Source organism: Vipera ursinii (assembly GCF_947247035.1).
Source record: "Vipera ursinii genome assembly, chromosome: 3".
NCBI lineage: Eukaryota > Metazoa > Chordata > Lepidosauria > Squamata > Viperidae > Vipera > Vipera ursinii.
In genome coordinates this window covers 35,901,253-36,045,431 of record NC_139516.1, presented here as the reverse complement: position 1 = coordinate 36,045,431, position 144,179 = coordinate 35,901,253, and the positions used below count along the sequence as shown (strand labels likewise).

General features: G+C 37.8%; 4 protein-coding genes across 8 annotated transcripts; 2 read left to right on the top strand and 2 right to left on the bottom strand.

Moving 5' to 3' along the window:
* Positions 1-35,763: 35,763 nt before the first annotated feature.
* On the bottom strand, positions 35,764-47,089 carry LOC310638836 (proton-transporting V-type ATPase complex assembly regulator TMEM9-like; the record flags this gene model as incomplete). Its single annotated transcript, XM_083360196.1, has 6 exons — positions 35,764-35,862; positions 36,713-36,832; positions 38,572-38,680; positions 39,730-39,821; positions 45,785-45,865; positions 47,024-47,089. 6 exons carry the CDS (start codon positions 47,087-47,089, stop codon positions 35,848-35,850), a joined length of 483 nt encoding a protein of 160 aa, XP_083216322.1. The 3' UTR covers positions 35,764-35,847.
* Positions 47,090-53,854: 6,765 nt separating this feature from the next.
* Positions 53,855-65,985, bottom strand: TMEM9 (transmembrane protein 9). Of its 4 annotated transcripts, none has more exons than XM_083358847.1 (7): positions 65,817-65,985; positions 63,484-63,589; positions 61,440-61,534; positions 59,187-59,278; positions 58,754-58,862; positions 55,977-56,108; positions 53,855-54,620 (listed from the first exon to the last, which is right to left on the bottom strand). In XM_083358847.1, exons 3-7 carry the CDS (start codon positions 61,503-61,505, stop codon positions 54,471-54,473), a joined length of 549 nt encoding a protein of 182 aa, XP_083214973.1. In that variant the 5' UTR covers positions 61,506-61,534; positions 63,484-63,589; positions 65,817-65,985; the 3' UTR covers positions 53,855-54,470. The 4 variants fall into 4 exon arrangements, with proteins under 4 accessions (XP_083214973.1, XP_083214974.1, XP_083214975.1 ...); XM_083358848.1 differs by lacking the exon at positions 65,817-65,985 and adding an exon at positions 65,591-65,768 and having other exon boundaries at positions 63,484-63,580; XM_083358849.1 differs by lacking the exon at positions 63,484-63,589 and having other exon boundaries at positions 65,817-65,969.
* A 2,392-nt stretch (positions 65,986-68,377) lies between these two features.
* Positions 68,378-96,822, top strand: LOC310638808 (uncharacterized protein). Of its 2 annotated transcripts, none has more exons than XM_083360166.1 (6): positions 68,378-68,556; positions 88,343-88,460; positions 91,038-91,097; positions 93,843-94,004; positions 94,653-94,737; positions 96,379-96,822. In XM_083360166.1, exons 1-6 carry the CDS (start codon positions 68,396-68,398, stop codon positions 96,633-96,635), a joined length of 843 nt encoding a protein of 280 aa, XP_083216292.1. In that variant the 5' UTR covers positions 68,378-68,395; the 3' UTR covers positions 96,636-96,822. The 2 variants fall into 2 exon arrangements, with proteins under 2 accessions (XP_083216292.1, XP_083216293.1); XM_083360167.1 differs by lacking the exon at positions 68,378-68,556 and adding an exon at positions 79,676-79,744 and having other exon boundaries at positions 96,379-96,820.
* An 8,603-nt stretch (positions 96,823-105,425) lies between these two features.
* IGFN1 (immunoglobulin like and fibronectin type III domain containing 1) lies at positions 105,426-134,331 on the top strand. Its single transcript, XM_083360195.1, has 22 exons — positions 105,426-105,499; positions 107,388-107,510; positions 107,879-108,018; positions 109,034-109,133; positions 109,985-110,030; positions 110,334-110,511; positions 110,845-110,961; positions 111,965-112,136; positions 115,002-115,235; positions 115,885-119,016; positions 119,157-119,281; positions 120,737-120,878; positions 122,669-122,968; positions 123,912-124,211; positions 125,202-125,375; positions 127,489-127,617; positions 128,459-128,761; positions 129,745-129,833; positions 130,425-130,620; positions 131,687-131,986; positions 133,234-133,574; positions 133,741-134,331. Exons 1-21 carry the CDS (start codon positions 105,481-105,483, stop codon positions 133,569-133,571), a joined length of 6,657 nt encoding a protein of 2,218 aa, XP_083216321.1. The 5' UTR covers positions 105,426-105,480; the 3' UTR covers positions 133,572-133,574; positions 133,741-134,331.
* The last annotated feature ends 9,848 nt before the right edge of the window (positions 134,332-144,179 follow it).

Below are 144,179 nucleotides of genomic sequence, written 5' to 3'. Positions count from 1 at the left end.
AGAAATAATGGTCTATAAGTAGGGTTTCCCTGTATTTGTACCATTGTAACCGGTTTAAAATGTATGGTAACTGAATTGTAAGTTCACCAAACAGCCTATTACTAACAATTTTAATTCAATACATATTTTAATGTATTTGACAGTTATTCTCTGTCGTATGTATTATGCTATATATTCTCTGTTGTGTTAAAGACTGCCAGAAAATAATTTTCCCTTTTATCAGGAGCAAAACAAAATAACGTTAATCAGATTGTGGTTCCAGATGGGGCTATATTTTCTATATCTGCAGTTTCTACTGGTCATTTATTGCTTTCCAAGTACACTTTGTAGGGTTTAATTTCTGAAGCTTGAAACTGCTTACCAGAGCTTAGGGCATGCTAGTCTTCTTTGAAATATTAAACAAATGTGTTTCAATACTGGAAAATATCTAGCTAACTAGCTAGCTAGCTAGAATTGAATTGTTGGGATCTTTGTGTTTCCTGAGGTTGCTTCTCTTTCTACAAGAAGAAAATTATTATAACATCTCTCTGAATAGCAAATAGTTTAGTGAGCTGGGCAAGAATGAATAAACCATTTTAACAAGCAAACAAAAAACAAACCATAGTGAATAGAACAATGATGGAACCATTCAATGTTAAAAAAACAAAACTTTCATTGGAAATAAATAAACAAAACCCAATCAGATTTAAAATCATATTTAATGAGAAAGATGAGGTTGCTTACTTTTACATAATTCCTGTAATCTTCATTTCATTTTCAATATAGCCAGCCACTTTTCATTCCCATTTAGTTTTGATAGATATTTGTTCTTTATAGTAGCAACAGCACAAAGTTTGATGTGCACAAATAAGATGATGCAAAGGGAATCAATATGCTTTATATTCTTCTCATTTAATAATTTATACTGATTTTGCACACCAATCAAAATTCACAAAAAGGCATTGTCGAGAATTTTAATTTCAAAGAATAATACATCAATGAGTTGCTTCTCCTTAGTGGTTATGAGTATACTGGCTGTCAGAAATAATTGAAAATAAAATACATCCACACACACACACACTCAAGAGTGCCAGGCATTCTAAATATTATTAAATATATTGCTCCCAAACATTAGTGATATTTTTGATGTAATGATGAATATTGATATGTTTAAACATGTTATGAAAGAAATAAAATATAAATAGAATAAAGCTATTTCAAATTAATACAAAGAAGAGTTTATGGAATATAATATTGTTGGCAGTTCATAAAAACACTGTGCCACTGATAAGAAAACTCTATCTGAGGTAATATTAGCTGCAGTTTTTTAATGATATAAAACACTTAACTATGTAAAACCTAACTAACATTATACTGAAAACTCTTATCTAATATACTGAGTTTCACGATATTTGTAAATTTCTTGTTTAATCATTTTACATTTTCTCCTTTTTCATCTTTTTACTTTGTTTGTCTTTTTTCTCTTTTAAAATGTTTAATTATAACAATACAAAATCCAAAAGGTTCAAAGCTCTCAGGACAGTGGGATAGGAAAGACCTCTACTGAGAAAATGAATAGATTGGATTTGATAAACTTATGATTTCTTTTCAAGAATACAAAGCAATGGAATGAACAGATCACAAGAAACTGAGTAAGGCAGCTAGAGTAATGTAACGTAATCTACAAATTAGATTAAAATATAGTTCCCCTAATTCTATAAATTTAATGTCTTGAAATAGAAAACATTTTTTTTAAAAAAAGTTTTAGATCAACCACCTTCACATTTTTAGGAATAACAGAATAGAAGAAGGGACTTAGAGGTCTTCTAGTTCAACCCTTCTGCTCAACCAGGAAACCCTACCATTTCAGACAAATGGTTGTCCAATCTCTTCTTAAAAAGCTCCAGGACTGGAGCACCCACAACTTCTGCAGGGAGGTTGTTCCGCTGAATAATTGTTCTAACTGTCAGGAAATTTCTCCTTAGTTCTAGGAAATGAATACGACAGAGTATAGCAACTATCCATTCGGGTTTTTTCCCACGTAGAATTGAAGGTATAAGAGCAATGTTTCAACGAAATCTCATCCGTCATCCTCAGGCTGGTGGCTTCAGCTTTGTACCTTCAATTCTACGTGGGAAAAAACCCGAATGACCAAAGATACACACACACACACACACACACACACACACACACACACACACACACACACATATATATACTGTTATTATCCTTGGTATTGAATGATTTAAGAAAAATAAATTGCTCTTAGATATAATAGATGATAGCCAAGGAAAACTTTTCCAATCTTATATTCTATGCCAATTTCTTTTGCGAGTATAGAAGAAGAATTGTTACTGAAGACATTATAAAGAAAAAAAACCCATCTTCTTCAACTCCAAATATATACTTTGGGAACTTACTACACATAGTAGGTTTTCATTTCTTCAGCTACACAGAAAAGGTCATTGGTTTTTCAATTGAAAAAGTTCACTAACAGCAAGATGTATCTATAAAGTCAATACATAAAAGTTCATTTTTTATGTTCATGGTTTAAATGCACATAAGAGACAAAAACATTATAATTAGATATTTCAGCCTTTGAAAATAAGAAAATACATTCAATTCTACCTGGAAGAGATAAGATATTATCTTCTATGATAGCCTTTCCCAACTTACAACATTCCTGATATACTATTGTGATTTCTTTCAGAGGGTCGGCAGTTTGGCAGGTCGAATCCCGAGTGCCACGTAACAGAGTGAGCGCCTGTTACTCATCCCAGCTTCTGCCAACCTAGCAGTTCGAAAGCACATAAAAATGCAAGTAGAAAAATAGGGACCACTACGGTGGGAAGGTAACAGCATTCCGTGTGCCTTTGGCGTCTAGTCATGCCAGCCACATGACCACGGAGACATCCTCGGACAAGCCCTGACTCTTCGGCTTTGAAACGGAGATGAGCACTGGCCCCTAGAGTCAGAAACGACTAGCATGCATGTGCAGGGTAACCTTTACCTTTACCTTTATAGTTATCATACTTACCAGCTCAGAACTTTATGGTATGTGTCTTCCTCAATCTTGGGTCCTTTACCAGAGACCTGGAAGTCTGAGAGTTCTGCACAGTATCTTTTTTTATTCCTAGCACTACACTCTTCTGGACAGAATGCTCTGATATTATATGTGGGATCTATTGGAACCACTTTCCCAGCTTAGGAGTCATAGCCCCAAGTGCTGCAACCACTCCTGGGACCATGTTGACCTTTACCTTCCACATCTAGTTCCCCCATTAGACCCTGGTAATCTCAAGCTTTACATCTCCCTAATGTTGCTATCACCGGCACAACTACATCTACCATTGCCATTATCTTTTGTTTCTTGTCTGCTATCGTGATGTCAGGCTGATTGATTGGTACCTGTCTGTTTTCTGGATCTGGAAGTCCCACAGAATATTAGCTCTGTTATTCTTCACAACCTTCTGTTCCTGTACACAATGCCAGCTATTTGTTTGTGACAGTTAGTGTATGTTCTTTGTGCCTGCATCTAATACCCTGCTACTATAGGTTTGACTGTCTCTGATGCCTCAATGCAAAATCTACACCTTGAGTTCTGTCTAGTGTAGTACAGCCTTGCTGCTATGGATCTGGGGCTTAGTGCCTGTTCTTGTGTTGCTATGATCAATGCCTCAGTGTTGTGTGTACATTAATTCAGAGGATTTTAAAGATTAGTATACAAATGAAACCAGAAGCTTTTGGGGGGAGTTTGATGAGCAAACAGTTGGGAAAAAAGTCATGAATCTTTTGTTTTGTATATAATAACTGCAGTGAGATTGTTGTACATGTACTCTTCACTTAATGGCCATTCATTCAGTGACTATTCAAAATTGAGATAGCATTCACAAAGGGATATATAACTAGTGTATGAACTATGTAGTCACATGATTGTGATCTGGACAGTTGGCAGCCAGTTTGCAGTTATAGCAGATTACCAAGTGCCCATGTTCATGTGATCATCATCCGCAATCTTCAACTGCCAAGTTCCCTAGAGAGGTCAATGGGGAAGATGGCACGGAATGTTTCAAGCCACTGTTGTCTGCCCAGAGGACTCCTTCTCATTCCTGGGGGCTGGCTGAAAAAGATTCATCATGAAAACCTGGTTGGATTTCTGGAGGGACTTTTTCAGCCAGCCTCCTTGAGAACGAAAGCACTGCTTGGAAGAGAGACTCTGCCCCACGCAGGATGAAATCAAAGTGGCTGTATGAAAAAGATCCCTCTTGAAGGGACTCTCTCACCCATACATCTCTGAAAGCAAAAGCACTGCTTGGTGGAGAGATTCAATCCATTAAGCAGTATTTTTGCTTTCAAAAGGGCTAAATGAAAAAGATTCATCATGAAAACCTGCTTGGATTTCTAGAGGGACTTTTTCACCCAGCCTCCTTGATAGCAAAAATGCTGCCTGACTGATTTTGTCCCACAGGACAGAATGTAATTATTAGAGCTATTTCCAGGCCATCACATCAGTCTAAATTCATTATAGTTGGACTTTAAAATCCAAGGATTACTTCGGGCTATTATAGCCATATTAAATCCACTATTGTATGCCAATGATGTCTGAAGTAGTAGTATCATTTGGAGAGGAAACATCCACCCATATACACAATTTCTTCATTAAAACATTTGAAGGAGTCATCTCAATGAAGAAAGCTTGTCCATTTTTTAAAAAGTATTTCCTTTTTTCTTTTTTTACCATCAGGGTTTATTTTCACGCTGGATTAAACACCCTCCTTCTTAATTGCAAAATAAATACATTTGTTTAATGCTGTATATAATTGAAAATGATGAAGAAGATATGGGGAACAAAGAAAGATTTTGGAAAGAATGCAAATGTAAGAAATATATCAGGCTGAAAAAGAACAAAAGTAAAAAAAATAATGAAGTTGATATTTTATTTTATCAACTGATCAAAAATTAAAATGACTAAACCTGCCTTTGTACTTTTAACCTTGACTTCATCTGCAGAAATCAGTTGACCAAGTCTTTCATGACATTTAGGTAAACATAATAGCATGCTAATATCAGTATATTTAGCCATTGCTAACATTGCAGATTGAAAAATTGGCAATGCTACTATTGTATATTTCTGGCAATTTTTTTAAAAAAAATCTTCTTAATCCCTTGTGTCTTCTTCCCTATGAGATGATTTCCTAAATGTAATTTTTGCCATTAGATCCGGATGCTGAATTTATGAGCCATGTTAATAGCTTTTCTTCTAGGTGTTTAGTTCTTTCTGCTTTGTTTATTGTTCATTCCTAATAGTTAAGGCATCAGGCTAGAATCCAGGAGACTATGAGTTCTGGTTTTGTCTTAGCTGTGAAAGTCAGTCGGTGACTTTGGGCCAGTTGCTCCCTCTGAGCCCAATTCACCTCACAGCATTGTTGTTGTGGTTAAATTGGAGGGTGAAGGAGTGTTAAATATGTTTGCCACCTTTAGTTATTTATAAAAGTAATATAGGCAGGGTAAAATAAATACAAAATGAAAATCAATCAATCAATCAATCCATGGGGCTGCTTCCCTGTACTTTAAATTAGTGAGGGGAAAAAAATCTGTTGTTGCTCATTGCACCTTATTAAAATGATAATGTTGGAGTTAAATAAATGTTTCTTATTTGTGCTATATCTCAAGGTTAGCTATTGTGATAATATAAGCACATCAGGAAATTTATTCTGGATTTACTCTGATTAATAATGAAGTGGGAAAAGGGGGCTTTAAACCAGTGCCTCTTCTACAGTGTCAATTCCTCAAGACCTCAATTAGCACTTGGGTGACCTGAGATGCTGAATTCTTTTCAGAGCATGAACCACGAGGGAAAAAATTATGAAGTCAAGTTGGATGATGACAGCTCACTTTGTTGTCCTTTCAAAAAAGAGTAGCACTGGTGCGCTCTTTGATTGTCTTCAACAAAAAATATATATAATCAAAGACAGATTTTGTTTTCGTATTAAAAATGGAATTTCTGTGAGGGAAAAGACTGTTCTTAATTCAGTCTTCAAAAAGAAAAACAAAAACAACTTCATTAAACAGAAAATGCCTGAATTTAAATGCTTATGTAACTAGATTGCTTTCAAGTTGACTATAAAAATGGCTGAAGATTGGAAAACTTTCCCAAACTGATAGTTTTAAACATAATTTCTGTAAAGGACTGTTTAAAACAGAAATGGACTTGCTAGCATTCATCACTTTAAAAGGATACTAGAATATCAAATGAAAATCTCATTAAGAATGAGAAAACTTCTGAATACTTTCTGATGTAATATTAGAACATGAAACTGGACATCTTTGTTTTTTAATAGTAATTTTATTAAAAAAAATTACAATTGCAACAATAAAAAGGAATACAAACTTAAAAATGAAAAAAGAAAAATATAGAAAGAAAAATAGAAATGGAAGAAAAAAAATAAGAATATAGTACACAAAGCAAAGAAATAAAGATGTAAATCCCCCTTCATCAAATGTAAACAATTTTAGTAACTTATACCTTCCCTTAAAATACAGCATGCAATCTTTTCTCCTTATAACCCATCTCTTGTCTATAAACAAATCATTAATGCCTTGTCATTTCAATCATGTCACAAAAGTCCATTAAAAAGTTACAAGAGATAAAAACGTATCTGTTTTAACCTTGATCAAACAAACCAACTTTATATGCCTTCCTTTTATTTTCAACAATCTTGAACTTTAGTTCTCTCAAATAATGCCCTAGAACTTGATTTCTTTTAAATTTTTTCTTTACCCTTTTCAGAAAATTCTTCACAGCTTTAATAAGTCTCTTTTATAAATCCAATATTGGGAATTTATCCAGGTTATCTCTTGGTTTGTTAATGGTAAAAAGGTAAAGGTAAAGGTTCCCCCGCACATGCATGCTAGTCATTTCCAACTCTAGGGGCCGGTGCTCATCTCCGTTGCAAAGCCGAAGAGCCAGCACTTGTTCAAAGATGTCTCCGTGGTTGTGTGGCTGGCATGACTAGACGCCATAGGCACACGGAACGCTGTTACCTTTCCACCGTAGTGGTCCCTATTTTTCTACTTGCATTTTTACGTGCTTTTGAACTGCTAGGTTGGCAGAAGCTGGGACGAGGAACAGGTGCTCACTCTGTTACGCAGCACTTGGGATTCGACCCTCAAAACTGCCGACCTTCTGATCGACAAGCTCAGCGTCCTAACCCACTGAGCCACCGTGTCCCCTTTTAATTATTAAAACATCAGGCAATTTCTTTTTTATGTCCAGTGTAACATCTTTTTTCATATAATTTGTATAGCCTATCATTTTTAAATCCACTTTCAGATGATCTTGATGCTGTCAAGTAAAATTTGTTCCTCTTCCATAACATCTTTTAACAGTTTGTCTATAGAAGCAGATACTCTTAAAAAAATCTGGGTCCATTATTTAAAAGTATCCCCCATGTCCAGTTTTGCTTCATTTTCTATTTGTAAGCTGAATTTAAATGTTCTCTTTTAATTGTAATCTTTAGTTCCTTCTAGTTCCCTCCAGTGACCTTCAAAGTCACATCCTATCATGTATTTTCTAAAAGAATTCAAAGCAAAAGCCCATTTGAAAGGATTCATATAATTAATTCCAACATCTTATTTCAAATCCATTTGGATCCTTAGTCCATTTGTAACTTTCCAAAATCAAAGTTCTAATTACTCTTTTTGCAGTTTATTAAAAAAGTCTTAAATATATATTTGAAAATTCTTTCACTAAGGATTGAAGGAAATTGACCCACTGTTTTCAGATTTATCAATCCAAAGATTCCTAATAGATGAAAATCAGTTAACAGTTTGATTTTAGTTGTTGGGAATTCCTAATTGTATAGGTTAATTGCATGAAGCACCTGCCTACTGAAATACTTAGTCTGTAAATGTTAGCCATGGAACTGGTATTAATGAACAAAATATTTACAATATTGTTCAAACAGCTATGACTATTGTCTCTCATAGGCCTTTGCCTTTTTTTCTTCCAGAAAATTTCCTTTCTCAAAAAGCAGTTTAGTCACATTTAAAAAGTCTGGAATAGTGCAAACCCAGAACAACTGGAGTACCACTTGAACACCATTGGCATTGACAAAATTCATCAAGGATTTGATAGTTAGATAAAAATTCCAAATCCAGTCTCATCATCTGGCTGATTGTGCGACGAACCATAATAATAATATCATATTAAAAGCTTCTGTATCATAATAATCAGAATTAAAGAATGTGAAATAACTTCTATGTATAAACAAGAGGTTTGACTATTGAGTACCATAATTTAAAACATAAAGTCTGACATCAGCCTCAGTTAAAGATAAACGGATTCTCTGTTTAAGTCTGCTAACAATGAAGCCCTTAATTCTTCTTACTGTTGATAGTAAGCATGTATGTCATAGTCCTTGTAGACTATGATGTAAATAGGGCGGTCATTACGTGTCTGGAAGGGCATGCTAGAATAACAGGTCAATGTAAATCATCTCTAGAAAAATGTATTCTTCAGTTTCTCTAAATTTCTGACACTACAGCACCATCTAGAGGCAAGCTATTACTTATTCACATATACATATTCCACTAACATTAAAAGATCTATATAATAATATGCTTTGATCTTACTGCTCCACTCCAGAGATATTCATCATTAAGTTGTGATTTCACCTGAAAAACATGTGGGAGATGCTCAGTCATAAATCACCTTTTATTCTTGCTGTTCATTCAAGCCTTCAGTCTATTTGCTTATGCCCTTAATCTGTTAATGTGCAGTTTTATTGTATAAATCAAAACCTTATTAAGTGAAGACATATGGTTCAACAACTATAATCAGTAGAAATGCAGATGTTCTCAATTTTTTAGCCAACATATTTATCCTTAGAAAGTTTGACCTTTCCATGGAAAAACTTGCAGAAATGGCTAAATTGATTTTTGATTAAAGAACAATAGCTACTTTTACTGATATTCTGATGAAAATCGGTAAAAGTGAACTAGTGATTTCTGTATTAATGTGCGTTAGATATGGGAAGAAGGGATCCATGTTATGTAATCTTGAAGGAGATAAATGATTTCAAGTATATTTATTGCTGTTATAAAATAGATTGTAAATGTCTTTTTGTCTTCTTTTACTTCTCTTTGTTGTTTATTGTTTTCAACACTTTTTTTCTTTTTGTTCCTTATATCTTTTTCTATATTGCTTTGTGTTTATCTTTTGTTGAAATAACTTTAAGAAAACACACACATATACTCACTCACAAAGAAACAAATACACAAAGAAAAAGCCACAAGGAAGACCCAGGACCAGAAGTAATTAACTTCTTACTGTATCTTTAATGGTAGAAATCTCTAGGATGGAACAAGCATCTCCATGTTTGCAAAATTCTTTCTTCAGACAGACCACATCTGAATTATTCTTTCATAAATTTAATTTTAAAAATTAAATGGAAGTACCATACCGCAAAATCCAAATTCCATTTGCCAATTCCAAATGTCAACTTTATGAGAGTGCTAGAAGCATTTCTACAAAATGAAATTGATTGCATTGTTGGAGAAATTTTTTAGTTTCCTCAGCATAATTTCCCCTTTTCAGTCACCTGACTAACAAAGTTCAGGTCTGCCCTTCTACTCAAACAGGACATCATTCTTGAAATCTCCAATACCTTTATTAAGCCTCTGAAGTCTAGTCAAACACAGAAAGAATGTACATATACATGGTCAAGCAAGCTTATTCTTACAGTTCAAATTCAAGGAAACACAGAAAAAGAATTTATCTTGGTTACCATAAGTATCTAGTCAATTTTCTTCAGGCCTGCACTACTAAGAACCCTGATGGCGCAATGATTAGAATGCAGTACTGCAGGCTACTTCTGCCGACTGCTGGCTGACAGCAGTTTGGCAATTCGAGTTTAACCAGACTCAAGGTTAATGCAGCCTTCCATCCTTCTGAGGTTGGTAAAATGAGGATCCAGATTATTGGCGGCAATATGCTGACTCTGTAAACCACTTAGAGAGGGCTGTAAAGCACTGTGAAGCGGTATATAAGTCTAAGTGTTATTGCTAAGAAACCAAGAAGTCTTTTGATTGAGATTGCACAATTAGCAATTAGCTTTGGAGGAATTCTTTTATTTGCAGTAGCAGCAGCTAATGCATGGCTATGAAATTAGCCACATTAACTTTCTGTGTGGGTACTTTAACTTTCTGAGTAAGTGACTTCCAAATTTAAAGACAAAATGTAGTTAGTATAGCTAAGTAGGATGCTATCCTAGGTGCAATCCCATGTATTTATCTTCCATTGCTCTCATGTGCCCACATCCTCGGTGGTTTTTTTCTGATAAATAAATACTGTCTGTTTATCGCTACCATGGAAGCTATTTTATAAAATCATAAATTCCATAGTGGAAAGAATCTACTGCAACACTCCCCAAAGTTCTGTATGCAGGTTTCAGGGGCACAGAAATAGAATTATTAAGTCTCCTGAAAATTTCCATATTTTTTTTGGAGAATTATTCAACAGGTTTTTGCTAGCCATACCAAAATTATCACTGCCTGTCTCTTAACTGAGTGAACTTATACCCCGAGGCCTTTTCTGACATAACAAAAGAATAACTGCTTTGGTACTACTGTTTCTGAATACCATCACCCTTGGATCAACCATACTGCTGTAGAGAAACTCTGGTGTCACTCACATTTAATTACTCAATATACCCTTCTTAGGGCAACCAAGAAAATCCAGCAGGAGAAAACATTTCTTTGCTTGTTCTTGATTTTGCTTGCCAGAGAGCTATGCTGTCCTTGCCATGTGAAGTGTGGGGGATGGGGGGAGGAAGGGAGAGAGGGAGAGAATGAGAGAGAGAGAATATCTACAGTATATGTGTGCATGTATCTATATACTACTAAAATTTTCATGGCTATAACCTTTAATTGGGTGAAACAATGCATCATAGGGCAAAACATTTTGAATCAAGGTACCTCAAATGGGCTAACTTACAGAATGTATGCAAACTTCAGGATACATGATTCCCATGAACGTGATATGTGGCAAACTGTATAAAACAGTCTGTGACATAAAAATCACCATAAAGTATTTGAGACATAATACAGAATGTTATAAAACATTCTTTGTGGTCAACTCCTGATATTTGACTGTGTTATACAGTTCAGCACGGGCTATTTTCAAGGCAGATACACATCTCTGTATATATCCCTGAATGTTTAAGAACTTTTGTGGAAAGCATTGAAGAATCTGGTAAGGAAATATCTCTGAAATGATAGATTGTCTAGTTTGTGTGTGTGTGTGTGTGTGTGTGTGTGTGTGTGTGTGTGTATGTTGGCATGCGCTTACATGCATTTTCAATTTGGAGGTATACCATCAGCCCTTTTAAAACAAAGAACATTTCCATATAAGAATACTAAAATTATAGATACCAAATGAAATGAGAGGAAAATCTCATTTTCAGAAACATCAGTATAAACAATGGAAAGTGATAACAAAAGCATTACTTAGCATGCTGATCTACTTTTGAAATAATTACACATTTCAGACACACTGAATATAGGAGAAAGTTCAAAACTCCCATGCAAGTAATCTTAGTGGCTAAATTTTTTTTTAAAGAAAAACATCTATATAATGGCACATAAATGTTCAGCTTTGACATTCTGGCACATACATTCCAGCCTGGTGCTAGTCAGGGATAGACAGAAATGTTTGCTGAAGGGAGACAACTATACCTTTCACAGAGGCATGCTTGGAATGCAACATCAAAATATAGATTGGGGCTTGATACTAAAACATACTGTATGAGTTAAACAACCGGTGATTTCCAAGAATGTGTGATTTTGGAGTGACAATGTTACAGGCATTCTGCCCATAAAATCTGTTCTTCCAGATGATAGCTGGAAAGTTAACATTTCCAGATGGAGATGTTCTTTGTTTTTAAAAGGGCTGGTGGTACCTCCAAACTGAAAGTCAGATATGCCAATCTATTTTTTTTAAACTCAAATGCATCCAGTGTATTGCAGTAAGCACTTGGGAGGCGATAGCTATGGACTATGGGAATTGAAGTCTAATTCATTTGGAGAGGTGGAACTGGTATCTGGCAAGTATTGGAAACACCCATTTATAATTTTATAATAACCAAAAGTGTGTTTCCAAAAGACTTTATTTTGGCCTGGGAGAATCCTCTGAGAACTTTGCTGCAGATGACTTTATTTTTACATTTTGTATTTTGATGATCTTATGATTCTAATATTTTAAAATTTGGTATGATTCTGATGTGTAGTTCTGGGATTCAAACTACAGTTAATCCAAACGGACTTTTACCGGATGGATTCTTTAGAACAGGCAAAATTAAGGATTATTAATCAGAAATTTTTCATCCTCTTTTTAATAATTTCAAACTATACCATGAAATTTCATGTGGAAGTTGGCTTAAGTCTTTGTTTCTTTATCAGTTATGCCAGGTATTTAAGACTATAATGTTAAATCAATGTATCAATCAATACCACAAACAGAAAGAGTGTACAGTGGTACCCTGGTACTGATCATTAATTGATTTGGGGAGGTGCGATGAGTGCCAAAAACGATGAGTACTGAACAATTTTTCCCCATAAAGAATAATGTTATGAATCACAAGGCTGCCAACACTGACAAGTTCTAGGTTGTGTGTTGAGTACCTAATTCGATGAGTTTCAAAGCAGTTGAATACCAAAGTATCGCTGTATATAGATAAATGACTATGAACTGGAAATCATAAGCTCAGCATTTTGGTTCATCCATGATCTTATCAAGTCATCCTAGTTCAATTTTTTTCTGCTGTTTTAACCATCTGTAATATTGATGAAACTATTATAAATCCTACAAAAAGTAAACACTTGAATCACTTGATATATGTTTTCTATCTTTCTAGTGCAGGGAAAGGCACATTTTTGGATGGAATTTTGAAAGCTTATTATGGATGTTCTCCTAAAATGACTCCCACTGGGAACTGTATATTAACAAAATAACTATAATGGCCTCTTTACTAGGAATCAGACTGGTAGACATTGCTTCCTTTCACAATCATTAACCTTCCAGAATATTTTGTAGCAATGTCTCTTTCTGTCTGAGACAAAGGCAGACCAGTTGCAAGCTCAGTAAGAGAAATGAAAATGCCAGTGTAATTTTGGTACAAGCAACAGAGATTTGGATTTTTCAATGATAGTACAAACTTCATGAAAAATGGACTGCTTTGCAAAGATGGAATTCATCATAGTAAAGAGGGGAAAATACATAGAAAGGATTTCTACAAAACATTAGTTCAGAAATATATGAATGAAGCTAACAAGTCAAAAGGTGAAAATGAGCTGAGAGGCAAAATCCAAAAAGAGGGCTTTCTTCCCCCAGAAGAGAAAAGTGAAAGAGGCATTGCTTACTCTCAAGTAGAGAAACGTTAAGAAGAGATTAAAAAAGCAAAAAAATGTAGCTTCTATTTTGCTTGTCTTTACATTCAACCCCAAATTTATAAACCTCCGTAATTGATATATGTTAATTTTTGGTTTATGAACACGGTAGCATTAGATGATGAGTCAATATTACTTCTATGGCAAGGTTTAATGATAAGTTTTTTTAAAAAAGGATTGAATCATTTTTAAATATACCATATAATGTTTTGTATTCCCTTGTTATCTTTTCTCCCTTTCTTTTAACATTTTGAAAAAGTACAGGTGTTTAAAGAGTTCATTAAAATAATGGTGTGTTTCATCAGTAATTTCCCACCAATTTTCAAATAAGAAATGGCACATACAGATCAAGTTCTCACTTCATATATTTCCCATGATAGTTATTGGAAATTATCCCCCAAAAGTTTCTTTTCCTTTCTTTTTAATTTTTTCTATATCTAATTGCCTGAGGTGTACAAAAAAATGCAGCCACCACAATTATGTCTGCTTTGTTGAAACATGCTGAAAGCTGCATCTCACATATCCTGAAAGGATTTTTAATCGGAAATAAAGACATAATGCTGGAGTGCTCATTGAACTTGATTGGAATTGCTATCAGGTAAGTATGTGCAGGATTACAGCCTAAACTGACTCTTGGGTTTCTGCCTTTTTTGCATTTTTCATCATTATTAATTAAATGACTGATTTTAATATGAAACCTAAACTTTGTTTATTTAAGAATAAAGAACAACATAGTTCTGCATTCAGCTGGAACAGAAGACATGACCTTTGGGGACATAATAGGATTAACCACCAATACCAAAAGGGCACACTCAGATTCAGATCAAAGTACATGACACAGGAAATACAAAGTCACAAACAGGAACAGGAAACAATCTCAAAAGCCCAAGTAGGTATAAAAACCCACCCTGCTACATGTGTTCAGCTTTCCCAGAGCCATGCTTCTGTCTGGCTTTGCTCTTCAATAAATTCCAACCTTCTTTCTAAAGCAGTCTCCATTTTGTTTATTCCTGGCTTGGACTGAACCCTGATGAAGATTTTTCTTTCAACAGAGACAAAGGGCTGGGGAGAAAAACTTTTGTTGCCCATTTTTGGGCCTTTTTTGCAGTTACCACTTCATTAGCTATTGTCTCATCACTGAATATTTAGCTCTTTCTATTGTATCTACGCAGTGGCTCAGTGGGTTAGGACGCTGAGCTTGTCGATCGGAAGGTCGGCAGTTTGGCAGGTCAAATCCCGAGCACCGCATAACAGAGTGAGCGCCTGTTACTCGTCCCAGCTTCTGCCAACCTAGCAGTTCGAAAGCACGTAAAAATGCAAGTAGAAAAATAGGGACCACTCCGGTGGGAAGGTAACAGCGTTTCGTGCGCCTTTGGCGTCTAGTCATGCCGGCCACATGACCACGGAGACGTCCTCGGACAAGCGCTGGCTCTTCGGCTTTGAAACGGAGATGAGCACCGGCCCCTAGAGTCGGAAACGACTAGCACGAATGTGCGGGGGAACCTTTACCTTTACCTTATTGTATCTACTGTTTCTATCAGGCAAATAAAGGACAACACTTCAAGGACTGCCTTATTTTCAGAGACTGCGAGTGAGCATATAATTGGGAGGCTGTATTATGTCATCATTTCACTTTTACAATTACAAAAACAGAGCAAGTAAATACAAGTAAACTTAAGAAAATAAACAGCAAACCCATTGCTGTGAAACCAAATTCTTAAACTGGACCTCTGGTTCAAATGTTTGTTTCCTTTTAGCTAAATTCTTTGACTGTTGCTTTCCTAACTAAAAAAAACCTTGAAAATTCCCTTTTTCCTCAGATAGCATTCCTGCAAATTAATTTCATACTTAGAACATCTCCAAATCATTACCACCTGCTAATGCTATATCAAGTCACTAATAGCAAATATAGAGCTTGACATAAAATGGTCACAAATGTAACAATAGGATGCAAAGTGTTGTCTTCAGTAAGGCTTATTATATAAGTAAGCATGTCACAATCTAATCAACTTTTCTTAAAAATTTTCTATTACATAAATATAATTTACTAAAATTGAAAACACTCTAAATAATAACTTCGGGAGTTTAATGTCCATGCCTGAAATGCAATTTTTGCAGAGTTTATCAATCTGTGCATTTGTCAGGTTCATCTAGTATCAAAGTGTTTGGAATCTTGTAATTCCAGATCTGATTGGAAGATAGTTTTGTCAAATCACAATACTGATCTATATTATAAATCAAATGATACTAATTCAAAACTTATTTTCCAATTTAGAATGTCAAACAAGATGTGGAAAAAATAGGATTAAAGTTTTTTATTGTTGTTACTGAGAAAGATTCAGGAGCATAACTGATAGATAATGGGACATTTTATTGATAATGGGACATTTTATTGCAAGGAATTAACCATTATCATTAGGTAGATTTTCATGCAAAACATCCCATCTAGTTTTAATAGAAAAAACTATTTCTTTCAGGCTAAAAGTTTATAGTTCCACTAATTATATTTTTTCATTTTTGTATTTCTCAAAAATGACTTTTAAAATTCTTACTTTTTTTCACTTGATTTTTTTCCATGTGTGGAATTTCCTTTAGAAAATAGCTGCACATGTCTAATACCAGATTCTGATGCAAGATCTTAATCACTGCATGTTTATGCATGGAGGCTCAGTTAGTGATTTTAGGCCAGTCATTCTTTCAGTACCATTCTAATCATGGGGATAAAATAAAAGATTCCCACCTGAGGTACTGGAATTGCTGGAGAAAATTTGGGATATGAAGCAAATGGATTAAGTATGTGTGTGTGCTTTTACTGAATATTCAGTTAGTGGATAGACAGCCATCGGTTGGAGAGGTTTTAATTTAGAGTCATGCATTGAGCAGTGGTTAAACTTGATGACCCTAAAATCCCGCTCTAACCCTATGGTTTTGTATGTGTGTGATGCAAATCTTGAGCACAGAATTTTTCTTCTTCTTTATAATAATTTCTATAATTCATTGTCTTTCCTTGTTCTCCTTCTTGGTTCAAACTAAGGCACAACCCATAGCTTGTGGCAAGGCATATTGCACCTGCTATAGTCTCTGCAAATCTCCCTTGGGGGATAGCAGGTGAATGGATTTATGGCTGGCTTTATTATTAGAGTGAAACAGGTGTCACAGGTGGAAGATGGTCAGGGATGCCTTTGCCAGTTAGTCTGCCCTACAGGAGCCTGTTGCTTTCAATGTGGTATAGAGTGCTTACTGCAGTATAGAAGAAATACTCAATGACAAGGCTTACTAGATTCTTACATAGATTTGGGCATCAAAATATCTTGGCCCAACAATGTCCCGCTATTGAGAACTGGGCTGGAGCAGGTGTTTAACCATACCAGTTCCTGGTATGCTTTGAATCCTGGAGTTGTTAATCCTGGAGTTGTTCCATTATCTACCACTTATGATCCTGGATTCTTCTCAACAAAATTGACTTACCACTGGAAAGCATTTGACCCTGTTTCATATCCAGGAAGCAACATATTACAAGATTTTAAAAAAATAATTTTCAATTCATATAGCTAAGTAAAATATTTCTGGTTTTTTTTTAAATACTTGTCACAGAGTATTCTCTCAAAAAATCAATGAAACTTTTAAATTAGTTGTGCTTAACAATGACTTTGCAGTTTAAAAGATTCAGAAAACATTTGAAATGAAAATGCTTTGGTTAAGACTTGTTTATGACATAGTTATGAATGTAGCACAAAGAACCTGGATGTAGACACAGACCAATCATTAGGTTGGAAGAGGATTTTAAGTGCATTGTTTAATATATTGATAAATTGATGGATGTTCTCACCTTTTTTCAGCACATGGCATGTCCACTAGGAATGCTATTCTCTTATATGTAATTTTAAAAAACCCCTAAAACCCAGCAGGCTTGACTGTATTCTAAACTGGATATGTATCAGAAATGTAGTGCAGAATTGTATATTGTGATATATCCCTTTCAGAGTGACTAATTTTTATTTAAATCTTTTGGGTTTATTTAATTTGATAAGATGAAGATGGATTTTCCACCACTCTTAGGACAGAAGTGATAGCATCATCTACAGAAGTATATGGATAGCTGACTTACATGGTGAGTAGATAAGATAATGAAACTTTTCAAGTTTCATTTTGTATTTCCTTTCCTAATGATATTCCTGCTGGCAAGATTGTTTGTCCTATTGTTTAAAATAAAGATACTTTTAGTTGGCTGAACATGTTTTTTAAAAAAATCAGCATGGAAGTACCATTGTATTTTATTGGAGCTTATTCCTAGTTTACTATGCTTTATTCTTTGTAAACCTAATTGTAAAGGCTTATTAATAATTTGTCTGCTCTATATGCTTGTCATTTGAGATGACTTTTGTGATTATGGTTCTTCCTGGAGGCATGCCTGTTACCACAACATGTCACAACTGCTGCACTTGAAAACACACCACTACAGATAATATTTGATATTTGACATATGGTATGTGGTAGTGTGTTTTAAAATAACTCCAAGCAACTGTATTGCACTCAGATCACATCAATGGTTGTGAGGTGTATTTGAAGAAAATTTCATAAAAGCATTTTTGTTTGGGGGTTGATCTGAAATAAATTCTTCAACTTGCATTGAAATGGGAACTAGATGCTTGCTAAAGGTCATGAAAGCTTCCTGGCTCCTGCTTTATGAATGGAAACCTCTCTTTCACTTCAATGTATACATTGTTTTGTCTCTGACAGTCCAGCCAAAGCAGTGTTTCAGTGGGGATGGGATATTGTGTACCCAAGAGATTTGTCAGATTATTTTCATGGTAAAGGGTAACTTTCAAACCAGTTCTTTCTTATTCTCTTTGAATGATGAAACTGCATAGTCCCTGGAGTGAAACCAATTCATTTGTATGTGCCTTGATCTTGCAATTTTTTCTTCTAAACGTGTTTTAAGTAAAAAATGGATATTAGACACATATATCAGAAGAATGTATTTCTGTATTACTGAAGAAAAAGCTACATGAAAATGTGTGCCTGTCAATTGTCCAGGACACAGAAAGAATAGGAAGTAATGAGGTATAAGAAGAAAGAAAATATAGAGGTAATTTTTTTCCTTTCTGAAACCTAAGATGGTCATGCGTAAAACACAGGAAAAAAGGGAAGTTACAATAGCAAGAATAAAAGTCAGCCAAATGTAAGAGAGTAAAAAAGAAAATTTCTATAACAAGTCTGACCAGTCTGAAGACATGTATTAAGTCTGATATGCAACAGGGGCAAAATGGAAAACACTCTGTTTTGAGCTATGAACAAAACAGTCCTGGCTGCAAAAAATAAAAATAAAAAAATCAGAAAATTTGAATTGATATTGGTCCAATAGAACAAATGTCAAAATGGCTTGAATGTTCCATGTTGTTCAGTCAAAATAAAATCCTTTTTCATAAACCAATTATTTGGCTCATGCAATCCACAGGTCACATGACTTTCAATCAGAATAATGAAACTTACTTAGCAGTATTTAAATTTTCAGCAGTATTAAAAACACTTGTGTATAAAATACAGTAGTAAATGGAGCTGAGTTGTTAAGTGACTCTCTCATTACGTGATGAATTGGTTTTTATTGTGATGAGTATGATCCCTGGTTTTATATATACAATTGCTATGTGTGATTTGATTTAAAATTGGATTATACAATTACATAGTCTATAAGGCTGCCCTTGGACCCATTCCAATAAGTAAGCTTTTAAGGGTGGCTTGATTTAAAGAACCTATTCAAAATGCAAAGATTGAGCCTATTAGTTGATTAGACCAGGGATATGCCTGAAAAGGTTGCTTTCAGAGCTTTGATTGCCTTATATCTGGAAGGAAATCAGATTCTAAAACTGTTTAATGGAAATGGTATTGTACATATTGAATTTCATTGTCAAAATCAAGCTTGGAATTTAAGTCTGCCCCTATCAATATAAATTGGATTATATACCTTGCTTGCTTTTATCCCAAACTGGGTATTTAGAGAGCTGTATTCTGCTCAGAGTCAGCTAAGTTGAACATCTGATAAGCCCTATAAATATGTGTACAAGCACTTTTTTGTTGCCTGTCTACAAAATAAAGCTCTGGGAAAAATATTTGTAACCAATCATCCTCTCGTGTTGAACACTTTATTTCTTTTAACTGTTTACATAAGAAATTCATAAAAGAGAAGTAGCTGACAAACAGTGGGCATGCAATTGTGAGCAGTCTCTCCCCTAACTCTATGAATTGTCAAACTATATTCCTTCTTTAACAAAATTTAACAATCCACTTATACTTCATTGTCTCCATTCCCTTTTTCATTCCCTGTCTTCTCAATACAGCCTTCTCCTTCTCTCTGGACACTTCAACCTTCTAATCATTCTGACTATATGATTTCATTTCTTGATTCTTTTTGCTGGGCTTTATCTAGAATAAAGATAAAAAACTGATCATAGATTACTTTTTTAGTCCAGATTTCTTATTATATTGCTCTTTCTAATCTTTGCAACTCTAGAATTTTGATCTATGGTCTCCTGTTCTTTGCATGATTCTAGTCATTTTCTCTTCTGAATATCTAGAAATTCTGGATAAATGTTGCCACCCTTTGGCACCTTAAAATTCTTTCTTAAAACCAGCAGTGTAGCCAGGTTTTAAGTAAGTGATATCTTTGGATCTTTCTTAATTTTGCTTTCTGTTTTAGATAGTAACCTCTTAAATAACTCAGACTTCCTTACATAATTCTACAAGGTATTATGTCCACTGAAGTATTATATAAAACAACATCATACACTGATTGGTGTCTCTGAAAAAATTATCAGTTGATATAATCCTTGTGCTGGGTTGAAGATTATATTCCCAAGTGAGAATACTGCTTACATACTGCCATCATGTCAGCAGAAGAGAACAGCATGATATAATCCAGGACATCACATTCTTATCTGTCAGCTCCTTTGCAGCTTATAAGGGTGTTAAGTGTTAAGATTTATGTCAAGATTCCATTCATTAGTTAAAGAATGCTCTAAATAATGTAAATATATTTGCTTGAGTAAAAGTGAAGTGACATCATAAATATGGATCAGAATAAAGGATGTCAAGGATTATGTGTTTAGAGTGTTAGCAATTTTTCTGCATCTATTACAAAATAGACATCATACATTTTTCCTGCCTCCCCATCAACTTGCCAAAAAATGCATAATTGTCACTGTAGAACAGCTGCTGATCCATATTCCAGGGCAGTGGAATGGAGAACTTGTTCCATGTGCTCGTGGAGAAATATTGAGCTAGCAATTTCATCTTAAACTCTGTATGTTGACTCCTAGGGTTGTGGTGGTTTTTCTACTGCTCAAAATATAGCTGATAAAAGGGACTGAAACAGATCTTTCCTACTCTAATACAGGGTTGTGTAATTTCACCCAGTACCCACTTTGGCTTTGGAGAGCAGGCTGGCCTCTGAAAAGTAGTAAAACTAAATTTGTTTTCCATTTACACTTAAGTGTAATTGCAATTAAATAAAGGATTAATAGGATTATTCTTCAGTCTTATATTTGATAATTTTCTGCTTGGATCAAATTTAAATTTATAGACTAGCAACTTTTGGACATCTCTAGGGACAACACACTATGACTATACTTTTACTCTGGTGAACAACATCCTATCTTCTAAAGGTCAACTGATGGAACAAGACTGTTTTAAAATAAGAGGCAGTAATAGTTTTAAACTACAGCTACCAGGGAATTCATACATGATTTGTGGTAGCATTTTAAAAGGTGTTGAAGCCTGCTGTTCTGGAGAACCTTTTAACTTCCTTATTTTTATTTTATTTTATTTATAATTGTATTTGTTATTATTATTTTCAAAGTTTCATTTTATGCTTTTAAGCTTATTATGGATACTTTAAATTTGTCGTCTACTATGTAAGCTGTCAAGAATTGATTCTGCTGGAGTATAAATATAATAAGTAAGTACATACACCATATTTAATCTGCTAGTAAAATAGATAGCATAACTGTTAGACTTATCTATTTTATAAATGTATAGATCTATAAAATATACAATTACTAAACTATGCTATGCTACATCAATCTTTTATTGATGTAGTGATATTAGTGATATTGATACTGATATTAGTGATCAGAAAAAGGCTACAATATAAATAAGCTACCTATACAATTAGGACATTATCTTTGGGGTTGTGAATTTTCTCATGAGTAAATAAGATATAACAATGGCAGACTTATTTATTTATCAAATTTATATGGCCACCCATCTCACACAAAATGACTTTGGGCAGTTACAACAAAAACCAACTATTGAAACAGAATATTAGCATCCATTGAAACAAATCACATACAGTAGATAAAAATAAAGTGGCAAGAAGATTAGTTAAGATGTTATACATGGTGCAATGAATGCATGGACACTCTGCTGCCAAGGCATCTCCAGGCCTTATGGGAAAATAAATCATGTTTTGAGGACTTTCTGAAAGACCATTTGGGTTGGGGCTAACCTCACCTCAGGGGAGAAGATGTTCCATAGAGCGTACAGCATAGTAAAAAAGGCTTGTCTTTTCCTTCTTGTCAGATGGAACTTATTATCAAACAAGACCTGCCACATGCATCTCCCGATGAACCTGATGGGAGAGGTAGAATTAACTGGGGAGAAGTGGTCCATCAGATAACCTAATCCCATGCCACATAGAGTTTTAAAGGCGAAAAACAGCATCTGGAATTGTAACTGCAAGCAAGCTGGCAATCAATGTAGCTCACCAAACAGAAATGTGATATATCTCACTATAACTGCCTTTGCCATCTCATTTTGCACCAACTGAAGCCTTCAGATATTCTTTAAGGGCAGCCGCATGTAGAATCTATATATTATATATATGCATACATCTATGTATTATTTTGAATATATGTTTGCCCATTCAGGTCTCTGGACAGCTATCAACAAAAGCAATATAAAAAAACAAGAAACTATAAAAATCATTTTAAAAACCATATAAGCACAATCAGCAGCTAAGGAACAAAAACCAACATTTAACATAATCGCTGCATGGGCATTGTCACCCTGTGCCAGTTGGGGTTTTAAAAATAAATAAATCTGACAAATAGCTTTCTAGAAAACAAATCACATATGAAATTTTGGGCATCTTTTTGTGGATGCAGAATTAGTTATTTTTAGATAAGTTAATGGATCCATAAATGAACAGATAAATTAGCCTCTTCAGTTATGGCAAAATAATAGTTGAATAAATGATTTCAGCTTTTGAATATTTGCTGTAAATTGATTAATATATTTTCTTCATCTCAAGCTAGGATAAACCTTTCTAAAATTATTAAAATGTACGGAGACATAAGATGATTTGATCTAGAAAGCAATCACTTGTAAGATAATTCAAAAGGCTTAAAATAGCATTAGGCAGAGATCCAGAATAGCATATACAATGAAAAGTTGGAACAACTAAGAAAAAATAGCTCATAATTCTTGGAATTGTCATAAAACATAGGATAATTTTTCACCAAAAAAGAAACCCCAGCATAAAAATCCCATGAAAGGAAAGCAAATTAGAAATCATATCTTTGGCAGTTAACCAAGATATGATTATCATGGCATTGATGTCCTCATGACTTCCACTTCCAAGAAGCAATGCAAATTTATCCTCAGTGATTCTAACATTCAACTTTTCTTTACAGCATGCCATGTGCCCAGTTATGAGAATTCCTTGCAGCAATAATTTTTAACATAAATAAATAATGCATCATGAATCAATGCTAAGAGTTGGAATAAATCTCAACTACTAAACATAATGAATACCTAAATAATGAGTCACAGTCATCCCAAGTTACAGGAATGTGGTTCTGTCTGGAAAACATCAAAAATGCAAACTACCTCTGCAAACTATTCTCTTAGTATTGGTTTAGTGGAAGGCTGCTTTTACCCTATTTTCAGAAACTTGAAGAGCAATTATTCTCTGAAATGAGATGCATAATTTTTCCTGCCCAAAAAGGCTTCAATCCAAGGCAAAGTAGTGGGTGGGATACAGTAACAATTAAACTGTATTAAATTGTGTTAGACTTAACCTGAATTATATTAAACATAGTTATACTTACTCCTCATGTACTTAACAATCTTGCATCTTCTATCACATTAGAAATTACACTTTGGTAGGAACTTTTGAAAGTACTCTGTTAACCATACCTAAGGGCTACCTCTCAACTTCTATATCCATGTTCTAAATCTAACAACCCTGAAAGCCATTTCAGTTTTATATGGATTAAAATTAAGAAGATAGAGTAAATATAGCATGGAAGAAATTGGGACAGTATTGGAGAGATCATGAATGCCTTGTTAAGAAGTAAAATTAGAAGATAAACCAGCAAAAGCTGACACAACTCGAAATGTCTTGCCAAAGCAAATAAAAAGATTTTCTCCCCCAGTACCCAAATAGTAGAGAACTTGGTACCAGACATGATACTGTAGTCTGTTATAATGGTTAGGTCTTGGATTAGTAATGGAATAATCAGTGCTCAAGCTGACATTCAGCTATGGAAATTCCTGGGTGACTTTGAGTTAGTCATTCTCTTAGTTCAGCTTACTCACCATATTGTGATAAGATCAAGGAAATAGGTAAGCTAGCTTGGGGAAGAAAGTAGGATATACAGTATATTTAATAACTAAATAAGAGACACACTCTGCTAGAGAGAAGTTTCCTGAAGATGGGGGCTCCAGCACAAATCCGAAAGCTTGGAAGATTAAACCTCTGGTCCCAGTGATCGACCCAGATTGCATCCTGCAACGTTATCCTGGGACACATATATTCACCTTCATTTGTAAATAAGAAACTCTGCGGCTGTTCAAAGGTCTCTTTTCTATCTTCTTGGCCTCCAAAATTAGAAATTTTACCTTCTGTTTTTAAAAACATGCCTAATTGTAATAGATTAGATGCTTAGATTGTTAAGTGGATCTCGAATTGATTTTGGAATCTTCCTTGCTGCTTCTGAAGCTTGCTTAAGCCAAGAACATGACTATTGCATTTTACCAAAAATTGTTATTGCAGAGTTTAAATTATAGATAAAAACAAACATGATATCCACATTCCTCCTTTAAGCACTGAGATATAAACACAGTTTGCACTGATCCTAACCTCTAACTGGTTAGTCATGTCTGAAAACTAAAATATACACTGCCTTGCCTATGACTTGGAAGTAGCTATTCCAAAACCAGGAATTACTCCATTATCCATATACTAGCTTTCATCCTTGTGCTGAAAAAGTACTTAGAAAAGATCCAAGAAATTAGCCATGACAAGTATTTTAGATTGATTTTATATGTATGGAGAACTTCGTTTCATCTTCAGTATGATCAGCTTAAGAATTTAAACAATATATTGTTTTCATCCTTCTCTCCATTATGTACTGTATTTTTCTATCTATAAGATGCACTCTTGTATAAGACACTCTGGCATGCGAGTTTGCTGAACTGGCAAATCTGGAAGTTTGACCGGCTGATGATCTTGCCCCCTCCCCCTCCCGTTAGTGGCAAGCCCACAGGGGCTTGACACCTGCACTAGGCAGCATGGCAACCCACATAGGCATGCCCTGGACTGTGGAGGTTACCATTATTTTTTGATGTATAAGATGCTGCACTTGTATAAGATGCACCTGATTTTTGCACAGAGTGTTTGCAGGAAAAAATAGACGGAAAAATACGGTAGATAGCCCAAATCTGTGTTACTTAGAATCTATATTTAAAATGTTCATGTGCTACTTTGATTTTTATTTATTTCATCTAATTTCTATTCCACTTATATTAAATCTTTTAGCTTCACCAAATATTAACAGTATTTTACTTCCAATAAAATCTGAAGAAATTTGGCTATTATGCTCAGCTGAGCTGGTACATATATAGTTACATTTTGCCATATAAGGCCAAAGATACAGAAGTGATCGTTACAGAATTGCATCACCAGCCTTGATTTTTTTCCCCTAGTCATAGGTCATGTATCATGTAAAATATTCCCTGTGGGAATAAATGTTCCTTCAATTCATGCTTTTCAAAGTATAGTTTTAATTAGCTGGGATTGTTCAGTGAACAACCCTCTATTAGAAAGGCTTAGATACTAAGGTAGAACATTAAAAACTCACTTCCTATTTGGGGCATTCTTATTATTCAGACAAATACATCTGATGCATATTATTTTAAATATATGTTTAAAAAAAGAGCCCCAAATGTTCAGACACTGCATTTTTGGTCTTTTATTCAATGGTATGAATGAGAGAGATAAGAAATGGCAAGCTTTAGATATTGACTGAAGCATTAAAATAAAGTTTAAAAATGGGAGAGATACCTTGGCAAGGTTCTGGGACATAAAACAGAGCTGACACATCCCCATTTCTAACATAACTGATATTAAGCATGTGGAGAGTATTCCTTTATGGTTCATGTCATATCAGGAAAGAAATTATTAGCTGCTATCTTTATAGATTTTTATCTGTCAGCCCCTCAGACAGACAGATGTAACAAATAATCTCCATTTTGCAAGTTAACATTTATTTCTTTAACATTTAGATAATGTCACTTTCAGTTTGAGCCAAACGAGCATTAGCATCCTTGTTCATAGATTTGCTGAAGTGGGAGCTAGACTTGAAGTCACCTCTGCCTTGATAAAATAAGCAACACACCAACACCTAACAGCTGCAGAAAGAAAAATACATAAATATTCTGTGTTTCTGGAACTGGTGGAGGCCAAGGCTACAAGCTAAACTTTCCTTCCTCCAAATGTTGGTGTGACTTTCAGCCAAACTACACACTACAGCAAATATGTAACATGCAGCAATGTCTCAATTTTTCTCTTAGTTATTACAAGCACAAGGAGACAATTCTTACTGGAGTAGATTAAGTGCAAAGCAGACTTAGCCCCCCCCCCCCAGCTCCTCTCAGGAAAAATAAAATCTCAATCTCTCTCTCTCTCTCTCTCTCTCTCTCTCTCACACACACACACACACACACACACACACACACACACACACACCACAATGCAGCTATGAAAGTTGGAAAATAGTTTCTTTGACAAAAAGGGAACTTTTCTTCCATAAGGATTTGGAATTTCTGGGGCATGTTTGGGAGAAATAATCATCCTCTTTATTATAGCTCAGGAACAACTTCTCATGTGCTACAGGACCAATGGCAATCTCCTATACACCAATATTCCAGGCTCCCACATTTTAAGAGGAGTTATTTAAGGGCTACAGCCTATGCTAATGCCATAAAGGAGTTTACCAACCATAGTTACCCAAGTTCTCTAGTTCCAATCATAAAGGTATATAATAGCAAATAGTCCCAATGATTGCATATGGTGCAGAACTGTGGGGATATATAAATGCTATCATACTTGAACAGATATAATTTATTTTTCTGAAATGGAGATGGATAAGAGTCTATGAATATAGATTTGTCTCAACATATGCAAGGATCAATGATGACATTAATTTCTTATATTTAAACTTTGTTTTGACATCATCAAATGTGTTCATGCTGACCAGGAAAACTCCTGAATCCTTTAATCTAGACATCTGCAGTGCTTCTTAGTTTAGTCATCAATATGTAGGTTCTATACACTGAACCATTTTCTCAGGGCAAGCATAGATTCTCTTGATCACACACTTTGACTCAATTTCTTTCAATTCACAACCTAGAGTTAATTAATCAAAGTTCATTTCATTTCATTAATTCTTCTTTTATATTATAAAACAGCAATACAATAAAACACTGTTTACTTGTTTAAATCTTTGGGGATTTAAATTTTTGCTTCTATCTGAGGGTTAAAATTTCTAATCAGGGAGCAGGGTGAACACACAGTTGCTGGCAAACCCAGGTTTTTTTGTTTGTTTGTTTGTTTGCTATTCAATGTGTGAAGCCTCCCTAAGCTGCAAAACTGAGACAATTTTAAAGGCTATAACAGGCGCCTCCTCAGAATGTTTTATTCTGTTTTGTTAGGCCATCTAGAGAAAAGTCACTGAATGACATCATTCTGCTCATTGTCTTCTAATTGTTGGAACTAATTTTGCAGATTAAATTGCGAGGCATGAATCCAATGGTAAGCATTAATCGTCTAACACTGCAAGCTTTATCAGCAGCCATAAAATAACCCCCCAAAATCCTGGCCAGGCAAAAAATGCTTGTCAAGTGGTGCTACTGATGACTGATGTCAGGGCCTGATGAAAAATGAAGTAATTGTATTTTGAAGGGAAAGTCCTTTAGAAAATCCATGGTGCTGTCATTATCCTTTGTCTTTCGTTTATATTGTCCAGTCATGATTTGGTGGTTTTTTTTCTTTTTCTTTTGCTTCTCTTACAATATCTTTTTTATGCTTTACTACAGCTGGAGATTGAAAAAAAAATAAAGCAAATATTTCCCTACTAAAATTTATTATTAATGATCTTGATATCCAGTATTTTGCTGGCATTATATTATGTTCAAGAGTGCATTTGTAACGTAGCTATAATATTTTCTACTACAACTGCAACCATTCCTCTTTTTAAAACCTTCATGTCTTCATTTGTCTTAATTGCTGTTAGTTTCCCACCTCTTTCCTCAGAATTCAAGCTGACATATGTAATTTTTCATTTTTTTTATTTATCATCACAAAAAGGCTATGAGAGAGAACTGATGAAAGTCATTGGATGCCTGTGAGGGGGCTTCAACTGGAGTCTTCCAGTGAAATAAATCCCATTGGCTGTTAATATGAAAGTTCAAGCTCAGCTCCAGGGAAAGAGAACATGCCACAAGTCGCCATATGAAGACCTGAATCTGATCTGGCAGTTCTATAACTGTATTTTTTGAACTGCATTATCCTAGAGCTGCCAAATATGTTTATTTGACCCAGAGGGTATCCCAGGCATTCAGCAAGGTTTGTTAACAGCAGATGGATAAATTCACTGAAAGGTCTTGCCAATTTCCTTACTGCAGTAAATGATACTTGAATTAAATGCATTATTTAAAACATACAAATAGCCTCAGAGAACATAAAAGGGAGTGAAAGTATAAGAGCCCATAAAGTAATCAATTCAATCCATGTTCAAAGGTTATGAGTTAATGCAAATTGATTATCATTGCTGTGTAAACATTGGTTACCCTTTGTAGTGACTTTGAGTTAATTCTGCATATCCCTAAAATGATTTCCTTCTAACTTTGTACCAAAAGTCCCAAGATTCTCAGCTAGCATGACTAAATTTGGATTGGACTAAAACTTTATATGTGAAGGGGTAATAGTAAAAAGCACATTGTTTTATTTGCATAGCTTTTTATGGTCTGGAATATTCTCTCCCCACCCCTTCATTCACATAGACCCAAATGGCTGAAGTTAGGATGGTTTCAACATTAGCTCTGGTGCAACAATATGTTCCTTCTAAGACCTTGGGTAGACTCTGTGATTGGAAGACAGAACTTTGTATGAGATACACACTTGTTCTAACTCAGTCTGCTGAATTCAGGTGAAATAATGGACATCACCCCACAAGCAATGTTTAAATAAAATTTATCTCAGTCCAGCAATATTTTCTCCGTAGGAGTATGCTCTTATCCTTTGGTTCAGAAAGTAGGTTTAGTACTGATTTTGCATAGTTTCCATATGAAACCTTCTGATCTTCTAGTTCAACTGTCCTCTGGAGAATCTTCAAACCGCACTGTGCTACAATGATGGTTCCTGCTACTTCTATTTATTTATCAGAACTACATGATAATTTAAAAATAGCTATCAAGATTACCTGACCCAGGAAGGTACTATGCAGGAAGAAAGCACAAGCCTATCTTATGAAGGCCACAGCTACAGATATCCTAATGCTTGATGGCCTTTTTTATTTTATTTTAAAAAACATATCCATGCCATAGCTATCAGTTAACACTAATTTCATGTTATTCCACAATCTATCATATCGTTTATAAGACAAACATTTATTTCATCATAACAAATGCTAGAAATGTAACCCCCCCTTCCCCCACAAAAAGAAAAGGCAGCAGTCAGCCCCAACCACAGAATGCTTAACTATCAGCAATTTTAGCTGCAACTGAAGCCTAACCGTAGCCTCTGGACTGCAGCCCCTGGCTTACTCTTGTGCACATAAAAATGTTTACACATAAAGGTCAGCATATTGATTGTTTGTATTTAACTGCTATGTATGTAAGATTTTCCATTATGGAATGGTTAAGGCTTATGCTCCTCTAAGGTATTCTCTTAATGGTGGTGATTGCCAGAACTGGATCCAGCTGTAGAAACACCATTGTCCAAGAGAATGCTCTTGAAAGTGGTCTGGCCCAAATTCAACATAGGTAACATTTGGAAATCTACTCATATGCAGTTCTTAAATTAAAATAACTACCACCACCAAAAGATTGAAAGCATATAAAACGATGATGTGAACCAAACAATCTAACCTCAAGGGAACATCTAGTTCCTAGACATCAAACATCTCCAAGACTTGTATATAACAGATGCATAACTTCATATAAAATTGGAAAATTCTATGATTTTAGTAAACTCAAAACAATGATACAGAGGATTCCATTATAAGAAGTTAATGAGAAAAGGGTCTCAAGATGTGTGAGAAAAAAACATTATTGCAACAATTTCTGTAGGGGAAAAATGAATGGATGAAAACTAATCAAGGAGAGAACCTATCTAGAAATAAGGAGAAATTGACTGACAGTGAGAACCATTAATCAGTAGTTGTGTGTGTTCCATCACTTGAGGTTTTAAGAAGAGACTGGACAACCATTTGTCTGAAATAGTATAGGATCTCTTGCTTGGGTGTTGGAGTAGAAGACCTCCAAGATCCTTCCAACATTGTTATTCTGTATTATTTCCAGGATAATCCTGGGAATAATTGAAGGCAGAACAATAACAAACAAGAAGCAATGGATGGAAACTAATCAAGGAGAGAACCACCTTGAAATAAGGAGACATTTCTAAAGTTAGAACAATTTTTTGGTGGAATGGCTTGTCTTCAAGTAGTGGGTTTTCTGTCAGTGGAGGATTTTAAGAAGAGATTGGACAACCATTTGTCTGAAATGATGCAAGGTCTCTTTCTTAAGCAGAGCTTGGACTAGAAGACCTCCAAAGTGGCTTCCAATTCTGTTATTCTGTAAGAAACACTGCTCAGGCATTATGCTAGAACACCCTCAACCACTACTGAATTGAAGCAGTTTGCCATAGAAATATAGATCAAAATTGATAAACCTATAAGTTTTCTATTTGAATTATGTTTGAACTTGGCAGTTCCAAAAATTAAATTTGTTCTTCATCCCTTCTCTAATTGTGTGCATATTTAGGATTACTCTCTTGCTACTTTGGATGTCAATTACAATTAATGGGCCAATGGGTTGCTGTAATTTTCTTTGATACTAAGTAAAATTTATATTCCTTTAAGGCTGGCAAATGGGCTAGGTGTAAGCCAGCAAAGTATTGACAAGCATATATGGTCTCACAGTGAGCAATGGTGTCCCCTCCACTATTCTAATTCCATTTTTACTCAGTGGTTTTCTCACGTCCACTAGGAAAAACACAGACTTTAGCATGGCAAGATCTTGGATGTTGTTTCTAGGTTTTTTCTGACTTCCTAGATGATTTTATTGTGTAGTCTTGAAGTGATTTTAATAAGATGGCTGCTTGAGAACATGTTTCTCCATTTCCAGCCTATAGCTTTGTCTTTGAATCATCAATGGGACTTTATAGTGTTTATATAGTTATTTAACCTGTTCCACCCCAACAAGTGTAACATTTCACTGAGGTCTTTAGAGATATATTTTGAGTGGAGCATAATGTGCCTCTAGAATATGTGTGGTGAAAATGTTGGTGATTATTGCCATCCATGATCATCTCTGGTTGATAATCCGGGGTGGGGGTGGGCCAAGAATCAGAGGGTGGGATGGTTTCAAATGCTGCGAGTGTGGCTGAATATAGGGGTAGAGAGTTAGAAAATTTTGAAACCAATTTCAATAAACAACTGGTTGTTAACAGAGAAAAGGCACCTAGTCTGTGATCTTAAAATATGCCCACTTCAGGGGTAGACTGCAGTATGGGAAAGAGGGTGAAAGAGGAAACCCCCCCAAAGTAGCATCACCTCCTTCCCCTTCGCAGTTTGATAGGAGACTGTTTGCATAGGTCACTTCCTTCTGACTGTTCCACAAATATAGGGGACCTGGAAATGGATGCCTCTGCTCTATACAGGTAGTCCTTGACCTACGACCACAACTGAGCCCAAAACTTCTGTTGTTAAGTGAGACATTTGTTAAGTGAATGTTGCCTCATTTGATGGCCTTTCCTGCCACAGTTGTTAAAAGTGAATCACCGCAGCTGATAAGTTAGTAATCTGGTTGTTAAGTGAACCTGGCTTCCCCATTGACTTTACTTGTGAGAAAGTTGCAAAAGATGATCACATGACCTTGGGACACAGCAAAGATCATAAGTATGAACCAGTTGCCAAGCATCTGAATATGGATCACCTGATCATGGGGATGCTGCAAAGGTCGTAACTGTGAAAAACGATCGTAAGTCATATTTTTCAGTGCCGTTGTAACTTTGAATGGTCACTAAATGAACTGTTGTAATTTGAAGACTACCTGTACACAGCAGGGTCCCCAGCATCACCTGCACCGTGTCCTTCTGACAAAATGTCTTCCCTAGAGAGCAGAAATTTCTACAGCTAAGGAAACGAGTGGCTACAAAGTAACTGCAGAATTTTTTTTGAGGAACAGATTTATCTTTGCAGGCAGCTTTTAGAATTATGAGATTATAGACACTGGGAAAAGGAAGAAAACATACAAGAGAAAGGGCCGCAAAGAGAAAAAGGGAAGAACAAGAGCCAGAGAACTGGTGGTTATTGATTGAGAACAGCTACAAAAAGAGACAGAAGTATAAAGCTCTTGAAATTGTCCAAGCAGTAACAGTGTGAAAGGAGAAGGAGAAGCTAAACTGGAGAGAGTGAAAGAGCTTAAGAAAGAGGCCACGATGGAAGAAAATCAAGATGCTGTTGGGGTCAGGGTCTGCAAAATAAGATGTGCTCAGAACTGAACTGCCAAAGCCCAGGGGGCACCATCCAAGACTCTGCTGTCCTCCAGTGGCCAAACTCAGGGGAACCAAGATAATTACTTGTCTCAGGCTGTTAAGACAATTTCTGTCAAAACCTTCTCAAGAACTGAAGGATCCTTTATATGCCATTAAGTTCTTCATTTCATTTCATTTCATTTCATTTATTGGATTTTTATACCGCCCTTCTCCCGAAGGACTCAAGGCGGTGAACAGGGCATATAAATAGCGATACAAAAGTTAAAAAAAAGATTAAATACATTGCCCAATTAAAACAATCAAATATAAAAACCCATAAAAACCCAGACATTCCCCCATCAGGCCAGGCCAGCTTGTTCGAATAAATGGGTCTTTAACCCGCGCCGGAAGGAGCGGAGATCCGGTGCCATCCGGAGCTCCACCGGCAGTTGGTTCCATAAAGCTGGGGTGCCCACAGAGAAGGCCCTCCCCCTGGGGGCCACCAGCCAACATTCTCTGACTGGAGGTACCCTGAGGAGGCCCTCTCTGTGGGAGCGCACAGGGCGGAGGGGAGTCGACGCTGGCAGCAGGTGGTCCCCGAGGTATTCCGGACCCATGCCATGTAAGGACTTAAAAACCATCACCAAAACCTTGAACCTCACCCGGAAGACAACTGGTAGCCAATGCAGCTCGCGGAGCAAAGGTGTAACATGGGAGTACCGGGAAACTCCCAAGACAACTCTCGCGGCCGCATTCTGTACCAGTTGGAGCCTCCGAGTGGTCTTCAAGGGAAGCCCCATGTAGAGAGCATTGCAGTAGTCCAGATGAGAGGTCACGAGCGCATGAGTGACCGTGCACAGGGCATCCCAGTCTAGATATGGCCGCAACTGACGCACCAGGCGAACCTGGGCGAAAGCCCCCCTAGTCACGGCTACTATATGATCTTCTAGGTTAAGCCGTGAGTCTAGGAGGACACCCAAGTTGCGAGCCCTATCCACGGGGGGTAAAAACTCACCCCCCATAGAAAGAGATGGAATATTTTGAATGTCCCGGGATGCCGGAATGCACAGCCACTCAGTCTTGTCGGGATTGAGCTGAAGTCTGTTCCTCCTCATCCAGACCCGAACCACCTCCAGGCAACGGGACATCACAGCGAGGGCATCACTGGGGTGGTTTGGGGTAGAAATGAAAAGTTGGGTATCATCAGCATATTGATGATACCCAACTCCAAAACCACGAATGATCTCACCCAGCGGTTTCATGTAGATGTTAAACAGGAGGGGCGAGAGGACCGATCCCTGAGGAACTCCACAAGCAAGAGCCCTTGGGGTCGACCTCTGCCCCCCTGCCAACACCAACTGCGAGCGTCCCAGGAGATAGGAGGAGAACCACTGAAAAACTGTGCCTCCCACTCCCAATCCCCTGAGACGCCGCAGCAGGATACCATGGTCAATGGTATCGAAAGCCGCCGAGAGGTCTAATAGGACTAGGACAGAGGAATGTCCTCTGTCCCGGGCCCTCCAGAGATCATTCACCAGTGCGACCAATGCCGTCTCCGTGCTGTACCCGGGTCTGAAGCCCGATTGGGATGGGTCAAGATAATCCGCTTCATCCAGAACCAGAGGAAGTTGATGCGCCACCACACTCTCAACAACCTTCTCAAGAAAGCGAAGGTTGGAGACTGGACGAAAGTTGTTTAACACAGCTGGGTCCAAGGCAGGCTTCTTGAGGAGAGGTCTCACCACCGCCTCCTTCAAGACGGCGGGGATATTCCCCTCACTCAAAGAAGCAGATATAACTGCCTGGAACCAGCCTCGTGTCCTCTCCCTAGCTGCATAAGCCACCAGGAAGGGCACGGGTCCAATAAACATGTGGAGGAGCTCAACCTCCCCATAATCCTGTCCACTTCCTCAGGGGTCACAGAATCAAACTCCTCCCAGATAACATTGACAAGACCGCCCGTGTCCTGATTCTCGGACTCTGCCCAGCTGGAGTCCAGACCGGTCCGAATCTGAGCGATTTTATCCGACAGATAAAATATAGGTCTGTGATCCAGTTTCAAGAACCACCTCCAAATTAGCTAAGGAGGATGAGGGGAAATAACATGCCAGCGACACAATTCCCCTTTAAAATGCAGCCTTTCCTGGAGCCTTTAATAAAAGTGTTTCATTAAGTTCTTTAAATGCAGGTATTGACACTGAATCAGATCACCATTCAACTGTTATATATAAAGAATAGATCCCAACAGTTCTTATCCATTTTATATTTTCATTATTGTTTACTTCAGCATTCTTCCAAAGGTGCAAGACAGTGTTCCACTAACATTTTCAAAGTCACACTTCAGAAGACGGAAAACTGAAGACTGTTGATCCTCTTTTAAACAGAAACTTGATAGAAGGATATGAATGTTATGAGATGGTCTACAGGCAGGAGTGTACTTTTCAATTCTGTCAATTATTAGTCATTTGGAAGAGGCATCAAATACATCAAAAGCAGATGCAGCATGGACAAAAAGCATGGTTATATGGCTTGAACTCTACTGAAACTGCAGAATCTCATTTCTAGACTTCACAGTATGTACATGTGTTTGGATTAGGTATAGTAAAGACAAAAAGGACAAGAGGCTGTTTTAAAAGCCTCACTACTCATTTGATTAATGTTTACTTAAATTAACTAGTTCAGCATAAACCATTCTTTCATCGTTTGTTCCTTAAAAACATCCCGAGAATGGGGATGGTGGATTATTTCTATTCATCTATTGGACCTGTTAAAAATGATTGGTTATAATTGTTGAAAAAAGATCTAACATGAAGAAATGAAAGTTTATATGCCTCTAAAATCTAAAGCTTTAATCAGGGGGCTGAGGTAGATTCAAGTGAAAAGGATTCTGCAGATCCAGGTTAACTTTAGGGACACCTTATCAAATGTTTTCATGCTTATTTACTGAATAATCCAAACAACTTCACTAAGAGGAATTTGCTTTGAGAACTATGCAGAGACACAATGGGGAGAAATGAAAAAGAGCAGTGATGTTTATATTTTTATTTGCTTTGGGGGAATTTGCATGGAACTTTAATATATCCGTGTATTTACAATAATGTACCGTTTAATTGTAGAGGTGGAGAAGGAAAGGTAAATACTTAAGATGAGAACAAGTTTTCAGGGAAGAATACATACTGGTAAGTTCAAAATGACCTGAACTTGTCAAGGTATTTAAGAACAGCAAAATGGTCAGGATCGTATAAAGAAACATTTTTAAAAAAATCAGTGAAGTTGTAAAAATGTAAGAAAAAAAGCAAGCGGCAGTCCTCATCTATGGAATGTGCAGTGCAACCAGTAGCTTGCTTCAAATGCAGCATATTCTGTTGTGTGGATTGGGGAAGAAATCAAATGCGGGGATCCTGCAGTAATAGAAGAAGAAACATCACACACAAAAAAGCATTTGACATGCATAATAATAATGCTCCACCTTGAGTCCACCCAGAGACACATCAATGCATTCTTAAAACAGAATGGACAAATATAAGCGTATACAAACTATGAATACCAAGATTAAATTATGTTACTGATCATTAACAACAGAAAACATCTTCAAGTAGTGGTAACACTGGTACTGCAACATTTGTCAGACTATTAAGAATGGTTATTGTCTATGAAAACAAGCAAAATGTGCTCATATTTAACGTGCGTGTGTCCAAAATCTAGAATTAAATCCTACATTCCCTTATGTCACTAATTGTTTAAAGCTGCCTTCTCTAACCTAGTCACCTCCAAACCTCAGAAAGCTGCAGTCCCAACTTATCTGCAGTGTTTCAGATTGAAAATATTAGTTCTGAGTGCTGATTATAGAAATAGATTTTAAGGCATATCCTACATCCTCGTGAGACATTATGCTGTCTGGAAAGGATGAATGTGTGCCTGCATTGGGTTGAAGAGTATCTAGAGAGAAAGGACTGCGTACTGAACAAGGTGTCCTCTGTGGGTGGGAAGGAGTCTATGCATACAGAAAACATTATGTGAATAAGTATACACGCAGATTTCTAAATACCAATCACTTTACTGAACACACACATTTAATAGCCTGATCACTGCCAATATGAACCTTCTACAAGGTTCTGAGTTTTTTTCAAATTTATTAACTTTTAATTCCCACAATCAATTGAATGAGGCAGTATGGGATCACATATGGAAGTCATCAGATTCAGACAGTCTAAATGAAAACAAAACGTATTTAAAGAGCATCAAAGTCACCTCTGACTCTTCTTCATTGTGCAGGGAATTGGTATAGGCATCAGGTTTATGGATGAAGTGCTGAACGATGTTGAAGACTAACATAGTTAAAAATACTAAGAGGAAAATGATGAGGATGATCTGCATCAACAGAGAAGCAAAATATCATCAAACATACTGGATAAAAGAACATGTTTTAAGCAAGGCGTCAATATCTATATTGCAAAAAGGGAAATCAAAGTGTAAGATCAAACTATGGGCAAAAGAACCAGGCTGGATTTCCCCAATTTGATGACTTTTCAATCTTTGAAAGAATCTGCAAGCTCAGAATTCTGCATTGTTTAAGGCAGGGCTTTTCAACCTTTTCACCCATTGTACCACTTTTAGGATATGGCAATATCCAAATACCACCAGTCGCCTAGCAAGGTGTCAAAAATTTGATGACCAAAAAAAAAAAAAAAGGAAAAAAGTGATGAAGTACAGGTAGTCCTCGACTTACAACAGTTTGCTTAGTGACTGTTCGAAGTTACAATGGCACTGAAAAAAGTGTCCCCCAAGCCACAGCTGTACAAGACACCTGCCTGCCAGCCCAGTGGCACTCTTCCTCCTGTCGAAGGTTTTCATTGTTGTGAGCATTTCTGTTGAGGATTGACAGCGGGGTGGGGGTAGGGGGGGTGCTTGGTTTTTATTCTCCCCGTCTGCTGAGTGGTTGCAGCAGGTTTTGGTCACTTCACATTTATTTTTATTTTTATTTATTTTATTAGATTTATATACCGCCCTTTCCCGAAGGACTCGGCGGTTTACAGGGTATTTAAAAACCAAACCAATACAAAATACAAAAATTAAAAAACAATTTAAAAAGATTAAATTATCGCTAAAAATAAAAACCCCAGTTAAAAATTCTCAGCCTGGGCCGGAGAGCTCAAAGAGCCAGGTCTTCAGGTCCCGGCGGAATGAACAAAGGTCAGGGGCAGTCCTAAGCTCCACAGGCAGCTGGTTCCAGAGGGCAGGCGCACCCACAGAGAAGGCCCTCCCCCTGGGTGTTACCCGCCAGCAATCTTTAACCGGTGGCACCCTGAGAAGACCCTCCCTGTGGGAGCGCACTGGACGAAGGGAACTTGATGCTGGCTTCAGGTGTTCCCTCAAATATCCCGGACCCAAGCCATTAAGGGCTTTATAGGTCATCACCAGCACTGGGACACTGTGACCATCATAAATATGAATCAGTTGCCAAGCATCTGAATGTAAATCACAAGACCCTGGAGATGCTGCAACATTCCAGCTGATCGGCGCTTGTTCTGGGCCCAGCAGCCCCAAAGAAGCGCTGATCCTGGTGCTTCCGCTGAGCCTTGACAGCCCTGCAGCTCCAGCCATCTCTCGCTCAGGCTTGTGTGGTACTGCCACCAGTTCAGCTCATTCCCCTCCCCTGCTACCACTTTTCTAGGATGGTCACGTACTACCTGCCAGGTGCCAATGTACCACAGGTGGTACCCATACCACTAGTTGGAAAGCCCTGGTTTAAGACCATCAGATTAGGAAAGGGTGAAGAAAATGACAGTTTTCCTAGCAGAGTTAAACAGTCCACAACAAGAACATAAGATGAGTCTACCAGTGCATATAATTGCCTCTCTAGAGAAGTTGACTCTCATGCAACAACATCTGTGGTTGGTAGCCAAAGTTTTAACTATAAGATAAGATCTATTTGAGAAATACCACAGATACTCTTACTTCAGTGTCACAATGCTAATATCCTTGTGACTACATTTTCAGTCTCTTTTAGTTTCCTTGACAGTTGGAATCAGTTAAAATTCCCAGTATTATACATTGAGGAATGAAGACAGAGAAAGCTGGTGTAAGAGATAGTCTGTTTGGTATATTACCATAATGGCAGTGTTACTACTTTCTTTAGCCTTGCAATCACATAGCAGGCAATACGCCTCAGTGTCATGACTTGGCACTGGCATCGGGTCTACCACATACAGGCAATTACTGCAATTGTGAGAAACAAGAAGCAACAGCAAGCATCAAAAATCTATCCCATGGCAGTTCACCATTCCAGAGGGTACTGAGTTTAATGTTACATTTACCTGGACATATTGAGCTTATAGATCATCAGATATTGGTTTAATAAGCCAAGATACACATGAGCCCTTTATCCAAGCATTCAGCTTTATTTTCTCCACTCCTTACATCATGAAGATTCCGAAATTAAACATATTTGATTAAATCTGATTCATATCACATTGCGGTCTTAACCCATGGTCTCAAGTTGATTTAAGATCTAATTTGCTCCAAATTATAACTAGTTTCTAAGTTTAAATGCAACAGAAAACAGTTAATTGAAAAATTCTACATTTAATTGCTGCATGTAATGAATGAAAGAGAGAATCTATCCGTTTTAAAAATTTCATTAGCTCTTGGCTTATTTGAATTGTTTAATTTTAGGCCAATATCTATAGAGCAAGCAATATTTGATTGAGTCACTTTTCATATGAAAATGTTTCTGAACCTATTTTTTTCAATATCACTTAATAATTCTCACATATCAACTTCAAAGCATTTTCAGAACTTCCAGCAGCTAACATAGCTAAGAAAAACACTGGCATTCAGCTGTTGATTCCTACCTAAAACATTACTACTTCCATCAAAACTTTGAAACTACCTCTAAGGAGACAAGAGAAAGCAATTTCAGATGTAAAAAATGTGGCCTTTTCTAGAATATTTCTTTTCACAGTCTAAGTCATTCATGATTAGTGTAGCCTATAAATCCAATAAATGAAAAATAAAATATCAAACATGAACCTAACAGCTCTTGGAGAAACCCTAATTTTGGACTATTATTTGCTTGATCAATAATGACCATATTCAAATAAATGAAATGTACATGATGCAAGTATCCAGTGTAAACCGACAGAAAGTGTGAGACTTTAGTTCATTTCCCTGAACTATGTCACTATATGTGGAAGATCTGTTTTAAAATCAGCTTTTTAGAACAATCACATTTTGCAGAAATTTATGATATTTGAAATTTGTCTCACCAGTCATTCTCAATTTGTTGTTTCCAGTAAATCCTTTTACTTGTATTCTTATATGGTGAGCAGTCACAGTGGCAGCCCTCAATCCAACATTTCTATAGAAGAGAAATAGGATAAGCAGAATAAAAGAGCCTTGGTGGAGCAGTGGGCTAATGCCTCCTTAAATAACACCAGCTGCCTGCAATTAGTGCAGGTTCACATCCCACCAAGCTCAAGGTTGACTCAGCCTTCCATCCTTCCGAGGTAGGTAAAATGAGGATCCAGATTGTTGGGGGCAATAAGCTGACTTTGTAATAATGCCGCTTTGGGTGTGTGTGAAAGCCCTAATAAGCAGGCTTATACATAGAATGAAGGCTACTGCTAAGCTTGTAAGCCGCCCTGAGTCTTCGGAGAAGGGCGGGATATAAATGGAATTAAAATAAAAAAATAAATAAATAGGATAAGCAATTATTTTGTCCAGTGTTTTTTTTTCTAAAAAAAAAGTGCTGGAACTCAGAGGTGCTGTCACTGGGAGCAATGCCGCTGTCTGTAAGAACCCCCTCTTGCTATGGCATTGCCGCCCGTCCTTTGTACCCCCGCCCCTGCGGCTCAGAGCCACAGGCCGCAGAGATTCCCCTCCCCACAATCGCCACAGGGATTCTTCTCCCCACAGTTGCCACGCCGCGGCCCATGCTGAGCCCCCACCCAGAGCTGCTCCGAACCCCGACCCAGAGCTGTGTTCCTCGTGGCAGTGGTCTCCGGTGCTGAACAGCTGACGGCCTCCAGCACTGGCCCTTGACACCAGCTGAAGATGCCCAGGCTGCAGGCCACCCAGCGTCTCTGGCACCAAACAGCTGATGGCCTCCAGCACTGCCACCGACACTCGTTCACTTACTGCCCCGTCGTTTCCAAATGCAGTGAGTGAGTGAGCAAGTGATGTTTGGAAGCATTTAGAAGCGAAGGGGCAGTAAGTGAGTGTGTGAACGAGCTAATGGCATTTGGAAGCAATGGGCCAGTAAGTGAGCAAGCGAGCAAGAGGCCTTTGAAAGAGACAGAGTGAGTGGGGGAGAGACTGAATGAGGTGCCTTTGAAAGAGACGGAGGGAGAGTGACTGGAGGCTTTTGTGAGCAGAGTGTGAGTGAGTGGGGGGGGGCTTTTGCGAGCAAAGGGTGAGACAAAAATGGAAAAGTGAGGGGGAAAAGGAAAAAAGAAAAGGCACTGACTTCTGACTTCCTCTGTTGCAGGAGTAAAAGGAAGCATTAACATTGAATATAAGTTCAATAAATAAATAAATAAATAAATAAATAAATAAATAAATAAATAAATAAATAAACCTCAACTTTTTTACTTTTTTATAATATTATAAACAAGCTATTTCTATAACAATAAATGAATCTAACCAATGAAACCCAAAATGCCCCCCCTTTTTTAGTCATCAAGTTTTTGACATCTTGTTAAGCACTGGTGGTACTTGGATATTGTCATGTCCTAAAAATGGTACAATTTCTGAAAAGGTTAAAAAGCCCTGATGTAAATGCAGCCTAAATTGTTTATTGCCATTCTATTTGCAAATAATATCTTACTTATCTAGTTGAGATGGTGTAGTTGGGCAGCAGGGAGAGGTGCAAAATTCCTGCCTTCGCTGCAGACAACTTGCCTGTGCAACATTTGCTGGCCGGGTCTTTTGGCACACTCAGCAGCAATTCTATTGGCTTTTGAAAGCTAATAGGCTTTCGAAAGCCAATAGAGGGAGTAGCACAGCTTGTTCAAAAGCATTTTTTTTGCAAAAAAAAAAAAAGGACCGGAACACAGTTCTGAGCATTCTATGAGGAAAAAAAGCCCTGATTTGGCCCATTGTAAAGTAATTAACAATATTCTCCTCAGTCACTTTATACCCTGCTGGAGAACCTGGAACCCTTAAGATCTTCTTGATCTACATCTTGGTTATCACAGCTGCATGTTTTACTTCAATAACATACAAAATTGAATATTAGTTGCTGAGGGTGATAAGATTGGTATATTAAAATTAAAGTAAATTAAATTAAAACCTGTGGGAGAATAAATACAATAGAATGCTTTTTGTGAATGATTAAATGCTGAAGAGGGAATAAGTCAAGGACATGTGCATAAAATCCCCTTAATTGTTTAATATATTTATGGAAGAATGGATAAGGAAAGTTTGTGGTGACATTAGAAGTGTGATGATTGGGGCCATGATTATATGTGAACTTTTGGTTGATGTTGTTGGCTGAGGAGCTTGGATCTGAAACTGTATATATGAAAGGCTGAGATAATAGTGTTTTTCAAGAAAAAACAGAGTGAAAGATTGCAAGTTGTATGTAGATTGTCATGGTTTCGACAGATGAAACTCTTCAAAGAACTTCGAGACATTGTTTACCTTAAAGAATCTTTATTTGAGAAGCATAGCATTGGCACTAGTATCAAAACACTATTCCCTCCTTCAATTAACAGTCATAAATCATATTCTCCAATTATTTTGAAATGCAGGCTTTCCCTCCAGTTTTCCAGCCCACCAATTCTTATTATCTCTTATTTCAACAACCTTGGTTCACACACTAGGTTCAGTATTGTTATGTCTAGCTAAACTCTCATGCACATTGCTCCCCCCAGCATCATCTAACTCTAAGAATAAAACATAAGAAGAAAATGGTTGCATCTCCATCTGTTGTCAAAGCAAAAACATCCAATGTTAGCAGCATTGACATCCAGCCCCCCTTACAAAAAGGAGAGATCCTGTAACTTAAGCAAAAGCACCTGCTAGGGACTGCCTCTCAGTTTGTTAGGGTGTTTCCTATAGAATCTTTTGATTAGTCTGTCAGCTTTCACATCCCTAGACTTCACTAAGTGGCTTCAGACAGTGAATATCCCTTCCATTGTACTAAGTACTGCAATTTCCCTTTAAAAATTCTAGTATCAAGAATACACTTTACTTCACAGTGGGTCTGACCTGCCACCAAGACAGATCCAGGTGCCTTCTTAAGAGGAGGTCTTAAAGTGGAACCCTGAAAAAGGTTTCAGCAGGCTGCAATGGAACACAGGGTGAACTCTTCCTAAAAGTCTAGGGAGTTTTAATTCTATGGTGACCAGGTTAATGATCTTCACAATGGGGAAAGGCCCCAAGAATTTCAGTCCTAATTTTTTATTGGGTAATTTGAGGTGTATATATTTAGTTGACAGATAAACCTTTTCCCCAACTTGGAATGTTCTTTGAGGAGCCCTTTTTTTAATCTGCCTTTTTATAGGTCACGGAAGCTTTTTTTAAAGCTGTCTTTGTGGTTTTCCAAACTTCTTCCCATCTCTTAACCCATTGATCAAGTGTCTGAGAAGCGGAGGATGCCTGGGGGTATTCAGGTATTGGGCTGAATTCTTTTCCTGTGATGTGCTGCTGTGAACAGAGTAATTGTACGCCACCTCTGTGAAAGGGAGGAGGTAGGTCCAGTTGGTTTGTTGGTAGGAAACATAGCATCTGAGATATTGCTCCACCATTTTGTTAGCGGATTCTGCGGCGCCATTAGTAGATGGATAAAAAGCAGATGATAGACCTTGAGATGATCAAATTAATTTAAGAAAGCTTCTCCAAAATGTAGCTGTGAACTGCATCCCCCTGTCCAAAATTATTCATTTAGGGGTGTCATGCAGCCAGTAGATATGTTTCAAGAACAATTTAGTCAGTCGTTGGGCAGATGGGAGCCCTTTGCAGGCAATAAAGTGAGCCTGCTTTGAAAACAGATCTATCACAATCGAGATGACTGTATTTCCTCTACTTTCAGGTTGGTCTACTATAAACTCCATAACAATTTCTTCCCATGGTTGAAAAGAGTCTGCCATCGGCTACAATAATCCTGGAATTCCTTTCATGGTGGCACATACAGTACAACTCCGACATAATTTTCCACATCCCATTTTAATCCCGGCCAACAGAATTGCCAGCGGATGAGATGTAGAGGTTTTAAATACCCAAAGTGTCCAGCCTGTTTTACGTCATGGCCATGTCAGACAGCGTTAAGACGGAGGGATTCTGGCAAGTGTAACTTTCCCCCCTTGTAAACCAAACCATCCAGACCAAACCAGCATGTTAGGGAGGTTTGATTGTCCTTGAACCATTGCTAGGTGAGGAGCTCTTTTTTATTTTCTTTGCCCCAGGGTCATCAGGATTAGGGGCTCTGCGAGGTGTGAGTTGAGCAGCAGTTTGTGGATTTGAGATAATTGCCTCATTAACCTCTTCATGCTGGCTTTTGTACTGGGGCAGTCTGGATAGAGCATCAGCTAGGAAGTTCTTTCCTCCCAATATGTTAAAGTACTGCACCCATCACACTTGTTGCTGGGAGTTTTAAGTGCTACTAGATTTTTGTGATCAGTCCATACTTCAAAAGGCACCTTGCTCCCTTCTATATAGTGCCTCCAGTTTAATAGAGACCAGTGGATTGCGAAAGCCTCCTTTTCCCACACAGCTCACCTCCTCTTGCTCTCAGTAATTTTTTTTGAGGTGTAGGTGCAGTGTTGTAAGGTCCCACTTTGGTTCTTTTGTGGTAATGCAGCTCCAATGGCCATGTCACTGGTGTCAGCTTGAATTACAAAGGGCTCCCCTGGGCAGGAGTGCTTTAGGAGTGGTTCAACAGCAAATAGTCTTTTTAAATTCTCAAAAGTGGCTTGACAGCTCATAGTCCATACTAGTGGTTGGGCTGGTCACAGCTTCCTACCCCCTTTGCCTGTTTTGAGTAGTTCCGTAAAGGGTAAGGCAATCTTGGCAAAGGAGAGGATGAATTCACGGTAGAAATTGGCAAAATCTAGGAAGCTCTGGAGCTGTCTGCAAGTCTTTGGGGGTTACCATTCAATTACGGCTTTCACTTTGGTCGGGTCCATTTCAATGCCCTCTTTGGAAATTCTATAGCTAAGATAATCTAATCAGGTCTGGTGAAACTCACATTTTGACAGTTTAACAAAAAACTTGGCATTGAATATTTTCTTTAACACTAGTCTTACATGATCAATCATATTTGTGCTATATATCAGGATGTCATCAAAATGCACCAGAAACCCTTTGTATAAATGATGTAGGACCTCATTAATCAGCTGCATGATTACGGCTGGGACCCCCTGTAGCCCAAATGGCATGACTTTGAATTGATAGCTCCCCATGGGACAGTTGAAAGCAGTCTTCCACTCATCTTCCTCCTTTACCCTCACCCAGTAATATGCCTCTCTCAGGTCTAATTTAGTGAAGACACTCCCCTTAGTCAGGTGGGTTAGTAAGTCCTTCAGGAGATAGAGGGAGTATTTATTTTCCACACTCACCACATTCAAACCTTTGTAATCTATGCAGAGACCCATCTTTTTTTTCTTTAAACAACACAGGGGCTCCCACAGCAGACTTGGCCCATTCAATGAATCCCCTCGCTAGGTTTTTGTCCACGTATTACTGCATCTCCTCCATTTCGAGGGGGGACATAGCATACATTCTCAGTCATGGGAGTTTGGCTCCAGGCAACAGTTCGATAGAGCAATCATTGGGTCAGTGGGGAGGCAGGGCATCACATTTTTTCTCACTAAATGCCTCCGCTAGGTCTTGGTACTCGCTGCGGATGAGTGACTCACCTGGTTGCAGTGAGGTAGCCATTGGGTGGGCTAAAGTTTCCTGTAACATCTGTTAAATTAATGGAGGCCTTGGGCCCTATAGGTAGCCTCACAGTTCTCATTCCCTTCTCCCACCAGATAAATGGCTTCCATTTGCCCAGCCAGGCTAATCCTAGGATCACAGCCTCAGTCATTTTTGGAGCCATCAGGAAGTAAATGAACTCCTAGTGCTCACCTATTTCTAAGCGTAGGGGCTCAGTTAATTGTGTGACTAAAGTTCCTCCCATTAGGGAGCCATCGGCTTGTTCCAACCCCACGGGTTTGGAGAGCAGGTTTCTCATATGCCCATTTTCATGGCAAATGGCAAGCTAATAACACACTGGGAGCATCCAGAATCGACTAGCACTTTTAAATCTACCTGTGCCCCTGTCTTAGGGATTATGGGTTTGGCAGGTAGTGAAAAAGATGGGACGTGTCGACTCACCATTGGGTCGTTCTCTCCTTTGTCATCACTGTTGTAACAGGGTAGAATGGCGGTGGGTCCAGCCTCAGTCCCAGCATTCTCCTGCATGGGGGATGTGACAGCGTTGACATAGATAGCAAAATATTAAGAGCAACTAATGAATTTGGGTTCCTCTGTAGAACATTTATTAAAGATGAGAAAATGAACTGATAAACATTCATGCTGATCAAATATAGTAATGCTCTGAGGTCTGTTGCAAGAAATGAATGTTGTTTTGAAAGAAGCAAAAAAGGCTGTATAAAATAGAGTGCTTATCTGCATTTTGTTATATGAGAATAGGCTATGTTAAAAAAAACAACAACAGTAAATTAGTTGCGATGGGCAGTGCTTTTTTTCTAAAAGAAAAAGGTGCCAGAACTCACACACATCATACAACCCGCCTTGCCTAGCCTACAAGGTTCCATCCAAAAAAGGTGCTGGAACTCCGTTCTGGGCGTTCTATGACAAAAAAAGCCCTGGCGATGGGAGTGAAACACTAAAGAAGTGTAGTAAAACAAGAAGAGATGGGAGAAAAAGTGAATGGCTGCTGAATGAATATGAACAGTACACAAAAGAGAATGACAGAAATGATATCAATTTAAGCATGCTGAGGGAGGTTATCATGTAGAGAGAATGAATGATGATCAAATTACAAAACAAATATGTGAGGAATTATTGAATAGGTGGAGAGGAAGAGCAGACGAGGAACTAATGCTAGGTGTGTTTGAGATTCTCAAAAAGAAAAAGGTGAGAAGTTTATGGAACAAAAAAGGGGTTATGAAGTAGTGTACGGACATGGTGGAACAAAGGACAGCTTGCACAAATAGAAATGTATGAAGAAGTGTACGCTAATTTTAGCTATGACTCATTCCACCTTTTTTATCTTATGCCTTTAATTTCTTTGGCTTGCTACTTCTTACTTTTTTTTTTTTTTACACAATATACCGTAACATTGTTGACCAAAAAAGGAATAGCATAATGGACATTTCTGCATAACTGTTATAGCTGATTTGCATATAGTAGCATAAATCTAAGTGCTATTGCTATCAACAAATTATAATAAAAATAAATCACGATTTAGTGAAATTGTTGAACTGATCCTTGTTGGCTTGGCTTTATATAATGTTATGATGACATAGGCAGACATGACCATTACATTAATCCAAAAGCAAACATTAAACATTAACATAATCAGTTTTTCTCCCTATTTACCTCCCTCACCTTGCTGGTCTCAGATGATGGTATTAGGATACACCAGAAAATGGCTGCAAGTGACATCAATTTCATGATTTCTCAGACTTGTGACTAAACATTACCTTGAGGATAGAGGGAAAACAACAGAACTCAGCCAATTCTTTGTAACATTATAGACATTTAGATATCACAATTCCTCTGCTAAAATGTGACAAGCAGGTTTCCTTAGCATATGTGTAATCTTGATGGTAAATCCTCCTTTTAGGGCCTGAAAACCTGAAACCATAAAAACTTATATCAGTAGGTATAGAAAAAAGAAAATTAGCCTTTTCCTATTCCTTTTGCAGAAGAGACAGTTTGATTAGAAATAATTTTGTGTTAGATTTTAACTATAGCTATTACATATTATCATTTTACCAGATATTGCACCTCCTGCTTTTCTGTAATTAGACTTTTGGTTTGTCTGCATAAGTTGTATGGTGGGTTTCAGGTGAAAATATACAGCAAATAATCTAATATCAGTAAGAAAAAAAATCAAGATACAGGAAAGATCACAATTTTAGTATTTCAAATTTCATGTTCTTTTAATTAAAATGGAGAGCAACTTGTAACTTATTTCCTATGTTCACAAAACATTTCAACTACACTGGTTAAAATGACTCTTTATCTTATGACTTTAATAGCAGTACGAACTGTGCAACAATGCAAATTACAATTATAGGAAACAAAATATGTATTTGTTCTTCACAGTAGCTGCTTTTAATAGTAGAACCAAGGTTAATTAGTGGTCAGTCTTAATTAAAAAGCAAGCTCAAAATCCCTGCAGCTGTCTATATGAATGCAAATAAAACAAAAAGAGCTATTAATCAGTTACATTAGATCATCATTTACTAAGAAATGCTTGAGTAAAAATGAGCCTCCTCCAAGTTCCATTTTACTGAAACAGTGAAAAGCAAAAGCATTCTTAGCAAGATACTTGATCTTATATATGCATACCTACCACATTCATACATACTTACCACATCTATCTTACGTGCATTTCACATTTACATATATTTTGGGAAGTTTCAGCTTTTAGGCAGCAAACAGTGAAACAGCTGGACACAGAAAAGCCAGTCCAGTCATATAAAAAAGACCACAAAACTCTTGCGTCATCTGCAAAGGAATGTAAATTGAATGTTTCAACTATTAGACCGCACCCAGGATGGGTTCTTTATCTGTTCTGTTCATGTAGTTTTATTTCTTCACTTTATTGGGACTGCTCTGCAATTTCCAATGTTCTTTGGGCTTTATATGGTTTCCCAGCATGTTAAAAACAACAGACAGTTTTGTGACATCTCAGGTTGCTAGCAGTTTATGCTCTGGAGGTCCAGGGCAAACATCAATAGATTTATAAGGAAACTTTCTTGGGAGCTAAGAAACTCTGCTGGGATAGATCGTATGTTATTCTATGAAGCTTTAGTTTAGGTGGATAATATTAATTGCATTCCAATTTCTACTTATACTCAACAAGCCAGGAAATTAACCTTGTAATAACCACATAACATAAGCTGCAAAAGCTTTCCCGAATCTTACATGCAGTTATTGATTTGGAAATAATATCGTCTCCAGCCATAGGAATCTATATTTCAGGTCAAGTTTGGATTGAGGAGGAGAGAAGGGTCTGTGCAGAGAATGAGGAGATACACCTCTCCAGTCATTTCTTAGAGATGCTAGAGAGAAACTGGGTGACCATGTGATGGGACTACAGTACCCAGGAACAGACCTCCCTTCAAACCCCATCTTTCTCCACTCCTACAGTATGATTTCTACCTGCCCCCATCCTCATCCCAAAGCACGTACTGTTATATTTTGCTTGATTCTTTTATTCCTGTACTACTACTTCACTAAAGCATTTTTAAGCATCTGCTAAAGTTTACATTGTTTCTCCTTTCTGTTGTGTAGAGTACTCCAAACTTAAAGGGAAGGAAGATACAGAGGATACATTTCCCTCCTGCTCAGGGAGAAAAAAAGTGTAAACCAAGGAGAAAGAGACAGGAAGCTCTCAAAATCTTGCAGAATGGCCAGCTTTCACAGACTATCCAACTTTGATGTCCAACTTCAGTTTCTACTTTTTATTTCCCAGAAAATTGTGCATGTGATACATCTGCAACAGACTTAATTTTTGTTCTATGCAGAATTTGAATTTTTTTATGGTGAAGAGATTCTATACATATCATGATGAAAAACATCCCTAATGAAATAAGGGTGCCTTTTGCTGCAACTCCTGAAGGAATGACAGCAAGTTCATAGCAGACTACCTGCCTGCCAATCACATTCTCCAATTTAAATTCCGTTTCAAACCATACCATTTTTCAGGACACGAACCACCAGAGAAGCACACAGACCACGGGTATAGATCAGATTCTTCCAAGCTTAGCTACACCTACAGTACAACAGGCTGCTAAGTAAACTGCCCCCCTTTTTCTCCCAACCAACACTGGGGTTTATCTTATTGGCGACGGAACAGTAGAGAGTCACCCAGCAGTGCCGGCTCCTAGAAACGGTCGGACTTGCTGTGATTTTCCACTGTACTTCCAATTGAATGGACTATCAATAACCTTTGGATTCCAGGGGTACAATACAACATTTAAAGTAGGAAAGGCCAAAAGGCTGCATAGCCTTCGCTGATAGTTTTCAAAAAGACATTGGGCAGCCTTTTGTCAGAGGGGTGTCAAACTGCCAGCCCATGGGCCGGATGCGTCATGCGGAAGCTGCGCCCACCCCATTGCTGGAATGGGGTAGGTGTGGCTTCCGGATGATATGTCTGGCCACGGGCCGGCAGTTTGACACCCGTCCAAGAGCTCGAGCAAGGGGCTGGACTAGAAGACCTCCAAGGTCCCTTCCAGCTCTGTTATTCTGATCTTCTGTTCCTGCCGTGATATCCAATTTTGCTGCATGTGGGATTGATGTGCGAAGTCATTGCAACGTATTGGAAAGCTACAAGAATGCCAAAACAATTGATGAATGCAGTAAATTCAGCTTCTTATTCCTTGTGAAGATTTCCTTGGAATTTGGAGTAAGTTTAATATTCTTCACCGAGGGGTATATAATTACTGTTCTGAGTTACTTATAAAAGTAATAAAGGTGGTATTTTGTTTCAAAAAAATCTAATACCTTCCAATATCGAATTTGAATCTCACCAGTATAAATTCAATTCCCTGGTCCTGGTCCTGCTCTCCAGAGTCCAGCATCAGGTGTGGAAATCAGCTGGGTGATTTTGGGCCACTTTTTCCTCAGTCCAGTTCACCTCATGTTGTGTGGAAAATAGCAGGAGGAAGGAGAATTGGGTATGTTTGCTGTTGTATAGCCAGTTCTTTGTGGGCATTGAGCGAGACGGAAGGTTCAAAACAGCAACAGGCTTTATTGAAGGTCAGAACATAACAGAAGCAACAAGGGAGCTGCTGTGGTATTTATACAGTTGGCCGATAGGCAGTGACCAATAGGTTTGAAGCAGAGGTTTCCAGCCCAAAGACTTACTTAGCCGGCTGGAGGCAACCAGTCTGGGCCTGCAAGCAACTGTTGCAAGAATACCTTAACTAGCACTTATTAGCAAGCAGTGCAACATAAGCAAACACACATACATTACATTTGCCAATACATTACATTTGCTTCCTTCAGTTACTAATAAAAATTATAAAGGCAGGATAAAATAAAAATTGTCTAAGTAATAGCAGTGTGAAAGAAAAAGAAGTTAAACTGGAGAAAGTGGAAGGCTTAAGAAAGAGGCAGTGATGGAAGAAAATCAAATGCCATGGTATTGGGGTTGGCAAAATAAGGTCTCCTCATCCTCCTGAACTGCCAAAGCCCAGGGAGTGGATGAGGCACCATCCTGTCTTTGAGAGGTCTACCTCAGGGGAGCCAAGATGATAATTTGTCTCAGTCTGTTAAAAGAGTTTGTTTTAAAACAATATAAAAAACAGAAGGGTCCTCTCTTTGCCATTAAGTTCCTCATAGGTCAGGGATCCAGTTTCAGGAATATCTCCATCTTAGGTCAGAGGAAGAAATACCATGCCAATGACACAATTCCTCTTTAAAATGCAGTCATTCCTGAGCCTTCAGTAAAAATCCTTACAAAATATAGGCGGTCCTAAATTTATGACTGTAAAGGAGCCTGCCCATTATAATCATAAGTTGTGGTGGTCATGAAGCAGGCTGTCACGTTACCAACCTGATTTAAGGACCTTGTTTTGCAGCAGTCAGTAAGAGAACGCTGCAGTGATAACTGATGAAAAAAAAATATCTACAGTAAAGAAATAATAAGAGGTTTAGGCACTCCTAAACTAAAGCTTTCATTATGGGGCTGAGGTAGATTCAAGTGAAAGTGATCCTGTGGATCCAGCATAACTTTTAAGGACAACCTTTTCAAAGATTTTCACATACATTTGCTGAACAATTCAACTTTACTAAAGGATTTGTTTTAATAAGATACGCAAAAACACCATGGGAAGAAATGGAAAAGGGCAACGATGTTTATATTTTAATTTGATTTGGGGGAATTTGTATGTAGCTTTATTTACTGTTATAATACCTTTCTTGCTTTGGGGTTTTAAGCTTCTTACCTAGCTTCAAGGGGCCACATAGGAACTAAGTTTGTATAAGCGGAGATTGCTGGGACCAAGTGACTCAAATGTTTTATAAATTAAATCACAAAGGTTGCACAAATCAACACATATGTTTGGATCCTCTAATCCCACATGTTTAAGGAAGTTCAGGAAGGCAGGGGAGGGAAGGTGCATACTTGAGGCCCCAGATGAGTTGCTATCTTACATAGATTTGGATAGATGATGGCATGTGTATTTCTTGGAAAAGAATTCTATAGCTGGAGAGTTAACTCTTGTTTTTAAATTATATTAAATGTATTGAAAGCTTTAAACTATGTTCTGGTATCTCAAAATAGCATGAAATGATGCTGTTGATTTTTAAGTCATGCACCGAGGTAGTCCTAGGAAAAAAGGTTCAGTCTTCAGACTTCCTTTGAAGTCCCCTTACTGTAGTTAATGTTGTTACCTAATTGACTAGAATATATATATATATAGCTGTCATCCCCATGAGTAATTTTTTAGTTCATTTAAAATCATTTTAGGCAGACAAAACCAAGGTTATATTTAGAAGTGCGAGCTTTTAAAAAGAAATAAAAGAGGTAGAAAAGAAAAAGTTTTTAAAAAGTAGCTTCTGATCTTTTTCCCACATAACATTAGACATTAATTTCTCTCCTTTAGAATGGGATGCTGTTGTACAACACATTATTTAGCCACATTAGGACCTATTATTGTATTAAAGTTGTATCATGATTTTAGAGGTCTTGTTTTATAAATTTCTGACATATTAAGAGTTAATTTGGTCTGCTTTTTTGTTGATTTCTTTTTGCACATCAAGTTGAATATTTGAATGAAAAATGGCTTATAAATGTTTTCTGTAAATAAAATCAAATGCCTTGCTACATAGTTCCATATAAACAATGGATAACAAACTTTTTGTACATCTGTGCTTAGTAACCAGCTGTTGATATATATCCATAATGTATCCTAGACATAACTGGGCTATAAAATATAGATCATAGAGACAACAAAAAGATACAGAAAACTCTTTAATGCCTTGCCTTATTTAATGATAATCTGGATTTCTGCAGCCCACATATGGCATGGCTAGCATCCATTTCATGAATTTAGACTCTTTCCATTTTTATGTGCTCTCTGAACCCTTGAGGTATTGATATCTCTTTATGAACAGAAAGTATTGAATCATGCCCGACATCTATGATACTGTACGCTTTCTTTAATAAACAGCTGCTGCAGTTACAAAGACTGATCCAATCTGCCAGAGATATTTTAAGAGATAAAGTAGTTCATTTAATACATATTTTGCATGTGGAAAAAATACTGTCCAACCTTGTTTTGGTAGTCTTTTGCATCTGAGCAACCATTACAACATTACATTTCAGTTACATACTGTTAATACTATTTCCCCTTAATTACTGGCATAGATCTGGCTGCTACAACTACCATAAAAACAAATTTCAATGTGACGTCCAATACATCTGGGCAAGCTGTTGGTAAATGTATTGTAAAATTACAATAAAATAATTACGGCCATGTTGGCCCTGTGGAAAAAATCCAAATTCATGCAGATTTTCCATGAAGTCAACTTAAATTTTATTTTGCATGTTGCATCTAAAGCTATTATTTCTATCAATGTCCTTTGATAGTGGAATCCAGTTCTACCTACTGGGATAAGCTGCCAATTTTCTTTGCACTAAATAATCCAGTGAATTACTTTCCTGTGCAGATGACTCTTAACAGAAAGGACTTTCAATAGTTAAAAAATGTAAAGCATTCTGTTTGCATATGAAATTGTATGAACAGCAATGACTTCATCTGTTCAATGTACTTGTGAAAACTGAAATATTACTTAGGCAGCAATTAAGCCAGACATATCAAACTTGTGACATCACACGACATTGCTCAATGTATCGGGATGATTTTGCCATTGCTGGCAATAGGGTGGGCGCAGCTTCTGCATGACGCATCCGGCCTGTAGGCCGGCAGTTTGACATCCCTGAATTACCGGTAAGCTGTTTCCAAAGCAAAAAATACAAGAATCTGTATCAACCACCTGACTGTTTAAAAATCTGCAAGTGAAAGAGACACCCACAAGCTTGGTTTGGTCCCTTAAAGAGATTGGGAAGCACAGAATTCATCCAGAGTCATTTTTCTGAAGGGTTAACCATGGCTTACCATTAACTATGATAGTGCTAAAATAATCTATCCATATTTCTTTGATGCAAAGTTAAACTATCCTGAAAAAAAATCCTTGAAGGAAGAATCTGTAAGAATTTATGAGCCAAATACAGTAACTCCTTTTTGCTAAGTTAATTTCCCTTATTACATTTCTATTTTTGGTGCCAATTTTTCAAACTAGCATGTTACAAATAGACCCAAGCCACTTCTCAATAGGTATTTTGCAACAGTGAAGGATCATATATTGACAGTCAATGAGATGAAAAGGATATTGCTGTTCTCATTCCAATAATACATCCAGTTCGACCTAAAAGCCAAGCCACAGGTTTGCAAGCAATAATGAATAAATGCATGCCACATTTGTATCACCAAACCAGACCAATGCTTGGCAGATTAAAGAATCCAAAGTAAGGTGCGATTGTTTCTCATTTTTGAGGTCAAATAATTATGCTAGACTTATTTTTTTCCTGACAGCAACAAATAAAGCAAATGGTAGTCCTCATAGATGGAATGTGCAGCCAGCAGCTTGCTTCAAATGCAGCATATTCTCTTGGGTGGATTGAGGAGGACAACAAGCAAATCCAGTCAGAAATAGCAGGTGCAAGATATTTAAATTACAGATATGGGGTCTGTATTGGCCAACAAAATTTTGCTTAGCTAACCAGCAGCTGCAGCTCACACCTCAAATAAAAAGTCTAGCTTAGCATCTTGTGCCGATCAAACACAGTCTTGCGCTGCTCCTGCACCTGACGCTTCCACCTTTCCTGGGCTCCTTCCACTCTCTCCAGCACAGTATTTGCTCTGGCACTGGCTGAAGGATGTACAGTTGTCAAGGAGCAGAGATCCTGCAGTAATGAAGAAAGAAAGTAACATCTCAAAGAAAAAGCATTTCAGATGCGCAGTAATAATGCTCCACCTTGGGGTACAAAAATCAAATCAAAGTACTTTTAAAATAGAATGGACATCCCAAAGTAGCGATATTACTGCAGTATGCGCCAGACAATTAAGAATGGTTAGTTACCTTCTATAAAAACAAATGCAAAGGAATTGCAATGAAATGTCCTGATAACATTTTGTCTGCCAAAAATGTAAATATCCCCTAATTTATATAAACACATTATATTGCACTGTTGTAATATTCTTTAAAGCAGAAGTAGGAGATATTCCTGAAATATAATTCCCAGCTTCCTCTCTCTTGATCATAGTGAGCTGTAGTACAGAAAAAATCTGTTTTGAAACAGCTTTGTTTTAGACACTGCTTCAGCATTCTAATTCAAATGAATGAATGACATACAAAATAAAATCCTTTTGTTTTGTATTATAGCTTAATGTGATTTATGTGATCTCAGGAAACACAGTTAACAGGTTTTGAAAATATTTTCTTCAAAACAAAATATGCTCATATTTAATGTGTTCAAACTTCAAAGATGTAATCCACAATCTAGAACAGAGGTGTCAAACTGCTGGCCCGCGAGCTGGATGTGTCATACGGAAGCTGCGCCCACCCCATTGCCGGCAATGGCAAAACTGTCCCGATACGTTGTGCAATGTCACGACATCGTGAGTTTGACACGTCTGATCTAGAATGAAATCCTAAATTCCTTTATGTCGCCACTAATTGTTTAAAGCTGCCTTCTCTAACCCAGTCACCTCCAAACTTCAGAAAGCTGCAATCCCAATTTATGTGTAGTATTTAAGTATTTAAGCTTGGAAATGTTAGCTCTAAGTGCTGATTATTGAAACAGATTTTGAAGCATATCTTAAAACCCTCCTCAGGCATTATGCTGTCTGGAAAGGATGAAGTTGCGCCTGTATTGGGGAGAAGGGTATTTAGAGGGAAAGGGCTACATACTGAACAAGGGTGGGAAAGCTTCCATCAATGTGTATATAGAAAACTTTATGTGAATAAATATGTAAATAAATGAATTAAGCATACATGGAGATTTTTACATACCAATCACTGAAAAGTGATTGGTATGTAGAAATCGCCACCACTGAACACATTTAACTACTGTTAAATCTGAACACAGATTTAACTGTCTGCTTACTGCCAAGCCTTCCTGAATCTCAGGTTTTCCAAATCATTAGTTTTTAATTTCCACAATCTACTAAGTGAGGGATTGTGGGAAGAAACATATGGAAGACACCAGATTCAGATAGCCCAGATGAAAGAAAGCCTGTCTAAAGAGCACCAAACTCACCTCTGACTCTTCTTCATTGTGCAGGGGCTGGGCATAGGCATCAGGTTTGCAGATAAAAGGGTCAACTACCATTAAAAAGACCATGTAGAGAAGAAGAGCTCCAATCACCGAGAGGTAAATGATGATGATGATCTGCATGAACAGAGCAGCAAAATGTCATCAAAGATCCTGGATAAAAGAACTTATTTACTGAAAGACAAAAAGGATAAGTACAAAAAAAATGGAAAGAGGAACACATAATAAGGCAGAATATCAACAGATAGCCAGAATCTGCAAAAGATGAAGTCAGGAAAGCAAAGGCTCAGAATGAACAAAGACTTGCAACAAAAGTCAAAGATAATTTAAAAAGGGTTTCTTTCAACTTATAGATAACAAGGAAAAAGTCAAGAAACAGTCAGTCCAGTAAAGAGAGAAGATGGCAAGGAAGTAACAGGCAGCAGAGAGAAAGCAGAGCTGCTTAATTCGTTCTTTGCACTGGTCTTCATGCAAAAAGAAACTATAGCTCAACCTACCAAAAACACATCTGTAAAAGACAGACTAGAAAGAAACATTAAAAGAAGCAAGAAAATAGTAAGGGAACACCTCTCTGACCTTGATGAATATAAATCACCGGGACCTGATGGATTACATCCCAAAGTTCTGAAGGAGCTGGCATATGTTATCTCAGAATCATTGTAGCATATCTTTAAAAAATCCTGAAGCACCGAAGAACTACCAGATTGGAAAAGAGCTGATGTGGTTCCCATCTTTAAAAAAAAAGTGGGGGGGGGGAGGAAACAGACCCAGGAAACTACAGTCCAATCAGCTTAACATTAGTACCTGGGTAGATACTGGAAAAAATAATCAAAAAACAGATCTGTGAACATCTAGAAACAAAGTTATAACTAGTAGCCAGCATGGGTTTGTCAAAAAGAGACCATGCCAAACCAATCTTATTTCATTCTTTGACAAAGTGACTGAATTAGTAGACCAGCGAAATGCTGTGAACTTAGTATACTTAGGCTTCAGCAAGGCATTTGACAAAGTACATCACAAATTTCTTCTTCGTAAGCTAGAAAAAAGTAGGATATATAGCATTACCATCAGATGGATTTGTAACTGGCTTACAAAGTATACTCAACAAGTAGTCCTCAATGGTATTACATCTACATGGAGGGAAGTAAGCAGTGGGTTCTGTCTTCAGCCCAGTACTCTTCCATATCTTCATAAATGACTTAGATGAGGGAATAGAAGGGGAACTCATCAAATATGTAGATGATACTAAGCTGGCAGCAATAGACAACACCATAGATCAGGGCTGTCAAACTGCCGGCCCGTGGGACAGATGCATCATCCGGAAGCCGCACCCACCCCATTGCCGGCAATGTCAAAACAGTCCCAATACGTTGCGTGACATCACATGTTTGACATGTCTGCCGTAGATGAAAGACTCGAGATCCAGATGGATCTCAACAGACTTGAACAGTGGGTCCTATCTAAAAAATGAAATTCAATGTAGAGAAAAGTAAAGTCTTACACTTAGGCAAGAAAACCCAAAAGCACAAATACAGATTAGGTGAAATCTGGCTTAACAGCAGTAACTATGATAGGGATCTTGGAGTCCTAGTGGACAATCAATTAAATATGAACCAGCAGTGTGCGGCAGCAGTCAAAAACACCAATTCAATCCTAAATTGCATCAACAGAGGGATTGAATCAAGATCATTTGAGATACTAATACAACTCCATAAAGCCTTAGTAAGACTACACCTAGAATACTGCATCCAGTTTTGGCACCACACTGTAAAAAAGATGTTGAGACTCTAGAAAGAATGCAGATGATTAGGTGCTTGGAGGCTAAAATATATGAAGAATGGTTGCAAGAATTGGCCATAGCTACTCCAGTGAAGAGAAGGACCAGGGATGACATGATAGCAGTGTTCCAATATTTCAGGGGCTGTCACAGAGAGGAGGGGGTCAACTTATTTTCCAAAGCACCAGAAGGCAATGGGTGGAAATTAATCAAAGAGAGAAGCAACCTGTAATTAAGAAGAAACTTCCTAACAACAAGGACAATTAACCAGTGGAACAGCTTGCCTTCAGAAGTTGTAGGGGCTTCATCACTGGAGGTTTTTAAGAAAAGACTGGACAGCCATCGATCTGAAATGGTATAGGGTCTCCTGCTTGAGCAGGGGATTGGACTAGAAGACCTCCAAGGTCTCTTCCAGATCTATTATGATCGATTGATTGAGCAAAGCATCAAGATCTATATTGTAATAGGGGGAATCAGCTAAAAGATTACCAGTGCTAGAAAGGATAGGATCAAAATATGGACAAAGTTACCTGGTTGGATTATCCCAATCTGATGCCTTTTCAATCTGCTGGAAGAATATGCAGATATGCAAATTCAAAATTCTGCATTTTCTAGACATCAAATTTAAGAAAGGATGAAAAAAATAACACCTTTCCCAGAAAAGTTAAACAGTTCAAAACCAAACATTTATATACAGTACATAACCAAAACATGACTAAAAAGTATTTCCTTAATCTCTTAAAGAGAAATCTAATATATGATTCTGAAATGCAGCTTTAAATACAAGGTAAGATCTATATGAGAAACATTAACCAGAACTACCAATGTAGACACTTGCCTCAACTCATAATACTAATTTACTTGTGAGTATATTTCCAGAGTCTCTTTTTATTTCCTTGACAGTTGTTAACAGTCAAAATTCTTAGTTCTATACAGTGACGACAGAAGACAGAGAAAGCTGGTGTAAGATAGTTTTGTATTTTACCTTGATGGTTGTGGTGCTTCGTTCTTCATACTTGCACTCACACAACAGGCAATATGCCTCAACATCATGTCCTGGCACTGGCATAGGGTCCACCACATGCAGGCAATTACTGCAGTTGTGAGAAACAAGAACAACAGGCTTCAAAAACCTTCTATTGTATGGAAGTTCACCTGCTTTACAGGATACAGAGTTTAATGTTACATTTAACTGGATAATTTTGAGACTGTTATTGCATCACTAAATTAATTCCCTTGACAGGTATACAAATAGATAAAATCTACAGGATAAAAGTGTCCAACTTGATCAGACAGAAAGCATGAGACTAGTTCATTTCACTGAACTGCTTTCCTATACCGAAGACCAGTTTTTAAATCAGCTTTTTAGAGCAATCATATCTTGCAAACATGAGAATCACTTCTCAAATTTGTCTCACCAATCTTTCTGTGATACATTGTTCTTGTAAATGTGTCCTGTTATATTCCGATATGGTGGACAGACACACTTGCAGCGGATGTCCTCAAATGTCTACAGAAGAAAAATAAGATACAACTAGAATAAGCAGTGTGTGAGCAATAGTTTTGCCTCATTGCAAAATAATTTATTTATTTATTTATTTTATTACATTTATATACCGCCCTTTCCCGAAGGACTCAGGGCGGTTTACAGGGTGATTAAAAAGCAGAGATACAAAAGTTAAAAACAGATTAAAAAAATTATATTCATCCCTGCATAAGTAAAACCCCAGTTAAAATTAAGATTAAAACTAAAATTAAAATTCTCAGCCTGGGCCAGAGAGCTCGAAGAGCCAGGTCTTCAGGTCCCGGCGGAATGAACGGAGGTCGGGGGCAGTCCTCAGCTCCACTGGCAGCTGGTTCCAAAGGGCAGGCGCACCCACTGAGAAGGCCCTATCCCTGGGTGTCGTCCGCCGGCAATCTCTTACCGGTGGCACCCTGAGAAGACCCTCCCTGTGGGAGCGCACTGGACGAAGGGAGCTTGATGCCGGCAGCAGGTGTTCCCTCAGATATCCCGGACCCAAGCCATTTAGGGCTTTATAGGTCATCACCAGCACCTTGAATCTCACCCGGAGGGCAACCCGGAGCCAATGCAGCTCGCGGAGTAGAGGTGCTACATGGGAGTATCGGGAAACCCCCATCACAACTCGCGCGGCCACATTCTGCACCAGCTGAAGCCTCCGAGTAGTCCTCAAGGGCAGCCCCATGTAGAGAGCGTTGCAGTAGTCTAAACGGGAGGTCACGAGCGCATGAGTGACTGTGCGTAGGGCATCTCGGTCCAGATAGGGTCGCAACTGGCGCACCAGGCGAACCTGGGCAAAAGCCCCCCTGGTCACGGCTCCTATATGGTCTTCAAAATTGAGTTGTGAGTCCAGGAGGACGCCCAAGTTGCGAGCCCTATCAACGGGGGGTAACACCTCACCCCCCATCGTTAGAGATGGAATAGTCTGGTTGACCCGAGATGCCGATATGCACAGCCACTCAGTCTTGGCGGGATTGAGACGAAGCCTGTTTCTCCCCATCCAGACCTGGACCGCCTCCAGGCAACGGGACATCACGGAGAGGGCATCGCTCAAAGAAGAAGGCCCTTCTTCTGGGTCCCAACAGATGTACTGCCTTAGGAGAGGGGACTTGCAACATTCGCGAGGTCTGGTGGGTCAGGTGGATGTAACTGGGAAGAGACAGTCCTTCAGATAACCTGGCTCCAATCCATGTAGAGCTTTGAAGATGACAACCAGCATCTTGAATTGTACCCAGAAGCAGATCGGTAGCCAATGAACCTCCCACAGGAGATGACACCTGTGCACATCTACATCTGCACAAAACCAAGTGGCCCGCTGCATTTTGAACCAAATGGAGGTTCCAGATTCTTTTCAAGGCCAGGCCCATGTTACAATAGTCAAGACAGGAGGTGATTAGGGTGTGATTAACTACCAGGTTAATTCCTGTTGGTCCAGGAAAGGATGTAACTGATGCACAAGCCACACTTGCACAAAGACCCTCCTGGTCATGACTGCTACCTGCTTCTCGAGCAAGAGTTGTGAGTCCAGAAGAACGTCCAGATTACACAATGGTTCTGTGTGGGACAGTGCCATCCCTTCCAAGACCAGAGACGGCAACTCTCCATGGAATAAAGAACCCCAAGCCCAGAGTCATTTGGTCTTTCCAGGATTCAGTTTCAGCCCATTGCTCCCATCCAGCATATAAAATTGAATATTAGTTGCTGAGAGCAATAAGATTGGTACATAATGGAATTAAAACCTGTGTGAGAATAGAATGCTTAGTGAATGGTTAAACGCTGAACAGGGAATAAGATAAGGATAGAGATTGATTGTTTAATGTATTTATGAAAGAATGGATAAGGAAAGTTTATGATGACATTAGAGATGTGATGATTTGTAGCTATGAACATAGCTGTACATTTCTATTTAATAATATTGGGTTGTTGGCTGATAAGAGTATATGATACAGTGAGGAGCATGGATCTGAAAGAATATATGAATGCTGAGATACTTGTCTTTATCAAAGAAAATAGAGTGAAAGATTGCAGACTATATTCAGATATCAAAATAATTAGAGCAAGTAAATGACTTTGGGTACATCTGTAGAAATTAATCCATAAACAAACATTTAATTTAATTATAAACTGATTTTTTTCTGTTTTCCTCCCTCACCTTGCTGGTCTCAGATGACGGTATTAGGATACACCAGAAAATGGCTGCAAGTGACATCAATTTCATGATTTCTCAGACTTGTGACTAAACATTACCTGGAGGATAGAGGGAAAACAACAGAACTCAGCCATTTTTTGTAACATTATAGACATTTAGATATCACAATTCCTCTGCTAAAATGTGACAAGCAGGTTTCCTCAGCGGCCACAGTTTAACTTATTTCCCATGTTCACCAAAGAAAGAAACATTTCAGCTGCACTGGCTACTTCTTTTATTTTATCGCTTTAATTACACAGAAAGGAAAATTACAATTGCAGGAAAGAAATATGTATTCTTTTTTAAAAAAAAAAAACTGCTCTTAATGGTAAGTTGAAGTTAGTCAGTGGTCAGTCTTGATTAAAAAACAAGGTTAAGATCCCAGCAGCTATCTATCAAAATGCAAATAAAAACAAAAAAGAGTAACTAAGTTAGATTAGATCATCTTTTACTAAGAAACATTTGTGTAAAAATGAATCTTTTCTAAAGTATTCTTAGCGAGATACTTGAACTTATATATGCATATCTACTAGATTTAGATTTAGATTTAGATTTATTGAGATTTTTATACCGCCCTTCTCCCAAAGGGACTCAGGGCGGTTCACAGGGCATAAATATAAATAACAGTACAAACATTAAAAGATAATTAAATTAATGCCCAAGTTAAAACCAATAATAAAACCAGCCTATATAAAAAACCCATGTACCCCCATCAGGCCAGACCCGCTAGTTCAAATAAATGGGTCTTCAACCCGCGACGGAAGGATCGGAGGTCTGATGCCATCCGGAGCTCAACCGGCAGTTGGTTCCATAACGCCGGAGCACCCACAGAGAAGGCCCTCCCCCTGGGGGCCACCAGTCGACATTCCTTGATAGGAGGCACCCTGAGGAGGCCCTCTCTGTGGGCGCGCACAGGGCGGAGGGGAGTCGACGCCGGCAGCAGGTGGTCCTCGAGGTATCGCGGACCCATGCCATGTAGGGACTTAAAGATCATAACCAAAACCTTGAACCTTACCCGGAAGACAACTGGTAACCAATGCAGCTCACGGAGCAAAGGTGTAACATGGGAGTACCGGGAAACTCCCAAGACAACTCTCGCGGCCGCATTCTGTACCAGTTGGAGCCTCCGAGTAGTCTTCAAGGGAAGTCCCATGTAGAGAGCGTTACAGTAGTCTAGGCGAGAGGTCACGAGCGCATGAGTGACCGTACATAAGGCCTCCCGGTACAGATAGGGCCACAACTGGCGCACCAGGCGAACCTGGGCAAAAGCCCCCCTAGTCACGGCCACTATGTGATCCTCCAAAGTGAGTCGTGAATCTAGGAGGACTCCCAAGTTGCGAGCCCTATCCACAGGGGGTAAAAGCTCACCCCCCATAGAAAGAGGTGGAACATCCCAAGTGTCTCGGGAAGCCGGAATGTACAGCCACTCAGTCTTGTCAGGGTTGAGTTGAAGTCTGTTCCTCCCCATCCAGACCCGAACCGCCTCCAGGCAACGGGACATCACAGCGAGGGCATCACTGGGGTGGTTTGGGGTCGAAATAAAAAGTTGGGTATCATCAGCATATTGATGATACCCAACTCCAAAACCAGGTAAAAGTAAAGCTTCCCCCGCACATGTGTGCTAGTCATTTCCAACTCTAGGGGCCGGTGCTCATCTCCATTTCAAAGCCGAAGAGCCAGCGTTTCTCCGAGGACGTCTCCGTGGTCATGTGGCCGGCATGACTAGACGCCAAAGGCGCACGGAACGCTGTTATCTTCCCACTGTAGTGGTCCCTATTTTTCTACTTGCATTTTTACGTGCTTTCGAACTGCTAGGTTGGCAGAAGCTGGGACAAGTAACAGGCGCTCACTCTGTTACGCGGCACTCGGGATTCGACCAGCCAAACTGCTGATCTTCTGATCGACAAGCTCAGCATCCTAACCCAGAGCCACCGCATCCCTTGAGCATATCTACTACATTCATACATATCTACCACATCAATCTTAGGTGCTCTTCATATTTACATACCGTATATTTTGGAAATTTTCAGCTTTTAGGCAGCAAACAATCAAACACCTAGACACAGAAAAGCCAGTTTGGTCACATAAAAGAGACCAAAAAAAACCTGTGTTACCTGCAAAGAATGTGAATGGAATGCTTTAGTCTTAGATCACAGAGAGGGTGGGTTCATTCCCTGTTCTGTTTATGTAGCTTTATTTATTCACTTTATTGGTACTACTCTGCTCCTCTCCAATGCTCTTTGGGTTTTAGATCATTTTCCAGCATGTTTAAAAACAGACAGTTTTGTGACATCTCAAATTGCTCAATTTTATACTTTGGGGAATCCAGAGCAAACATCAACAGATTTATCAGGAAACTCTTGAGAGCTAAGAAAGTCTGCTGAGGCAGATGGTATTTATGTAAGATATGTCCAAGTTATTCCTAGATGCCTGAGAAGCTCTGAATCTTGGAGGGACTCCAAGGAATCATACTGAATTTGATGAAACTTCTGAAGCATATCTCATGCATACATATTTGATACCCTTCTACAGTATTTGGATAAGATTGTAGAAGTTGCCCTTCTACAGTATTTGGATAAGATTTTGCATAAATGTAAAGATTCCAAAATGATTCCCCTTCCTATGCAGTGCCTAATATAAACTTCTTCGTAAGACAGGGAGATGGTTAGTGCCATGTTTCCCTCCAGTGTGCAGTGCCATAACATTTGAATAATGTCACCTGGAATAAAGGCTGCATATAATGAACCCCACTTCTTATGCAATCTGTAGACCATTTTTTGATTACCAGTGCAAGCTTCCAATGATCAAACTCACTGATATGGAGAATGCTTGTTGCAAAAACTGCCAGAAGTCTGGCAGAATTCAGAAGTATTCAGCTATATTCTTTCTAGGCCTGTGAGGTCTATCCAAGCCATTTTGACATCATGGCAGCCCAGTTTATCTTGTGACGATCCAGACAATGCTTTGCAATTTAGCTGGATAAATATGAAAACCAAAGTTCTACTCTCATACTGTAATTACCCAGTCTGGAAAAAAATATAAATGGGGAATGGCACATATTGTTTTTTTGTTGTTTATGCTTATCAGGATGGGAATGAAATGAAATTCACAGAAAAACTGCATCATTAAGAAGAGATGAAGCATATAAAATGTCATAGAAACTGACGCAAGAATTATCACGTTTGGTTGTATTGTTTTTTTTTATGTAGCTGCTTTGTGTTTTAATTTTTTACATACTATAATTTACTTATTTTATTTACTTTTAATACTTAGCCACCCATTTATGTACCGTATATGAAATGAGCAGCCATATAAACTGATTTTTTTTGAAAAATATAAAAGATACACAATCCGGGTGTGATGGGAATGAAATACCTATGAACAGACATCTCCTCACACCTCATCTCTCCCCCCTCCTATGATTTCTACCCACCCTCTCCATCCCAAAGCATGTACTCTGAAGAAAGACTGTATTCCTTGTGTGTTTACTGATTCTCTTATTCCCGGACTACTTTATTAGAACCTCAAAGGTGCTTTTTCAAAATTCAACTGTACTTTCTTTTTCCTTGAAGACATTTCGCTTCTCATCCAAGAACCTTCTTCAGTTCTGAAACTTCTTGGATGAGAAGGGAAACATCTTCAAGGAAATATAAAGTCCAGCTCTCTTTTGAAAAAGCACCTTTGGGACAACCATGAACTGGATGGCTGAAAATTTCCATAGACATTCTACACTAAAGCAATTTTCTTAAGCATCTGCTAAATTTTACACTGTTTTTCCTCTTCGTGGTGCAGAGTACTCCAAATTTAAATGGAAGGAAGAGGAAGAGGAAGCATTTCCCTCCAGCCCAGAATAACAATAAACAGAGGGGAAAGGGACAGAAGATCTCAAAAGCTTTCCCTGGCCAACTTCAGTTTCTCCTCCTCTCCATCTCCTATAAAAGTGTGCATGTGATGCATCTGCAACAGACTTTTGTTCCTTAGGCAGAATTTGTTTTTTTGTTTTTTTAATGGTGAAGAGATTCTATACATGTCATGATGAAAAACATCCCTAATTAAATAAGGGTGCCTTTGGCTGCAACTCCTGCAGGAACGACAGCGGTTCATAAGCTGCCTACCTACCTACCTGCCTGCCGATCATTTTCTCCTGGCGATTTAAATTCCGTTTCAAGCCATACCATTTTTCAGGACACGAACCACCAGAGAAGCACGCAGACCACGGGCAGAGATCGGACTTTTCCAAGCTTAGCTACACAGTACAACAAGATGCTAAAGAAACTGCTCCCCGTTTTCTCCCAACCAACATTAGGGTTTATCTTATTGGCGACGGAAGAAGAGACTCACCCAGCAGTGCCGGCTCCTAGAAACGGTCGGATCCGCCTTTCGCTGTGATCTTCTGCTAACATCACCATAGCGGACGTTGCTAGAAACCAATCAAAGCCGTTTCCACGATTTAAGGGACTATTAATAATTTTCAAACCTTTAAGAAGGAAAATAAAAATCAGTCACGTGACTGCCCTGTTTAGATTCAAGGTTGGGCTGCAAAGCATTGAAGTAGGAGCTCCGTAGCTGTTCCTTCCATGATCTCAGGTGCGGGATTAAGGCACGGTGTCATTTTACCTATTCTGTAACGTCTTGGGAAGTCACAAGAGTTTGCTCAAACAATTTGCTCAAACAATTTGGGGAATAACTTCAGTGCTAGCTTTGCATTGCTTGTAAAGAGGCGCGTGGAATTTCGGGTTGTTTTACAAGGTAGCCTTACTACCTTTGAGCACAATCACAACAGCAAAAGGAGAAATTCTACGTGCAGAATGTTTTCCCACTATATGCCGTTTCAATGCACATGAAACCATCTTTTCTATCTATGAGGTCGTTAATGTTGGCACATAATCAACGCCCGTGGGTTTTCTGATCGCCCCCATCCGATTTACATTACACAGCAATTATTGGAGAAAAAGGTAAAAAGAGATTAATTGTCGCAAATGCACTGTATTACCTAGGGCAGGGGTAGGCAACTCGGCTCTTTTATGACTCATGGACTTCAACTCCCAGAATTCCTGAGTCAGCATAGCTGACTCAGGAATTCTGGGAGTTGAAGTCCATGAGTCATAAAAGAGCCGAGGTTGCCTACCCCTGACCTAGGGTCATTTCCCTGTCCTAGTCCTATTAGACCTCTGACCTAGGGTCATATTCCTCTGTCCTAGTCCTATTAGACCTCTCAGCGGCTTTCGATACCATCGACCATGGTATCCTGCTGCGGCGTCTCAGGGGATTGGGACTGGGAGGCACGGTTCTTCAGTGGTTCTCCTCTTATCTCCTGGGACGCTTGCAGTCGGTGTTGGCAGGGGGGCAGAGGTCGACCGCGAGGCCTCTTGTTTGTGGAGTCCCTCAGGGGTCGGTCCTCTCGCCTCTCCTGTTCAACATCTACATGAAACCGCTGGGTGAGATCATTCATGGTTTTGGAGTTGGGTATCATCAGTATGCTGATGATACCCAACTTTTCATTTCGACCCCAAACCATCCCAGTGATGCCCTCGACGTGATGTCCCGGTGCCTGGAGGCGGTCCGGGTCTGGATGGGGAGGAACAGGCTTCGACTCAACCCTGACAAGACTGAGTGGCTGTGCGTACCGGCACCTTGGGATATTCAGGATATCCCACCCCTCACTATGGGGGGGTGAGTCATTACCTCCTGTAGATAGGGCTCGCAACTTGGGAGTCCTCCTAGATTCACAGCTCTCCTTAGAAGACCATATTGTAGCTGTGACTAGGGGGGCCTTCACCCAGGTTCACCTGGTGCACCAGTTGCGGCCCTATCTAGACCGGGATGCCTTACGTACGGTCACTCATGCGCTCGTGACCTCTCGTCTTGATTACTGCAACGCTCTCTACATGGGGCTACCCTTGAAGACCACTCGGAGGCTCCAACTGGTACAGAATGCAGCCACGAGAGTTGTACTGGGAGTTTCCCGATACTCCCATGTCACACCTTTGCTCCGCGAGCTGCATTGGCTACCAGTTGTCTTCCGGGTGAGGTTCAAGGTGTTGGTAATGACCTACAAAGCCCTTCATGGCATGGGTCCGGAATACCTTGGGGAGCACCTGCAGCCGGCGTCAACTTCCCTCCGCCCAGTACGCTCCCACAGAGAGGGCCTCCCCAGGGTGCCACCAGTCAAAGAATGCCGACTGGTGGCCCCCAGGGGGAGGGCGTTCTCTGTGGGTGCACCGGATTTATGGAACCATCTTCCGGTCGAGCTCCGGATGGCGCCCGATCTCCGCTCCTTCCGGCGCGATCTTAAAACCCATCTCTTTAAACAAGCTGTCCTGGCCTGATGGGACGGGGTGGGATTTTTATAAATGAACTTCAATTTTAAATTGTATTAATTTTATGGGCATTGTTTAATCACGTTTTAATAATTTTAATTTTTGTAATTAGTTTTTATGTATTGCCCTGTTCACCGCCCTGAGTCCCCTGGGAGAAGGGCGGTATATTAAATAAATAAATAAATAAATAAATAAATAAATAAATAAATAAATAAATATTATCTAAACGGATAAACGTGGTTCCAGTTGTGGAAACAAAACTCATAAAAAGGGGCTTTCAATATCTGCAGTTCTACTTCAGCCGGGATCAACTTGTCTGAAAGTTTGATTAAATGGTAGAAAGAGCAGCATTCTATTATAGGAGTATTAGGGAAGAAAAGTTGAAAGAAACCCACCCACCCCGCATATTCTCCCCCCCACCCCCAAAGCAATGAGTAATTATTCGATGCTGCAATCAGCACTCCTTTTTCAAATTCTTCTCAATTTCACTCCATTGTCCGCCCTGCAACCGCCGGCTATCGTGAAATTGCTGTAAAGAAATTGCCCGGATGTGGCGTCAGCCAAAACAGGGTAAAGCGCGAGTGGGCAAGTGTGGGCGCAATGGCTGCAGTGGATTGCATTCTGAAATTAGGAGGTAGTGCATTGACGCAGAAAAACCAGCTGGAGACTCTGAAAACGGAGTCCTTGCGGAGGGCGGCTGTTCTTGTTTCGAAGCTCTGGGAGGCCGGAGAAAAACGTTGCATAATCGTGCACGGCGCAGGGTAGGAACTCGTGCGAAGTAGCGGAAGGCTTCTGCCCCGGAGCCAGGATGCCAAATGGGCGTCGTCGGTCCCTCCTGGCGTCTCGGGATAAATTGGACCCTAGCTTCGATCTTTCCCAAACAATTTAATGCCAGTGCTGGCTGCCAATGAAAGGAGCTGAAGCCCCCCCCCCCACATCTAGAGGGGGTATCAAGTTAGGGAAGAGTGTGGAGCGACTTGAGAGGGCGATTGCACTATGTTTAAATTTGCACAGACAGCAAATACATCTTGTAACGCAGCCATGCATATTTTTATTTGGCAGGAAGGCCCCACTTTCTCCAGTGAATCGCATTCCTGCGATTGCGCCAAGATAGCTGCGTTTTAATGAGTTTTTCTGATAAACCTGCATGAAATCGAACTACGCAGCATACACCGGCATCACGGTGTGAGAAAAGAATAAACCGTACCTTTTAAAGAAATATGACAAAGATTTTTTTTTTAAAAAAAGCCTTTACTGGCTTACTAATTGCATGTTTTTTCATAATGCAGTAACTCTTGTTAATATTAAAGGATAAAACAATAGAAAATAAAGGGAGAAAAACCTGAATTCTACAGAGTTCAGAAAGTAGTAAACGAAGTTAAACAAATGTGAGACCATCCCTGCAAATCTATGCACATTTTCTTATAAATAAGTCTTCAATATGACTCCTGAAAATGTCTGGAATAATTTAGGGATACATTGTTAGGCCTACTTATAAGGGAATACATTGGATACATTAATTAGGTTTACAGACTATTTTAAATCATAGTTTGTGGGTTTATTGAAGAACCCACAAAGGGCTAGATTCAGAGCAGATGTTTATTAAACAATTTATGTGGACACCCGACTGGCACACAGTGATGTTGGGCGGTGTACAGAAATAAAAACCCACAAACCTAAATCCTAAATCAGGTAATCACAGGGCAGGGCATGGATAGCATGTCGAGCCAAGCAATCAAAGCAGGGTTACTAGCCAGTTGTATTGATGTATCCAATATTGTCATATGAGAAAAAACAATTGCTGTTGAATAGTTTCTCATTACAATTAATGGAGAAGATTAATATACTGATATTTCATAATGTATTATAATTAATAAACTAAACTAAAGATTTTATTTTTGAATTGGTCTAGTCTTATCAAATAACCCTCATCAAGGGTTATTGGTTACACCAAGCTGGCAGGAATAGCCAATACTCCAGAAGATAGGCTTAAGATACAGGAGGATCTGGACAGACTCGAACACTGGGCACTATCTAACAAAATGAAATTCAATTGTGAAAAAAGTAAGGTTCTACATTTCGGCAGGAAAAATCAAATGCCCAGGTATAGTATAGGTGGTACCTTGCTCAATAGTAGTAACTGTGAGAGAGATCTCAGAATCCTAGTGGACAATCCCTTAAATATGAGCCAGCAGTGTGCTGCAGCTGCCAAAAAAGCCAACACAGTGCTAGGCTGCATTAACAGAGGGATAGAATCAAAATCACATGAAAAGTACTAATACCACTTTACAATGCCTTGGTAAGGCCACACCTGGAATACTGCATCCAGTTTTGGACACCACGATGTAAAAAAGATGTCGAGACTCTAGAAAGAGTACAGAGAAGAGCAACAAAGATGATTGGGGGACTGGAGGCTAAAACATATAGGGAAGGGTTACTGGAATTGGGTATGTGTAGTTTAATGAAGAGAAGAGTGAGGGGTGACATGATAGCAGTGTTTCAATATCTCAGGGGCTGCCACAAAGAAGAGGGAGCCAAGCTATTCTCCAAAGCACCTGAAAGCAGGACAAGAAGCAATGGATGGAAACTAGTCAAGGAGAGAAGCAACCTAGAACTAAGGAGAAACTTCCTGACAGTTAGAACAACTAACCAGTGGAACAACCTGCGTCCAGAAGTGGTGAATGCTCCAACACTGGAAGTTTTTAAGAAGAGACTAGCCAGCCATTTGTCTGAAATGGTATAGGGTTTCCTGCCTTAGCAAGGGGTTGGACTAGATGACCTCCAAGGTCCCTTCCAACTTATTATTATTATTATTATTAAGGTTCAAGACTGTAATAGAACAATTTCTCAGGTGACTCTGTTTGGCTGGAAGTTTTTGTTTTCTTGCCAATAAATTGCTGCAAGGGGCATGAAACAAGCTATATTGTACATATAAACATTTGTTCCACATCCTCCTAATGACTGATATCCTATTTAATAAAAAAACTGTGTACTATATGTTCGAAGTGAAAGCAAATATTTATCATAGCAAATAGAATTGAGTGAAAGCTTGGTTTTGGTCTTTCAAGTACCTCAGTGGAGTATTTTGTGGATGTTTCCTGAGAGATAAATATTTCTTTAAGAGGCAGTTGCATAAAGAGAATTGAGATGCCTCTTCATTGCCATCTTGCCCTTTTGCATATCAGGTGCACTTTCCGAGTTCTAAAAATCTGGGCAATGGAGAAAAGGAGGAGGAAAGTTACTCCGGTACTATTGAGACAGCAGGAGAAGAACTGCTGAAAATTAGGCAACGGCATGAAGATTTTGTCAGGCACAATGGATCCAAGGCCCAGAAGAAATAGCTCCATGCCCAGATAGGGCAGGCAGAGGATAATTATACTCCTGACCATGCGTTAAGATGTCACATCTGGGGCCAGAGCTGGCACTTGCACCAGTGTCTCTGCCATGTTTCTTCTTGCTATGGATTTAGGAAGGAAAGTGCAGCCATAAACCTGTATAGAACAGGCAATGGTAAGGTGAGGTGTTTTCAGTGTCCATGTTTGGAGCCAATAAATCATCGTTTTGACTGGTGGCGGCCATGATAGCACCTTGATGCAAGGCTAGGAATGCAGTTGCCTTTTGGTCTGCAATGCCTAGGAAAAGAGCTTCATGTTAGTGACTAACCAAGTGAAGATTCATAATGTGTGTTCATGATTACGTACCAGGAAGTTGGCCAGCTTCTACGCCTCACACTCCTGTTGGTTACATGTGGGCTGCAGAACGTGATACATGTTTTCAACTATAGTTTAGCAACTTTGTTTTTAAATGTTCCTTTGCAGAACTGGTTTCTTTCTGATATGTCTCAAAATAATTTCATTTTCCAAGTCACTGTTAAAAAATGATGTCTCTATCTTCTCAGCTTGGTATGGTAGTGAAAATATAAAAAATATGTTAATTAACATTCTTAAAATGTATAATCCTGTCAAATGACATGTGCAGTCTGCTTGTTATTGTGTGGTATTGCAACTAAATGAAATAAATGGATGTTTCAGATATTTTAAGTTATATTTAGCATATGATCTGGCCTTGAGTTTCCTCCTATTGAAATTTATTTGAATAAACCATACAGACTGGTGGATTATCTGGTATTTTGTTCCTTATTTTATGGCACAGGATTAATGGCAGCAAAGCTCCTGAAATGAAAGAAAGAATTAACCTGAGACCTTTATAGATCTGCAAATTATGCCCTATAATCCCAGAATCAATTGACATGGAAAGTAAGAAGAGGTGGTGTTGGTGTCAAATTCAAGTAGCCATTCCAAGCTTGAGTGGGGTGGAATAATAACAAGGATATTGATGGCATTTAACTCTACAGAACTACAGAAGCTTAGGCAGGTTTAGATCAGGACTTGGGTCAATAAATTGAAACTAAGTGAAACAGGGATATTGGCCAATAAGGCAAAAAGAAGAAATGAAGCTTTTTATAGGTTGTCTTTAAATGTATTTATTTGAAGGAATGTCTGTTGTCTAACAAATATATTTATGAAATAGCTTTGATGAAGTAAGTTAATTATTCCTTTATCCAGATATGTTGAAACCTGATCAATAAGTAAGGACAGTTTGGTTTATCCAAAGTGCATCATTGAGATTGTCCTTGACAGTGGAAAATACTCTGAAATTAATTAAGAATCATTACATAGCTTCAAATAAATATCTTTCTGGCCGGAAGACTTGGTCAAGAGACAGAGACTGAATCCTGGTAAGATTGGTGGATGGCAACTTCCAGACTTGGGAAATAGGTAACTTTTTTTTTTGAAGGATCAGATACAGATGTTACTGAATTCTAACACCATAACTGGCATGGGCAATGGGAAGTAGGAAGTTATGGAAAATGTTATGCAATAACATCTGGAGGATCACATTTATCTACCTGTCTCTATTCCTCTGGCCCTATTACAGTTAAAGGACATGTTATAGATTGTTTTCTTGTCATTTGACAATTCTGTTATTGACATTGCCACTTACGCTTTTTATCTATGGTGCCTAATTATGTTGGGTTCAGAAAATCTGTGTGGTTGCTAAGAGTTGATGGTGACTTGATGGCACACAATCATCAAAAGCCTTACCGAAGCATTATGAACCTAGAGTACCTGCTATTTGAAAAATTCAGATAATTTCCTTACTCCCTTCCTTGCCAATAGTCACCCTAATAAAGTCATCTTCTTTCCTGGAGGAAAGAAACAGTTTGATATGACCCAGGCCCCTGATATTGCAGAGTTTTGACCTCTGAGTGAGTAAGTGTACAAACAGCCACATATGTATAACACATTTCTTGAAATGCTACACATACAAGTAACTACAGGATGTGGCCTGACCTTTTTATACAGGACTAAATAAATAGCCTAACTTAGTAGTCAAGTCTTGAAATGGCCATCGAGAAGGGAGTATTGATCCATGAAATAATTTTCTTTCTTTCTTTCTTTCTTTCTTTCTTTCTTTCTTTCTTTCTTTCTTTCTTTCTTTCTTTCTTTCTTTCTTTCTTCCTTCCTTCCTTCCTTCCTTCCTTCTTTCCTTCCTTCCTTCCTTCCTTCTTTCTCTTATGAATATGAAAAGATAACTGTTACCTGGAATATATTATCAACTGTTCATGTTTTTTCTTTGGTAAATTTGTATTTTTTAAAATAGAGTAAAATATAATTATGAAGTCTGGAATTCCCAGTTTAAAATCTGGAATTTTATGTGATGGTCTAAAGAATGGGCATATAGATAAGATTTCCCAGAGAAATTATATCCATTAGTTATCCAATATCCAGCTTTTTCTTTCTTATTGTGGCATGATCTTTTATAGATGGCCTCCATCATGTCAGAGTATTGACCTAAAGATATGTTGTTTTAATAAGAGTGAAGTTCCATTTCCAGCAGGTGGCAGCAGTTGTCATCTTTGGTAAAATACATTGCTGTTATTTCAGCAGAAAGATGGAAGAAAAGGACAATCACCAGCAAGTGGATAGATTCAGTGGAAGTAATGATAAGGGCAGCATTGGAAGAGCTGAAAGACCAAGTTAGGGACAGATCAGCAAGGAAAAATATATGGTTGCTAAAAAATGAAAATGATTTGATGGCACATAACCATCAAAAGCCCTGCTTAGACATTATGAACCCAGAGTAATTGCTAGTGAGAAATTCAGATAACTTCTCTACTCCTTCCCTTGCTGTCAGTTACCCTAGTGAAGTCAGGGTAAAAACTGATATGACCAGGATCCTCATATTGCAAACTCCTGATCTCTGTTTAATTCAGTGTGCATATAGCCAGACATGGCTTTCTTTTTATGCATGGTTGCCTTCAACATGCAAATTCTGCAGGGCAATTAGAAATGGTGGGCATTGGAATTTAATAGAAATGTTCAGTGCTCCACAGACAGTGCAGTCCTATGCATGTCATAAGTAATAAGCATGAATAAATTACAGGCTAAGCAGTAACGTCATAGTCTGATAGGAAGGTGATTAAAACTTTGTAAAAGTTGGTAAATTCTGTTTACTCCTCTTTGATTCTGGCAGAGTTTTCTGATCATCACTCATGGACTTATTGAGTCAGAATATTCACATTAGCTTCAAAGATCTGAAGGGGTACTGTATTAAAGTGGTTTGAACTTGACCACAACTCCCCAATACACAAATGCTTTAAAACTTATGTAGGAACTACAGCATCTAGAATTTACCAGCTACACTGGCAGTGGATTCTGGCAGTTGTGATCCAAATATAAGTAGTGGCTGCTAATCCTGGAGAAGAACAAAACTGTGGGTTGTTGTTGTTGTTTTTAGCAAGTTGCTCTTCCTGTTGGTTGCATACAGTATCAGCTTTATGTTTCACTCTCGCCAGCTTTCTGCCCGCTATCCTGCTGTTTCTCATTTGCTGCTGATTGGCATGTATTAGCTTTGGAAAGAAGAAAGCCAGATGGCAAGGTCTGTAATGAGTGGCATGCTGGAGGCAGGGAATTGGTACAGCATTGCCCTCTGTGATTGGATTACACTAAGGGTTACTATTTAGCAGGTAGATCTGCACTTGGAATAGAAGGATTTAAGGTGCTGAACTGCAGCCAACAAGAAGATTTCTAGCATGTTAGCTCTTGAGAGAAATGTGCTTTGATGCAAAAGGGCTTAGCTCAACTCTCAGAATGTGCCTCATAAACAGGCATGAAGATCTTTCAGGAGTTTTCAGAACCAAAGAATGTGCTTTTTCTAACTGGCTTTTGGGCATAGTATGCAATTAGTGCAGTGAGTCAAAAACTGACTTCCTACACTGTGCCATGATTTGTTTTGAGATGGCTTTAGCTGTATAAACATAACCAACGAAGTTTGTTAATGGTGAGTTTTACCAAATGTGATGTACAAACCCAGCCATTTGTGGGTTTGCTAACAAACAAAATATCCACTACTGTGCATTGTGTGAACCTATTCTGGATCTCATTTTTGGAAATGTATTTCATTTATTAACTCAATTTTTAGGACTGCCCACTCACTATGCAACTCTTCTGATTTTCTCCTGATGCTTCTCAGCCAGCAGCATAGTGTGATATTTTGTCAGGAAATACCTTAGGCTAGATTATTAACTTACTTACACTAGTCTAGAGCTACGAAAAATGCCCTGTTCCTGTTACCTGATGTTATATTAACATCAGGGTAGCATTTAAATACAAGCAATGCATAATAAGGATGGTGAAAAATCCAAGTACAAAATGATTGGCTATGTTACCTAGGTCTACCCAATATGAGCTGCAAAAATCCAGCCAACCACTAAGCGGCAGAAATACTTTACAGAAGTATCCATCCTGGTTCCCCCCCCCCCGTGGTGAATACTTTTATGAGCATTCTATTCTTCACTTTAAATTCTCTTTAATTCTTCAAATATTCTTTAATATTTCTTAATGTCCTTTATTCTTAATCTTTCCTTATTCAGTTATGATATAATTACACAATGATTTCATAAATATTTATTAATATTTTAAAAATATCCTCAATTAAAGCAAAAAGATGTAGAAAAGTCTTGCTATGATCTAGTAGTCATCTGGAATTTGCAGCCCACATACGACAATCTACATTTGCTCAGTGACTTGCCCTGGGTTCTCATGTTTGTTAAAGGAAATTATGATCTGGGCTCTGAAATCAAGGTTGGATTGCCTTTTTTCAGGACCTTAGTGAAGACATCAAACTTATGAACTTCAGCTGTTCTGCTAGTCCTCCCCACCTGTGGTTATTTTCATTGCTGGTGCTTTTTATTGAATTTTCCTTCTGACGTCTTTCAGAGTGCAAGGGAGCTCCTGCACTATTACTTTTCAGTCATAAGATAGGATGTGAATGACATAAGTCATTCCAATAGTATAGGTCAGGGGTAGGTAACCTTGGCTCTTTTATGACTCGTGGACCAACTCCCAGAATTCTGGCTCAGGAATTCTTGGAGTTGAAGTCCACGAGTCATAAAAGAGCCAAGGTTACCTACCCCTGCTATAGGTAAATCGATCAATAATAATCACAATTTTCTAACAGGGTAGGAACAGGTCACTTTTTGGTAGGCTCTTTTTTTAAAAAAAAATTGGAAAACAATAATTAAAAAATGGAAGGAGTAAGATAATTCCAGTGGAGTTTGTTTTTCTTTTGGAATAATGAAATAAAATATAGTGCTCATATGTTACAATCCTCTATTCCTCAGAAATGTTCCATTAGTTTTTAATCAGAGAAACTTTTTTCTGTATGGCAATTTCTGAGCAGCATCAGATTGTCAACCACCATCAACTTTATGCCATGCCTAAATTTATTTAAACACTAGAATTCCACATCGGTTACCAAGAATTGTAGCTGGGTCATTTGGATTTAGCTTCTTGAATCCTTGGAAATGGAAGAGGAGATCCAGAAAGGGTGATAAAGAAGAAGAATAGAATAACAGCTGGAAGGGACCTTGGAGATTTTCTTCCTGCTCAGGCAGGAAACCCTATACCATTTCATACAAATGGTTATCCAATCTCTTCTTTAAAAAACTCCTGTGTTGGAGCACCCACAACCTCTGGAGGCAAGTTGTTCAACTGTTTAATTGTTCTAACCGTCAGGAAATTTCTCCTTAATTCTAGGTTGGTTCTTTCCTTGATTAGTTTCCATCCATTGCTTCTTGTCCTGCCTTCAGGTTGTTTGGAGAATAGGTTGACACCCTCTTTTTGTGGCAGATATTTGAATACTGCAATGATAACTGAAGACAAGAATAGCAAGCAATATTCTGTTTTATTAGGGCTCAAACCTGCTTTGTCATCTAGTTCCTGCCTTTTGTGTGATGCAGTGGTTAAGATGTTGAAGACCCAAGTCCATTTTTATTTATGTTAGCTCATGGGACAATTTTGCACCAGTCACTCAACCCAGCCTACCTCTCAAGATTATTATGGGAAGGCGGGGAGGAGACATGAGTGCTGTGTATGCCTGAAGGAAGTCCTGAAGTCCTGAAGGAAAGGATATAAATTTAAGAAATAAGTGAAAAGGGCCTAAGTTCACTCCTCTGCATTTTCCTAGAAATGTCTAATTCATCAAAGTAGAATCATAACCCTCCAGTTCATTGATGAAGTTGGCTGGAACTGATGGAGGATATCAGTCATCTACATCTGAAGGGCTATAGGATTCCCACTTCAGCTGCAATCCATTCCTGATCTAATAATAGAAATGTGTATGTGATATCATTGCATTTTGTGTATTTTTTCCATAGGCAATTTTTTTTTTTAATTGAAAAGTTTTATGAAATACAATTTTCCTTTTAAAAAAAAAACCCCCCTTCCCCCTCCCTCTTCCCCTCCCTACCTCCCCCCTATCTCCCCCCCTCCCCCTCTCCCTCCTCCCTCCCCTCCCTCCCCCCCTCCACTTCCCCTCCTCCCCCCCTCCCCCCCCCGACTTCCCAGAGCAAAATACAAGGTATATATCCAAAAGGCAAGCATAAACAATCATATACTAACAATTATAAACTCTAAAATCCATCACTCTCTAGCTTGTATATAGTAAACCAATCCTTAATAATACTAAGTATATATAAAAAACTTAAAATAAAAAAAAACTAGCATCATTCCCATCTATGTTCTTCCACCATTCACTATTACCATAACATATTCTCATTTACACATCACAAACACCTATCCCTGTTAACCTCTCTAGCCAAAATAGGCTATAATAAATAGTTCTTACACAAATTAACCCGCATTAACCCACAAAACTTTCTTCCTCTTCCTCTGTAATAAGTTGTCCATTAATTCCAAATTAAAAAAAACTGTTACCATACATAACATCCCAAAACTTTTTTAAAAACACAGCTACCACTTGACTATAAATATATTGTGGAAGTTCCATAGATTTCTACTGGTCTTATTTTTTTGTCTTTTTTGAGCGTTTTAAGGCAGCACGCGTCACCCTCTGTTCTCTAAAATCATCCAAAAGAGTTGCAGCTTGAACTCCTCCTGTACCCTTCTCGTCTATCTGTGCATCTTCATCCTCTTGATGTTCTCCTTCTCCAGATCCCTCTGCAGCTTCCAAAAGTGTTGATGGGATTACTTTCAAAACATTGTTGTAAAAATCATACGCTTGCTTCACATTACTCAAACAGTACCTTTTGCCATCATACATGAAGCTCAACCCAGCTGGGATCTCCCATCTGAACCTTATATCTCTTTGCTTGAGCTCTTGCACAAGAAATATAAAATCCTTCCTTCTCTTTAAAATCTTTGGAGGAATTTCTTTTAGAACCAAAACTTGTTGACCAGCAATCACAACTTTGGTATCATAGGCAGCTTGTATAACTTCATCTCTAATTTCCCTTTTTACAAAATAAACCACCACATCTCTAGGCAACTTTCTCTGTTTAGCAATCCACGAGTTCACACGAAACACTTTGTCCATACCTTGTTTTAATTCAGATGCTGGATAGTTCAATACTCCCTCAAAAGCCTCAGAAACCAGCTGCTTTAAATCTTCCTTAATATTCTCTTTTAGGCCTCTAATTCTCACAGCAAACTGCATCTGGTAAAATTGGGCCAAACTCTGTTCACTGTCGATTTTATCTTTTAAATCTTCAATTTCCAATACTTTTGCTTCTAATAAAGCATTCTTTTGAGTCAAGTCTTGCACTTGATCATCCAGCACCTCCACACATTTAGCAACTTTTTGCACTGAGGACAAAATGTCTACCTTCATCTCTCTAAGTTTCTGTTCCATCCTTTCTTCCATTCTCTGCTCCAATTTCTCCAATTTCTCCTCCATCTGTAGAAATTTAACACCCATTGACTCCAAAATTAACTGGGTATGTTTTTCAAGATCCTTCGATGTCAATACATCAGGAGAATGCAACGCCTGCAGCAATGATTGTTGTTGCACCGGAGAATTTCCAGCACTCCGAAAAGTTCTAGGGGGAGGTTTAGCCGCCATCTTTTACTTACAATTGTGACGCACTTTCACTTTAAATTTTAAGCAAAGTCCATCAAGCTTGAGAGTAAAATAAAATAATCTTCTTCATCTCTTCATCTTTCCCTCTTGTACTGCTCTGCCTGCTATTTTCCTTTCATAGTCTCTCCTTCAAGCAGGGATGGTCGCAGACGCCTGGCTCTGCTCCATAAAGTCCGGAGCAGAGACGCTAGTCAGCTGGGAGCAGCCCAGGCTACGGGGGAGTTCAATCCTTCAGCCGCCCAAGCTCCAAGCTCAGGCGGCCCCAGAGAACTCAACCCCTACCTGGGGGCTCTCCCCCTCCTCTTCTCCCGAGGAGGGGGCTTCAAATTCGCCCGAACAGCTGATCGGCGCTGTTTCGGGCGAAAAATCACACAGCTGAGCCGCGGGCAGCCCGGGAAGGCTGTCTCCGGCGCCGCGGAGCCACCGGAAGTCTTCCATAGGCAATTTTGTGTAGAGGGTAAAGAACCATTGCATGTACTGTCATCCTTTGCAGATCTTTTCACAAAGGTAGTTGACTTATTATTTGTGTGTTATCATTCAGAGTTAGAGAACTACAGCTGTCTAATTTTCCAATTTCTATAAATCTCGTTTCAAAGGAAATGAGTGACTCCTCAGTTGCAACAGACTTTTGTGAATGTGTAGTTTTAAGAGATATGATTTAAATGCTATAAATATGATTCTAGAAATCTGATTCTTCTCCCTATTTCTCAGTACTTTTTCAGTATTCAAATATTAGTAGAATCTCATTCTCTTGAAGTAACTGGTACAGGCAAAGCCAGATCTTTTCTGAGAGCCCGGATGATGAAATATCTAAGCCATCCCCTTCTTTCCCACTGCATCCAACCCTATAGATATATATCTTAAGATATTTTTCTTCCACTGTTCTTTGTCCATTGAAAGCAGTGGCCCCATAAATAAGAATATATGGGGAGTGCATTCTGAATAAAAGCATCAATCCGTTTGGCCATTTCAAATACTAAAATTAAAATTGTGAAATGTTTTGGTTAGTGTCCCTTCTTTACATGGGGTCCAGGGCAAATATCCCCCATAAAAAAGATAATGGGCATGACTCATTGTGTTTATGTCAGCTGCTAGGATCCCAGCAAAATGAGAATGCTACTTTATTATTGGGAAACCACTTCATGTTAACACATGCTGATTTCCTTTGTCTTTTTGTTCTTTAAGAAACAAGACTTTCTTATGTAGTAATTCTCTCTAAATACAAAACTGTTCTGTTCCAGCTTACGACTGGCCCTGTCTGAATGTCAGGGACAACCCCTTTTTATAGTCAACAGGCTGGAAAAATGCAACCAAATTTATTTACAAAGAAATCAAAAGTTCAAACAGGAGTTAAACAGGAATAAAAGACCAGGACTCTAGCAGAAGATCTTCAAATGGTTGCCTTCAGCAACCAGCACCTCCCACACCTTCCCCTTTTATCAGCAGTCCCAAGGCATGGCTTCTCATTGCCTTCTCCTCTCACCGAGTTGCCTCATTGCCTTTCTCTGTTCTGCTCTGCTGGATTGCCTCCTGCTCCTAGTGTCCCTGAATAGATCCAGCTGTGAATCATCTACGTCCAATACCTCGTGCTCATACGGCTGAGTCTGATGAGGAACATGATGGGAGGGGCCAGGCTGAGAGTCTGCAGTGCATCAGAGCCTCCCTCTGACACCAAAGGCTCTCTAAACCCCTCCTCCTCCTCCTCTTCAGAATCATCAGACTCAGCTGCTGGTATCACAGGCTGACACTGAATCACAAAAGTAACTGTCAGTTGGCTTGCATATCAGTAAAGTCCAAAGATTCTCTTTATATGATGTCTTAACTGAGAATCATGTTTCTAAGACAAATACCTATGCTTATGTATAGGTATAGATATAGATATCCTGCCAAGGATATCAGAGAGATTTGTGAAGCTGGAAACACACACTGGGATCTGTCATTAGCTCATGTGTCTCTTCTTCACTTTAGTTACTGGTATATCTAGTTGCTAATGAGGATGCCATGTGTGTCATTCCTTGTACTTTTTTTCTTAAAGCTTTCTTACAGTATGCCAGATGATGCTAGAACATCATGATATGAAGCTGCTCAAGAAAACAATGATGTTTGTAGTATCTATCTATCTATCTATCTATCTATCTATCTATCTATCTATCTATCTATCTATCTATCTATCCACACACATATATAACTATACCTATACCTATACATATACATACATACACACCACTCATTCATATACATATATTTTTAAATATAAAAAAGAACACACATAGAATTGCTGATTTTGTAGAATTTGTGATCACAATCAACTACTCTAGGTTCTATTGTTTAATCTTACTAGCCAGTTGATTCAAATCAATTTAGAGAGTTAGAAACTACTGTAAGCAACTTTTGTTACTGATCTGTATGCATGTGTGTGTAGTGACATTATGGAAGGAGTCTTGTCATTCCTGTGTTTTTTCCCCTCACTGGATAGCGTAAACTCAGTAGGCTGCTCTGCTTAGGACTAGATAGAAGGAATGAAGTCTGAGAACTAATATAGAGGACTAGCTATGTGACAGAAATTCTATAGACTCGGTGGCAGTGTTGTCATGGGACGTGCCTGCATATGGTTGTAGTAGCACATGGGGCTATCTACAAATACCCCCTCAGCTTGCTGACCTCTCTTTGTGCCTTTTTCATACCATCCTAACCTTTCAGAGCAGCACAGTGATAGCCCTCCTGCCTCTACTTTTGGGATGTGTGGTGATCTCATAACATCTGTTACTTAAAAATAGTTTGAAACAAATATCCTCTCCATTTTAAAAATGATGACCAGGCATGGATATGAAATCAGTGCTTCTTTCAAATTGGTCTTCTTGTAAATTGCACTTATGTTTTCCTCTTTTCATGTCTAGTTTGTGTTTAACCATATCATCAACTATGATATATGTTAAGTCAGTTTTTATGCCACCATGGAAATTCCCTATCCTCATTTAAAATTATTAATTACTGTTCTTAATTATGCTTTGTTCTAATTTCTTTCAATTCAGGGACATGGCTTTGAGTACTCACTTGCTATCCCTGAAAAATGTTAGAATGTTTGTGACTGTTGAACATGCCCTGCTTTCAATACACAATTTTGTTATTTTATCCTTTTAGAAACATTTGCTTCTAAAGATCCTTAGTTACTCTTCTGATCCAATATGGGGAATAACAGTGATTTCTGCAGACCCTAAACTCTTGAAAATATAGTTTGGGTGTTTTGGAAGCTTCAGCTTTCTCTGCTAAAATTGCATATTTTGGTAAATGAACTTTACTTGGGGATTGCCATCTTAAGCTGCTCTGCTCCCTTTGGAATCTGGAATTCTTCATGCTGGTTCAGTTCATAACTCTACTTTCTCTCCCCTTCAAATATTTTAATAGAATTGGAATACAAGGTAATTCAGAAAGCAGGCCATTCCTGAATGAATTCCCCTTGGAAATAAGATGGCTGCATGTACCATCAGAAGAAGGGAAGGGTGTCCCTGACCAAAAAAGATAACATTGCTACTAATTTAGAACATTCATTAAACTAGAAATATGACTCATTTCACTGTAGTAGAGAAAACCCTGGGCAGATTTAATCAGCAGTTGAGCTACTTATTATTGACAGGCAACTCTGGGGCCCCATTATCCTTTCTTTTAAGCCAGGCATAAACTAAACAAGTACCATGAAATAGAAACTGTGAGCAATTCTGTCTGACTATCCCACCCTGACTTCCATCATTAAACACCATAAATCATATATAGTAAAGGCGGGGGGGGGGGGGGGGGAGAAGAAAGTCATAACAACAAAATTAATTCCCTTCCACTTTCAATGCCTTTTTAAACAAAGTTGACAACAGAATAGAATAGAATAGAATAGAATAGAATAGAATAGAATAGAATAGAATAGAATAGAATAGAATAGAATAGAATAGAATAGAATAGAATAGAGCTGGAGGGGACCTTAGCGGCCTTCTAGTCCAGCCCCCTGCTCAAGCAGAAGAATACCATCTCAGACAAGTTACTTTCTAGCCTCTTTTTAAAAATGTCCAGTGATGGAGTGCCCACGATTTCTGGGGGCAAGCTATTCCACTGGTTAATTGTCCTCACTGTCAGGAAGTTTCTCCTTAATTCCAGGTTGCTTCTCTCTTTGATTAGTTTGCATTGTTCCTTGTCCTGCCCTCTGGTGCTTTGGTGAATAACATGACCCCCTTTGTGGCAGCCCATCAAATACTGGAATACTGCTGTCATGTCTCCCCTATTTCTTTTTTTCTTTAGACTAGCCAAACCCAAGTCCTGCAGCCGTTCTTCGTATGTTTTAGTCTCCAGGCCTTTGATCATCTTAGTTGCTCTTCACTGATTTTTTTTCGAAACTCTCAACACCTTCTTTGTGATATAGTGACCAAAATTGGCTGCAGTATTCCAGGTGTGGTCTTACTAGGGTTTTATAAAGCAGTACTAATACCTCATGTGATCTTGATTCTATGCCTCTGTTTATACAGCCCAAGATTGTATTAGCTTTTTTAGCTGCTGCTGCACACTGCTGGCTCTCCATGGTCCCTCTCACAGCTACTGTGTTTAAGCCAGGTCTTGCTCAATCTGTACTTGCACCTTTGATTTTTCCTGCCTAAATGTAAAACTTTGCTTTACTAGGATGTTCCCAGATACTGATGTTAAACTGATTGGTCTGTAGTTTACAAGTGTCATTCCCACAGAAAAGCAAAGTAAAAAGTGAAACGTTTCTTTTGTAATTCTTAATTTTAGTTTTAGTTTTATTGTTTGAGATTTCATTACTATTCTGAGCCACCCAGAGTGGTATTTTTTTAAGATGGGTGGCCAGATGGATCTTTGAAATAAAGAAATAAGGAGAAAATTAAACCAAACTGTGTTGCACTTGTTGCCAAAATGTGTGTGTGTGTGTGGGTGGGTGGATGGGTGGTTGTTAATTAATTACATTATCTGGTTTCTTGTAATTGAGGACAGAATGTTATGTTGCTGGCAGTGGGTCATTGTAAGTAATATTTTATTCATCTGATGACTTAAAAATACCAGCTAGGCAGGTAAGCAAATGAGAAACTAGAATCTTTTCAGCCATCCCTTGCTGCAACCAAGGTGTTTATTCCATTGACAAGCAATTGAGTACATCTCCATGGCCTTTTTGTAATTGTGGCATTAACAGAGGATCAAATAGCACATAATGGAGGCATAAAACATGCTTGAAAAGGAGGGGCCCCTCATGGTGAGGGAATATTTATGGTAGTCTGACCTAAGACTTGGCTGCTTCTTCCCAACAGGTGCATGATTTTAGTCCCATTTTGGACAACTAGCATTTTCAGCTTTCAATGCCTCTCCTTACTGCATGCCTTTGCAAATATTATCTGAGAGGGTCAATTAGTAGTGGGGTAGAGGCACAAAATAGCCAGAGCAGTGACTCTATTCAGTATGGACCACCTATTTCTCTTTGTATTGCTGATTTCATTAAATCTGGTCTCTGTGAACCAAATATAATTGAATAGAAGTGGGGGGAGCCTACATCATTAGGTGAAAATCACCACCATTTTCCATTTGGGCAGTGTAACTGTCTTTTTCTGTCTCTTTCAAACTGCTTTGGTGGGTTCCTCCAACTGTCTAGAGGAAATTTCAGTTGGGGCAATAGGCTCCAATTCTTAAGAGCTGTCATTTAAATAACAACAAGCCACACACATTTCTTTGTTATTGAAGTAAATATATTTATGTTGTGACTTTCTCCTTCAAAGTGTGAAGTGGGTTCCCCCCCCACAAACAAGTTGATATATGGATTGCCAGAATTTGTTCCATTCCTTCATGCAGACAATTATTCCTTAAATAAATTCAGAATTTTTCTTTTCTAAGGATTTTGTTGATAATTGTTTGTTGTTTACTGTGACACACATATATTAATAAGGAATAATACTACAACCATGTTCCTTAACGGTTAGGACAGGCCTTTCTTTCAAGAACCATAATCCAATTTAAAGTTCCCAGTCTGCTAAAAACAATCATAAAAAAAATAATAAGGATTGAGAATCCTCCATCAAGAATTAACTGGATAGCAAGTTGAGAAGACATACATCACCTAGCGAGATAAAATGACAATATAATAATAATAATAATAATAATAATAATAATAATAATAATAATAATAATAATAATAATAATAAGTTGGAAGGGACCTTGGAGGTCATCTAGTTTGTCCATTTAAGATATAGTCATTTTATATTTACATTCCTTTTCTCAAACTACAGTTTGCAAATTCTGTGGTAATAAATATAGAAGTTATCTGATATACTTCCATTTCCCATTTTTAAAATGATCTCTTGTGCTTGTCTGAAAGTGAAGCAAAAGTAGATCTTTACATGGATTTATATTTGACAGGCTTCTTTTAGCTGGTTTGACTTCTGTCATATTTCTGCAATAAGCTGTTTTGGAATTTACATCTGTTTCGTTTAACCGCACACAGAAGTCATGCGGTGGTATGAATGCTTGACAGTTCTGTAAATTTCTAATCAGCCTGACTGGGTAGATGATTGTGTTTCAAAAATCCCCCCCAAGGCTTCATGAAAACAGCACCCATCAATTGTCAGCCTGATTTAATCCAGTATTAATTACTCAGAGGGTGCCAAATTTTCCAAGATCTTCTTTGATATATTCTGTTAGAAAAGTGGGTTTTTTTCAGAGTAAGCATTAATTGATATCGGTGTGATTGACATATTTGGCATGTGTTGCTACTAAGTTTTTTGATCCAGGGAAATGGATAAAGAAAAGATACATGGAAAGTCATTTTAAAGTTCAAAGAAAAAATAGAAATGGGAGGAATAAAATACTTATATAACTCTGTTTCCCTGGGCAAATCAAAAGAAAGAGGAGGCAGATACATCTGGTTATTATACTCCATCTATGAAACAATGGTTATATGCTTTCTCTCCTCCCAACTGCTACTGCTTTTTTATGTATGTATGTATGTATGTATGTATGTATGTATGTATGTATGTATGCAGGGCTTTTTTGTCACAGAATGCTCAGAACGGAGTTCCGGCACCTTTTTTGGATGGAACCTTGTAGGGTAGGCAAGGCGGGCTGTATGACATGTGTGAGTTCCAGTACCTTTTTCTTTTACAAAAAAAGCACTGTATGTATGTATGTATTATTATTATTATTATTATTATTAATAATAATAATAATTATTATTATTATTATTATTTATTGAACTTATATACCGCCCTTCTCCCGTAGGACCCAGGGCGGTTCACAAGGCAATTAAAACATTACAATACAAAAAGCTAATAACAATTAAAATAGATAAAATTATCCTTGATTAAAAATCTAAAACCCCTATAACTCTGATTAAAAACCCAATTACAATAAGTTAAAAATTAAAAATTCTCAGTCCTGGCCGGAAAGCTCAAAGAGCCAGGTCTTCAGGTCCCGGCAGAATGAACGAAAATCAGGGGCAGTCCTGAGCTCTACGGGTAACTGGTTCCAAAGGGCAGGCGCGCCCACAGAGAAGGCCCTCCCCCTGGGTGTTGCCCTCCGGCAATCCTTTGCTGGCGGCACCCTGAGAAGGCCCTCCCTGTAGGAGCGCACAGGACGAAGGGAACTTGATGCCAGCAGCAGATGTTCCCTCAGATATCCCAGACCCAAGCCATTTAGGGCTTTATAGGTCATCACCAGCATCTTGAATCTCACCCGGAGGGCAACCAGAAGCCAATGCTCGCGGAGCAGAGGTGTTACATGGGAGTATCGGGAAGCCCCCATCACAACTCTCGCGGCTGCATTCTGCACCAGCTGAAGCCTCCGAGTGGTCCTCAAGGGCAGCCCCATGTAGAGAGCGTTGCAGTAGTCTAACCGGGAGGTCACGAGCGCATGAGTGACTGTGCGCAAGGCATCTCGGTCCAGATAGGGCCGCAACTGGTGCACCAGGCGAACCTGGGCAAAAGCCCCCCTGGTCACGGCTCCTATATGATTTTCAAGGCTGAGCCACGAGTCCAGGAGGACACCCAAGTTGCAAGCCCTATCGACGGGGGGGGGGTGTAACACCTCACCCCCCATCATTAAAGATGGAATAGAATGGTTCACTCGAGATGCCTGTACGCACAGCCACTCAGTCTTCTATGTATGTATCTATGTATGTATGTATTTGTATATATTTGTATATGAAAGTGAGTCTGGACAGCACACTTAATTAAAAACAATAAATACATAAAACCAATCACACTTTAAAACAACTATTGAAAAGCCACACAGAACAGAAGAGTTGTGGAAGTTTAGCAGAGCATACAAACTCCTCAGTGAAAAAGGCGAAAAGAGATTGTGGGTCCCAGGGCTGTGCTTGGTGGATTTGTTTGTTCTGGTTATAATCCTTCTATTTCCCATTTTGGAAGTTCTTGGCTTTCATTGTAAAAAACAAATAAGCCTCATGCTATGCATCATATTGTGATGTACTTTATAAGTTAAGCAGTTAAGTATTCATTCATTCTTGGGGCTAAAATAGATGTCTCTTACCAGACACAATATTTGTTTGTTTGTTTGTTGTAGCTGTTGTAACAGGGTGACATCAGATGTGGTTGGAAAATAGCTGTCTCATCTCAAGGTCACCTTCCAGAAAATGTCCCCCTTCAGTGGAAAAACACAGCTTTCGTTTAGGAGGAAAATATTAGTGAGGAGTTGAAGATTTTAAACAAAGAGTTTGTCTGGTGTTCAGATCAGTGTTTTCATAGATAGCAGATTTGTAACAGACAAAATGAGGCCATGATAGTTTAAGAGCTTTCCATTTATGCTGTTTTGAAAAATAGTAACTTAAAATAGAGGATTGTAGTCTCCAGCCCATTTTCTTTTTCAGCATGGTAATAGCCAAGTAGCTGGTCATGTGAATTGAGGCACCGCTTATTAATACTTTGCAGTTATAGCAAAGCAAATAAAAGAAATCATAAGCAACTAGTGCAAACTTGCCCTTTATTAGTTTACAGTACAGCCTTTGTCTTTGGGTTGGAAAAACAGTGGGCAAATACTGCTTTTTTTAACAGCTTGCTGAGAACCAAACACCTTTTTCCAGATGTAAATTACTCTCTTTTGCCATTCCAGGTCCTTTGGGCATTTCCAAGCAAGAGAATATGGTGTTGCCTTGGGGACATCAGGAAGATCAGCTGCAAGTGACAATTTGAGACAAGGGCTGTGTTTGACCAGGCTTTCTGTCACCAAGGTATCCACCAAGCACTAGGCAACAACATCACTAAGTGTCTCGCAAATGTTCTCAGATCACATGTTCATTCCTGAGTTGTGCTGTAGTTCTTGCTGGGTTCCTTATATGAGATGCACTGAAGTCTGACAGATAGATGAATTGAGAGCATGTGGAAATGTTTAAATGATATATAGTTTCACAGATATATGAAATCAATGCAAAATATGTGTCTTAAAATACATATCTGCATTTGGTATACATGGTAATTGCTACTTGCTTTACTGCAGAACAGATTCCCTCATTATAGATAGGGTTTCCCCCCCCCCCGCCTTTGGTAAAGTGGTAAAAGAGATCCTGGAAGCCCCTCAAGGGACATAAGAAGAGGAGAATTCTGTGAGAATTCTAATAGTTTCATGAATCATACCTTAATTTCTGGTTCAAAACTAGGAGATAGAAAACAATTAGGGCTCTGCTGTAAAATTGCCACTAGGGAAGTAGCTGACAGGAAAGAGTTAAGTTTCCCTCTTGTTATAGGGATTGCTTAAGGCTTCTTCCTGTCTGGGAAAGAAATTATTGTATCATCTTATACTTATCCTTTAGAGAAAGCAGGGCCTTTCCATCAGGTCTGTCTTGGAAGCTGAGAATAATAGAGAGAGAAGAGAAGACCAGTGATCATCCCCCATTCTAAAGGACCTCCTGGTAGCTGTGAGCCCACTGTTCTAGAAGGCTGCATTTGCTTAGCAGGAAGATTGACCAAGGAAACTGGGAAAGGAACATCAAAAGAATAGCCTAACCAGTTCTCCAAAAGCAGCAGAACATGGGTAACGAGCAATAATTCACATAATATGGCAAGAGAGAAAGCCACACACACCCAGTTCAATGGACTAGACAAGTGTTGCAACCCAATGGCCACCTGAAAGGATTTCCCTTCCCTCTAGGTCAGTAAGAAGGAATGCTAGTAGAGAATGCTTGATTGACTAGCTAGAAATCTAAACCCTTGTATAGGGCAGTTCTCCAACAACCAGCTCCAGGATGGAGGCTCATTCTTGCAGAGGAAGCAAATCTACCAGATCTCCCTTTATTCCATCAGCAGGGTGGCAGGAGGAGAGCCAGATGCTAATGGATCTGGAAACATGTTGAAATTGTGAGAGGGGTCAATTTAGTTTTTTGATGCACACTGTGGCAACTCAGAAGCTAGGCAGCGGATAAGATTTTCTTGGGAGTTGGATAGCTATGCAAGGCATCCTACCTTTCCTCCAGATGCTTTTTTCAAAGCAGAATTATATACAACATTTGCCTTATAGGAAATCAGTTTCTTCCACTTCCAGAAGCCCACTCAGAGACATTCTGTTCCTCACCCACCAGTTCACAGGAAAAGAGAGAAAGCCCGAAGGAAGGCTAAAATTGCATGTTTAAAATTTCAGTTCTCAGATACTCCACATCATGAGGAACATCCATCTCTAGCTTTTAAAATAAGTGATTCTGAAAGATAGTGAAGATGATCACAGACCCCTGTGACTTAAAGAGAGCCATGAAGTGTCTACTCTGGGCCATTCTATTATAAATCATATTGCCAACTAGGAAATTGGAGCAGATGACAGTAAAACTGGATTAGAAAGCCATATCAGACTAATTTTGAATGAGTACCACAGATTGGTGCTATGAGCCTTCTATTGAAAAACAAGTATTCTCTTGCATCACCAACACATCCACAATATATGCTTTACGTGATTATCAGGATGATTTATTGTACAGTGGTACCTTGGTACTCAACTGCTTTGAAACTCATCGAATTTGGTACTCATCACATTTCGACATGAAAATTTTGTCCCAGGATTCATTGTTTGGTAGTCAATGCATAAACTGGAACTTGTCAGTGTTGGCTGCCTTGTGACTCACTCAGTGGTGGGATTCAACTGGTTTATACCAGTTCAGTAGAACTGGTAACTAAATTTTGCTGCATTCAGAGAACCAGCTGGCTTCCAGAAGTCCAGTCTAGGCCTTGGAGGCCTGGAGGAGGCCTCCCAGGCCTAGAACGGCCTGGCGGAAGTGTGTGGATGCCACTTCCAGAAGTCCATTATAGGACTGGAGGAGGCCTCCCAGGCCTAGAGTGGCCCACCGGAAGTGCGTGGATGCCACTTCTGGAAGTCCGTTATAGGTCTTGGAGGCCCAGGCCTGCATCAAATAAGAGAACCGGTTGTTCAGGTATTTGAATTCCATCACTGGACTCACTACACTATTTGTTTGGTACTCATTGTTTTTAGTACTCATCATGCCTCCTGGAACCAATTAACGATGTGCATCAAGGTATCACTGTATCATGAGAACACTTAAAAGGTATCATGAGAATACTTAAAAACAACACTGTTTACAAAATTAGATGATCTGATGCTTAAGATATTTTCTATGCAGTATCCGTAAAAAAAATCTAATCTGGTTGTTTTTTGCTCTCATTCTGGGTCTCCCTTTTGTTATCTACGAGTAATATTGAACTGATAAGGAAATTTAAGAAGAGAAAATCCAGGTGGGAAAGCCTCACTTTATTTATTTATTTATTTATTTATTTATTTATTTATTTATTTATTTATTTATTTATAGTTGAACCATTTGGTGACAGAACAATTGATTAGTGTTGGAGTTCCAGCAGTGGGGATTTCGGTAAGGGGCCTATAATTTTTGTTTGTCTATTTTTGGAAGTAGGTAGGTTTTGATGATTTGCCTAGATTTGATAATGTTAATTTCATTACTGTTTGAGTATGAAGGGAAAGTATCTTTTGGGAAAAAATTATTTACCCTGTAAAAACCTCACTTTTCTGCCCTAGATTAATTACTGAAGTTTATTGGTATTGAAAATTCATATTTACCAATTATGATAGTATTTGTTGTTTTTCTTGCTGCCTTTGAGCCAGTGTTGACTGGAAGATTCCCTAAATACACCTGTGCAATTTTCTTGGCAAGCTTTGTGTTTTGTTTTGTTTTAATCCCATTTATATCCCGCCCTTCTCCGAAGACTCAGGGCGGCTTACAATCTAAGCACAAATCAATATGCTTAGCAATAGCCTTCATTCTATGTATATGCCTGCTTATTAGGGCTTTCCGCCCCCCGCCCAAAGCGGCATTATTACAAAGTCAGCTTATTGCCCCCAACAATCTGGGTCCTCATTTTACCTACCTCGGAAGGATGGAAGGCTGAGTCAACCTTGAGCCTGGTGGGATGCGAACCTGCACTAATTGCAGGCAGCTGGTGTTACTTAAGGAGGCATTAGTCCACTGCTCCACCAAGGCTCTTTGTCATTGCTTCCTTCCTAGAGCTGAGAGAAAATGACTAGCCAAAGTCACCCAGCTGGCTCTGTGTGTAAGGCAAAACTAGAACTCAATCACCGGGTTTCTAGCCTCGTGCCTTAACCATTTCACCAAACTGGTTCTTGATGGCACTTACCTGCATTTTAATTCGAAAAACAGACTTAAATGAAAGGAACGTTTCATGCAAAAATGGGCATGATAAAGGACCAAAATGGCAGGGACCTAACAGAGGCTGAAGAGATTAAGAAGAGGTGGCAAAATTACACAGAAGAACTATACAAGAATGAGCTTAACATCCCTGATAATCACAATGAGGTGGTCACTGACCTCGAGCCAGACATCCTAGAATGTGAAGTGAAGTGGGCCTTAGAAAAGCTGAGCAACAACAAAGCTAGTGGAGGTGACAGTATTCCAGCTGAGCTATTCAAAATCTTAAAAGACGATGCAGTAAAAGTGCTACACTCAATTTGCCAGCAAATTTGGAAAACTCAACAGTGGCCACAGGATTGGAAAAGATCAGTTTACATTCCAATTCCAAAAAAAGGCAGTGCCAAAGAATGTTCAAACTATCGCATCATTGCACTCATTTCTCATGCTAGTAAAGTTATGCTTAAAATTCTACAAGCTAGACTCCAGCAGTATGTGGATCGAGAACTACCAGAAGTACAGGCAGGATTTCGAAGAGGCAGAGGAACTAGAGATCAAATTGCTAACATACGCTGGATCATGGAGAAAGCTAGAGAGTTCCAGAAAAACATCTACTTCTGCTTCATTGACTATGCTAAAGCCTTTGATTGTGTGGATCATAACAAACTCTGGCAAGTCCTTAAAGAGATGGGCATACCAGACCATCTTATTTGTCTCTTGAGAAATCTATATGCGGGCCAAGAAGCAACAGTGAGAACTGGACACGGAACCACTGATTGGTTCAAAATTGGGAAAGGAGTCCGGCAAGGCTGTATACTGTCGCCTTGCCTATTTAACTTATATGCAGAGCACATCATGAGAAAGGCAGGGCTAGATGAATCAAAAGTTGGAATTAAGATTGCTGGAAGAAACATCAACAACCTAAGATATGCAGATGATACCACTCTAATGGCAGAAAGTGAAGAAGAACTAAAGAGCCTCTTGTTGCGGGTGAAGAAGGAGAGTGCAAAACTTGGGTTGAAACTAAACATTAAGAAAACCAAGATCATGGCATCTGGCCCTCTCAATTCCTGGCAAATAGATGGGGAAGAAATGGAGGTAGTGACAGATTTTATTTTCCTGGGCTCCAAGATCACTGCAGATGGGGACTGTAGTCAAGAAATTAAAAGACGCTTGCTCCTCGGGAGGAAAGCCATGGCAAATCTAGACAGCACACTAAAAAGCAGAGACATCACCCTGTCAACAAAAGTGCGTATAGTCAAGGCTATGGTCTTTCCAGTTGCAATGTATGGCAGTGAAAGTTGGACCATAAGAAAGGCTGAGCGCCAAAGAATTGAAGCCTTTGAACTATGGTGCTGGAGAAGACTCCTGCGAGTTCCTTGGACTGCAAGGCGATCAAACCGGTCAGTCCTAGAGGAGATCAACCCTGACTGCTCTTTAGAAGGCCAGATCCTGAAGCTAAAACTCAAATACTTTGGCCACCTAATGAGAAGGAAGGACTCACTGGAGAAGAGCCTAATGCTGGGAAAGATTGAGGGCAATAGAAGAAGGGGACGACAGAGAATGAGGTGGCTGGATGGAGTCATTGAAGCAATAGGCGTGAGTTTAGATGGACTCCAAAAGATGGTAGAGGACAGGAAGGCCTGGAGGAACATTGTCCATAGGGTCGCGATGGGTCGGACACGACTTCGCAACTAACAACAACAACAACAACAACCAGCATATCCAATAGTTGCTTTACAGGTTGCCACTGTATCTGATAAATTTACAGTTTAAGAAACTGCTATATCCATGTGAAGAGGCAAAGAGATTTCCTGAATATAGAACATATCAGAACCAGAATAATTTAAAAATGCCTTAATTTTCAGGATTTTATCATTCTTATTTCAGAAATAGTAATTCTTTCTAATTAATCAACAGTAACAAAATTGTATGTTTTCTATTTCTTTCCAGCCTTTTGGAATCTGGAAAACAACAAACAAGAATATCACCGAGGCTGGTATTGATGCTGTGAAGGAAGTTTTAGATGCAGGTTATGTCCCTGTATTACATGGAGATTGTGCCCTGGACTTGGAACAACACTGTTGTATCTTATCTGGAGATACAATTATTGAGGTGAGATATGGGAATGACTTGACTTGTAAATTCACCAGGATACTTACTTTTTAAATTTATGTGCTGCAGATACATCTGCCTATTTCAGACTGGTTTTTTTCCTTTTTAATGAATATTACTAAGTTGAAGTTGTTAGCAGTTGAAAGTTAATTGATATTGAGGTTGATTAAAAACTAGAAATACAGATATGGTCATATTCTTAATTGAGTGAAATATATACCAATATAAGAAGTAGCCTGAAAAAAATGTGCTGTGTACAAATTAAGACAAACCCTTAATGCCACCAACCATGTGCAGATAACAGCAGTCCTGTTGTGTTTTGTTTGAAAAAGATAACTTTTCTTCCATGATACATCTGGATGAGAAAATGTATAGCAATTTTATGTGAAAGATAAATAGTGTGTAACGCTGGGTACAAAAAATTCATCCTATGGTTCTGAAGCAAGACAAGTCTTCCTCAAATTATTCATCACATTTCTAGGACAATGTGACTTGTCTGGCATGTCATGTTAATAGATATTCGTTTGTGAAAGATTCCAAGAAGAGTTAGATAGCTGATGCTAGTCAGTCACAAGAGAATTTGAAAGCTAGCGGACCAATGATTTGACTTAGTATAAAGCAGTTTTTGTTTATTTTTTTCTATTACAGGTTTTAGCTAAGACATTCTGTCCTAGGCGAGTTGTGTTTCTCACAGATGTGAATGGAATTTACAGTTGTCCACCTAATACCCCAGGTACAGAACAAGTAGGCTGAAATTGTCAATACTAGAGGAATAATAGATAATATCCAAATTGGCATGAAAATTGGCATATAAATTTTGAAGTATTTGTACGGTGTGATATAACTTGGGGTTTGCTGATGCTTTTTCTAAGAGATGCATTTGAAAAGAATTGTAAGATTACATTATTACATTACTATTTTGAAAAAAATAAAAATATTAAACCACATATGTAACATATTTCTGCTGCTACTATATATACAGGCATACATTTAAAAAAAGTCTTGCTTATTCAGGGGTAGTAAACAAAATGTGTAGGTGTTCCTTATAGTCCAGGATTTGGTAGAGATGAACTAGGGATGCACAGCTATTCAAATCCAGAATGGAAAGGGTGCTTGAGATTTGGCATGGGAGTGTGTACTGTTCACTACAGTTGATTTTGGTCAACTTGAAGACCACCCGGAGGCTTCAGCTGGTGCAGAATGCAGCTGCACGGGTTGTGATGGGAGCTCCCCGATACTCCCATATTACACCCCTCCTACGTGAGCTGCATTGGCTACCAGTTGCCCTCCGGGTGAGATTTAAGGTGCTGGTACTTACCTTTAAAGCCCTACATGGCTTAGGTCCGGGATACTTGCAGGACCATCTGCTGCCGGGAACAAATTCCCATCGTCCAGTACGCTCACACAGAGAAGGCCTCCTCAGGGTACCGTCAGCTAGGCAATGTCGGCTGGCGACCCCCAGGGGGAGGGCCTTCTCTGTGGGAGCGCCAGCCCTATGGAATCAGCTCCCCCCTGAGCTTCGGATGGCCCAAAACCTCCAATCCTTTCGCCGTGGCCTCAAAACACTCCTGTTCCACCAGGCTGACCTAGACTGACAGGCATTTTAATTAATTTATATTTAGTATTTTTAATTTATTTTTTAAATTCTCTAATTTTAATTTATTGCACAAATGTTCTCAATTTTATTTTTATCTTGATTTCTGTACTTATTATATGTTTTGTTGTTAGCCGCCCTGAGTCCTTCGGGAGATAGGGCGGGATATAAATCCCATCAATAAATAAATAAATAAATAAAAGGCTAAGAAGTGATTTATGGCCAAAGGGTGAAATCAGTAAAGTAAATATGTAATTATCTGTCAGCAGTTCCCTAAAAAAAAGAAGCATATTTTTTCTTGGGCCTGCACTGTAGTCATGTAAAATGCATCATCCAATTAAGGAGATAGTGACAGATAGTGATAGGAGCGTGGTGGCTCATGTGGTCAGACACTTGGTTGGGGGTTAGCAAGCCCACATTGGAGACCCAAGTGCTGCTGCATGGTGAGGTGAGTTGTCATTTGTTCCTGTTTCTTGATGGGTCATGAAAGGAGCCCTCGCAAGTGTCCCCAGGTCAGTGGTGATGTCACCGGCTATTCCTTTCAACCCGGAAGCCCCATAAACTGCCTCCAACACAAACGGGACAGGGGGTCAGGACAGCAAAATATGGTTGCACTATTTTGTTATATTTAACACAATATTAAGCATTATACCTATCAATGGAAATGAATCTTGGTAAACTTTCAAAATTGAATTACTTGTTTCCATACCAGCGTGCTCTTATATTTTAGGATTAGCTTTTATATGTTGCAATCCAAATCCTTTGTTTGTTTTGGAACAGGTGCTAGGCTGCTGGATTCCATTGTCATTGGTCCTGAAAGAACTATGGAGCCAACTGTGCTCACATCTGCACTACCACATGATTCTACTGGAGGAGTGTCCTTGAAACTACAAACTGCCATAAATATAGTTTCTTGGAGTCGTGGATCCATTCCTGTTCTGATCTGCAAACTGGACAGTGACACCGCTGTAAAGGCTTGCTTGACCGGGGAATTGGAAGAAGGTGAAGGCACAAAGCTTTCTTTTGTGGATACATGAAGTTTATTTGTAAAGGAACCTTGAATCATGTGCAGAAGACTTTCTGGGAGATTCATAAATTTTGTTTATTTGGTTTCTGTTATCTTATGCACCTCACAAATTCAAATCATAACATTCTTAATACCTTGCAAAACAATGACATTTTTAATATCAGCATACCTACAATATATTCACTTCACATTTATAGCTTCCTTATTCTTACAAGGTCATCGTGGTTGATTATTGTTTTCATTACTAGAGTGCCTGAAAAAAATATCACAGAAAAAACCCTGTATTTTCTTCAACTAAGAAGAAAATGTACATTATTTTTTCTATCAAAAAAGTAAGTCTCATATCATTTTTCTTCAGTGTCCTTTTTAGATATTTTAACTGACAGTAAGCTTGATGATACCAAAAACTCCAGTACCTTTATGTATTTATTCCAAAATAGGACAAATAAAGAATGGCCTTTGTCAGGCTTGAGTGGACCCACATTACAGCAAAAGTGATAGCTGTTTCCTTCCTCTGCCTGTTTCTCTGTCCAGTGGGATGATTAAGCATAAATGTTTCAAGTGCCTTAGCAGGTAGCAACACCTAGTTAATCTTATCTCATTTGGGAAACCGAGTGGCATGGTTACAGATGTAATTTAACATTGCCTCCTAGAATACTTCTAGAAGGAGGCAATATTTAATTTACTTCTGTAACTATTAGTAACACTTACATAAAGCTCAACTGGAGAATATCTTTTCTTCCAAATTAAGCTTGATTTTATATATGCATTCAAGTAGTTTGCTTGTCGATAGGAAGGGTATTTTTCCATTATTTCTTTCTGGGAAGCTTTTCCCCAATTCCTCAGGATATTCTAAATATCTTGAGTCCTATTAAGATCTCTTGTTCAAGCATTCAACCTGGCTTAGCTGAGGAAAGGAGCCAAGCGTGGCCACATGCTGTCACCTTCTCAAACAACATGGAACATTTCTGAGATCATTCTAAACCTGTGTTGTAGGGAAAAATAGTTACATTGCTAAACTACGAGTATTAATATTTATTTGTGTACTGTATGATTAAAATGTAGGAATACAGATTCAGGTGAACGTCAACAGATTTTTAGGGACAGTACTCAGTGTAGTTCATGTTGCATGTGCAAAACTATGTCTTGAAATCAATTCACCTTATTGTCAATGTATATCAATTTATTATCAATGTATATCAATTTATTATATGTAGGCAGAGTGTATGCTATGTAGACAGTGACCCTAACTGAGAAGGAAGATCTGTTACCAAAGCAATGGAACAGATAAACATGGCCTAAGACCAATCAAATGCAGAACTTTATGAAAGTGTCTCAGAGAGGCACCCCATGATTCTTCAGAAGGTAAAAAAGGAACGAGGTAGGTATATTCCATCACAACTTAACTACAATAGGGACCAAAAGTTCCATTGCTAAGGTCAAGTGAGTTACATTTGAGTTTAGAACTTTCTTGCTGTGGTTGCTAATCGAATTACTGCAATAGTGAAGGGAATCACATGATTGTTAAGCTTTTTCCATTGACTTTGCTTGTCGGAATCCAGCTGGGATGGTGGCAAATGGCAATGATGTGATCCTGGAATGCTGTAACAATTGTAAAAATATGCCAGTTTCCAAGTGCCTGGATTTTGATCACATGACTGTGGGGCTACAGCAATGGTTGTAAATAACTTCTTACAATGCCTTTGTAACATCAAATGATTGCCAAACAAATGGTTGTAAATTGAGGACTACCTTTAGCTACAAATGAATGCTGCTGCCCTGGCTCCTGCGCTTTGTTTGTCTGCACCTGCTGAAATGCAGAAAAAGACCTAGAAGCCAATGGAGCATCTGGTGGTGACCAATGTTCTTCTGTGAGCAGTCAAATTACATCCTTCTTCTCAAGTCAAAATGGAATGTGCAAACTTGTAAAACTTGCTTTCTGTAAATTTCCTTTTCAGTCTCATTTATAAAATAAGTCCTTTAAGATCACAGTTATTAAAAGGTTAAGAAAATATGTAATAAAGAACAATATTAATTGTTCTGTTCATAACTTACAAGCGTGCCTTCTGATCTTCGGAAATTTGAAAAGTGTCCTTTCTGTGCAAGCGGCAGTGTGCTTTACAAGGAAATATTTTAAAATTTTTCTAAGAGGAAAGGTCTGAAAAAAGCTGTTTTTTACAAGAAAAAACAGATTGGCAGAAAATTAACTTCCCAGGTGAATTTATGAAATGTCAAAAATTAAGTTCACTTTGAATTTGTGTAGCATTTTTTTTGACATGGCTTGAAATAATAATGCCCAGAGGACAGATGCTGCTTCCAGAAAAAAAAAAACTTAGAGGCAATGACTCTTGACAAGTTTTGACTCATGAAAGAGAGAGGGCAAGAGAGAGACAGCGAGTGAGCGAGAGAGATTAGGAGGGGAGTCAAAACACTTCTACTGATTTAGTTCTTAGATCTTCATTTGCACAGCCTTGGCTGCAACAGAGACACTACTGAGTAGCAGCAAAGAGGGAGATGCTTGTAAGGCAAAGGGAAGAGTAACAAGGTGAGTCACAAATCTTAGAAGCTCCTGCCTCCTTCAGATTGCTCTTCCATGGCAGGGGAAATATTTAGTTGATGATTTAAATGTATTAATTAAATAAATTATGTTACTTTTCAATAGCAGAAAAATGCATGGATTTCAGAACTGCCCATTCAAAGCTTCTGAATCTGCAGGGGGCATATAAATTGAAAAGGGCAGGGGAAAGTCACTTTCTGGTTAGTATTGGTATTATCTGAACTCTATATGAATTCACACTGATGACCCTTTATCCTTCCTATGCAAATTTAAAAGTAATTTGGGGAAGGGGGAGTACAAAGCACTAAAATAACCCCTGCTCTGGATTCTTCCAATATTTTGTTGCCCTTCTCAATTATTGCCTTTTTATAGTTAAATTGGCAATAACATTTTGCTGGATTCCATGACACAACACAACCACTCCAATGAAAAGTTGTTACATTCAAAATTTAAAGGTAAACATAGTTGGATTTTAGAGACACCTATAGTTGGATTCCAAATGTAGGTGTCTAATGAAGGATGAAGATTTATCTAAAGGGAGGCATGAGAGTTCTTGTTAATGTTGAGCTTAAGAATCTCAGTGACTGCATTTTACAGTACACAAAGTCATTGCGCATTTGTGAGTTGATATGAAGTCTAAAAGAGCAACAGAATTGATAAGACCATTCCTTCTTCCTAAATGGAGAAAATGGTGATTTTATCCATATTTGTGTATTTTTAAGTTTGCTTGTATTATTACTTTGTTAACATATATGCCAGACATATTACACACAAACATTTGGAATATGCAGTGTTAATTTTACCTGGAACAAGAAGCCATCTTGTCAGAAATGGTAACCATATAAGACTATGTGGAACAATTTAGCCTAGGCTAATTTTTAGAGTATTTTCAAACATTTTTGCCTAATGTTTTCAGTTTTTCTTGTAAGGGTCTCTCAGAGGCATCAAAGCAACCACAGGGACAAACAACTGGAAGTCTAAGAGCAAGATGTTTAAGGCAGAAATTTATATATTTAAAAGCATGCTTTATTTCTTTTAAATTATGAATTGGGTTAACAAACAATGCTGACCAGTCCTTTAAATCAGATTTAACTGAGGAAAAGGAAGAAGCTAATTTAAAAAGCTAATTTACTGCTAAGCTGGTAAGCCGCCCTGAGTCTTCGGAGAAGGGCGGGATATAAATGGAATTAAAATAAAAAAAAACCTGGAAGCTGTATATTATTGCTTTCTACATTTGTGAGGTTAGATTTTAATCCTTGCTGCATGTTGACCAACAGGCAGACAATTACAGAAACTACTTAAGCTACATAGGGATATTGGAATGCCACCCATTGGTTGCTGGGAGAAAAGACTTACAGCAGAAAAGGCATGCTAAACTTTTAGAATTCTTTAAATAAATATCTCTGGTGCATAAGTTGCAAATTGGCCACCTGTTTTTCAAAGTATGCTGAATACTTCATAATCAATGTCAAGAGCACTTTCACAGTTATTTAAAAGCTATGTGCCAAGGTTTTAGTTAACACATGTAAAACACATTTTGCTGGATGCATACAAAATACACAATTATTTAGCATTTCTGTGGAAATTCAGATCTACATATTTCAAAGATAATTCCATTCTTCACTATGAAACTAGAATTAGGACAAACTCACCAGCATTCTAACATTAGCACAACTGTATTCGTTATTAATTCCTGTCCCTGGATATCTGAACAAGATTGATTCATGTGTATAATATCTGAATTGGTAAAGCTCAGTGGGTTAGGATGCTGAGCTTGTCGATCAGAAGGTCGGCAGTTTGGCGGGTTGAAGCCCGAGTGCCGCGTAACAGAGTGAGCGCCTGTTACTTGTCCCAGCTTCTGCCAACCTAGCAATTCGAAAGCACGTAAAAATGCAAGTAGAAAAATAGGGACCACTATGGTGGGAAGGTAACAGTGTTCCATGCGCCTTTGGTGTCTAGTCATGCCGGCCACATGACCACGGAGACGTCTTCGGACAAGCACTGGCTCTTCGGCTTTGAAACAGAGATGAGCACCGGCCCCTAGAGTCGGAAACGACTAGCACGAATGTGCTGGGGAACCTTTACCTTTACCTTTTATACCAATTACTGCTATATAAAGCTGGAAAATAAATTACAGATACACAAACACACACAAGATTATTTAATCAAGTAACAGCCATAGTTGTTTAATCTGTTTAATCACATAGTATCTATGGCTGGAAGACACCTCGGAGGTCTTCTAGTCCAAGTCCCTGCCCATGGCAAGAGAACTTATAACATCCCAAACAAATGGTTGTCTAATACTTTCATGAAAACTTCCAGCGATGGCACCTACAATTTCATGAGGCAAGCTGTTCCATTGGTTAACTGTTCTCACTGTCAGGAAGTTTCTCTTTAGTTCCAGATTGGATGTCTCTTTAGCGAGCTTCCACCCATTACTTCTTGCCCTATCCTCAGAAGGTTTGGAGAATATGTCTTTATGCAGCCTAGGACTATATTGGCTTCTCTTTTTTTGCAGCTGCAACACACTGCTGGCTCATGCTTAAGTGGTAGTACTCTAGAACGTCTAGATCTCACTTGTAGTTACTATGACTGAGTTGGATACAACCTATTTTACATTGGGGATTTGGTTTTTCCTGCCTAGATGTAGTATCTTACTTTTCTCTCCACTACATCTTGTTAGCTAGAGCCCAATGCTCATGTTTGTCAGGATCCTTCTGAATCTTGGGTCTATGACATTTTATCAGACCTTTGAAAGACAAATTAATAACATGTAATAAATGGCTGCTGTATTAAATCTTTTTTAAAAAAAAAGAAGATGTATGTATTTCTCTGGTAAATTCAATCCTTACATTTTCAGATAAAGGACTCAGTTTTGATAGTGTATCAAAAGATATCATTTGAAATAATTCTGGAAATAGTTCTCAAATCCTACAAAGTGTTTTATAAGAATGAGGTAAGATTTACCTTACAGTGATTTGGAGCTGCCAAGGAAGTCAAAAGCACTTAAGCAGAATGTTGAATTTGTTAATTTTTAGCATGTCTTTTAAAGCTATCTAGTTTTATGCTAGAATATCTGTATTGGAATGGCCTAGCTAAGCAACCCATTAACAGTGCAACTACTCCTGCTCACTTAACAGAATGACGAAGTTGGAACGGACCTTGGAGATCTTCTAGTAGTCCATCCCCCTGTTTGAGCAGAAGACCCTACCATTCCAAACAAATGTCTGTCCAATTTCGTCTTAAAACCTCTTCTTAAAAATGTTGCATCCACAACTTGTGGAAGCAACTTCTGATTAATTGTTCTTACTGTCAGGAAATTGCTCCTTAGTTCTAGACTGGATTTCTTCTTGATAAGTTTCCATCTGCTGCTTCTTGTCCTACCCTCAGGTGCTTTGGAGAATAGGTTGATTCCCTCCTCTCTATGGCAGCCTCTCAAATATTGGAAGTCTGTTATCATGTCACTCCAGTCTTTTTCTTTGTTAGACTAGATATACCCAGTTCCTTTAATTGTTCATCATACGTTTTAGCCTCCATTTCCATAATCATCTCTGCAGCTTTTCTTGAGTCTCAACACCTATTTTGTATCATGGTGACCAAAATACAAATACTTGATGGATGTACTCAAAATACTTGATAGACATCTATAGAACAAAGAGTTACAACTTGCAGTGAACAATAATTGCTACTCCAGGAGAGAAGAGATACAGAATAGTTGAGCTTTAATCTCATATTAAATACTACTTTATAGTGAGACATTGAAGTGCAGTATTAGGGACAGAGCAATGGTGAATAGAATGTGAAAGATGTATGTACATAATGTATGCTTTTACTTGTAGTTTTATTTGTGTGTAGTGTGCACTTAATTTTGTTGTGGGAAAGTAAAGATATTCTATTCTATCAGGATTGCATAAGCTTCAGGATATTGTCCACCTGCCCACAGACATTTCTAAATTCTGCATTTAGAATCCATTCAGCTGCCATGGTGTTTATTATATGCTAATCACCACAGTCCAAATATGTGTTTAGAATTTGCAGAAAGACTTTGAAGAACCTGAAACTATTAAACATCCAGTTATGGCATCCATCCTACAAATTTATGCTAAAATATTAAATGACTGTCGTTTAGAAGAATATGCTATCAAGCATAGATCATGACCAATTGTGGTAAAAGCTGTTTGATCAAAGCCCTTGAAAGCACTGTGAAATGACACATAGTATTAGCTTGGATCATAAATCATGTACTATTTTAGCTCTGCATTGCTTGATTAACCTAGAAATACTCCTTGGTATCTTGATCACATCATGATTCTCAATCTCCCAGAGTTGGTGTTAGGAAAAAGTAGAGAATGTAGAGCATCCAACCTCCTCCAAAGAGCACTGCAAAATTAATCCTGACATGACTGAAAGACAACAACACTATTCTGTGACAGTTGTTTTCCCTGATCCATTTTTATTAACCCTGGCAAAATGTGCTTCGTCATATGAAAGAAATAGGCTGAAAATCACAACTGCTTTAAGCAGGTAGGATGACAGCAGAAATAGACGGGGCTCAGAGGAAATAAAAGCTGGATCTAGATCAAAAAGTACATTTGGCCTACAACTACACTCCATGTACTCTTTTGTCAGATTTTATTATTATTATTATTATTATTATTATTATTATTATTATTATTATTATTATTATTATTATTATTATTATTATTATTGGAATGACTAAGGAGATTGTTCCAAATGTTTATGTATATGTGCATTTGTATTGAAGGGATGATAACAACCCTGAGACTTCAAGTTGTACCCCAGATTAAATTCATAATATTCACCTGAGGACAGTTAAAGAATAAATATGCGCAGCTTTGCTTTTGGAATTTCAGCACATGGATGAGTGATCTGGTACAGAACTGTTTTCAAAAACAGATTCTTTTAATAACTGGTTAAAGGGGGAAAAAAGCAGATACAAGGATTTATCAGACAAGACTCATCCCCAAAGGGATGTAAGAACTGTTATCTTCTTTGTTCATAAATTATTTAGGGGTGACAGTGAGGAGGTTGAATTTGTGGATGGTACAGCTTATTTAACATGGTAAAAACAAAAGCCAACACCAAAGTGCTCCACATGCATTTTCAAACTCAGTTAATGGCCTTTAAGCTTGCAATTATATTGGTGGAAAGTGATGAACCAGAAAGAAATAATAATGGTTTATTTGGCTCTAATTGACAAAAAAATGGAGCTTAGATTAAGTTGAATATCTAAATGAAATATTGGTCCCAATTTACAACACTAAAATGACTTTATTACCATCAATATTGCTTTACAAATACTACTTAGCATTATGTGGGTTATATTTAAAATTTGTGTAAGATTCAGTTTTTTTCCCATTGACTCCACTGCTTGCTTTTTCACCAGTACATTTGTATTTATCAACCAGCTTAAGAAACACTCCATAGTTTTAACTCTCTGTACTCCACAGAACTTTGTACTTTAATACATTTTTTGTCTTTAAAATGCTGGTGTTTCTAAGCAGACAAATATGGTTACTGATTTTGAATTGTCTCTAGCACCACCTAGTGTCTTTATTTGTTAGATATTCCCAATTCCTTTCTTATTTCAATTCAAATCTATCCCAAATTGCAAATATTAAACATTACATTTTCTGGCTTATTAAAATATGTTAAAGATGAAATCCATGAAGTAGCATGAAAACAGTTTCTCCATTTATGAGGTATATAAGCATTTCTGCAAATCCATTTTCCCACCTCAGTGCAAGGGAATTGTAATGTCAACAACATTAACACCCCCCCCCCCACGAAGAACATGAATCATTGGGCCAGAGAATATATGAAAAGAATTGAACATCCCAAACTAATTGCTCTCAAAATTAAGTGACAAGATTGGTACGAGTGGAATTTATTTCTAGTTAGTACATTCAGGATTGTATCTTTAATGTTTTTGAATTGTGTAAGCTGCTTTTCCCCAGCCTGAGCAATTTCCAGATGTGTGATCTTTGATAATTAAAATTCTCAACCAGCACAGCACTGCTAAGACGTCTAAAAGCTTAAGTACATAGCTCTGAAAAATGAAAAATGTCCAATTGTGGATGGGATGTTATTAGCATTTTTAGCTTATTGCGTATGACTCTCTCTCTCTCTTTCTATCATCTATCCTGTATCTCAGGATATCTTTTAAAACAGTTTCTTCTAAACGTTGATAATTAGATATTTCAACTAATAATAATGAGGCATTGATTTGCAGGTGGATTTCACCAAACTGCTGAATTCCAGTTGTCAACAGAAAACAATGGCAAGTTGGAGAGGAGGTAAGGTCTTCACTAGAAGTTTAGACAATTAGTTCTCCCAGGAAAGGATTATTCACTCAACATTATTTCAATGGTTGGACATACATATTGAAGCTCCAGTTATTGTTTTTATCCAGTCTCAATCAGTTTAAAGTATATGGTTGGAATTCATATGCTTCAAAATATATGATCTACTGAACAGAACATTTCTAGAAAATAAGTCCCCTGAGCTCTTGAAATTAAATGTATAATCATAAATCATTTAAATTTTATAAAATGTGAGAAAAATAGGTCTAATTTATTTCTATAAGTCTCACTTTCAATATAGTAGTTCAGAAGTAAAATGGGGTTTTATAAATATTCCCAATATAATGTCACAGTTCTGGAGTTCTTATAATTGGGAATGCTTTCTGTGTAGAGGTAAAAGCTTATTAAGGTCAAAGAAAAGCTTTGTGTGGGCTTTGAATAAAAAAAAATGTTGAGTTCTAATGGAAGAAGGGGAAAGAATAGGAGATGGAATGTCAGCAGAGAACCGAGGCTGAAAATTTAGGAAAATTTCATATTTTCAATTACAATCTGGGATTCTATATCCAGTGCTTTTTTTGTAAAAAAAAAAAAAAAGGTGCCGAAACTCACGTACAACTCCAGCTCCAGTCAAAAGCCCTTTATGGACCGGAGAACAGGGGGGAGAAACCGCTTTAGGGAGCTTCCGAGGCGCAGAACACTCACCTGGAAAAGATCTGTCTCCTCTGTGCCACGGTTCCTGCTGCTGCTCTGATCTGAGGCCAGGGGACGTATCCACAGCCCTCTGCACCCCGATCCAGACTCCGGAGGCTTAAAAAAACCCTCTGCTGCCAGGATTCATGTCCACAGAGCAATTTTACAGCCCCCCTATGGTCTGATCTGGGCTCCGGAGGCCTTTTTTAAGCTTCTGGAGCCTGGATCCATGGGCGCAGAGTGATTTTGTGACCCCGCCATGGCCCAATCCAGGCTCCGGAGGCTGGGAAAAGATCTCCAGAGCCCAGATCTATGGCCGTGGAATGATTTTGCGGGCTGCCTGCAGTCCGATCCAGGCTCTGGAGGCCTTTTCTAAGCTTCTGGAGCCCAGATTGGGCTGCTGGGGGGGGCACAAAACTGCTCCGCGGCCATGGATCCGGGCAGCAGAGGTCTTTTCCAGGCCTCCAGAGCCCGGATTGGGCCACGGGGGGCTGTGGATGCATCCCGTGGCCTCAGATCAGAGTGGCAGCAGGAACCGCGGCAGAGAGGAGACAGACCTTTTCCAGGTGAGTCCTGCATGGCAGGAAGGGAGGGGTAAGCATGAGAGCATTAAGTGAACGCTCTTAACTCACTTGCACTGGCATCTTAGAAGGAACCGGTTCTTCCATTTGAAAAAAGGTGCCAGAACACTGTTCTGTGCATTCTATGACAAAAAAGCACTGTCTACATCAATTACTATAACAATATATATTGGGAGAGCCAGTAGGTCTGCTGGTTAAGACACCAGGCTAGAAGCCAGGAGACCATGAGTTTAAGTCTTGCCTTAGCCATGACAGACAGCTTGGTGACCTTGGGCCATTTACTCTCTTTCAGCCCTACCCACCTCATAGGGTTGTTGTTGTAGGGAAAATAGGAGGAGGTAGGTGTGTTTGATATATTTGCTGCCTTGAGTTATTTGTAAAAATAATAATTATGGGATATAAATAAATATTAATGTAGATCCATACCCATATTGCATTAGAATGGTCTAATTAGTTTTGTATAGAAATTTTTAAAAATCCAGTACAGTATATATTTTATGTATGTTATTTCCTTAATCACAAATAATTTTGTAATCTTATAGAAATAGATATCTGGATATTTGATTGCAATCAACTTTTGATTTTTGATCTTGACTTTTATTACTTTTCAGTTAAATCTTTGAATAAATCTGCCCTCCCTGGGGTGGCCATTACACAGTTTATAGAAGATATTCCTAAAGGATACAGCACTCCTGACTTTGAGCGGAAACCAATTACTGTAACATTACAGGAAGGTGAGATTTCTTACGGATTTGTTACTTCTGTTCCTAATTTTCTAAATGAATAGCAATTCTTTTAACCAATTTATTGTGATCAATGTAAAAACTCCTGGTAAATGCTAAATGCTTTGGTTTCTCCCTAATAACACATTTAAAGCATGGGGATCTTAAATGCTAGAAATGAAACAAGGTTTACTGTTGGCCTTACGCTATGCCCTTTGCTATGCTTTTCCCCATTCTGTTCTCTAAAAAATTGATTTATTTTTTATATTCACAATGGGATTTTAGAATTCGAGACTAATGTTCCATAGGGATTTTTTTTATTATTATTTCTACTTCCCACTGAAAAGCAGCTTATATGTTTCTTGTTTCTTCTTTGATAGGTAAAAATGCCATTTTCAGAGCTGTGGTCAAAGGTGAACCAAAACCAAAGGTTTTATGGAAGTGCAGTAACAGGGAAATGGATGATTTTCAGAAATATCAAATATCCTTTAATCCTGGCACAAATGAATTTATCTTGCAGGTAATGTTTAGCTACCATATAGCTGTACATGCTATATATTTTCACTATTTAATTTTTAATAAAGTATATATTAGGGACTGTCAACTCTCATAAAGACTCATTTAATGTTGTAGATGAGATATTACAGATCTAATGAGATATTAAATATCTAATACCAAAGCCTGTTAGAACTTGGTAATTAAAATATCAATTAAAATATCTGAGCAATAAAAGAGTGGATGGAATATCAATGAAAATTCAGAATATTATTAGAAATAGAAGTTGACCTACAGCAACACACCATGAAGTTATAGCAACACATATCAACCCTATTCTAGTACTTAGGCCTATCACTTAAAGTGGATCTTCCTTTTATTTCTTCTTGGGTCTGATTTTTTTTTTGGTTTCTACTCCTTACCAAGGAATATATCACTAAGGAACATTTTCTAGTTGACAGTTCAGCACTATATTGTCTTTTTATTATCTGTTTTGATTGTTCAAGAACATCTGATCTCAAGAGCGGAAGTCTCTGCAGATTCAGATATAGGATCTCAGACCAGGACTACTTATTCAATTTGCTCTTAAGATCAAGCTTTAGTCTAGGGTTTTTTTTTCAGTCTAAGGTTGAGAAACACTGGGCTAGGTTATCAATTTTTTGCTCTCAGTGGCATATTTTGCTGCCAGAAATCAGTATTGCATGGAGATTAAGCCTAATCTCTGTTAGATATATTAAATAGAATTTTGTGTTTTAGATTTATCGCATAAAACAGTGTTAAAGTGGATGGACATACTTTATACATTACATTAATAGCTGTAAATTCTATTTATAGAAACAAGGGAAGGATAAGCATTTATTTTTTAAGGATGGATGGATGGATGGATGGGCAGACAGACAGACAGAAAGAATGAATGAATTTCCCCAAGATTAGTAGTTCTACCTTTTTACTCAGGAAACAGAGGAGTGTGCAATATATTATACCAGTCTAAGAAACTGTAATTTTATTTATTGCCTGATTTCATTTTTTTCCCTTTGAAGATAAACAAAATTACTTCAGATGATGCTGATTTGTACCGTTGTATTGCTGTGAATGAGTATGGGGAAGCGACCTGTACTGCTGGTCTCAAAATTATAGAGGGTAATTAAATCACGTTAGCATGCTGCAATCTGTCTGAGCAATCTATCTGTGACATGGGGCTGAAATCAGGGGCAGCAACAGTATGCATGTGTATTTGTGTAAAAAAATCAAAGATGTGGTCATTATTTTATGACCAAAGCCTCGTCCTTTTTTTACATTGCCTACCATCACATGTTGCCTATTCATAAACTAAACTCACTATTTAACATCCTTGTAAGTTGTCTAAAATGTTGTTTCCTATAAATGATCAGATGTTTTAATACAAGTCATGTATATTTACCTCACTGAAAACTGTGTAAGTGCTAACTATAATCACTATAAATTCCGCATAGCCTGATTATGTTGTGTGTATTCCTACCCTGGTATTGTTAATTAAGGATTCTTGTTTTGTCTTACTATCTATTCCTTTTCTTTTATCTCTTATCAAAATGGGTCAGTAGACTTCAAGAAGAAAACACTGTTTCCTGTTACACAACAGGCAGGTGAGTTGCTATAAATGTTATAAAAAATCATAATAGTGGTAATCTAGAAGGTCAAACCCAGGTCTTTAGTGACTGCTTTGCAATTTTGAATCACTTTAAAGTTTTAGTAAGTTTTACATTATAACTGTTTAAATATGATTTCGAAAAAGCACCTTTTTTACTTCATGCATATAGCACATCTCTGCTGTTCACTAAGGGATTCTGACTTTTTGCTTGCTGGGAAATTCTGGGAGTTGAAGTCCACACATCTTAAAAATACTATTTTAGCTTCACATGGAGATACAAAGCACTTTGAAATCATTTTTAAAGCTTGCACATTTCTTGTGATGTAAGCTAAATTTTCATGCTAGTGTTTAAAATCTTTTATAGATTTAAAGAAAGAGATTCAAGACTTCAGAAAAACATTAAAGAAACGGTGAGCTTTCCAACAATGGCTTATGTTAAATAGGTGTAATTTTGTTTTGTTATATTCTGGCAATAATAGTACAACAATGGCAGACAGAAGTTCCAATTCCAATAAATTAAATTGTATATAAATTTTTGCAAAGTATATGAAACTTGTCTAATGGATTTGCATGTGTTTCCAAAGAGAGGTAATGATAAAAAGTAGCCCTCCAAAATTTTCCTTCATATGCTTCTTCCACAATTACATGACAAATTTTAGGTCTCTTGCAATTCATGTACAGTCTGGGTTTATCTTTTGGGAATTAACCTGTAGAACACCTCCAATTGCTCCAAAGAAAAAAATGGATATGGGACAGATTGCAGAAATATTGCTAAATGCAGAGAAGAAAGATTATGAGAAGATTTGCTTAGAGTATGGAGTTGTTGATTTCCGTGGAATGCTGAGAAAACTTCAGGAAATGAAGAAAGAGAGAGAGGATAAGCAAGCTGAAGTAAGACCATTTTGCTTTATATCCTGGGACTTGATTGGATAAATATTCAATACATGTTAATTAATATATTAACAGAATGCAAACTTTCATTGCATTTTAAGGACAAAGTAACCATTAATCATTAAAAAAGGATCCTGCCGCAAGTCCTGGATCTATTTCCACGGTGTATCCCACTGAGAAATAATTGTCTTCACATCTTCAAATGGTGCTTATCACAAACATTTTTTCCCTTTGACACAATGAATTTCTTCTATTTTGGTAGTGCAAATATTGTATATAAAATGTTATATAATGTCTCAGATGATTTACCGTATCTCTTTTTTCTTCTTACAGTATGTGTACAGTATTGCAAATCTGAAGCATCTGAAAGTCAATAAAGAAAAAAGAAATGCTTCATTTGACCTAGAGATGGACATGAAAAATCCAGAGAGCAGAATTTGTCTCTACAAAGTAAGGAAGGAAGGATAGGGATTTGGCTAAATCAACAAGTGAACTTTATGAGAGAAAGCCATGGCTGAACTGGAACTAAACAGCTATGGAAAGAAGCAGATTAACACTTCATTTGACAATAGCAATTTTATCTCAGGAATAACATTGCCAGTATGGTTTTATATATAGTCTTCCTTTATGGTAGTATAGGTAAAGGTGCCCCTGCACATGCATGCTAGTCGTTTCCAACTCTAGGGGCCGGTGCTCATCTCCGTTTCAAAGCCGAAGAGCCAGCGTTTGTCTGAGGACGTCTCTGTGGTCATGTGGCTGGCATGACTAGATGCCAAGGGCACATGGAATGCTGTTACCTTCCCACCGGAGTGGTCCCTATTTTTCTACTTGCATTTTTACGTGCTTTCGAACTGCTAGGTTGGCAGAAGCTGGGACGAGTAACAGGTGCTCACTCTGTTACGTGGCACTCGGGATTTGACCCGCCAAACTGCCGATCTTCTGATCGACAAGCTCAGCGTCCTAACCCACTGAGCCACCGCATCCCTTATGGTAGTATATAAAACACAAATATTAGGAGAACAGTTTTAAAAAATGAATGAAGGTGATAGAGAAAGAGATAAATGAGTAGAAGAAAGAAGGAAGAAGATAAATAGCAAGGATAAAATTCAGCAGAGCAGCAGCCCTTCCAAATGGTAGGATAATGGTTAGTTCTCATGGGCTCAATAGCAATCTGATTCTTGAGTCTTTTGTACTTTCATTCATTCATTTCTTTTCAATAGCAGTCTTCTGTTCTTCTTAGCAATGTAAATTGACTACTGTTCATCCCTAAACAAGTTATTGTTTTAGGAAGAAAACCTCTACTGGTAGATTTGACCAATTCAGATATGGCTAATAACAAATTAGGGCCTACTTTGTTTTTCTTAAAGTGACTATAATTCAAATTTATAAATTCAGATTTATTTTACAAGGATGTAGCTTTGCCTGTTTATTTGTTCTCTCATCTTACTTCTAGGATGGCCAGAAGATCAGTTTTGGAGTTAATGATGACAACTTAAAGCACCACCTACAGCAAGAGGGCAAAAACTATCATTTTACCATCAATGATCTGCAGCTAGACGATGCTGGCATTTATCAGATCAAAGTAGAAGATGTAGATATCTTCTCCACTGAACTGGAAGCAGAAAGTAAGGCTTCCTGATCAAAGGCACAAATGGGTGTGCATTTGTTTCATAACAAATGAAAGACCAGGCAAACTAGGATTAATTCATTTCATTTGTTACTAGTGAAGAAATAAATGCTAAAGATGTAGATAAATTTGAAATACCATATATTCATTTGTTGCTCACATTTAGCATTCATTTTCTCAGACTGAAATTACGATGGGTGAGAAATAGGAAGGAACATGTCATATTTTAATTATGACAGGGGGAGTCTAGAAAGAGCAAGAGAACCAGGTACTCTAAAACTACCAGAAAATGACAGAGGACAGGCTTTTTGTTCTGTTCTTGTTTTATTTTTAAATCGGATTCAAATAAACTTATAAAACTATCAAATAGTCTTCTGAGTCAGGCTTTGTTCCTGATTTCATGAAAAAAATTACAATAAGAAAGCCATTTGCATTTGCCATTTCTGCTTTCTATAACTTTTATACATATTTTCTATAAACTTCCCAGTCTAGCTAGAGCCTTGTGGTTTTCTGGCAGTCAACCATTTAGTTCCTAAGCTGGTAAGAACCTGCTTAGCTTTTTCTATCAGCCACAGTTGGATTCCAGAGAGCTCACTAAAAATGCAGGATACCATTACTTAAATTAAAAGATTCTTAAAATCTTACTTGCATTGCTCTTTATATTTCCAAAGCACTTTTTTGGATGTCCACATTTCTGGAACAGCTGTTGGTAAAGATCATGTAACATCCACCCTTCAGTATAACAAAGCATTTTCATATTAAAAATCATATACCAATTCTTTTTCCACCCCTGTTTATATTCACTATCATAAATGTAGGAAAAAATAATGCCAAATTGTGAGATTGCTAATACTTCTAGATTTCCATTCAATCACATCCAAGATCACACCTGGAATACTGCAGCAAATTTTGGTCTCCATATCACAAAAAAGAAGTTGAGAGTTTGGAAAAAATTAAGAGAAGAGCAACTAAGATGATAAAAGGCCGGGAGACTAAAATATACAAAGAATGCCTACAGGACTTGGGTTTGGCTAGTCCAAAGAAAAGAAGAAATAGGGGAGACATGATAGCAGTATTCCAGTATTGGAGGGGCTGCCCCAAAGAAGAGGGGGTCACGTTATTCACCAAAGCACCAGAGGGCAGGACAAAAAACAATGGTTGGAAACTGATCAAAGAGAGAAGCAACCTGGAATTAAGGAGAAACTTCCTGATAGTGAGGACAATTAGCCATGGGAATAGTTTGCCCCCAGAAATCATGGACACTCCATCACTGGATATTTTTAAGAAGAGGCTAGACCAGGGGTAGGCAACCTCGGCTCTTTTATGACTCATGGAGTCCATGAGTCATAAAAGAGCCAAGGTTGCCTACCCCTGGGCTAGACAGTCACTTGTCTCAGATGGTATAGGTTCTCCTGCTTGAGCAGGGGGCTGTACTAAAAGTCCCTTCCAGCTCTATTTGGAGACTGCCTGGACAAGTCCCTGCAGATTTCTTGGTAAAGATTTTGAGAAGTGGTTTACCATTGCCGCCTTTCTAGAGCTGAGAGAGAGTGACTGGTCCAAGATCACCCAGTTTTGTGCCTTAAGGCAGGCCTAGATTCATCTGACTACTACACTAAACTGCCTCTCAGGTTTACATATTATACTGTGTTATATAAGAATGCAGTTTGCTTACACAACTGTGAAGAAAACCTGCATTTTCCCAACTTTATTATGTGTAGTTTAAAAAAGTGATCTTAAAGATATTGATTTTTCTCATTTCCCCCCTAAAATTTGGCATGTTTCACATTGTGGAAAGAACATATAGAGGTCTAGATTTAAACATTCAACTTTGTTTTCCACTGAAAGCAGAAAACAAGATGCTGAACAATAATAGAATAATAATGAAAATGAATGTAATTTTAACAAATGAATAATTCTATGAATGATCATTTAATACAAGAATAAATAGAAAAGTAATTTTGCACAACTCATGTGTAATCAAATGTATGTGATCCTCTGCATGTAACTTGGAAAGAAATCCCACTGTCTTTAATGCCAGAATTGTAGGAAGCATAATATTGTAGCATGAATGGCATTAAAGTGAACAATTAAAGGATTCAAGCCAAGGTTTTATAGTATCCTTGTATATTAGCTCTTTAAGTAATATATTATGAAAAATGTCAGATTAATAAGATATGTACATGCAATAAGCATGCCTTTTCAAAGAAAATAATAAGTATAGATCCCAAATGTATAATTTACTATGCACAAAATCAACACTGAAATGCCTCAGAATAAGGCAATATGAAATAACCCTCAATCTCATAAATGAATCCTACATTTACAGAAAGCTGTTGTATAAATTGGGAATTTAAATTAGGACAGAAAAGACTGGTTTCAGTCAATTTCTTCTTGCATCGATGTGGATATTTTTCTCAAAATGTGAGCCTAAAGCCTTTTTATACATTTTAATATATTGTGCAATTGAAATTTGAGTAACTCACCTTCTTAATATAATATGTGAAGGATATAACAATATGCTTCCAATTTTAAATGTAAAAATGAGACAAAACATTGTAATTGTTTTTGTGCTGGAAATTCTGATTGTAGGCAAAATGAATTTTGAAAATACTTTTGAAATAATGAATGTATGCTGATATTTTGTTAACAACATTATCGGGAAGACATTTTCAACTAAATATTAGTTGAGAAAACCTACATTATAAATCTGATTATTCTCAGCTAAATTTGAAAAGTGGATAAGTAGCCCTCATCCATTGGTAAATGAAATCAATATTTGCCATGCTTTTTCCACCTACAAGTTTCTTCTGCTTCACATTTTGAATTTGTTGTATGTCTATTTCCAATTAATTCATTATTTCAGACATTCCTATAAACTGTTGTTCTCTACCTAGTGAGAATGAAGTGCCACCAGAAAGAAAATGCTATTTTCTATGGAGCCTATATCAGTTAGAATCAAATGACAATTATGATATCTCAATCTTGAATGATGACCTTATTTACTATCTAGGCATTAAAAACATCCAGTCCTCTGATAAAGAGACTTACACCATTGACACTGGAAGCTGTTCTTCAAGTACTTGGCTTGAAGTAAAATGTGAGTGATGTTCTAATCTTGAATTGTTACAACATAACCCTGCAGATGTACCCCTTTCTCTTCTAATAACATCTAACAGTGCTATATTCAAGATCTCATTGAGCAATGTCTAATTATGGGTTGCAAAGATTTAAATGAGGAAATACTGGAAAAAGTTTTAAGGTTCCCCAGTTAGATGACTTCTTCCAGGTACTCAAATGGTAACATTTGCTTAGGAATTGTTGTCCAGAGTGCTTTGCAAACATTATTAATGTACTAGTCTTAAATAATTTTTTACTTTGAAGGATTTCAAAGAATATGCTTCTAAAAATATAAAAATAATCACAATTTGCATGATGTAGTGCAATGTTTCCAGCAGTACTGGAATCATTATATATCCCTAAACTATCTGAATGTGGAAACTCTATTGTAAAACTGATAGCTGTGGTTACTTTTAAAACAATATTAATTAATGTAAACCATTCATGTAACATAGAAGCTATAATGTCTTGCAGTTTGAAGATCTGTGTTTATAATAATAGTTATTTTGCTACCATATAAATGCTGTTTATAAATGAGGTGTTTATAAATGATAAATTGGCTATTATAAATTACAAGAAATAAATGGCTTTGCCATTTCAATTTAACCATCAGTATATTTGTAATACAGCTTCTAAAGAAAAGAGAAAGCAATCTGAAGAGGACAGTAGTGATAAAGATGGACAATGGAGCAAACCATTAGATGAAGAGCATGCTAAGAAACTTCACCAAGGAGAAAGGCAGAAAGATCAAGATCTCCTTGCAGACTTCAGCATGGGCAAAGATGCCCAGTATGGGAATGGCCAAGTTAGCAATATAAAGCTTTATAGCAGCCTGGAAAAAGATGGATCTTTGAGAAGTGATGAGAAGATAGGATTTGATCAGAATGCAGTGTTAGATAGAAATATCAGAGGAATAGGTAGTTTGATTAGCAAGACCTCCCAATATGGGAAAAATGCAATGTTAGCTTTCAACACTGGACCTGAAGGTACAAATGGATGGCAAAATTCAGAAGAACAAATTTTCACACTTAATGGAGCAGATCCTGCAGACAGATTTAACAGAGGATCAGTGTTGGGATTCCAAGATTCCATTTTAGGCACTGCAAAGGTCAATAGCAATCAGCACATTGTGGGATACAATGCTGTCTCTGGAGTTGGATTTGACATACCAAGAAAGATGGAAGGACTTTGTGGCAAGGAGGTTATATTGGGTGATTCTGATCAATCAGGAGTCAGGCTTGACAGTAACGGAAGTCTCTGTATTAAAGATGGTGGGTTAAATGGTGCAGATATGTTTTATTTCAAAGATAATAAGCTCTCAGAGGTTGGAGATGGAAGTAGACCTTACAGAGATGATTGTGTAACAGCTGAGTTTGATATAACAGGAGGTGATATAGGAGTTGCAGGGAAAACGTATGACAAAGATGATCATTTAGGGGAAGCCAGATGTCTTAACCCTGAGCTTGATGGCACGAAAAGTGGCAGTGGCAATAATGATATGGCATATGGAATTGGTAATGGTGGAACAATAAGTCAGATTTATGTCAATAATGTAGTGGTAGCTGAATCTGAGGTGGTGGCTAGATTTCCTAGTGCTGGAGAGATAGTTGTGTATAGTGGGATAAAAGGAATGTCATCTGAATCAGGCACTGATAGACATAATGATGCTGAAAGACTAAGAAGGCTGTATAGCAAGGATGATATGATAGTTGATGCTGGTGTCTGCATAAGTGGCAAGAAGGATGTAGTAAAAGGACCTGTTAGACCTGATGGTGGGTATTATAATATGGATGTTGTACTACAAGGAGATAGGGCCGCGAGCATAAGCAGTCTTTATTGTGAACATTGTACACTTGATGGAACTGTTGCTGGGGGACCTTACACTATTAGAAACATCAATGAGCAGCATGGCAAAGAAGTTGAAATAAATGGAGCTGATGCTAGAAGCATCAATGGACTTTATGATGGGAAACTAGGACTAAATATTAAAGATGGTAAGCTAGGGAGAACAGAAGGACCTAGTGAACACTGTGGCAAGGATGGCATGCTAGGTGAAATAGACACTAATATAGGTGGTAGTGCTGATGGAATAAATATACTGTATGGTAAGGGTGTCCTGCTAGATGAAATTGGAGCTAATGAATATGGTAATACTGTGAATATCATAGCAATCAATAACAAGAATGGAATACCAAATAAAGCAAGCAACTGTGGAGCTGATAGTCCTCGTGGACATGATATGCTATATGGCAAAGGTTTTGGTGATGCTAAGGATGCTGATAGATTCTACAGAAAGGTTGCTATACAAAATAAAGCAGATACTGCTGGACTGTCTGGCCAGAGTATTATGTCATGTGGATTTTATTCAGATGGTGGTGATGGTGTTAGGGAAATTGATGGATACTGTGTGAAAGGTGATATATTGGGGAAAGTAGGTCCTAGTGGATTTGGAATCTTTGACAGAAATAGTATGGTAATTGGTATTGTTGATGATAAACTTAGCAGTGGTGAAAGATTAGCTAGCAAAGCTAATGTTATTGGAGAAACAACTAGAATGTATGATAAGAATGGAATGTCAAATGGATTTGTTAAACTTGGAGAAGTTTCTGGACTCTATGATAAAGATGGCATGCTAAGTGGAATTGGTGCTAGTGGAACCATTGGAGCTGGAAGCACTGCTGTATTTTATAGCAAGAACGGCATGCCAAATGATACAAGTACTGCTAGACTTGTATCTATTGAGAAAGAAAATGGATTTAGAATGGGTGATACATTGAATGGAGTCTGTTCTGGGAGTAAATTCAATGGCAAGGGTGATATTCCTGGTATAGGCAGGAGAGAAGTTGATTCTAAAGGCACGGATGAATCTTATGATAAGGATGGCATACCAAGTAAAACATGCACTATTGGATATCATGGCTCAGTAATACATAGTCTACATGACAAAGATGGTATCGAGAGTTTACCATTAAATGCAGGCACTAATAAATCCGGTGGCATTGGTAATGTAGATGGAAACTATGGCAAAGACAAAATGCCAAATGTAGTAGACATTTGTGGACTTGGCGGTGTTGGAACAGTAGGTGGACATAATATTTTATGTAGAGGAGGCCCAACTGGATATGTTGTTATTGGTAGGATTTATGACAAAGACAGTGCATTTAATCGATTTGGAGTTGGAAATATTGAGGGTGCAGATGAATCTCTTTGCACAGCAGGAGGAAAAGGCACTGGATTCTGTGAAAGAAATGATGTATCAAAAAAAGAGATCTTAAATAAACCTGATGGTGCTACTATTGTAAGTGGACTTTATGGAAAAAATGGTTACCTCATTGGAAATGGTATAGCTGGAGGATTAGATGGGCTTTATGGCAAGAATGGCGAGCCAGGAAGTAGAAACATTAGTGGTATAAGGGGAATAAGTGGGCCATATGGGAAGGATGGTGCATTATCTAGCACAATTGCTGATGAGGTGGGATTTAATAATGAAAGAAATTTCCATTATCACTATAATGAAGATGTCATACATTGTGGAGATAGTATAGGAGTTAGAGATGCTAAAGAATCACTACATGAGAAAAAGTCAGAAATACTTGTTGAAGAGTTCCTGAGCTATGACCAGGCTTCTGGCCTTTATGATGCTGTATCTCATGCTGGTGACAAAAGAAGGCAGCTGTCTGATTTAGAGGCCAGTGGATCTACACCAGCTGATCTTTCGAGGAAAGGGAGAAGAGAAAAACTGCTTGAAGAGAACTTGAGAGGTATTTATATATTTATGAATGAGTTCTTGTATTCTTTTTTCAAAGTGTGTTTTAATATGCCTTTGTAACACATGTTGTGTAGTATTTTTTTTAAAAAAACATCTTTTTAAAATGAGTGTTTCTGTCTCTTGGCTATTCAGAACCACTTTGCCATTTGCATCAGGGTTTATTTGATGTCCATGCTCAGAGAGGAAAACCAACTGAGTTGTCTTGCCATCTCAACAATGATCAGGTTAAGGGAACTTGGTTTAAAGATGGAGTGAAGGTATGATGTTGTTAACTTCTGATAAATGGACTCCTCATTTCACATACATTGTACCCAATGAAATTTTATTTGGAAATCAAATTGATTCTATTGGCAACAACGAACAAGCTTACTATTGTAATAATATGTAGTAATGTGAAACAAAGAGAAAAAAAACTAATTCATGTATTAATTCAATTTATATATCTGTCTATCTCACTTTTATATGACTCTAGGTGGCTTACAATAAAATAAATAAAATATACAATGTAAAAAAATATAAAGCCTGTAGAGTCTAGGTATTATCAACCAATAATCCACACAGCCAGAAGAACAGGGCCTTAGGCTTGTTCAAGGCCTTATGAAAGCTGACATGGATAGGGCCAATCTAATCTCATCATTTAATGTAATGTAATAATGTACTGACCTTCTAAAGGGCAGATGCCAAAGCATAAATGTCTCTCCTTCTGGTCCTACCAGCTGACACTCTTTAGCTACCAGTACCAGGAATATACTCCTCCTGCCAGATCAGGTGGATAGAAACAATTGAGGAAAAATGGTCTTGTAAGTAACTGGTCCCAAGCCATGAAGGGGTTTAAAAATGGCTACCAGCACTTGGAATTGTACCCAGAAGCACCCCCAAAACAGCGTAGTACACAGAACTGATGCCAGTAAATGCTTGCACCACCGCTTTCTGCACCAGTTGAAGTTTCCAAATAGTTTTCAAGGGCAGTCTCATATAACGCACATTGCAGTAAACCAGTCTTGAGATGATAATTACATTCTTCTTCTACTAGGCTTCTTGGTGATTTGCAAAAAATAAAGAAATAAAGAATAACATCAAACTTAAAACCAGAAAGCATAAATAAAATAAATCTAAAATAGGTATTTAAAATAACAGTGGAGCAGTTTCTTACTACCAATTTAAATTATAGTAAAAAGAGAGAGTGTCTTAATTCATCCTGGGTGAAATTATGTAATATGTTTATTGCTGCCCAAAAACTCCTGCCTGAAATATACACTATCTAATTTTAGTGAAAGAGCAGGACAAATAACTGCTTCCAAACATTATTGTCACACAGCTTCATGAGAGTTTTGCTCATGTACAAATTATGGAGCTGAATTACCATCAACAAAAATACATATGTATTTTGATTGGATAATCTGAAGCAAGAAGAATTACCACAGTTGTGCAACGATTTTTTTTTAAAAAATGAGATCCTTGAATGACTGAATGCATGAATCTATTCTAAAATATTAATGTCTTTTAAAAAAAAGATCAGTGAATTCTATCAATTTCTGAAAATTGTTTGTCTCATTGGTACATCTGTGAAATCTGAACAAGCAATTGTCTAACTTCAGGTTCCCTCGTATCTGTATCAAAGTTAGCTTTGAACCAGACTGAATGTTTTTTCAATGTTGCATATACCTTTTGAGATAACATATTTTTCTGCATTTTTTCAACTTTCCCACAAGGTAACAGGTTTAGCAGCAATCTCCACTGAGAAAAATGGCCCAGTCCACAAACTGATAATAGACAAAGTAGAAGACAGGCATGCTGGAAAATATAAATTTGAAGCTGAAGGCATCTGCACAGAAGCATCTATTTTTGTTGAAGGTAACCCTAGCCATGTCATCATTTAGCAAATCAAATGGCAATGGCTAAGTACCACTTAATACCTGAGTGGGCAATCCTTTTCTCCTTTCCTTTAGAAGCAGTCAGAGTGAGATGGCATAATACATTGGTGAAACTAAAGACAGGCACTTTTGGGGAGATCTGTTCCAATACTTTTTCAAACACTATTTTTATTTCTTGCTTCCTGGCACAGTCTTTGCTTTCTCTGATACTGCCCTCACACAGCAGGCTCCCCATAGATTGTTCTTGAAAAAAATTGTAATTGATCACTTATAGAGGGCTTTCCCCCTTCATGGATCACTGCCTTGTCATGGCGAAGGGGTTTGCGTAATTCAATGAAGCTACGAGCTATGCCGTGCAGGGCCACCCAAGATGGAAAAGGAAAAGCAATACTGGGATACAATCCCCAAAATGACAGAATGATCTCAGTTCAAATCCAAGGAAAACCATTCAATATCACAGTAGTCCAAGTCTATGCCCCAACCAGCAGTACTGAAGAGGATGAAATTGACCAGTTCTATGAAGCCCCCTCAATTCCTGGCAAATAGATGGGGAAGAAATGGAGGTAATGACAGATTTTGTTTTCCTGGGCTCCAAGATCACCGCAGATGGGGACTGCAGCCAAGAAATTAAAAGAGCTTGCTCCTGGGGAGGAAAGCCATGGCAAATCTAGACAGCACACTAAAAAGCAGAGACATCACCCTGCCAACAAAAGTGCATATAGTCAAGGCTATGGTCTTCCCAGTTGCAATGTATGGCAGTGAAAGTTGGACCATAAGAAAGGCTGAGCGCCAAAGAATTGAGGCCTTTGAACTGTGGTGCTGGAGAAGACTCCTGCGAGTCCCTTGGACCGCAAGGCGATCAAACCGGTCAGTCCTAGAGGAGATCAATCCTGACTGCTCTTTAGAAGGCCAGATCCTGAAGCTAAAACTCAAGTACTTTGGCCACCTAATGAGAAGGAAGGACTCACTGGAGAAGAGCCTAATGCTGGGAAAGATTGAGGGCAATAGAAGAAGGGGGCAACAGAGAATGAGGTGGCTGGATGGAGTCACTGAAGCAGTAGGCGTGAGCTTAAATGGACTCCAGAAGATGGTAGAGGACAGAAAAGCCTGGAGGAATGTTGTCCATGGGATTGCGATGGGCCGGACATGACTTCACAACTAACAACAACAAGAAGAAGAGGGCTTTCAATATTTAATGGAAAAATGCATAAAATTAGGTTGAAGGAATATCTATAGTCATAAGCCACCAATAGCCATTCTAGCTTTAGAATAAGACTTTTTTGAGTTCATAAGACTGGGAGGAATGAAAAAGAAGTTGAATTAGTCAGTCATACAGATCAGCATCTCAGTACTGCAAAAGCTGAGAGCCAGTAGCATTTGGAAGATGTGCCATTAGTAAGGTATTAATTTCTGTAATATTTTCTATTACTTTCTATTTCTTCTTGTTGTGTCTGATTCTTGGAGACTGCCTGGACAAGACCATGCAGTTTTTTTGACAAGGTTTGTCAGAAGTGCTTTGATATTGAAGTGCTTTGAAGGTGAAAAAAAGTAAGAAAAATAGGAAAAATAGAGAAATAGAAAAGAAAAAAAAGAATATAGCAAAGAAAAAGAAAATGGATATAGAAAGAATTTAAATATTCCATAAGTAGTAAATTTCTGCAGTCACTCACTGGTTATAAAGTTTTGCCAGAAGGTTTTTTTTTAAGTCAAATGTAGCAAGCCTTCAACTTTGTTTGCATTCAGTGGCTTATTCAATGTACCCTTTTCCAGATCCTCCAAATGTTGACTCCACGCTTCTGGAAAAACTAAAGAAGGAACCTATTGTGGTAAAGGCAAGAAAAAATGCCATGGTTAAGATTCCATTTGAAGGTCGGAAGCCAATCGAAGTAATGTGGTTAAAGGATGACCAGGAACTTCTGGATGATGATGGCAGGATAAACATAGATTCTTCAGAGAGGTTTACTCGACTCTCTATATCTAGTGCCAGCCGAAAGGATACTGGAGATTATAAAGTGAGATTAAAGAATGAGTGTGGGAGTTTTGAAGTTCCTCTCAAGCTGGAAGTGATAGGTGAGGGAATTGTAGTATTCCAGCAACTATTTTTATAATATAAGAAACAATGAAGTAGTTTATAAGGAACTCAAATAGGTACTGTTAAACATTTGTACATGGAATAATTTTTATTGCTTCTTCATGGGAAACTGGATAAAAATTTGCTGTAAAATAAAGTAGACAATGCTTTTGAATATAATCAAAGACAGATACAATAATTTTTTTGTAGAACTATAATGTGCAGCAGTGGTTCTCAAACAGGGCCATATGGCCCTCTGTTGTCCCTTGGACACTTAAGTGGGCCATGGGTAAGAGACATACTGTATTTCAGGAGCCGCAGCACATGGTGAGGTGGCCACAGAAAAGCAAAGTGAATTATATTTCACATACTGTCTTGCATCAGAAAATGCATCATTTACTGTCTCGTGTCTGTATCTAGTAAAGGAATCTGGACATGGGCTATAGGTGAAAAAAAAGTTCAGAGGAGTCCATATGCAAAAAAAAAAGTTGAGAAACATTGGTTTACAGTATATATATATATTATCAATATTACCAATATTTTTTCTGTACTCTTCCTTTGACCAAATATTTTGTTTAGTCATTATTGCTGTGTACTGTTCTTTCTAAGGAAAAGGGGACCTCATATTGGGAACCAGAGATGGAACATTGTTCCAATTTAGGGCAGAATACTTGTTTCTCAGATAGAAGACGATTATAGTAGTAGACAGATGAGCAACAGGAGATGGACAGGAATGAGTTGCTAATATTTAATTAGTTATATTTAATTTAATTAGCATCTGATTCACTAGTTCAATATAATAAAGGGAGTAAATAGTGCATTTATAATATTGTTAGCTTCCTTTTTTATAATTTATTTGTATCTAACCTTAGTCTGCTAGCTTCTCTCAAGCAATTATAATAAAGCCCTTGTCCGTGTTCTCTGTTTTGGTCTTTCATTCAGATAAGCCACAATCACCAACAGGACCTATAGCAGTTGTAGACAGTTCCGCAAATGGCATAACTATTCAGTGGAAGCCCCCAAGAGATGATGGTGGTAAACCAATCCAGAGTTATATTATTGAGAGGCAACAGGTTGGTAGAAAGACCTGGGTGACACTGGGAAAAACCAGTGGAAGCTCTACTATTTTCACCACCAACAAAGTGGATCATGACACAAGCTATTACTTCAGGGTGAAAGCAGTGAATTCCTTGGGCACTAGTGAGGCCCTGGAATCTGATGAAGTCATGGCTGCTGCAAAAGGTAATTTGTCACTTTGTGTATGCTTGTCAAAGGATTATGACAATGTCTAATGTGGTAGCAAAATCCAAAGAATTTTTCATTAATTTTAAATATAGACTGAACATGAACATTGCCATTCAATCCAATAAGTACTTTATACAAATATTATTTCTTGAGCATTTCAGGCAATTCATCATATGCAGTTCTTACAGAAAGCTCCTAAGATAGTACTAATGTTATTATTATTTTTTATATGTATGTGTATGAGGTGAAAATTGACCTACTAATAGAAGATTTTTTTCTCTTTGCAAATATGAATCCATTGTATTCAAGAGTCAGTTTTGAACTACTGCTACTTCTTGGGATAGGATAAAACAAAGCCAAGTTCACAGTTGTAAGGACAACCTCTACATCTCTTGTTATGGCCAGATCTCTCTCTGACACTATTGGGATTCACTATACTGTAGCTGCTCCTTATTGCAGGGAGGAAGGACCTATTTGATTAGAGTCCCTCCAGACGTCTGATGGATCTTATTGGGTTTCGGAAGGGACTTGAGATGGTTCCTGAGGCTCTGATGTGTAATGCAACCGAGACCTTAGGTGCCACTTGGAATGAGATGGGAACCATACCCTTGTAGCAATGACGTGGAGTCCCCCTGTAAATGGCTCCTAGGGAGTTCTCTGATCTTTAGAGCTCCAGAAATAAAACAGCAGAATCCTAGAGCACTAATGGAGGGAAATTCAGGGCAAACATGACAGGATTTAGGATGAAATATGATCTTATGGTAATAAAATCAACAAAATCTAATTATTTTCACCACGATCACAATTTGCAGATGATGACCCAGTCCCTCTTGCATAGCTTTATGAGGGCTATTTCAGGCATCTGTCAGTTAAAATCAGTTTTGAATTATTTTACTTTTAAAATCAGAACCTCTCCTAGCTGTTTTTTTATTATCTCAATTGACAATCAAAAAACATAATTTTAAAATCCTGGATATAATTCCTCAGCTTCTCCAAGCCCTCCTTCTCCACCTAAAGTTATCAGTACCAGCAAAGATGCCATCACAATTTCATGGTCTGCACCACATAAAATAGGGAATTCCCAGATTTTGGGCTACAGAGTTGAGAAATGCAAGAAGGGCAGCAACTTCTGGACATCTGTCACTGATTTGCCCATAACAGGTAAGCAATTTATGTTTCTATAAGAGCTAGGAGGAGTATAAAAGATTTAATTAAAGGGAATTGCAATACTCATTTGTATTTTATAGTTAACAATGCAGGTAGCCTCTGACTTACAACTATTTGTTTAGTGATCAAAGTTACAATGGGACTGAAAAAAGTGACTTTTGACCATTTTTCACATCACAGTTGCATCATCCCCATGGTCACATAATCAAAATTGATATGCTTAGCAACCAGCTCATATTTATGATGGTTGCAGTATCCCAGTACTGCAACCATCATGTGCATCATGTGATCACCTTTTGCAACTTTCTGACAGCAAAGTCAATGGACAAGCCAGTTTCACTTTACAACTGTGTTACTAACTTAACAATTGCAACAATGGCAAGAAAGGTCATAAAACAGGACAAAACTCACTTAACAACTATCTTGGTAGCAACAGAAATTTTGGTAAAGGTAAAGGTTCCCCCACACATGCGTGCTAGTCGTTTCTGACTCTAGGGGCCGGTGCTCATCTCCGTTTCAAAGCCAAAGAGCCAGCGCTTGTCCGAGGACATCTCCGTGGTCATGTGGCTGGCATGACTAGACACCAAAAGCGCACGGAACGCTGTTACCTTCCCACCGTAGTGGTCCCTATTTTTCTACTTGCATTTTTACGTGCTTTCGAACTGCTAGGTTGGCAGAAGCTGGGACGAGTAACAGGCGCTCACTCTGTTATGTGGCACTCGGGATTCGGCCTGCCAAACTGCCGACCTTCTGATCGACAAGCTCAGCATCCTAACCCACTGAGCCACCGCATCCCTTTTTTGGGCTCAGTTGTAATTCGAGGAATTTCTGTATCACTTAAAGTTTGATTAAATGCTGAAATAGATAATTAGTTATTAGACAGATATCAGAAACATCTTCACTTGAAAAAGTTTGATCTGGGTAGAGTTGTCCAAATAATTGCTTTTTTCTCAGTAGCCATAAATACATTTTCCTTTCCTTGTAAGCAAGGTCTATCTCTGCAAAGTTTAAACAGAGAAAAGTATTGGGTTCAAAACAATTCAAAATTCTTCTCTTGATGGGTATGGCATTGTGATGTTGTTGAAAGGTGAATTTGTGTAGCCAAACACAATAATTATTTATTAAATGATATTCACATTATTTGGGATTATGTAGAAAACAAGAAAGAAATGGCACTAAATACAGGATTATATTGGCTCTGTGAATATATATTTCCTACCCATCCTGGCCTAAAAAAAATCTGCAGAGTTTTCTTGGGATTCTTTCAATCCAGCAGAATTAGACTGATAGATGATAAATAGATAGATGATAGACAGACAGACAGACAGGATAGAGATAGAGATAGAGACAGAGATAGAGGTGTGTGTGTGTGTGATCTTTATCTACAACCTTTGGTTTATGACTTTCTTTAATTTATGCAATCATAGACTAGCCCCAGTCCCAAGATACCCTTTCTCTCTGCCATTTTTGTCATATTCCCCAGATACCTTTTACATTGCTGTGTCTATTTGATCTTAAAGCCAGAAGGTCATCAGATAGAAAATAATGTGTTAAAGTCATAATATTTGTATGACTGCACCTTTCTCCCTCTCCAGCCATGGAGACTTTTTTTGCATTTCTATTTCAGTACTCACAGAACTGGATTGCTATTATTATTCTAATTCTATATACATTTCATGACTGCTACAGAATCTTATTATTTCAAAGGTTTAAATTCATTGAAATTTGGTCAGAATGGATTATAACAATCTGATCCAAAGAATATAGAATATTGTTATTATCTGGTCAGGAAAAAATTATAATTATATATGGCAATGAGTAATATTTCATTCTGACCTCAGAACCCCAAGAATGACACCTTTAGGACAACAGCTGGGAACCCAAACTCATATATAAGCCAATGTGTATAGATATTTCGTACTACCTCACTTTTTTCTTCTTTATGAAATTCAAAAACCTCACAACAATCAAAGATGAAGTATATGCATAAATTAATTTCAAATATTAGAGAATTATGTGAACTATGTTATCAGGATAATAATTACAAACTCAATAATATGCATATGCCCATAGTTTATGTGATAAAACTAGCTCATTTATGCTATAGAGAGGAAATATACAGTGAATGATTTGAAGGAGGGATTGCAGTATGAATTCCGTGTGGCTGCCATCAATAACGCAGGTGTGGGTGAGGCCAGTACTCCTTCAGAAGCTGTTTATGCTCGACATCCTATGAGTAAGTAGTTTACTTCCTTCTTATATTTATTTGCTTATTATTTGGTATATATCTATGCTACTTCCCCAACAACTGTGACTTTAAGCATTTTGCAATACTGTAACTAGTTTATTATTAGTGGCACTGAAAAACTGCAAAGGTAACAGGTGGATAGAAAAAGTTATTTCATACAAAATAGTGGCATGTGATTACCTTCTCTCACAAGCATGTAGTAAAGTGAAATGTCCCTTCCCAAAGCATTGTGCATTTCTCCAGAAAGTTCCCTTAACTCATTCTTTGCTAATTTAAGTATTCCAAAATAGCTACAGTTATGTATTTATAGAAGGGCCCTTTCTGAAACAGTTCTTAGCATTCTGGATAGATTCACGTTCCAAATATAATGATCCCAAAAAAACACTATCTCAATTTTGTGCATTCCTACTGCTTCAAAGGCCAAGATAATCATTAACCACATTCATGACTTAATTTTTAAAAAAACTTCTTTCTTTTAATTATTAACTTTTGTTAGTTTTTTTTATTTTTAGTGTTTAAAAACCCTAATAAGATTATCTAAAAAAAGAAGCATGAATAAACAAATATTACATACCAAATAATGAGGTAAGCTATTTGTCAGTCTATACATAAAATTGAATTTGTCTGGCTGATATTGAATGGGTGATATTCAGTTTTGAGTAAATTGTAATACAGTAGCTATTCCATTGTCAGTAGGACAAAGTAAGTTACTATTAGAATATGTACTGTGGTGAGGGAAAGAAATAATGAAGAACAAGGTTAATAAAGCAAAGGAAACAATGGCAAACAGAATGCCAAAAAGTAACCCCAAAATAATATCTTTTTGCAGAACCTCCAGGTCCAGTGAAGGATCTAAAAGTGGTTAATGCTGACTACTGTAGCATTTCCTTATCATGGATGAAGCCGGAATCAGCAGAAGAAAGTTATGTCAAAGGATATATTGTTGAGATCCGACATTCTGATACTCTGAAATGGACCCAGTGTAATACTGTCCCAATGCGAACAACTGCATATACAGTTAGAGGATTAAAAGCTAGGGAGACATATTTCCTACGTGTGAGAGCAATTAATGATAGTGGTATGGGTGACCCAGTTGAAGCTGATACTTGTGTTCAGGCAGTACCTTCTCCTGGTAAGTCAAACTATGTAATTTCTGCTTTGGAAATTAAATATTTATAGAGATAATTCTGGAATATCTTATTTATATGAAATTCTATGACTGCTACTTCTATTTATATGAAATTCTGTTCAAAAATAGTGAAAGGAAAAAGCAAAGCATGTGAAATCTATGATACAGCTGTTATTTAACAGGTGGGCAAGAGGCTGGAGAACGAAATGATATCATTCAATGTAATGAGGATAAGGACAGAAAGGTCAGATCTTATGAAGGACCAGGTAAGTTGAGGATAGTTCTGTAAGTTAATTATCAAAGAATTGGGTTTTATGGGTAAACTTGAAAGAGAAAAGGAAACAATCTGATAAATCATGGACATTATTCTAGATGGCTCTAGAAAAGGCTAACATTGAAAGAACACAGAAGGAGACTTTTGAAAAAAAGCCAAAACCAGAAGATATGTATCCTGAAAGAACTGGAAAAGACACATCATAGTTATATTGAAGAAGAAACTAAAGAAGAATACTTGGGACATATTTAGCTCAATTGATATATCTAGGGCATTTCTGAACTTGAAACCTTCAAGATGTATTGGATTATAGTCCACATCATTCATAGCGGTGGAAAGTATTTTAATGGAGATTATTGCAGATGCCTGCACTTGATGCTGAAGAAAAGACAGCATTGCTCTCCTTATTAATAATTATCAAGTGTACAAAGGAAATATATTTAACTGGTTATTTTTCACACTGATTTTAAAATCAAATGGCAAATTAGGCAATTTGACAAGGTGATACCCAGCTGTTCTGCATGCATACTTCTTACATGATGAAACATCTCAGTTCTATAGAATTTGCAGTGGGGAATGAGGAGTTGCTCTGAGCATTTTATATATTGCAGTTATAGTAATGAACAAAACAATATGATGCCAAAACTTATGTATGTATGTATGTATGTATGTATGTATGTATGTATGTATGTATGTATGTATGTATTTCCAGTTAACCCCAAGTTCTTAGTGAAGGACACTGTTGAAAGTTTCATGAATGTGAAAGCAGGGGATGCCATCCATGTACGTATTCCTTTTGAAGTAAGTATAGCCTTTGCAAGCAATATATCATATAATAAATCTGTTTCTGTGCTTTTTTATATGGCAGTAAATGGAGCTATGTAGAGATTTGGATTTTTTTTTAAAAAAACATTTTTATATGTTATTTTACAATAATCCTTGAAATGAAAGAAAAGCCAGAATACTTAGAATCATTTGGTTGTCTTATTTGGACTTACTTCTAATTAAAAAAATCTATGTCTTGAGCTGCTATGACAATGCAATAAAACTGTGTGCATTTGTTTTTTTTATATGGTGCCTTCCATGTTTACTTGGAATTCTAGATTTTGTCTGTGGAATATTTCTTTGCTGATATAAGTAAATGAAGAAGCTCTTGTTTGGTTTAGCCAAACTGAAGCACCTATAAGATAACTTCAATATGAATGGAAGAAAGTTAGGATCATATCTCCAATCTGTCTGTCATCAACTGCTATTATCCCAAAATAAAGAAATAAATGGAGAAGCAATATAGTACAAACTGTTATATGGAAGCTGGCCACTTCTGATCTATACCACTGCCATGTAAACACTTTAAAAGTAATTTTAAATTAATGTCCTTTTCATGTTTATCAGGCATCCCCATCTTCTGAAGTGATTTGGCTGAAAGATGGACTTTCTCTGCCACTAAAGGCCATAGCTGCCACCAGAGAAAGACTGAGCCAATTCATCATACCAAAAGCTGAGCTTTCTGACAGTGGACATTATGCTGTCACCCTTCAAACTGAGCGTGGGAGAAAGGAAACATTCAGTTTTCAAGTTCAAGTTCAAGGTAAAGCTCATACAAGGAAATCTGCAATTACACATCTGCCTGTGATCACATCTTCTCACCTGGAAAACTAGTCAAATATCATAAATACTCTTTATGTGCTTTTTTCCATATAAAGCTTTAAGCTAAAATTGCCTAACTTATAGAGAGTTTCTGCCCTTTCAAATTAGATTTGAAGGGTGACATGCAATATACTAAAGTATCACTGTGAAGACTTTGAGACTGTTAGTTGTCTCATCTTTTATGAAGTGATTGAGTAGCTAAATAAAACCAAGAGTATGCTAGCGTGTTATAAGCAGTAGTTTGAAGCCATTTGAAAATAGTCTGTCATACAGACAATATAGCCAGAATTAGTACAGAAAAATATATATTTTTAATAGGAAAGAAGTTTTAATTCACACTTTGCTGATTTGGCACCTTCAATATAGACTTGGATAACAGCCCTCAGAAATTCCTATCCACACTATCCGGGCATTCTTGAATTTGTAGACAACCCATCTGAGAGATACAAAGTTAAAAAGGCCTGTCTTACTATGTTCAAGAGAAGTGGTAATTTAGTAGAGTATGTGTTGACCTTATTTTCTCTTTTAATCATAGCAGATATTGTCTCTTAATGCCATCTTTACAGTATATGTTAATCTTATTAATAAAGATTCCCCCTGTAAATTACTTTTGCTTGAGAAGAGTAGATAAGAACCAGTTGGTCACACTCCTTTACTATGCCAGACCACTGGCTTCATTAGATGGAAAATGTGTACTGACCACATTTACATTTATAAAAGTATCTCAGGGGATTTAAAATATTGAAAACCAAGATATAATAGATGAACAAAACTATTTTAATCCGATTAACTTCATCAAGGGGAACTTTCAAGATGGGAGACTGAGGTCCATAGAGCTATTCTTCTTTCTTCCATATATTTACATTCTTTTTATTCCATACAGTTTCTAAATCTATGATATTTAAATATAGTTTCTATATGGTTTCTAAATTTGATGATAAATAATCAAATTGCTGTGCTTTAGAAACACTTTAGAAATTCTTCCTGATTTTGGTTTTATTTTGCAGATGTTCCAGAGTCTCCTGGCCCTATACAACTCATTGAGAAGGTTCCTGGGACGGTGACTTTGATATGGGAGCCCTCACCCACAGAAAAGAGAGACAATAACATAACCTACATGGTTATGAGATGTGATTCCAGAAAAGGATCATGGCAAATGGTGGTTGACCACATTTACACCAATAAATACACAGTTGTAAATTTTATCCCAGGTCGGGAATATTTCTTCAGAATTCTGGCAAAAAATTGTGTAGGGATCAGCAAGCCTTCTGAAACAGTGAAACCTTGGACTATTCAAAAAGAAAAGGGTAAATATATATATAACTGTATTTAGGGGAGCTGTGCACACTTCAGAAAACAGCATCTGTTCGAACATACCTGTTCGAACAAGCCGGCCTGGCCTGAGGGTGGGATTGCTGGGGTTTTTATTATCATTTTATTGGGGGTTTTATTAATGTATTTATTGTTTTTATGGGCATGTATTTAATTACTTTTTAATTTTTGTAACTTATGTTTTATTCTTGCCCTGTACACCGCCCTGAGTCCTTCGGGAGAAGGGCGGTATAGAAATATTAATAAATTAAATTAAATTAAATCTCTGTTCATGAAAGTGCATTTTTATATGAGGCTGTTGCTTTAATGAATCAGATTGTTAAAGCAGTTCATCTATAACATGACTCCAAAAATAGCATCTTTTTTAGGTTTAGGTTTATTTGGATTCACACTATAATAAATGAAACCATGTGCAGTATATTCCTTAGTCGAGATTAGAGTATCTGATATCTTCATAATATTGGACAACTTTTGATCATTTGCCACATTTCCTGGAACATCAGTACAAAGTGACTAGTCAGCACTTCCCAGATCAATGATCTCAGAATAGAATAGAATAGAATAGAATAGAATAGAATAGAATAGAATAGAATAGAATAGAATAGAATAGAATAGAATAGAATAGAATGGCGCCGGATGGCGCCCGATCTTCGCTCCTTCCGTCGCGATCTAAAGACATTCTTATTTGAACAAGCCGGCCTGGCCTGATGGGGGATGGGTGGGGTCTTTTATTGTTATTTTAATATTTGTATTTACTGTTTTTAGTGGGCATATATTTAATCCTTTTTTTAACTTTTGTAACTCTGTATTTTTTTATGCTTGCCCTGTTCACCGCCCTGAGTCCTTCGGGAGAAGGGCGGTATATAAATAAAATTATTATTATTATTATTATTATTATTATTATTATTATTATTATTATTATTATTATTATTATTATTATTATAGAATAGAGCTGGAAGGGACCTTGGAGGTCTTCTAGTCCAGTCCCCTGCTCAAGCAGGAGAACCTATTCTGGAACATAGAATAATACTGGAATGAACTTACATGGTTTATTGATGGAGATTTAGTACTTTTCCTATACAAGATCAGAAATGGCAGATAATTTATTGTAATTCATATTATCAAGCCAATATTGCCAGCTATATTTGCAACGAAAATAGGTATCTCCTAATTGTTAACTTAATCTTTTGTTCTTCTGGTTTTATTTTTGCACTCCTTCCAGATAAACCTGAAATGAAGCTTCCAAGATATAAGAGGATCAACCAAGATCAACCTCCAAGATTCCTTGTCCAACTAAAACCACATGTGGTGAATTTAGGATTTAATTGTCACATGACTTGTGCTGTGACTGGAGATCCAGCCCCTCAGGTCACTTGGTTCAAGGGTAACAAGAATCTTTCTCAGGATCCTGCCTTTTTCTGCAAAAATGATTTTGGGGTTTGCTCCCTTGTGATCCCTGGAATCACACCATCAGATGCTGGCCAGTACAAGGTGCTGGCTGTCAATGAACTAGGCCAAGCAATCAGCAAAGCTGAACTAACTGTGAAAGGTGGAGATTAAAAGGTAGTTGAAGTTCACTTCCACATTAAATAATGCATGTATTTTTCTCCACATTATAGTAGCACTATGGACGATAAATTTATTCTTAGATCACTGTTTTGAAGGATTTGTCTACTTGATGTCACAAGTGTAAAAAAAAGCAGCTTTTGTTTTCTTCTATCTTTTATAGTATGGAAACTGTTGAAAAAATGCACCCAGCTGTTTCAAGCAGAAAGGACACATCCAAGTATATCAGTGACTTCTGGAAATTACTGAAAAGTCAATTACATGTGTAGGAAAAATCACCATTCACAGTGATGAGTCACAGCAAGAAAACTATTCATTCAGCCAGACCTAATATATTATTTCGGTAAATCTAGAGTGTTGTAATTCACCCCCCTCCCCAGCTAAAAGGTGTTCTGATATTCAAATGCATCAACTGACAATGGTTCTGCTGAAAAGTGTGATTTATGTATCAATATGGAATTTTAAATGGTTGAAAGACTAGAAGAATAGCAAGGGTTTATAAGATATATTTCATTAGTTTCAATAATTGCGTTACTTATGTCTGTATTTCTCTGCAGAAAGATTAAAAAGCAATAAAAGACAAGAGTATAAAAGAGACCCGAATATTTTCATCAGTATTTTATTTATTTATTTTGAGCTAACAATGTTAGTTTTATCAAAAAAATCAAGATAAGTCTATGTTTAGGTGTTTCTAGAGAGAGGGTTGCATTCTGATTATTTCCCAAATGTCTCAATAAAATAACATCCCATCCCAGGGAAGTGTTGTGTATTTTTTTACTAAGTTATGAATTATAGTTTGCTATTTTTAAAATCTGTATTTAACTATCTTTACATATAATATCTTTAATCAGAATAACAGTAATTACAGAAAGCCAAAAGCAGTTCGTTCGTTCGTTCATTCATTCATTCAATCAATCAATCAATCAATCAATCAATCAATCAATCAATTTCTTTGATTTATATAGCCTCCCAACTCACAATAGTGCCTGTAAGTAGCTTACAAATTTTACAAATAACGCAACTTTATATATAAAACATAGACAACAGCCGAGAAACCAAAACAATCTAAAAAACAACCACCACACCACAAGCTTTAACTAACACTCCAACCATCATACCTGGGAAACATCTCTGTGAGTGTGAAATAGAAGTTTAAAAGTAGTTAAAATATATAGCATAAGAATTCTAGGCTGTCTGACTTAACAATTTGATGACAAATCTTCAGGCAATAATGCAAACTTTTGGACTTTCAAAATTGAATAAAGGTTTCCCTGCTCCTGAATCCTTGCCAGTCCTCAAAACACGATTCTGGTGATTTTAGCAGGCTTTATCACATTGCAATTGTTTGTGTGTGTGTGTGTGGGGGGGAAATAACATAGGAGATGGTCAGACACATCATATTTAGAACCTTAATACTATATTCATTCATTTATTTCCTAAGAAATGACATCATTTCAAAGAAAGGGTAAGAAGGTGATGAACTTCATTGGCTTCAGATTGTTGTTCACTTACTTGTCAATAACTGTTATTAGCAATGAGGGTTTGCATGGTTTGATTTCAGTATTTTTCTTCTTGATATATTGAACTTAGTGGAGCATAATAAATTTGGTATCAAAGCAGAATCAGAGTGATCTTTGGTTCTAAATAAAAATCAGCAAGGCCTAGATCTGTATCATTAATTCAAACCACTGACTCACATTATGATTACCATTTGAGACTCTTTAACTAGAGATGCCAAGGGTTGCAAATGTGCTTTGTGTCATGGTTCTGATGAATTAGACAAATCAAACAGATTGGAAGCATATTATTTATCTAAAAAGTCTTAGTAATGAAACAAAACATGGGCACTTATGGAGGGATGCCAGAATCTGAAATCTCCTCCCCCCCCAAACCCATCATAACACACACACAATCCCCACCCTTATCTACATGTCATAAATCACATTATCCAATTAGTTTTACATATGAGGGTTCACTTCCCATTCTGTACGCGGCTTTTTGCAATCTTATCACAACTTCTGGGTGATTCCTCCCTCCCAAATGAAGCAATTTAAATAACAGGCTGTCTCTTATATTGTCAGTGCAAAAACATGTCAATGTTTTGGCATTGACATCCAGCCCCCCTTACAAAAGAACAGATCCTGTAATGTAAACAAACACAAGTTAGGAGCTGGCTTTTGGTTTGTTGGGGTGTTTCTCATAAAACTTTTTGATAAGTCTGCCAGCTTTCACATTGCTAGATTTCACCCAAATGGCTTCAGACAATGGGTATCCCATTGTACTAGGTACTGCAATTTTCCCTTAAAGATTCTAGAGTCAAGAATACATTTCACTTCATAATGGGTCTGACCCGCTACTATGAGGCATCCAGGTGCTTTCTTAGGGGGAGGTCTTAAAGTGGAGGCTCGAAAAGGTTTCAGTAAGCTACAATGGAACACCGGGTGAATTTTTCCCAAAGGTCTGGGGAATTTCAATTTTACTGTGGCCGGGTTGATGATTTTCACAATGGGGAAAGGCCCCAAGAATTTCAGTCCCAATTTCTTGCTGGGTAATTTGAGACATAAATATTTAGTTGACAGATAAACCTACTCCCCCACTTGGAATGTTCTTTGGGGAGCCCTCTTTTTATCAGCTTGTTTTTTTATAAGTCTCAGAAGTCTTTTTTAACACCATTTTCGTGTTTCTCCAAACCTCTCCCCACAGAAAACTTATTTATTATTTTCTCTTCAGAAGTTTCGCCAGCAACCAGGCTTTCACTCTCCATTTTGAGGATTCTTCCCTGAATCATTGCCAGCTTATCTCTCTTACAGGAGACAGCAGTGGGGGTTCAGGACCCCACTTTGAAAGAAAAGAGATTCTGGCATGATGTCATGGTTCCAATGAATCAGACAAGTCAAACAGATTGGAGGCATATTATTTATCTAAAAAGTCTTAGTAATGAAACGAAACATCGGCACTCATGGAGGGATGCCAGAATCTGAAATCTCCTCCCCCCAAACCCATCATAACACACATACAATCCCCACCCTTATCTACATGTCATAAATCACATTATCCAATTAGTTTTACATATGACGATTCACTTCCCATTCTGTACGCGGCTTTTTGCAATCTTATCACAACTTCTGGGTGATTCCTCCCTCCCAAATGAAGCAATTTAAATAACAGGCTGTCTCTTATATTGTCAGTGCAAAAACATGTCAATGTTTGCAGCATTGACACTTTGCTGCTCAATTATTGTCTCTCTCATAACTGCATACAATAGGACTATGCAGTAGCAAACTTAGAAAATAATTGGTGCTAATGTTCCCTGAAGCACCTTTCTGGAATCCTATTAAAGTACAACTCTATGATACACATATTATGTATATGTTATTGAAGTATGTGCATTGCAGCTGTTCAGCACATCAGTTTATCCTCAAATTGTTTCTTCCAGGGCAATGAAAAGCAGATTCTCTAGAACTGATATTTAGAAGAGTAGGCTACAATAACAGAACCTGCTGCCTCAAAATGTTACAGGTAATCAACGAAAAAAGGAAACCCCCCAGGAAATGGGAAAATACCCCCAATTTTACCACTAGAGGGACTCTTCCTAAACTACTGACTGCCCACAATTTCAAAAGCTGCATGGATATCTTGTGAAAAAATGGACACAGGAGAATAATCTTTTTCTTTTCTTTTGACTGTCGTTAAATAAGAAATTTAAGAAATTTTCATATGTGCATTAACAGGCAAAAACTGTAACTAATGGATATGAAAAAGTTACAGTGTACTTTATCTAGCTTTAAAAAACAAAAAACAGTGGTATTACTTTAACTACCATAATTAAACTCAATGAATGTAGCATAGACTAACAAGAGAGAAGAAAGAAAGAAAGAAAGAAAGAAAGAAAGAAAGAAAGAAAGAAAGAAAGAAAGAAAGAAAGAAAGGAGAAGAAAAAAAATAAAAACCCCAGATTCGAATTTTGCCAAATGTTTTTATCTTCACATAAATCCTTTCTTGTTTCTGAATGATGCGGATTTAATAAATATAATATGGACAAAAAATGTTTAATGGTAGAAATTGTAGTTACTAGAAACAGAGAGATTAGCTATATATCCACTTGTTCTGTAGCCTTCCTTAAACTTAGTGCCCTCCAGATATATGCAGTGGTGGGATTCAGCCAGTTCGCACCAGTTCGGCAGAACCAGTAGCTAGTTTTTGGTTGCCCAGGCCCCAAATGGACTTCTGGAAGCAGCATCCGCACAGAGAACCGGATATTCACATATTTGAATCCCACTACTTGATATATGGCTTCAACTCTCAGGATTCCCAGCATTGACCACTGTCCCTAGTGAATCCTGGGAATACACCATGGTTAAGGAAGGTTCCTTCTATTGTATTAAAATCTAGTACTGATCCTGTTTCAACAGAACACAAGAACGTAGTTATGCTGACAGACATTTTAGATTGCCAGTTTATTAATATTTATTTATTTATTATTTATTAATTTAATTTATATACCGCCCTTCTCCCGGAGGACTCAGGGCGGTGAACAGGGCAATACATAAAAACTAGATACAAAAATTAAAAATTATTAAAACGTGATTAAACAATGCCCATAATAAATTAATACAGATTAAAAATTGAAGTTCATTTATAAAAATCCCATATCATGCTTCAGAAATAGCTGCAGATAATTGGTTTAGTGTGGTACTGTTCTGTGTATCATCAAAATTTATTCTTTTAAGTTCATACTTGTATGAACAGTTCATACATGAATGAAATCTAGTATAGGAGTGCACATTCATCAAATGCTAACTAATATGCACTGCCGTTTTTGCTGAAAAAAACTATTTGGCAGACTACACAGAATTTACCTGCATGTGACCAACTAACCTGGAAATGAAAATTATAGATAATTTTGAAGAAGAATTAAGGAACTAAATATAATACATCTACTGAGTACAATAAGGCATTAGAGTCTACCCCAAGTTTATTCTAACATTTTTTTAATTTAAAACAACATGAATAATAAAGAAGCAAAGAGAAACCTATAATAAATTAGATTGCCTTTCTAGTGAAGAGCATCTATTGCTTAATTAACCATAATAAAGCACTTTTCAGCATGCTCTACAATATTTTTCTGCAGCAGTTACAGAAAAATGGTTGGTTTAGTTCAGCAGATGCATCCAACCTTCTTCAAAATGACACTTCTTAAAAAGGATCCCAAGCTATTAGATACTTTCATAGTTTACAACAAATCCACACTTATAGTTTAGAGAAATCCTTGCCTTCACAGAAGAGTCTTCATTCCTTGTTACTGTTTTGGCTTTTACACACCCTTTATTTGTCCAGGTTCACATCATATGATATAAGTTAAAGAGATTTATGGAAATATAGCAGGAAAAAACAGCAATATTTTGCAAACATGTAAGCAACATGGAGTTAGAATTGGCTATAGTCCCCCAACACGTGAACATTTATGGAAGAAATATTTGTCACCAGAGAGAAAATATTTTTTCTGTATTTCTTACAAATAATATTCTGCTTTTATTAAAAATAGTTTCACCTGTAACTCTTTGAACAGATAGAGATACAGTCTATCTCTCTCTTGCTCTTGCTTTCTGTGTTTTTTATGAATGAAAGTGCCATATAATGATTCATAACCTTCTCATATGGCCATTTCAGAATATTTAAAGTATTAACCCTCTGGGAAGGGACATACCACAACCTCTCCCATAAATGAATCATTCAGTGTTTTTTCTGTTCTGAGCAAAAGATTGCTCATCTAAATAGGGAGCTGTCTACAGAGATTAGAATTGAAAGGGGCCTGCATAGGAAATAGAAGATGGATATAACCACCAAGGAGGTTTTCCAGCAAATAGCTAATATCTGCAGAAGGATAGTCAGAAGGCTGAAAACAAAGCACAAAAGCAACTTAAGCTCACAAAGTAAAATAAAAGCAACAAAAGAAGCTTTTGGGACTTTGTCAGTAGAAACAAAGGAAGGAGGGTGTGGGACCACTGTTTGAAGATGGTAATAGGTGACAGAGAGAGGACAGAGCTAATCAACTTTGATTCAATTCTCTCCAGTTTAAGTTTCCAAGGCCAGATCAGTTGTGTCTGAAAGTCTTAAAGGAGTGTGCAAATATCATCTCAAAGTCCCTTTTCCATGATCATAGAGAAATCATGAAAGACATGGGGTGGTGGCAAGAGAAAAAAAGGACAGCTAATTACGGAAATGTTACCTTGATGGCCATAGTAGCAAAATTTTGGAACCCATTAATTAGCAAGCACTTCGTGAGAATTTGAAGAAAAACTCCATTGCTTAGCACAAACCAGCATGAGTTTATCAAGAACAAGTCATGCTAAATCAATTTGATCTCCTTTTTTGATAGAATGTCCAGTTTAGGTCATCACAGGAATGCAGAGGACATATAACACCTTGGCTTCAGCAAGACTGTATCTCCCCTGCAACTGCAGTAGAGAAGACAGCAAATTATGAGCTGAACTATGCAACAATATCAGTAAGTGATTACAGAACTGTTTGAATAATTATATCCAATGAGTGTATCATCTGCATCAAGCTGAAAGGAGGAAATAGATTATAGGGCTCCCTATGGGGCCTTATTTTGATTTGAGATAATTAACAAATTGGATGAAGGATAAAAAAATATGAGTTTTAATATGAGGGAACAGCAAATGTTTTGAAGAACTATACCAAAAGTAAGGGGGGTCTTGACAATGGGCAGAAACCAACAAGATAAATCATCAAGGACAAAAGCAAGATTCTTTATTTGGGTAGGAAAAATCATAGATGTGTAAAGGAATGGGGGTAAACATGGGAAGAGGATCTCGGCTGTGCATTAGCAACAACAACAAAAAAGCAATGATAGACTGAAACAATACAAGAATAGCACCAAGTTCAAGAGAGAACTCAGTGTTCTCTGTTCTGTTATTTAGTCCAGACCTAGAATATTATGTGCCATTGTGAGCATCATAGTTTATAAAGGACATTGTCAATGTGGAGTATGTGCAAAGAAAAGCAATGAACATGGCAAGGTTTTAGAAGAAGAAAATTCATGGGGAATTATTGAACTTGGATAATTTTAATCCAAAAACAAAAGACTAAAAGGAGACATAATAGCTATCTTCAAGTCTCTAAACAACTGTTACGTACAATATATGGTAGATTGTTCAGTGTTGTTACAGAAGGCAAGACAAAACACAATGATTGATGTAATAATAATAATAATAATAATAATAATAATAATAATAATAATAATAATAATAGCTGTTGAATGATGAAACAATCTGCCATGGAAGAGAATGGATACTTCCCTATTAGAAACATTTATACAGAGACTAGTTGACCATCTCTTAGAGATGGTGTAGTAATGGGTTTATACAGTATACTCAACAGGGGGTTGTACTAGATTATTTCAAGATATAATCCAACTCTCATATTCCATAATTCAAATAATGGACAATATATTTTCGTATGAAATATATAGTGCTGATTATGACCTTGAAAGCCCTGTATAGTTTGGTTTCAGGTTACCCATGAGAATGCTTTCTTCTGTAAGACTTGCAGTTTTTATGGTTGCTGCCACAAATCTTTGTTAGATTTTTTCAAGGCTTTTAATTGCTGAACATTTTTTTAAAATTTTTAATTATTAACCCTATTTTATGATTTTTATTATTCTACATTGCGAGAGACTTGGGTAATTGGTGATACAAAGTAGTAGCCTAATATATCTATCTTTCAAGTAAATGAGATTTCCCAGCAGTGGAAATGGAAATGTTAAATAGTTGAAAGTAGAATTGGTAAGTAATTCTCTTTGAGACTCAACTAAGTATCAAGAAATTCAGGGAGCAGCCCCATCCCATTTCTGAAATTAACCTTCCTATTTGTTCTAATTAATTCTCCACCCAATGAACGTCAATCAATGCTGTGGCTTCTTCCGTCAATGTAATGCTACTGTTGGACTAGAGAAAGCCTGCTCAAGTGCAACTCCCTTCTGACTCTTCTCTGCTTCCCGTCTTTGATCTCACAGACCCAAATGGGTCTCCCTGCTCCGCCCTTTCATCTGGCCATTCCTCAATACTTGGCAAGCAGTTAATTACACCCAGTGCCAATCCTGTGAAAAAGGCAAGAGGTTGCATCATAAGACTCTCATGGCAGCCACGTGAGATCATTCACCTTAAATCAGGACATGCTGATTTAAAGAGGCCATGGGATAAGAAGCAAAACAGTTTTCACTGATAGAAACTTCATGATGGGTGGAGAATCCTCACCAGAATTCTAGGAACAATGGTAGGTGCCGCCCAGCCAAATTTGAGAGCTGGTGTATCTCCAGTTTTCCAGAGACTAAATGAATGTAGGGAGTTTCCCCAGCTGCTTTCAAGTAGCACAGCTCATAGCTAGACTGAGGTTCAGTTCCTGCCATTCATGCCAGTATTCCAGCTCAGATGTTGGGTGTTGGCTCTCATTATTTTAAACCCTGCCTAGTTCTTCTTCTCCTCCTCACTGCTCTCATGCTATCACTATCTAGGCTTGAGAATTAAATACCATGTCTCAAGTAGCTGAGATTGGCCAGCAGTGGAAATGGAATGTTAAGTCATTTGTCTAGAATTGGCATCACATTTTAAACATATTCCCTACACACTGTAAAATGTCTTTCTCCTCTGGCACACTGTATGGGCTTATTTATTGAAACAAATTGTTAAATCACTCCATATCATTCTGTGCTTATTCTTTACTGGTTGGTTTACGTGTCAGTGGCCTGGATTTCTTCTCCCAGAATTCCCTAGCCAGCATGGGAACTGAACTTCACACATCTCCAAGCTGCCAAGGTTGAGAAAACCTCTGTATGTTTTTCTGCCATGGGCCAAGTTCTATCCTGAATGCACCATCACACATCGCCATATCTGATTAGTAGTGCTGCTTTTCCCATAATCTTGGTTTCCCTGGGAACAGACAACTGCAAACTGAGTTTCACTGGCTTCTGCTATAGTAGTAACACCCACATGATACATTAATTAAGTATACTAAAACAGTTGATGTACATGGCTTTGTATGTTAACCGTAGCCTAAAGAAAGTAGGGGTGGGGATCAGCACCCTATCTCCCTGCCAAAAAAAACACCACTTGTTTAAAGTTCTGATTTCTTTTTCAAGGAAAATTTCCACTGCTACTAATGGGAACTTTGAACTTCAGATAGCTGCTTCAAAGGACAACTAAGAGGATGGGTCAAAAAAAGAGTTAAACTTTCCTTCCAACCATTGCTTACGTTTATTCTGGAATGTAATCAGTGCTATGCCATGTCTGCTCTTAAATATCTAAAAGTATTTTTTTTTTCGTATTTATTCCCTGAATATAAGTGCCACTGAAATGAATGAAGTTTTGTATAAAATTTTGATAGACACCACAAAAGTCAAGTTATTATTTTATTGAACAAGCTGTTTGTTTGTTTTGTTTTGTTTAAACATTATGGTTAGCCTAGTCTGTTCTTTAGCAAGTTCTTCATTTAATTTGGATCCACTTAATTGTGGAATAGCAATTAAGGAACCAAGGCAGATTGCTGACACATTATACTTTTCTTCGTATTTGTTTCATGCTACTGCAGGGAACTTGCTAAGATGTCTCATTCAGCAAGGACCAGACGGGGCAGGGTGGGTCATCCAAGCAACTTAAAGTTCCCTTTCCTCATCTTAGTAAGGCAGAACTCTGTGCACTTGTTTCCTCAGCTTCCAGTGAGTTTAATCTTTGGCATTCTTGGCATCTTATCGCTAATGGTAAATAATGATACAGTATGTGGTGTTCTTTATGGGTCAATGCAATTTAATACCAAATCAGAAATAAAATTAATTTAAGGCTTCACATGGAAAAAAGTCTTGTAATTTTTTTTTCCCTGTAACCTTCTTATTTGGCCTATTCTTTAATTAGGTTATAAGTTTGAAGTTTTTATGACCTTTCCTATTGGAGCTGCTGTATTAGTACGTTCTTGCATTGGGCAGCCTGTTGGTCTAGATGGATCTCAAGATATCTTTCATGTTATTTCATATTACAGGGATTAGAAGGTTGGCGGTGGTTGTTATTTTGAACCTCCTAGAGTTACTTATCATTTTCATATGTCCACTGTTAATCAAAGAACTTAGGCTGATACAATCTCCCCCCCCCTCTATTTCAGAAACCATTACTTAAGAGTTTTGGTCTCTCCCTTATACCGACATATAAAAAGAAGAGCAATTTCTTAATTACTGATTGTCCAAAAGATTTTCCACTCCCATAGAAATCATAGAGGGATGTGAGTTCCAAGCAACTGCATTCCAACAATGGCGCAAGATTCTCATTAACGATACATATTGCAGCATCTACTTAAAGAAGAATGTGAACATGTCAATATCATGAAAAGGGTGGTACCCCAATCAAGAGCAAGATTTAGATCAGCTACTTGTTCTTTCTCAAGTCTAACATATGGGGCACTTGAGAGCCTTACACTTTTCTAATTATAAAATCAAAATGCTATTGAAATATTAGCTTGCCCAAATTGAAACTATTCCAGGGTTCTAATTTTAGATAATAACTCAACATAAAATGTAGGCATATTTATTACGCA

What these genes read in the sequence shown, in the direction of transcription:
- IGFN1 (XM_083360195.1), top strand. An exon ending in TACTGTAACATTACAGGAAG is followed by an intron (nt 107,511 to 107,878) that starts GTGAGATTTCTT and finishes CTTCTTTGATAG; the next exon opens with GTAAAAATGCCATTTTCAGA. An exon ending in CAAATGAATTTATCTTGCAG is followed by an intron (nt 108,019 to 109,033) that starts GTAATGTTTAGC and finishes TTCCCTTTGAAG; the next exon opens with ATAAACAAAATTACTTCAGA.
- TMEM9 (XM_083358847.1), bottom strand. Translation starts at nt 61,505, where the DNA reads ATGAAATTGATGTCACTTGCAGCCATTTTCTGGTGTATCCTAATACCG. An exon ending in CGTCATCTGAGACCAGCAAG is followed by an intron (nt 59,279 to 61,439) that starts GTGAGGGAGGAA and finishes TTTCTTCTGTAG; the next exon opens with ACATTTGAGGACATCCGCTG. An exon ending in ACAATGAAGAAGAGTCAGAG is followed by an intron (nt 54,621 to 55,976) that starts GTGAGTTTGGTG and finishes TCATTACTGCAG; the next exon opens with GATCTCTGCTCCTTGACAAC.
- LOC310638808 (XM_083360166.1), top strand. Translation starts at nt 68,396, where the DNA reads ATGGCTGCAGTGGATTGCATTCTGAAATTAGGAGGTAGTGCATTGACG. An exon ending in CTGGAGATACAATTATTGAG is followed by an intron (nt 94,005 to 94,652) that starts GTGAGATATGGG and finishes TTTCTATTACAG; the next exon opens with GTTTTAGCTAAGACATTCTG. An exon ending in TTGTCCACCTAATACCCCAG is followed by an intron (nt 94,738 to 96,378) that starts GTACAGAACAAG and finishes GTTTTGGAACAG; the next exon opens with GTGCTAGGCTGCTGGATTCC.